General features: G+C 37.5%; 2 protein-coding genes across 3 annotated transcripts; one reads left to right on the forward strand and one right to left on the reverse strand.

The window, feature by feature from the left end:
- The first annotated feature begins 6,356 nt into the window (after nucleotides 1-6,356).
- On the forward strand, nucleotides 6,357-60,637 carry STK26 (serine/threonine kinase 26). Its single transcript, XM_081278338.1, has 12 exons — nucleotides 6,357-6,520; nucleotides 6,621-6,771; nucleotides 38,679-38,909; nucleotides 47,530-47,586; nucleotides 52,622-52,730; nucleotides 52,817-52,974; nucleotides 53,833-54,018; nucleotides 55,062-55,210; nucleotides 57,015-57,108; nucleotides 57,670-57,732; nucleotides 57,814-57,950; nucleotides 58,876-60,637. Exons 2-12 carry the CDS (start codon nucleotides 6,730-6,732, stop codon nucleotides 58,898-58,900), a joined length of 1,251 nt encoding a protein of 416 aa, XP_081134464.1. The 5' UTR covers nucleotides 6,357-6,520; nucleotides 6,621-6,729; the 3' UTR covers nucleotides 58,901-60,637.
- A 1,960-nt stretch (nucleotides 60,638-62,597) lies between these two features.
- FRMD7 (FERM domain containing 7) lies at nucleotides 62,598-116,842 on the reverse strand (the record flags this gene model as incomplete). Of its 2 annotated transcripts, none has more annotated exons than XM_081278140.1 (12): nucleotides 62,598-63,692; nucleotides 64,722-64,797; nucleotides 64,914-64,982; nucleotides 66,687-66,850; nucleotides 68,350-68,445; nucleotides 73,990-74,137; nucleotides 74,327-74,441; nucleotides 82,303-82,400; nucleotides 85,094-85,172; nucleotides 87,343-87,385; nucleotides 88,197-88,301; nucleotides 116,699-116,842. In XM_081278140.1, 12 exons carry the CDS (start codon nucleotides 116,753-116,755, stop codon nucleotides 62,598-62,600), a joined length of 2,145 nt encoding a protein of 714 aa, XP_081134266.1. The 2 variants fall into 2 exon arrangements, with proteins under 2 accessions (XP_081134266.1, XP_081134265.1); XM_081278139.1 differs by having other exon boundaries at nucleotides 85,094-85,127; nucleotides 116,699-116,755.
- Nucleotides 116,843-144,179: the final 27,337 nt, after the last annotated feature.

Raw genomic sequence — 144,179 nt, forward strand, 5'->3', positions numbered from 1 at the left:
CTCATCACATAACATCCTAATCTTAAGATATCAAGGTGGGCCAGGAAATAAGAAAGGGTAGAATGGCAACTTTGCTTGTTTACGATGTTGAGTTCCTGCTCCCCCCCTCGAAACTTCTGGTAGTCTCTGATAACAGTCCTGCACAGGAGTGCCTATCATGCCCTTACTGTGTTCATGTTCTCTGGAGTCTAGCAATACAAAACCATGGAACTTTTACTACAGGGTGACAGAACCTCAGCTAAGCAAGTTGAAGGGTGGTAATTTTACACAACTGCCTTTCTTAGAGGTCCTGGCAACAACTTCCTTTTCCTCAGTGTGAGCTGATGGCATAGTCACTTCCTATTTGGTCTTAACTGCCAGTTTTTTTCCTGTTTTTAACTGCCACCTTTGACTAGAACCGTTCTCTTGAGAAGCCTATGACTTAAAGAACAAGTGGTCAATTGAATATACTTTCAAAAGTCAATCCAGAGGAGAAAAATATCACCCAGGTTGGTTATTTAACATCATTTCATGGAAACCCACTTAAAGGCTCCCCTGTGCCTGAAAAATATACCCTGGAGAGCACAAAGAAGTTATCTGAGCTCATTACAAATAGCCCAGTCTCCCAAAGCTACCCCCCAAAATGACCTTCAAACTTTTACCAAAAAAAAAAAAGTTTTTCATGTACCCACAGAGCAAGAGAAAATGGTCATTTATGGGATGACCAGTGCAGCAAGCAGTGTGCCTCTTGGCACCGAGGAGACTGGGAGTAAGCTTATGAAGGCTGCGAGGCCTTGGGTCCAAATCATCTAAAGGTCAACAGTAGCTTTGTACTGGACAGTTTGGACAGGTGGCAAAACCGGAACCAGGAAAGGAACTCTGAACATTCCATCTTTTTTTTTTTTTTTTTTTTTGATACAGGGGATTGAACTCAGGGGCACTCGACCAATGAGCCACATCCTCAGCTCTATTTGGTATTTTATTTAGAGATGGGGTCTCACTGAGTTGCTTAGCACCATGCTTTTGCTGAGGCTGGCTTTGAACTCGCGATCCTCCTGCCTCAGCCTCCTGAGCCGCTGGGATTACAGGTGTGCGCCATTGCAGCTGGCCATTCCATCTTTTGATTGCTACCCCTACATGTGAACAAAAGTGTCCAGGCCATGTTTACCTTTCTCAGCTCTGTAACCAATTGGTAAAGACAAGAATTTTTGAGCTTGATTCTTTCAGTACCTGAATGCAAATATTTCAAAGTGAGTAAGCATATAACAAATGCTATAAGCAGGAAACCACTTAAGCAGCATCTGCTTCCACCCACCTCCTCTGTTGCTCTATTCCCCTCAGTAGTGTCAGGAAGTAAAGCCAGTGAGAAAATTCAGCTGTGCAGAGTCTCAGATAGTATGGTTTCTGTTATAAATGATGCTATGATAGAGTATTGTGCAAGCCCCAAAAGGTACAAGGTTATTCTAGAGAATTCAGCAATTATACAGGTTTAATGTTCCCTGACCAAGAACTGATTCAATAGATTTTTCCATGGGATGCTTTGCTGGAACTATAGTGAGGATACAACATCTGCAAGAACTATTATGTCATGGTTTCCAATTTGATACCCACAGAGAGTAAAGAGGAGATGTGAGGTATCGCATATGCTTTTATTAATAATAAAAAAGGATCCTTGAAAGCTGTAGTTCCAAATATTAGTACAGAGTCTCATAGCCTGAATCAAAATATTTCTATCAGTGGATGGTGAGCTTCTAGAATTGCCCAGACCATTTCCCTTCATTTTAAATATCCTGATAATGGAAAGAAATTCAGGTAATTGTATCATTTACCATTATATTTTTACACATTTTATATATTTTAACACAGTCATTAGGCTAAAAATGTGAAAGTTCAAAATGTGAAACACTATCTTTAAATTTTGTAAAGTGAAGTTAAAAGTCAAATTTAACTTATGAGTTACCATATTTGAAGGCTCTTGGGTAATGCCTGGTATGTTAGAACACCTTCAGTGACTGTTTTATACAAGTCAATTTTTTCCTTTAAAGTTATTTTTTGTTCAATATTACTTTGAAGCAGGGGTAACAAAAGCATACTTGAATTTCTTGTCATTATATTCACTCTTTGGGGGCAGGTGACCTGTGGTTTAGTACAATGTTAACATAAGAATACTGTTTTGGCTGGGTATAGTAGCACTCACTTGTAATCCCAGCTACTCAGGAGGCTGAGGCAGGAGGATCTCAAGTTCAAGGCCATCCTGGACAATTTAGTGAGATCCTATCTCAAAATAAAAATAGAAAGTGCTAGGGATGTAGTTCAGTGGTAAGTTACCCCTGGATTCAATCCCTAGTACCTACCCACCAAACAAAAAAAGTAGACTGGCTTTGTTTCCACTACTCACTTTTTTATGGCCCCAGATATCACATTAAACTGAAATCCTCAAGGAACAGTGAACCCCAAGTCTGTTTCTTAATAGCTCCTAATATTGAGAGTGTAGCAGATGGTTTCTCAAGCTTCAGCCCCATTTGCTTTTGGGCTAGATTATTTTTTGTTGTGGAGATTGTCCTGCACACTGTAGGATAATTAGCCTTTCTGGCCTTTACCCACCCAGTAGCATCCTCACTACTCTTTGTGACACCCAACAATGTTCTATAGAAAGCAAAATTGTCCATGGTTGAGAACCATGGACTTAATGTATTACCTCACTATTGCCTACATTAATATTTGGTCATTTCTATCGACTTAACACTTTAGCTATGAACCAGTCCATTTAATAAATATTTATAAACATGGGTAATGTTAAATATTTAATGTTGAAGGTATGAAAAATATCAGGAAATTGGAACCACAGAAGCTAAATTTAAATAAAGTTTTTTTGAGCTCAAGGATATTAACTTGTAATCCAATGACTGCACAATCTGTGTAAAACCATTTTATATAGTTACTAAGTATTCATAGTCACTCAGGTCACAAGAATCAAGCATGTACCAAAATCTATGTGAGGTACTCTGTTACACCCTATATGCCTACCAAGAGGCATAGGTGTGGTATTAATGCACAAACTGATCATCTCTAATCTGAAAAATCCCAGAATCAAAACACACTGGAATCAGAAACTTTTTGAGTGTCAACATGGTGCTCAAACATTTTGGAACATTTCAGTTTTCAGACTTTCATATTAGGCAATGGTCAACTGGTAAAGTCTATGCAAAAGGCCCCAATCCAGAAAATTCTGAAGTCACTTGTGGTTTCATGAATTTTAGATAATGCAAGACAGAAAAAAGCTCCTAGTGCTCATAAACTTTGAATTGTTTTCAAATGTTGACCTCTTCACAAGATTTTTATGCATGCATACATATATGTGCAACATATACATACAGGCACATATAATGGAAAAGGTATAAGAAAAACCACAAGGAACTTCATATAAGAACACAAATGAGGGCAATAGTGCAGTGGTAGAGCACTTGCCTAGTATGTGCAAGGCCCTGAGTTCCATCCCCAGTGCTGAAAAAAGTCCAAACTATATCAAAAATAACAACCTGAGATGGTTTATTTAAAATTACTAGTCCTGAATAAAAGTCAAAAAGCTTACTAAGCAGTGTCTCTTTGGAAATATCTCAGTTGTCTAGGTCTCAAACTTTAGCATTCATTCTTCCACATTATGACATAACTCTGGCCCAGAATGATGTCAGAGAAAACCACTTGTCTAAAATGTTTAATTTACTTATTTATTACAATTACACATCCTGGGGCTGGGGTCGTGCCTCAAGTGGTAGCGCGCTCGCCTGGCATGTGCCAGGCACTGGGTTCCATCCTCAGCACCACGTAAAAATAAAATGAAAATATATTGTGTCCACCTAAAAAAATAAATATTAAAAAAAAGATAAAAAAATTAAAAATAAAATTACACATCCTGGGCTGGGAATGTAGCTCACTGATAGAGCAGTTACCCAGCATGCCTGAGGTTCTGGGTTCAACCCCTCAGCACCAGGAAAAACACACACACACACACACACACACACACACACACACACACTTTGCTCTTAGGTAATTGTGAAATTAAACTGGAAAGAATTTAGGAAGCAAAAAATGAACAGTGTTAACACATTAAGTGACCAATTTAAAGGTTTAGCAGAGCAGTTCCTAGGAGTTTAGCCTGGCATCAATAAAACATACGGTGTACCTATTATGCACCTAATACCCTCAATGAAGAATTCAAAGGAAGTTCATTCATTCATTCAACAAATACTGGTTGAGAGCCTACTATGTGCCACAAACTGTTCTAGGCTCTGAGGTTACAACAATGAACAAAACAATAAAAAAAGTTTGCTTTGGAGAGCCACCCTTCTACCTGAATAATTTTCATGTAAGCAAAGCTGAATCTGTCACTTCAAGGATCTAGTAATCATGATGGACAGAAAAAAACACATGAAATAAGAGGAAAGAACTACAATGTAAGTGCTGCTTCCACCAACGTACAATAAGGAGAATTTGAAGGGGGGCTTAGAGCAACAAGGAAGGCTCAATGGGCTCACTTGAGGTGTGTCTTAAATGATGGAGCTTGACTCAGATCCATGCTAACTGGAAGCGTGATCTAAGAATCAGCAGAATCAGCACCACATGGGAGCTTGTTAGCAATGCAGAACCTAGGGCTTGCTTCAGACTTGTGAGATCAAAATCAGCTGTGGGGGCATAGCTGAGGATGTAGCTCAGTGGTAGAGCTCTTGCTTAGCATGTGCCAGGCCCTGGGTTCAATTCCCAGTATTACAAAGCAAACAACAACAACAAAACCCTTGGAAATTTCTATGGTCAATAAGGTTTAGGAGGCACTGCAGCTTTCTGGCCAGGCTAGCATTAAGTGTGAGCAAGGCTTCTCGGAAATAAAGATTAGACTGAGGCTATCATCAGGTTAGAAATCCTAAGGACCTGGACTTGGGGAACCAGGAGTAGGGAAAATGCAATTATATCTTTTATCACCTTTTAAAACAAACACAAAACATACAGGAAGTAGGAAGTTGATCACCAGAGAGACCTGGGTCTGAATTCCCAGCTCTACAACTTCTAGGTGTTTGATTAAAATATTTACCTGGTTGAGCTTTTTTTTTCCTTCTGTAAAATGGGGGCATGTGCTGGGATTCAATAAGGCAACACACATAGAGCATTTAGTGGTTATTGGCCTGCACAGAACAAATGATTCATTAATAACAACGATATTGGGCTGGGGATGTAGCTCAGTGGTAGAGCACTTGCACAGTCTGCACAAAGCCCTGGGTTCAATCCTCAGAGCCTCAATAACAATACCAATGATGGTGATATTGATAATAACTCTATGCTATTCTCTGAGAAACATTAAAAATAATAAAATTTATTGAGTGTCTACTTGAGCCCCTCCTACACTGTATTAGGTACACAGACTCCTAACAAACTGCAAGGTAAGGAACTTCATCTTCATTTAAGATTGGCTCTTAGATATTATGTTTTAAAAATGTAATTAACCTGTTGTGTGTTCCCAAAAGTGCCTTCATAATGAGATTGCTGTAATTGCTATTAATATCATTGTTATTTTATTATTATCAGGGTCTCAAAAGAGTTCCTGGAGTGGAATTTAAACTTGGGCGGAGGCAGAGAGTTGCGGAAACCATGGCTGTGTATGCTGAATTCAATAACATGTACTGCTGCTGCTAATGATCCAATCTCATTTCCCTTGCCTCTATTATCCTCATTAATTTTTCTGCCGATATACCATCTGTTTTCCCATTTCCCTCTCCTTCACACGTGCAGAACTTGGCGCCGAGAAGCCCAGCCTGGCCATCTCCCAACTAGTAGTCCAAGAGGTAGAGAAGCCTCAGGTTGAAGTCACCTGAAGCATGTGGGCGGGCGGGAAAACCGGAAAGCAGGAGAGAGACTACGGATCTGCCCAGTGGCTCGGCCCGCGGCTGAGGACACGGTTCGCCAAGAACGAGCTGGGGTCTACCAACTCCGCGACTCTGCGTGGCCCCACCCTCGGCCAGGTGGAGGAGCCAAGGAAAACTTCCAACACTCCCCAAGTTTCAGCTCAAGACGTCTCGGAGGCTTCAAGTGCCCTAGCCTCGCAAGCCTGCCTGCAACGTGGCCACGTCTGGGGCACCCTCATACCCCCAGGGTCTCCCAAACTCTTTCATTCTCTCTCCAGGCCCAGTTGTGTTCCAGGTTTCCCGTTCTCGGGGTCCTACTCTCCGCTTGCCCGGAGATTCCCCCCCTTCTCAGGCTCCTGCCACCCCAGCCAAACCCTTTCGCTGCCTGGAGCTTTAGCTCCCCCGACACCGCCCGGCTGCCGGGCGGGGGCAGGGCCAACTGCGGAACCGCCCCCAACCGCCTCCCAGGCCAGGCGAGCGGGCGGGTTGCTGGGGCGCCTCCACCTCCTCTTCCTAAAGCGGCGAGGCGCAGACGAGCGGCATCACTCGAGCCCAGGTCCCAGCCACCGCCACACACAGCGCCCTGCATTCAGGAAGAGGAGCAGCAGCGGAGGCGGCGGTCACAGCGGCGGGCGGGCACCAGAAAGGTAGACTGAGTCCCAGGGAGCCGCGCCGCGAACCGCCCACCTCCTAGCCCGGGGTTACAAGCCACGAGCCCAGTAAGCCCACTTCTCTGTGTCCTTCCAGGCCCCGATCGAAAAGCCTGGGAGGGCCGCCGAGCTACCCCTGTAGGAGGAGCCAGCCTGAACCCAAGGCGCCACCACCGCAGAAGCAGTGCGGAGCAGAAGTCGCCGTCATGGCCCACTCACCGGTGGCTGTCCAAGTGCCTGGGATGCAGGTGAGGAAGCCCAGGCCTCCCCTCCCTCCCACGTGACTGCTCGGGGGCCCAGTGCGCGCCCCGCACTAGGCACCAGCGACAATGGGGCGGCCCCACGTCTCCCCTGAAGGCAGGGCCCAGCTCTCTGGCCAGGTGACCCTGGAGTAGGGCTTGAGGTGTTTTCCTGGCGTCTAGGCTAGGTCGTGCTCTGCGCTGGGCAATCAGGGAGGGACTGGGGTGTGCAACTAGACGGGGTTTGCTGGGGGGGGGAGGGGGGAGGGTATAAAAATAGGCCAGAACCAGAGACACCTGCGTTTGTTGAGCGTGGCACCATGGAGGATTGGGGGTGGGGGAACTTAATCTGGAAGAGATGGAGGTATCTCGGAACTTGTGGGATAAAGCGCGAGTCGTGCCCCCCAACACACACACACACAAGTTGGGGCGGGGCATAGACAGGGGGTGGTGGTGGCACTGAATTGGGCTCTTCCTGTGTGTGCAGAGCAAAGAAGAGTGAGGTGACTTCTTTTTCCCTTTCGGTGTTATTTCTTAAGGGAGAAGTTGTATCTCCCTCCCCCACCTGGGCTGGCTCATAGTGGTGTGAGAAATGCAGGGTCCTATTCAAAGTGACGGAGGTGATCATTTCCCAGCCCCCTCTCCTTGCCTTTCTCATAAGATGATTGTTGCATGTGATTAAAGGAAGCTTTTTGTCCAGTACACGGGACCACTGCATGGGACCCAACTTCTTACTCAAGATCTCATCGCCATCCCCCATTATATTTTCATTTTATTAAAGGAAAGTTGTATCCAGAGACTTTTTTTATGCTGTTACGTTTTAAAATCAGTACATTTCAGCCTATCTGATGTCAATCCTAATTAACTTTTTAAAGCATTCACGCTTTACCCGCTTTTGCTAGGTAGCCTAAACAACCCATTTAAGAACAAGTCAGAAGCTTAAAAAGCACTAAAGCCTCAGTCCCTCATGATCTTCTGAAAATGAGAAAACAAACTTTTTCAAGTTAAGGAAAAAAAAAGTCCAGAGTGGTACATAGCTTATATTTCTAGTAGAAGATCAAAGCACTGTGGATTGATGCACAGAATTCATCTTTCCTTAGCAATTGGTCTTATTTTACACACGGTGGCAAAAGTGATTTTTCAAATCATTTTCCCACAAAGGGGGCCATCTGTGTTAGGGCATATATCTAGCTGAGGACTCCTGCTGTGTCTGAAGCCCTAGGCCTTTCAGCTGCATTGAAGGCTAGTCTGGGTTGCTTCCCAGGAAGTCCGTGTATATTTCATAAAAATTAGGGGAGGATGTGAAATAGGAAATAGGGCTTTTTATTAAAGTTAATCTATTCAAGCTTGCAAAGTACCTCCTCCAACTTTCTTCTCAGACATTTTCCCCCCTCTTTCCCTTCCCCCCTTTCCTCCATCCACCCTGCCCCACACCCCATTCATTCAGTTGTGCCTTTGATTTTGTATCAAGAGAATTGTAGTTTGCAGTACTAACTGTCGTTTTGCTCCATCTGATCTGGAAGAAAGTGTAATGCGCCCCCCCCCCCACGCGCTCTCCTTTCCTTTGGGTGGAGAATAGAATATTACATATGTAAAGTTTGTCTCTGAGGGTCTGCATGCTTCTTTCTCCATTGTGTGCGTGCGCCTGCGTGCATGCGTCAGCCTTGTCTCCCGTTCATCATTTGTGATTTGGGGCAACTCTGTGTGCTGAGGAGAAAATGGTTTCTTGTCTTTATTTCATTTGTCTTGATTTTATTTGATTTATATGGTTTAAGAACTGTTGTTCAGTGTTTCTTATTGCTTCCTGCTTTGCTTAATCATCTAAGTTGGCTATCTCTTGAATGTTTAAATCTTAATTGAGGTTGGTTAGAATGTGAGCCACATATTTTAAATTTTGCTTTGCAATTTATGCCCTCTAAAAGTTGTGGTAACTTTCAGCAAAGAAGACTATTTGTCGTTCTCCCCACCTTAATGAAAAATAGCAAATTCTTGACTTATTTCCATTTTCTTTTTAGATGTGATTCTTTAGCACTTGGTGAAACAAAAAAGTTTTTCCCATAGTTGGAATCATACAGTCTCCTAAAAATAAATTTGATGGCATGCAGTGTGACCCTTGAACCTAGACTTTTACTATTCTTTTGCAAAAGTATTGCAGATGAGATGTAGAAATATATCATGAACTGGTAACATTTGCCTGAAATTTTGTTAACATTGGGAGCAACTTTTAGGCCTTTAGAGGAAAAGTTGAGTTACCCATGTGTTCTTGAAATTAATGTATAGTATTTCCACAAACCAGGGCAAAGTAGCCTACTTGCCTACAACTTTTTAACAGTTTATTTTAGAGAATTATGAAGATTGATGGAAAAATGATTTTTCCAGAAATAAAAACAAAATTGCTTTATCCACAATGTTTTTCTCCCTCTGAGGAGAGCTGTGAAGTAGAAGCTGAGCTACCTGTTCTATCACTTAAGACTTCAGCATTCCTAACTTTCAAACAAAGAAATTTCTGTTGCCACTAGTTTAAAATAGAAAAGAAACTTGGAGTGAACAGAGAAAACCCAGGATTTAGTCCAATTCAAACTCTTCCTTATGAATTAGTTACTCAAACTCATATTGTTGATATTTCTTAATATTGTGGTAATGAACATTTTTGCCCTATTACAACAAATGTTGAGTATGAATTTTTTGTAGTTAATTTGTGCTTGCTTCTTTAGTGTATAACTAAAGGAATTTTCCACCCCAGGAGCTGAACTCTTGAACAATATTTAAAGTATAACTTTAAAAAAATAATAAAGCAATAAACCTGTTTCTTTCCACCCAAACATTTACTCTTTAATGATTTAAACCCTGTTTTTTTCTTTGAAGTTTTAGTTATAAATCACACTTAAAAGCTTAAGATATTTCCCCTTGGAACTTGCATTAGCATTTATGAAGACAAATACTCTAATTTTTAGAGCTCGCATAAATTTAGGTGGGGAAATAAAGTTAAATGTTGAATTGGAGTACTAAATGTTGTTTTATGCTTTGTGCTATACCTTTCATTAAATAATTTTTAAACTTTTTGCTAAACAATTTTAAATTAGCTTTTGATTACCTTTAAATATAGTCAAGGTAGTACAGTTTAACAGTGGTTGTTATTTGGGAAATGAGTGGTAATAAAACTTTAGGATTAATGAACACTTTACTGAATTTTTTTTTAAACTAATGGATAGAAAACATTGCCTGGCATTGGTAAACCTACTGCTGGGCTCTGTAAAGTATACTACATGATCTTCCCTTATGGATTTAAAAATCTTTTGGGGTTCTTAAAGCTAGTATATGAAATAATCAAATAATGCCAAATCTGGGAACTTACTGTAAGTACAGTAGAAGTTTCAGACTGGAAGAGTTGAAAGCTTCCAAAGTGTTGTTAAGATCTATACTGGGAAGGGTATTTCCTTACTTGGAAATACCCTGAGCAAAATTATATATAGATAGATATATAGGGGAGGGTACATGTGCACGGGTAAACATGTGCACGCGTGTGCGCGCGCGCACACACACACACACACACACTGACAGTGTGATAAAAAGCATTTGGGTCATGATGAAGACTATCCCTAGAGAAGTAATAGGAGATAAGATTGGAAAAGTTGATTGAGTTCAAATTGTGGTGGTCCTCAAATGCTAGGGAAAGATTTAATTAATTAATTAATTTTAATTAGATATATATGACAGCAGAATGCATTTTGATTCATGGTACACAATTGCAGCACAACTTTTCATTTCAGTGGTTGCACATGATGTAGCATCCCACAATATGTGCAGTCATTACCTAGGATAATGATGTCCTTCTCATTTCACATCTTTCCTGCCCCCATGCACCTTCCTAGGGAAAGATTTTATTAGCCTTTGAACTAACCATTAAACATTTTTGAGTAAAGGATACTCAATGAAAAAAAGTTATTATGCAGGAAAAGAAAACTTAATATTGGATGAATGGATGAACAGGAGAGTTAAGAAATTTAAGGCAGTTTGACTTAAAGAGACTATTTCAGTGGGTCAATCCTAGCTATACAGATGCAGTGAGCCTTACATTGACAGATTGCCTTCCATATGCTTAGTAATGTGAAGAAAAAAATTTGGCAGAGTTAATAATTAGCTAGTTACAGAAGGAGACAAATTCTTTGCGAAACTGGGAGAATTATGGTACATTTGAAAGAAATTAGAATATAATGGGGAAGAGCCTAATCTGGTAGAATGATTTCTATTCCAGACTCACAAATTTTGAGGTAACAATGGGATAACAAAGTAAATATGTCACATAAGTAGTTAAGCCATATAGAACTGGAGCTTTAGCTATTCATCAGACATTAACTTTGCATCTAGTATATGCCAGGTACCATACTTGAAAATGAAGGATGGGGTGCTTTCAAGGAGGGAGAGGTTCATGATACCAGAGAGAATGTATGGAAATGAGGGCCCTCATGAGACAGGAAACAGAAGTTTTTGAGAAAAGAAGGATATCTTTGAGAAACATGGAACAATGAGACAACGTGTTAAGATAGAGGGGGAGGTAACTGGGTTGGGGGTGGTTCTTTCTTTAACAATCATTAGAAAAACCAAATTGGAGAAGGAATTCTTTTTGATATCAGAATCTAGCATGTGGAGTTCTTATCTCTTATACCTTCCTAAGGGACTAATTAGATTTGCAGTTTGAGGTGCAAAGAGGTAACAAGCTTTGTCTTGAATTGCTGAACCCAAACCAGTGTCTCAGTTGTCCAGTGGTTGATACAGATGGATTGAATACTCTAATCATAATAGCAGAAGACCAGCTGAAAAAAAGAATCAAAGCCAACCTTAGAGAGATGGGGGTAATTGGAAGGTTTGAAGCTAGGGGCTAGGGACTATTGGGGAGAGTAAATGGGAATTGGGCACAGTGGGACATGTGACTTGATCAGTAATGAGGGTCTAGAAATGGCACTTGAGTATAAGGTCCATCATGTACTTCCCTTGCTTGAGTCATAGAAAATGAGAGAAAATAATTTAGAACCATTGAACATTGTGATACTGTTATTTTTTATTTCATTTATTCAGTAACCTTGAGCAAATCATGTACAAAATCGGGAATAATAAAAGCTGCATTTTCTTTGCCTCAATGAGAGGTTATTTTGATGAATTAACTATCATCTGCGGATTGTATTTTGGGCTTCCTTTAAAAAAATGTGTTATGATGTATATGGACAGTTCATCCTGCAAAACAATGTTAGGCTAATTACATGAAAACACTGTCATTATCTCAGCCCTCTCCTGCTTTGATAACCCAGATTTTTCTATTGAACCCCAATCACAGCAACCCCACTTTCCTCAGTCGTATCCGAAACCCTCTACTCTGACTCCCAAATGTTCTGTTATTCAGCTCCTCTCTATAGACCTAAACTGAGTTCTGGGTATTTCCCAACAAGAAATTCCATTTATCCTTGTGCTGTGGTGCACACCTGTAATCCAAGTGACTCAGGAGGCTGAGACAAACTTACATAATTTTTAAACTTTTTTATTTTCCTGTTCCAACTGTAACATTAGAATCACACAATTTCATTCATATTAACATGTTTTTATTAATGGCTCAGTGTGTGAACTATTCCAGCAGGAATAAAGCCTTAAAGAAATGGAAACTTAATAGTAGAATTTCAGGCATTTCCATAATAGTTTTTGACTGAGTTGTGTCTTCTGAAAGAGTGGTGGTTTAACTTTTGTTGTTGTGAGAAAATGGAATTAGGAGAACAAAAATTAATACTATTATTAGGTATGATGCAACATACTCCTTTTCATTTTTTACACAAGTCCCAAACAATTTGTATCATGGGTACATATAAAGCAATATCTCTGGAGCAATGCCATGAAATAACTGGCTTTAAAACAAACAAATATCAATAAAATACATGTAATTAAAATGTTGGCCCCATCTTAAGAACATATCTCACTTTTCATCTGCTATTTTAGACTAAGGTGTTATATGGTAGGGACCATATCTTTGAATTAATATGTACCAGATCAAATATTTATTAAATATATTAACTAATTTCTCTCAACAATCTTATGAAATAGGAAGAGTGATCATACAGGAAAATGCCTTCAAAATTGTATTAAAAATTAAGACTGTCAACATATTGCTTGCCATCTCTATCCATGATTCTCTTTATTTTCCCTCCCCAAAACTTCATATGATGGAGGTAAATCACTTGATATGTTAAAAAAAATCAGAAAACTTATACATGGAGCAGATTCTATCCTCCTCCTCATTCCTGCCTGCCTTTCTCCACCACACCTTCTCCACATTACTCTATATTACCTAGAGCTCCAGGCTGCTGCCCAGAACTTTTCCTTAGCCTTCTCTGGACTTATTCCAGCATTCCCTGACAACAGCCTGATGCCCTTTCTTTTTCCTCAGTTATCATAAGATCATGAATTAGAATGATTCACTTTGCAAAATATCAGATTAGCCATTAGTATGGCATAGTTTGGGATAGTCTGGTAAAATTAGAACAAAATTGTCATTCCTACTTCCTGAGCCTCAGAGTAAAGAAAACTGTAGACAGCTTAGATGAAAGAGCTGAAAATATTCTAATTAGCTTTTTCAGTGTCCACGTTCCCCCCTTTTGGTCAAGTAACTTCAAAAATGTGTGGTTGAGAAATCCAAGGTGTTTTGTTCCTGTATGTTTCTGATGAAAAATATTTAGAAAAAAAATTTTCAACCTATCTTTGTAACAGATTGTGTGTTGGTGGTATTTTCCCTCTCTCTTCTGTTCATTCATCTGTTAAAGAAAAACAGGGTAGGGGGGGACGTGGAATATGTAAAACCTTATTAATTTAAAATACAAAGGAAAATACAAAGGGCTGAAATAAGCTGGGCTCAAACCAACCATCATTGGATTTTCTCAGTTTGTTTATTATTACAATAGGGTGTCTAGCCAAAGTATAACAGTTGCTTTGAATTTGAGAAACACTTTCCCAGTATCAACTTAATGAAGTTTTACTGGTTTTGAAATCCATACCACACTAGGTGTGTTAGGACATTTCTAAGTATTCTAGTGAATTACTCTACCAGGTTTCAATAGTGCCTGGTAACATAATCCTAGGAGTGAATTTTTGGCAGGTGGAGGAAATACTTCAAGGACATCTAGAATCATCCAGATTTTTCTTTGAAAATACATTTTTTAGTTGCTCTGTTAGTGGTTTTTTTTTAACCCTGCTCCCCCCAGCTTTCCATTAAACCATTGGCTTTGGAACATATCAGTTTACAGTATGTACATTAAGCTAGGCTTAACTATTTGATGCAGTATAGTATAAATAACAGCAGTGCATGATGGGAAATCAAGATAATGAGGTGGGGTATAAACTTATCAGTGCAAGAAAATTTGGGGGAGCTGGACTAATAGAAATCATAAAGTCAAAAATTTTTTCCCAAAGCCTCTGCATTATCATTATTGCTGCCCACTAGAGCTGGGAAACTTTTTCGACTCCCTGGTCTCAATTTCCTGCTGCCTGCCTTAACTTTAAGCAAAAGCACAAAAGAAACCAATCAGTAAAGCATGAACACATGCTACTTAAGAATGGTGAAAAAAATAGAACTTTGACCTCTTGTGTTTAAAGACACTATAGTCAGTGTGTCTGGCAGCCTTAGGAAAAGAAGCGCATTTCCAGTGTATGCTTTTTAATGCTTCTGACCCCATGAGAAAAATAGTTAACAAACTCATTAATTAGGGTCCTGTTTGCTTCTCTAGTTCAAATCCTTTGAACTTAGATTTGAGCCTTTCTATGTGCTTGTCAGCAAATGGTAATATATTGGACTTTCCCAAGTTGGACAGTAGTGAACCAGGCTTAAGGTTTTTTTTTTTAAAGAGAGAGAATTTTTAATATTTATTTTTTAGTTTTCGGCGGACACAACATCTTTGTATGTGGTGCTGAGGATCGAACCCGGGCCGCACGCATGCCAGGCGAGCGCGCTACCGCTTGAGCCACATCCCCAGCCCCAGGCTTAAGGTTTTTAATGCTTAGTCTTCATGAAACAACTGAGTTTGATTTAAGCTAGATTATTAGCAGCAAATTTAGGAAGGCTTATTTTGAGTAGAACATAGGACTTGATGCTTGTCTTTAAGATATAACAGGTATAAGAGTCTTTCACTCAAGAAGTTTATACTCTAATGAAATGATTAGACACCTACATTCTTAGCAATCCTACAATGCAAAGCAAAAATGATGAATCCCAAATGAGATAGAATCTGATGTAAATGCAAGCATCCCGAGGAAGACTGGACTTAAGTAAGGAAGCTATCATTTACAGAATGAATATCTTTATGCCAGCCACTTGTGTTTTGCCACTGCATTCCATTGCTTCTAGGCAGGGCCACCTTCATTAAACCCTTAAAACAGAATGGGAGACCAATGGGAGAAAAGACACAAATAATGTTTTAGGCAGCTTTTACACTGCTGTGACTAAAAGACTTGCCAAGAACAACTGTAGAGGAGGCACAGTTTATTTGAGGGGATCACAGTTTCGGAGGTCTCTGACCATAGACAGCTGGCTCCATTCCTCAGGGCAAGGGGTGAGGCAGAATATTATGGCAGAAGAGTGTGGCAGAGGGAAGTGTCTCACAGGATGAGCAGAAAGCAGAGAGAGACTCCATTGCCAGATACAAAATTTATAGCCCAAAGCCATGCCCCCAGTGACCCACCTTCTCTAGTCACATTCTATGGCCTTCAGTTCCCACCTCAATTAATCCTATCAGGGGATTAATTCACTGATTGGGTTAAGCCTCCAATAACCCAATCATTTCACTCCTGAACCTTCTTTCATTGTCTCACACATAAGCTTTTAGGGGATACCTCACACCCAAACCATAGCAAGTAGGCACACTCAAGATTCAGAGTTCTGAAGTAGGTACCTATTGGCATAAACTGTGTTTTGGCCAGGTTGTAAAAGGCCTTAAATGCCAGACTGAGACATGCATTCTTCAATGGATAATAAGGAGTTTTTCAGCAACACAGTGATGAAATGATGGAAGCAATGTTGTTTGTTTTGGAAGACTGCATATGGCTTCCAAAAACCGAGCAGCTTGGGTTGGAGATAGAGAAAGGCTGAAAGATTTAATTGATAAGGGTTTGATCCAGGGCAAGGATGGTCAAACTTGAGCCTGCATAAGAACCACCTGAAGGGGCCCATTCTGTGTTTATGATTTAGTTGGTCTGGGGTGCATTTTTAAATGAGTTCCTAACTGCTCTGCAGGTTTGGGAACCACTCTGAGCATCACTCAAGGAAGACTTTGGACACCTTGGGTTGCTAATTGAATGGCAAGAGGAGAAACCTGATGAGATATTCAAGAGTTAAAGACATGGCTGAGCTTGGAAGAAAATGGGTTTAGTTTTAGAAATACTGAATTTGAAGTGCTGGTCACACAACCAAGCAGAAGCAATTATTAATTTATTCAGGAGAGAAGATGGAGGGAGATAGGAGAATCCTGCATGAATATACCTAGTTAGATGAAATTATGAGCGATGAAAATAACAAGATTTCCAATTATCCTTCCAAGAAGCTGAATACAACTTTGTGTCAGTTTCTACAGTTTCCAAAATTTCACTGTCACCCATGACTTGTATTTTCCTCGGTTGAAGTAGGTTTGTAATTTAGGCAGCAGATGCCCATTCTTCTTATTTGTCATTGACCCATGTGTGCTATAAGTAAAGTACTTCAGTTTTTTATTTATTGATTTAATATCTTAAATTTTGTTATATATATTTTTAGTTTATCTGGATAAGCTTCTTAGATGATCAGTTCTTAGAAATAAATATTTTGTGGAGTTGTTACTGTACTTGAAATCTGTATGTTTACAGCTTCCAAAATGCAACTTGGCTAAAATGAAGTAAAATGTCAGTATCTTAAATGCCAAAAGTGACAATGGAGATTTTTAAGACCTTTTCCAATTTTGACACATCTCACCAGTTTTTATTATTCAGAATACTTTTCCTTCCCTCCATTACCACCCCTTCCGAACTCTACCTCTCTCAACAATCAAACAAACTGAACTTAATATCTCTGGGCTGTTATGATTGTCACAATCATGACATTCCAAAGCCAACTTTTGATTGCATGTGTAAATTCCTGGAAGGAAGAGGAAGTTAATTCTGAGTCATTAAGGAAATATCAAACCACTTTCTAAATGCCCTCTTCTGCTCCCTGAAATATTCCTTATACCTGTCAGATTAATATATTAGCACTTTCCAGCAGGTACCATGTAGGAAATCTCAGAATTTAGTTCAAACATATGATGAGAATTGAAAATACAAGAAGCAAATATCGAATGAGTTTGCCAACACCAAACAGTGTGAGCAAATGTGATTACCCACCTCATTCACCAGCCTTGTACCTAGCTTGCTTTTCAATTTCTAAAATGAACAGACAGCCAACGTAAATAAATCCATCCTTTAGAATCAAAGATTTTCCACCTATGTGGATGTTCAATAGCATGTATAGAAATGTCTTCTTAAAACTACTTGAAGTCATATTTAATTATTGTTAGAATAAATCCATAGAATTACTAAGAGACCTATTTCCCTTTTAGGGAATACAATTTGTTTGGGTGTGAAAATTAAGAAGTTTTTACCTTGGGCTGGGGTTGTGGCTCAGTGGTAGAGCGTTTGCCTATCATGTGTGTTCAATTCTCAGCACCATGCATAAATAAAGGTCCATCAACATCTAAAAAAATTGTTTTAAAAGAAATTTTTATATTTCCCACTTCTCACGTAGTTATCTCTTCCAGGATACTTATTCTTGTAAATAAATGGTAAATTAGGTTTTTGTTGGTGAAAATGATAGATGAATGAATGGACAGATGTTTGTATTTATACACATATAATAAGTGTCCCACATGAAGTATATTTTGCAATTTGAAAACATTTTATTAAAAATAAACTAAGGCTCAATATTGGCCAGTTGAGTTTTTAATCAGTTGTACCAATTGTAGATATAACTACTTTTTATAGCTTTATTTTATTCTTTTATGTGGTGCTGAGGTTTGAACCCAGGGCCTCACATACGCTAGGCAAGTGCTCTACCACTGAGCCACAACCCAGCCCCAGATATAATTATTTTTAAAAAGTAGAGAAATGTGTAAAAGATAAGATGGTTACTAAGTTCAAGAAGTAGAAAACTACGACAGTGTCATTTAAGATCTGCATATATGGGTGCTAACATACAACAAGGGGTGGGGGAAGAATAGAAGTTCATTGGATAATCAAAGGGGAATGAAGGGAAGAGAGGGAGGATGGAAATAGGAAAGATATCAGAATGAATCGGACATAACTTTCCTATGTTCATATATGAATATACCATGTGAAAGTCCACATCATGTATAACCATAAGAATGGAATCCTCGTTAGAATAAGTTATACTTCATGTATGTATAATATGTCAGAATACAGGTCTACTGTCATGTATATCTAAAAAGAACAAATAAAAACATCTGCATATAAAAGAAGTAAAATTTATGTAAAAACTATGTAGTCAGGAAATGCTGATATTCATGAGGTTGCTAAATATTTAAAAAAATTTTTTTAGTTGTTGATGAACTTTATTTTCATGTGGTGCTGAGAATCGAACCCAGTGCCTCATACATGCAAGGCGAATGCTCTACCACTGAGCCATAACCCCAGCCCTAAATATTTTTATTATATGAAAAACAGAGTAAATGTGTAGAATTCTTATCTCATTTAAAATATGTACTCTAAAGTAAATGTGTGTATGTACCTATGCATAATGAGATTATCAGGATTTTACATGTTGTACTTATGTTGTGACACATGTTGCACTTTTACCATGGCTGGTTCTTTCTGCCTTTGATATTTAATCCCCTATTATTCTTGAAGAAATTAAACTCACAGCAGTCTGTTCCATACAGGGTACAGATCATGAGAAATGACTTTTAATGAAATTCAATACCACTGTTAAGCAGTTTTAGTGAATTAGAATTGAACATTATGTAGGATTACATTTATCAAGATTTCCAATTCTCTGCTTAATTTCTCCCATAGAATAGTCTTACAGAGAATCATTGCATCAAAGGAACTGCCTTTGATAAATGTAAATCTGTTCACCTGTTAGTAAAATCAGAGCTATTGGGCAGTATACAAATGACTTCTACTTAACAAAAACTTGTCGTCATTGTCTGAGTACTTATTTTGAAGCTAAATTTGTTATAGGTACTTCACACTATAGAGGAGACCAGGCATTGGAATCTGTTTCAGTGACAAACAAAATCTTGTACCCAGAGAGCTGCTTTTTTAAAAAACTATTTATCTCTTTATGAAAAATGGTGACTGTCACTGAAAGATCTTTTTTCCTCTGTCACAAGCTTCCCAAAGGGCACATACAATGAAAAACGTGGGATTCAACTAGTTAAATAATGAATCAATTTTGAGGTTTTAGCATAGGTGACACCTCCATGGTCGTCTTTTTGGACTGTGATTTCTGGTAATAGCAAGTGAAAAAAACTATTACCGCTGTTGCTATGGATCGTCTATCTGCTGAGGTTCGGGCATCGTTTTTGGAGGCTGCGGTGTAAACCCTGCTTAGGGAAGGTAGAATTTCATAATACCAGAGGATTACTGCTGCCTCATGAGCAAACAGAAAATGTAGGTGAGGAAAGAGGTGTTGAAGTCTGGAAGAACAGAAAGACAGTATTTCCAAGGAAAGGGAAAAGTAGTCTTTTGCTTTAAAGATTGAGAATTCTTTCTATATTTTTTAGAATGGGAAATTTTTCTACTTTCTGCAGAGAGGAGAAAAGGCTAACAGAAAAGGAAATTGGGGAGGTAATAGTAATTCATTTCTTTCTTGTTGCTTATGACTTCTGTAATGAAAGTTACATTTACATAATTAATTGGTTATGGCAAGAAAATGTCTTGTTAAGTGTCTTTTTGGTTGGGAGGAAGCTTGGGGAAGATCAGGGGAAGAGCTGATGACATGGGGAGAGTGATTTCAACTGCTTTTCTGTTTAAGATGTGCAATTTTGATGGCATGTATATTGTCCCAATAAATTGTTTCTAGACACTGGAGTCATTTTGGGTGGCCTTTTTTCCCCCCTTTAGAAGGTAAAGAAGTCCTTTTCATTAACAAGGGAAAATGTCAGAATATCACAGGTTTTATTTGGTTAATTTGGACTGCTATTTTTGGGGGGGAGGGAAGGCAAAAGAGGAGACTCACTGTCAAATGACTGGATTTAATATCATTGTTACTTTTCTAGTAGATTCTGGCATTAAAGGTCCCCCTCAGGGAATGATTAAAATAGTTCTTTGGAGCATTTCAAGGCTGTGTAGCATCTCAGATTTACTTGAAAATAAGTTTGCCTAATGACTTTTTAGCACCATTTGATTTCTGCTTTGGCTGAGAAAAGAGTTTTAGGTAGTGGCAGTACAATTCACTTTTATTTCTAAGAATACTTATGAATGCTAAATATTGTTTCTGTTACATTAACTTTCTGGTGGTTTGAAAGGTATAAATGTCATCTTACTTTGAAAAAAAGAAAGCAAAACAAAACCCACTTCTTTCTGTCCAGGGGTTACAGCTTCTTCAAGTTGTAAGGCAGAAACAACTCTCTCCCATTGTCTGCTTAACCTGCCTGGGTTTGGGGTCAATCTGTTTAAATGGATGCATTTTAATTTGATTAATCTGGTGTGTATTTTTTGATGAGTGTGTTATGAAGTTGTAGTGTAAGGGATGATCCTGGTTGAAAGGTAAGGCACAGGTTGAGACTTTCTATTAATTAATTAATTTTGTGGTGCTGGGGAGGGAACTCTGGACCTTACGCATGCTGGACAAATGCTGTATCACTGAACTACACCACCAGCCATTTTAGACTCCATGGGCAAAAACCTCCATTATCTGAAAGGAAGATGTATTCATTATGAAAGAATATTCTTACTTAATATGATCAGATGTTTTCCAAGCCAGAATATTTAATTGTTATCCCCAGTATGATATGAAATCATTTCCTCCTACCTGCTAGGATGAAGAATGCAGTATATTCTTTGAAATAATGCCTGCAAGCATCTCCTCAAATGTGAAATGAGGAGATTGAATAGAAAACCCTTAAACTTTGAATTCTGGGGGATCCTGCTTAGGAATTAAGACTAGATTATTATTTGTAAAAAATTAAAAAGTAACACTTACTTGTTTATATATCAATGGGATTTGGTACTCATTCCAGGCAAATTTTGAATTAGCTGTAATTCAGTTTCTACTGAGGCAATTAATGTGTAATTATTTTTTGACTCTGTGTAATTAATTTTCTACTAAGATATATTAAGGCTATAATGTTTGCCTTGTGTTTCAGAAGAAAAGTTGTTTGAAATTTTATATTTTTAAGCTCTCCCTTGGAAATATTTTTGAATTTCTATGTGTTTGAAAATAATAATCATTCCCCTTCTTTCAGTAGTGTGTTTGGAGCATTGTTAATCTAACTCAGACTTTCTCAATCAGAATTCTTCTCTGAACCATAAAACAGGGAACATGATTTGAATTATTCTTTTCTCAATTCTCTCAAGAAGGACACATAACTAAGACCAATTCTAGATGCACTACAGAGCAGTTAATTTATTACATCCAGTGGATTCCTTAGGGTGACAGTTGGTAAACTACAGCCAAGGGCAGAATTCTGTCTGTAGCCTGTTTTGTAGGTGGCCTGCAAGCTAAAAATATTTTTTTAACACTTTTCAAGAATTGCTAAGAAGAAGAAGATGGGATACTCAGAGACTATAGAGTATACCTGACCCACAAAGCCTAAAATATTTATTATTTGGCCCTATACAGAAAAGTTTCCTGACATTAGAACCTTGAACACCACTGAGAATTGCTATTCTAAAGAAAGGAGGGCTTTTATGGTATTTTCACTGAGGCTGGGGATATTGTATGAAAATAGATAAGTTTTTCTGTTTACTAATGCAACTAACTTGCATATTGGTCCCAGTAGTGTAATGCTGAATTCAAGGAAAGACCTCAGATTATAGTAAATTTGGAGATGTATTTTTGTCTATTTTTTAAAGATAAATTTTAACCATTGAATTATATGGCAAGTTGTGTTGGTAATGATAATGAATGATAAATGTGTTTGTATAAAGATACATTTTAATATTTTTCTCAGTTTCTAGAAAAAGAAAATAAAAGTGGACGAATTTTATAAAGGAATTTAAGGGGGGAAGGAGAGGGCATTAATTGCTTTTATCAGTATTTTAAATTAAACAGCCGTATCTATTAGAGAAGGAAAGTGAATAGCGAGTGTTAAGTGTCAGATATAATCACATTTGTTTCCTTCTTGTACTGAGTAAGTGTCTTCACCCTACAATTAACATCTCAGGTACCTTGTCATCAGTAAGGAGAATAATACTTAATCAAAAATGCATTAAAATTATTAGATCATAGCACATGAAATAATCAGGCTCTACCAAATGCCACTTAACTATTTGATTTAGTGGGGGGAGGTACCAGGCCATAAAACTGTATTGGTGAATCACAAAATTATCAAGGGAAGAGAAGCCCAGCAGGCATTTATTTGGAACTTGCTGCTGATTTCCTTTCTCTCCATGTTTAGTTAATCATGAAGTTCTATCAGCAATTTCCCCCAGAAAGTGTCAGGCATCGTCCCTTCTTTTATCATGCTATTCTGGCCTTTATCACTAAGTACAGTCAAGGCTGCCTGCAGACATGATGGAATTACCTGAAACACAGCATTTATTTTTTCACTCATCTGCTGAGAGCTGTCAGTGGCTTCTTAGCAGCCTGAGCAGAAACTCAGGAAAGATGAGTCAAGCTTGGCTGCAGAGATGGTCAGAAAAGGCATCCCTGAGTGGCTGAGCTGATTCTAAGACTAGGTGTGATGAAAGGAAAGAAAGAGAGGGAAAAATTAGCTGAGGCAAGAAAGGACAAAGGGACTTCTTCAGGTTGTATTTTTCAAAGTGCTTTTTAAGTCCTTATGGGGCAAGCAGTGAGGATTTGTTTCGTGAATGGTACTTTCTCTCTGGGTACAACTGGAAAATGATAGGGTACAAGTCAGCTCAAGTTGTAGATCACAGATCTTTTTGGGTAGACATTGCTCCAAGCATTTTAATTCCTTTGAATTGCTCATCAAGCTTATTTTGGTGATGGCAAGTCAAGAACTAATTAAGGAACTTTGTCATTTGTCTCTATCCTGAGGTTACTTGTCATTGCTCTCCCTACCCCAGCCACAACTAGAAATCACTCATCATCAAATCAAAAAAGTCAAGTGTTTTATAATGGTCATGTCCAGTTCTAAAATCATGATGCACTTTAAAGTTCCTAAATAGACCACATAGCCTTTTTTTAAAAAAAAGAAACATCATATTTTGTACATTTATGCAAATTTAGTACTGGATACTGATACTAATTGAAGAATCAAAGCTTTGTTAAATTGATTGCTAAATACACAAGGATTATAAATGCCACCTAATAAATGGATTGTATTCACTTTGCCATGTTTGTGTAGAAAACATGGAAATAGCTTTATGTTAATAGTGATATTTGTTAAAAAATTAGAAGATTCTACTTATGTTAGCAGATATGTCATAATTCAGTAACAATTTCCCCTTTTGTTTGGACATTTAATTTATCAAACATTTAAATTGTTACAAACAGATTCCAGCAATATTCTATCAAACATTTAAATTGTTACAGATTTCAGCAGTATCAACATAGATCAATGGGTGTAAATACTGATGAATCTGTACCTATAGAGATTAGCATATTCTAATTGCTATTGAGGAGGACAGTGGGGTGTGGGGCAGGATGGAGATAAGTTGAAAATTTTTCAGTTCAGAAAATTTTGGGGGACTTTCAGAGGAGATTAATTCACAGTAAAATGTAGATGCGTTTCTAAGCTGCAATTCTTTGGTAAAATGAAAATAGGACAATATTTAGTGCTTTATAAAAAATGAATGGTGTTCTCTGTGCAAACAAAATAATAATAAAATCATCATCTTCCAGCCAGCCTGTCTTGTTAATGTAAGCTACTTTCTCATATAAGTGGTGTGTGTCGGGTGCTCAGTACAGAGCTAATCTTTATGCTCATTTGTAGTGGTCTTCTTTGGTTAGGTCAGCAGGTTTCACATACCTGTACCAAGAATACATGGTTTTAGAGTGTATTCTTTTTTGTTATTGCTATTCTAAATCTTTTAAAGAAGGCTATAAAAATAACAATAAGCATTCTTTAAGCCCTAGACACAGATATACATACATAATCAAACACTCTGATGATATTTTTCACTTTGAGGAAATGAAAAAGTGGATTGTTGAACTTAAAAGAGAGCTTTCTTCTAAAGTACACTATAATCTCCCCTCAGCTCCATTCTTAGTGCTTGCCAAGATTAAAATCATATTGCTATTGATGCCCTCGTGCCATCAGTATCATTTTCTTGTGATCATAGAATGTTAAAGCCAGCAGGACCCAAGAGATAATTTTCCTTAGTCTCAAGATTCCGTTGGGTAACTATTGCAAATACTATTTGATTAAATTCATTCAGAGCATAGATTTGATTAAGGAGGAAAATGTTGGAAGGAAATTATTCTGCAGCCACTTTCTCATTAAGAATGAAAAGGTAAGTCTATGTAAAATTCCACTTTTTCAATCAGTGTTAATTTTCTAAAAGAACTCATGGTGTTAATAATTTAGTGCTGTGCTTACCAGCTTCAAACCTATTGATTTTAATTGGAGTTCTGCATCTAGAAGGAAGATAGGCAGTGAGCAAATCAATTTTGTTTTAATCCAATGCATTTTAATAAGTGTGCTAAAGATTCACCATAACATTACCCATGATAGTTCGATATTTGCTATAACGGGCTGCTGCCTTAGAGTCTAACCAAAGGTGCTTATTATTCTAACCAAAGGTACTAGAATGACATCCTTTTATTTTCCCGCTAATATGGGTAGCATAAATGGGGCTCTCGTTGTCCATCACTTTTAAGTGCCCTGTGCGGGTTTGATTAAATAATAGCCTGAATAAATTAGCATAGCTTTTTTATCATTTATATATTAACAGAACCTTTGTCTTCCTTTCATCATATGGCCTTTTCTCCTTTTCTGAATGAATATTTTATAGTTAGGGCTTATTATCAATCCCAGACCATATTTATGTAACATCCTGTCTAGTCAGTAATAATCCCTCTAATTTTAACACTAATATTCATGGTTAAATCAGACCCCAGGTTGAATTGTATATTTCTACATGGGTTTAGCCCAGCTAAATTAAAAGACACGTACAGCAGAGTAATAATGCAAATTGTGGCTCTTGGAGACCTCTAATCTTTACATTAGAATATGAAATCCAAGATGGCTCCAGGACATGCAGTAGTCATGTGCCCTGGTTAATTGTGATTGTAGATGTGTTTTCAGAATTATATTTGCATATGCTGGAGATATGTACCCTGTGCCTGCTTATGGCTACTACCATCTTTTGTTTGTGCAGACCTTCATATTATTTTAAGAACTGCTGTTTTGCAACCTAATGAACTCTCCAGTTGAAAGAAAAAAACTTCTCCAGGTGTTTAGAAAGCTTTTATTATTTTAATCACATGTGAGGATAGGGATCAGCTTAAAATTTCATACCTATTTTAACATCCTTTAGCTTACTGAATATAATTTCTTGTACCAAAAGTGAGAGATCAAACTGTAAATAAAAGTATATTCTCATGCCAAAGATTTCATCTTAGGTAGTCTTCCAGGTAAACACTCCACAAGCATCCAAGGGCCACAGTGTGTAAAGTAATGTACTGGGTACCATGAGGGTACCTGGCACTGAGTGAAACAGACAGCCATATCCCTAATGATCTTACTGTTGAAGATAGAAAAGTCATGGCGATGAAAGAGATTGCAAACATAATAAATGTGTGCTTTAGAGGAGGCACGACTAAAGGGTTTTGAGAGGGCAGAGGATGAAGCAATAGATTCCAGGGGGGATTAGAAAGTTTGGTTTTGGGCACTAGAGCAGATTATGCTTAGTGAAGCTAGCCAATCCCTAAAAAACAAATACCAAATGTCTTCTTTGATATAATGAGAGCAACTAAGAACAGAACAGGGAGAAAGAGCAGGAAGAAAAGATTAACATTAAACAGAGACATGAGGCGGGAGGGAAAGGGAGAAAAAAAGGGAAATCACATGGAAATGGAGGGAGACCCTCATTGTTATACAAAATTACATATAAGAGGTTATGAGGGGAATGGGATAACAAACATGGAGGGAAATGAATTACAGTAGATGGGGTAGAGAGAGAAGATGGGAGGGGAGGGGAGGGGAGGGGGGATAGTAGAGGATAGGAAAGGTAGCAGAATACAACAGTCACTAATATGGCAGTATGTAAAAATGTGATGTGTAACCGATGTGATTCTGCAATCTGTATTTGGGGTAAAAATGGGAGTTCATAACCCACTTGATTCTAATGTATGAAATATGATTTGTCAAGAGCTTTGTAATGTTGTGAACATCCAATAAAAAAAAGAAAGTTTGGTTTTGTTGTTTTAATTAAAGATACTGGGACATTCAGAGATGGAGGAGATATTATAGATATAGATGGAGGATATGGTAGATTGAGAAACTGGTGAGAATAAAAGATTCAAAAATAAAAAAGTAGAGTCATTCCCCAATGAAGTATTGCATTTAACTTTGTGTGTCTAAGCTACTACCTACTGAAGCATTGGGCTTGAGATATGGTTAAGATAGCCCTGGAATTTTCCCTTTAGACACTTTGTTTTGTTAGATGTTGAAGTTCTATTTATGATTAAATATAACTGTTACCTTGTGAATACTTTACTTTCTGAATGAATTTACTTAATGATTAAGGACAAGAAGACTAATAAAAACTTATGTCCTGTATTTTTTGAGTTCTTAGCTCCTTTTGACTTCCTTGGGGATAGTCACTCATATATAATAGGACAGAGTGAGGGGCAGAGATTAGTCTGAAGAGTTGACTCCTGCATTGTACAGCTCTTTATCCTGCCTTGGCTTCTAAACCTGCTTCATTACTATATCAGAATTGAGACTTGAATGCAGCGTGCTAGTGATTCTGATTTTCTAACTGGAACTGCAGGGTATTATAAACTTTTCCTTTTAGCCATTGTGTACTGCTGTAGAATTGACTATGGAGCCAATGCCAGTTCATCCCTTACTTTATATTTCAAAACAAGGCTGGGTGTGGTGGTGTATACCTATAATCTCGGTGACTTTAGAGGTCAAGACAGGATGCCTACAAGCTCAAGGCCAGCCTTGGCAATTTAGCAAGGCTCTATCTCAAAATAAAAAGAGCTGGGGGGTTCACTCAGTGGTAAAACACCCCTGAGTTCAATCCCCAGTACAAAAAAAGTACATTATATGTTTATATATAAACTAGGTTTGGTGAAGCAAGTGATAAAGGGAGAAGAACAAAGGAACCTGCCTCCTAATACTTCACAGATTCACACAGCATCAGAACAGGAAGCGATTTAGAGATCATGAGTCCACCTCTCTCCCTCATTATACAGATGGTGAAGCTGACATTTAATCGCTGATTTCTTGCAATTTCCGGGATAAGCAAAATTAAGCCAATTTTGCCTGACCTCTCTGCTCTATTTACCTCTGTAATACTTATGTGAAACCAGACCTCCTTTTTCCTTTGGAATGGCTGTAAGGTTAGAGAGAAATGAGCTAAATGATGTGATGGAATTTGCATCCAGCATTTATTGTGATGATAGCCTTGAGTTTCGGTTTATTGAGAGAAAAATGTGATTGTTTGCAGGACATTTCCTTTCCCTTCCCCATGGATATAATTAAAGGTTTAAGGAAATTTCAGATCCTGGAGTTGGTTGAAAAGACAAAATTTGTTATTTCCTTTCACTTAAGAGGTCTGAGATCCAAGGATGATTTACCTAGCTGAACAAAATAATCTGATATTTCTAAATTAAATTAAAACAACAGGGAGATAAGACCTCCATATGTGGAAAATGAAGTTAATAAAAGTGCTGCCTGTTATGACTTGGGTTCTTGCTTGGGGATTTCTAATATGAGGGAAGGTCTGATTAAATTTCTTCTCATTCTTTCTGTATTTTCATCTTGCTTTACAAAAATGTGGTATGTGATAAAGTGACAACAGAGTCAAAGAAATGTCTCATTCTACTTTACCCCATTGTAAATTGAACTGACTTACAAACATGTGTAAAGAACTGCATTCTTGGGGACCCTTTGTCGAGAATGGCTCCTGCTGGTTTCATTGTTCTTGTGATCTGAGTTTGAGTAAAGAGAAGAATGCAAGTTGGGAGGCAGAGAGGAAGCTCTTCTCCTATCCTCCCTTGAGTAGGAGGAATTAAGATGAAGGAATATTTTCAATTATTCTTTTGTTCTTAAAGATGAAGTAGAATCACAATTGCTAATCAGGGGAAACTCCTCAAACTGCTATGTTATTCATACAGCTATGTCAAAACCTTTGGTAATAATTTTAATGAAGTTATCCTTTACTAAAATATTTGCATTCTAAATATTTTTGCTAATGAGGTGCATTTAAAAATAGGAATAATAAAATAAAGGGGAGATGAAAAAGTACTTATACATTTAATTGTATTTCTGCTTTATGAACACATTTTTCTTGTTGCTGTGCATAATATTGCTCAGAGTTTAAATGGTTGCTTCAAGAGTACAAACAATGCTGTATGAGACCTCTGACTTCATGCATTGCTATTAGGATCACAGTGGCAGGGCTGGCCTCATCCATCTCAAAACTCTGCCTTTTAAGTGAGTGAGTACAGAAAGGGATTCAACTGTGAGTTGATCATATGCTGTTGATGACCATAAGGAAGCCCAGAGTTGTTATAACTGCATTTCTGACTACATTTCATTTATCTCATTGCATGTATATAAAATCTGGCAATTCAATTGCTACTTTACGATGCAAAGACAAGTTAAAATAACCTTTGAGAAAGTTGTAAGAATGTGAGTAAACTACAAAAATAGATAAACTGAGGACATTTTCTTTATACACTTACATATTTTTTAGCTCTTATAAACATGGAAATACAAACTTCCATGACTGACCACCTAAAGGAATCTGACCTCTTGCCAAATTCTTCATGTTTAATTTGAAACATACATAGACATATTTAAATTTTATCTTGGTTCTTATTCTGTCATATGCAAAATATGGTGAAGCTAAGTATTTTGTTTCAGGAATATAAATCACAGGGGTTTCTTTTTAAGGAATCCATACAATTTTATCAGATAATTGTAATATGAACTTGAGGTTATACACAGTAGACAAACGCTCTGCTAACATCTTATTCTCCAAGAGTTCAGACAGATTTATGGGGAGTTTATTTTATCCTTCTCATTATAAATCTGAGCATTCACACAGCCACTTAAACAATTCTAGGTCTACATGAAATAGCACAAGATTAACATTTGATGTTAAATATTATTTTTATTCTTGGACAAATTCCAAAACCTTAGTGTTAGTGTTACTGAAGTCTACAATAAATCACTGATAGAGCTGAAATTGGAGCCAGTGGCTTCCTGCCATTGGATCCTATGGGAATTATGATATGGAATACCATCACTACTTTGCCTCCTACACTCTAGAGACCAGCAGATTCCAGCCTAGTTACTGACATGGAAAACAAAAAATAGGGTCAAGTAACTTTGACAGAAAGTCAAGATACTTACAGATTACTTTTCATTATGATTCTAATATGAAATTTGTGGTATTTATGGACATGTACAGGGTCAACCAGTTGCACAGTGGTTCAAAATTGTAAGGAATTATATCATTTGGACCAACATCTCCCTAATACCTGCCCTCTGCCAAGTGCCCCAGGCCCTGGTAGCCACTCACTCTCTAGTTCTGTTAGAGCAACATTTTAAGATTCCACGTATGAGTGAGATCATGCAGTATCTTTCTGTCTCTGGCTTATTTCACTTAACATATCACCCTCCAGGTTTGTCCATGTTCTGGCAACTGATGGATCAAAGGGTACAAACTTTCAGTTAGGAGTAAGTTCAAGACCTCTACTGTACATCATGGTGAGCATAGTTAGTAACAATTGTAGTCATCTTGAAAAATGCTAAGAAACTGGATATTAAGTGTCCTTGCCACAAAAATGATAACTACCTGATTTCAGCATGCCAAAATGTATTTCAACAGTATTGTAAACATGATAAATCGATGCATTTTTATCATTGTTTAAAAATAATAAAATTGTATCATTTGGAGAATAGAAAAGTCCCATATTAAATTTTAAAAATTATTTCATTTTTAAATTTTTCAACTTCTTTAAATATTGGGATATTACAAAGTAGATACTGGACAGTTGTGTGATCTGTTTATGATGGAAATAATTTTGGGTTTATAGCAAAAGGGAGTATAGTTTTAAGTTATAAATCTAAGCTGTGGCAAAGGAACTTTAGATACAAGAGTCAGGAAATCAGGTTTTAAGTGTAAATTTTGCCACTGGTTAATGTCTTATATATTTCAAGAATTTATAATCTCTCTAGGCTACTTCTTTCTGTGTTAGAGAAAATGGATTTTGGATAAGATATTTGCCAAGTTCCTATTCATCTCAAAGAGTCTATAATTTGTTTAATTCCAAGACTCTATATTCATTCTTAACCTCTCTTCCTTTACCATCATTTTGACATAAATAACCTTAAATTTCATAACCATAAATTTCATATTGCTTGTGTTTTGACAAATATTATGTTTCTAGTATTGAGAATAAGTGCTAATTTTAGAGATGCATCATTTGAAGTGTCGATGACTTGATTTTCAAGTGATATTAGTTTAGGACATAGCAAGCATTGTTGTTGATGGTAGTGATAGTGGGTTGGATTGAATGATCTATGTATTTCCTTCCAGCTCTAAATGTCTATGCTGAGGGAGAAGGCAGTTGTGCAGGATGATATGTAGCACTTAAAAAAGATAGCATCCTGTGGTCTTGAATTCAGCAGTGCTAAGAAGGACATGACTGTTGATTTTAAACTTTTTTTTTTCTTTCTGGAGTTATCTTGATTAGGAAACACTCAACACTTTTAGGCAATATTCCTAGAGCAAATAAAAAATCTTAATGTAGGAGATTATAAAAAACACAAATTTATTTATTTATTTATTTATTTATATTTTTAGTTGTAGATGGACACAATACCTTTATTTGATTTATTTATTTTTATGTGATACCAAGAATCAAACCCAGTGCCTCCCACGTGCTAGGTAAGCACTCTACCACTGAGCCACAACCCCAACCCCAAACAATAATTTAATATGAGGCGCATGAAGCCAATAGAGGATGATTTTCGTTAATATCCATTCTGCTTGTTAGATGATAGGTAATGGTATAGATGTGGGAGTCATCCAGAAAAGCATTTCATCTCCAGCTCAGGAGACCTAATCTGAGTGATTTAAATAGATAGCTAATTAGATGTACATCTCAATTTTAGTACACTCTTAGGCTGAAGTTTTTAGTTACTCTCGGTGATTGTTAGCATACCCTATTTTCACTGTATGTCAGTCCTAGTATTACCACTTGAGAATCTGAAGAGAGTAAGAGGTCTTCCTCTTTAAGCCTTGATATCATTAGCACACTCTTTGCTCATCATTTTCTGTCGTGTTCCTCCTCATCAGGGAATCGCTGATGGGTCCTCAGACAGGCCAGTCTTTGTTATAGCAAAAAGTTACAGCTGAGAGGATTCATTGCATGGGCTTCATTAAGTAGGATGGCTATGAGTTCAGCCTTGCTCTGCTTGCTTTTGTGCCTTGCAGGTTCCTTAAGAACATCTGAGCTCAACCCTTCCTGATCAAATCCTTTGAGAAATCTCTTTTCTCTTCCTTAAACTTACTATATTTTCACACTAGTGCTCTTAGCTACTTCGGATTCAAAGAAAGAGATTCTTTTTTTTTTTTTTTAAGAGAAAGAGAATTTTTTTTAATATTTATTTTTTAGTTTTTGGCAGACACAACATCTTTGTATGTGGTGCTGAGGATCGAACCCGGGCCGCACGCATACCAGGCGAGCATGCTACCGCTTGAGCCACATCCCCAGCCCCACATAGATTCTTTTTAAAAAACATTTATTTTTTAGTTATAGTTGGACACAATGCCTTTATTTTATTATTTATATGTGGTGCTGAGGATCTAACCCAGGGCCTTGCACATGCTAGGTAAGCACTTTACCGCTGAGCCACAACTCCAGCCCAAGAAACAGATTCTTTACCTTACATTCTTCCCCACCTTTGGCTTTCAAGATTTTCATTCTGGTTGGGCAAGGAAGCACATGCCTATAATCCTAGCAGAGGCTAAGGCAGGAGGACTGTGAGTTCAAAGTCAGCCTCAGCAACTTAGTGAGACCATGTCTCTAAATAAAAAAATAAAAAGGGCTGGGGATATGGTTCAGTGATTAAGCACCCTTGGGTTTAATCCCTGGTACAAAAAAAAATTTAAATCTGTCTATAATTTTCTTATTTGATTTGTTCACCCATTCCTAATGTCACCCTCTACAATGGACCCATTTTCTCCTGCTTACTAGAGATTTTAACTTTTATCCTTCATCAGTGTTGGCTCTTAACCTCAAAACTCTATCACCAATTATATCCTAACCTATAGAATATTCATAGACTATACTGAGTAAAAGCAATGTTTAAAAATGATTACACCTAGAAAGCATGATATATATTGCTTGTGTTTCGATAAATATTATGTTTCTAGTATTGAGAATAAGGGCTAATTTTAGAGACGCATCCTTTGAAGTGTTGGAGACTTGATTTTCAAGTACAGGCACAAACATGTAAGTATCAAGTCCTCTTTTTTTTTTTTTTTTTTTTTTTGGTACTGAGGATTGAACTCTGGGGCATTTAACCACTGAGTCACATGCCCAGCCCTTTTTAGTTTTTTATCTTAAGATAGGGTCTTGTTAAATTGCTTAGGACCTTGCTATTTTGCTGAGGCTGGCTTCAAACTTGTGATCCTCCTGCCTCAGCCTCCTGAGTTGCTGGGATTCCAGGCGTGTGCCACCATTTTCAGCTTCTTGATCTTATCTTAATCTCCAAGTTGTTCATTTAGTATACAGAACTAGATGAGACCCCCATGCTTGTCTGGGAGAAGTAAGGATAATGTGTTTCCTGTAATCAAGAATACAAATTTCACATCTGTCTGCTCTATAGTTTCCAAATGTTGATCTTAAGCCTGATGCCAAAATGACGACATGGTAATCATCTGGGTCGCTTTTTCAAAATACTCATGGGGCTCCAGTCTCAAATATACAAATCAATGGTTTTGGGATGAAGCCTGAGTATCTGCATTCTTAAAGTTATCCAGGTGATTCTCAATGCACAGCCAAAATTGGTGAGCACTTAGAGAACTTTTAAGAATTCCTCCAGTCAGAATGCACCCAATTGCTATGTAAAATTATGATGTTCTAATAAAAAAGAAACTAAATTGTGGTTTGAGAATCCAAAAAGTCTTCTTCCATCTGCCTCTGACTTTCCATAGAAGAAAAGCAAGGTGATCACCATAAAAAATTTTCCCCTTTTAGGCTTCTTCAGAATAATTCCCTAGTGAATAGTTGATTAGTGGTAATAATACCTTGTATGATTTAAATTTGTTATAGTGAAGGATGCAGATTGAAGCCAATCTGAACAGGTAAAGCAAATCAAAGTATTAATGTGAGTGTCCTGAAGTGGATCTGTATGAAGTTTTCACTTTCACAGACCCACATTTATGGGGCATGTAGAAATCCTCTACCATTACCTGTAAATCAATATGAAGTTTTCTTATGTTGTATTAGCTTCTACACAACTTACAACACCTTCCTAGACTATGGCTTTGAGAAAGGAATGCAAACAAAGTAGTAAAGTTTAATTTGCAGCAGAAATAGTAACATTTAGAGATTCTATATTCTTAAAAGAATATTAGATCTGGAGTAGAGAGGATGCTGACTTGATTTTCTTCTAGTCTACAAAAGTAATGGGAATGGGGGCTGGGGATGTGGCTCAAGCGGTAGCGCGCTCACCTGGCATGCGTGCGTCCCGGGTTCGATCCTCAGCACCACATACCAACGAAGATGTTGTGTCCGCCGAGAACTAAAAAATAAAAATATTAAAAATTCTCTCTCTCTCTCTCTCCTCTCTCACTCTCTCTTTAAAAAAAAAGTAATGGGAATGATTGGGCAAATCATCTTTTTTTTTTTTTGTATGGCACTTTGGATTGAACCTAGCAGTGCTTTATTACTAATCTACACTGCTAGCTCTTCTTGTTTTTTTTTATTTCGAGACAAGGTCTTGCTAAGTTGCTGAGGCTGGCCTCCATTTTGTGATCCTCCTGCCTCACTTCTCAAGTCGCTGAGATTATAAACATGTGCCATCATACCTGGCACAAACCAGCATATTTTTTTGAAAAATTTTTAATTTGTTTTAATTAGTTATACATGACAGTAGAATGCACTTATATACTTCAATATATCATACATAGATGGGATATAATTTGTCATTTTTCTGAGTTTACATATTGTAGAATCACATTGGTCATACAGTCACATACATACATAAAGTAATAATGTCTGTTTCATTCTACTATCTTTCTTATCCCCACATCCCTTGCCTTCCCCTCCTTTCACTTTCCTCTACCTAATCTAAGGTAACACTATTCTTTTTTTTGCATTACAATTCTTAATACACATATATCACAATTTTTGTATATCTGTTTATATATAAAGTATGTTGACACCCAATTAAGTCTTCATACATGTACTTTGTATAATGATGTCCGTCACATTCCACCATCCTTGCTCATCCCCTGCTCCCTCCCACTCCTCTTCCCTATTTAGAATTCATCTATTCTTCCCATGCTCTTCTTCCCAATCCCATTATGAGTCAACCTCCTTATATCATAGAAAACATTCGGTATTTGTTTTTTGGGGATTGGCTGACTTCACTTAGCATTATCTTCTCCAACGCCAGCCATTTACCTGCAAATGCCATGGAGAAACCAGCATCTTTATGTGGGTGTTTTTTAATTGCATTATTTGGGGTATTTATCATTTATTAATTTATTTTTATTTTTTTATAATGTACACAATACCTTTATTTTGTTTGTTTCTTTTTATGTAGTGCTGAGGATCGAACCCAGTGCCTCACCTGAGGGGCAAGTGCTCCACCACTGAGCTACAACCCCAGCCCTGTTTACCATTTATTTACCTGACTTTTTCCCTTCTACTAAAAACAACAAAACAACCTGTGTTTACTAAAGATACTTAGAATGCCTTGGCTTAAAATGCTGAAGGAGAAATTAGAACTTGGCTGTTATCTATCATGGATTCAGAAATTGGTAAATTGGGTAAGGATCCCCATTCCTTAAATGCTTACAGAAGTGAAGTTATGCTAGAGAAAACTTGTTTTCATGATTCCTTTCTCTCTAAAGATAATGTTTTGCATAAGTTTTAGACCCAAAATAAGAGTAGGAAGTATGATACATTGTATAAATGATGGTTGTTTCCGTCTCCAATAAAATGTTAAACTATACTGATGAGTTAGGATTTACTTTAGAGCTTCCTTAAAATGCAAAATGTGACTTGCTTTTTAAATCCTTGATTTACATATTTGCCAGAATCCATTTATTATAGAAAGCAAGACACAGCTGTATCCTCCCTGGGGCTGATTGTTCCAGTCAAATCCTTCTAAAACACTAATTAGGAAGATTAGGATTTAATTTTTGTTTCTTAACAACAGAAGATTCTTGTTATAGAGTTAATGAATATACACACTTCCCAGAGTATGTTATCAAAAGGTGTATACTATGTAGTTTTCATCAATGGTTTATTTCCAAACTTTAGTATTTTAATATGAACAGGCTGACTCATTTTTTTTTTAAGAAAAATTTCCAGGGTCACTGAATTTGGGAAGTTATATAAAAGTGAACCCATCACCAAGGTATTTGGTAGAAATTTTTACCACAGGGTAGTAGAAAAACAAAAAACCATGACCAAAAGTAGGAAGAGGTAACTATGGGATCACCACTGTGTAATAGTAATAATGTAATGATCACAATGAAATACATACATATAATAGCTTGATAAAAGAGGACACCAAGGAAATCATGTTTTTGAGAAGGTATTACAACAAAATGTGAGCTTTAAAGAGGCATGTTCAACCTACTGGAAGTCTTCAAGTTATTTTTAAAAGGCCATATGAGAATCTCAAGGTGTATTTGTTTCATGTGCATTCTGGAGATAGGTGAGGATATACATATAGCTTGAAGTATCAAAGAGCCTCCAATGTGGAATGTGCATGTTTTAGAAATGGAAAAAATACAGGAATATGTGGGAAGCTTATAAGGTAAAATACATCATATGCAAACTGTATTTTAGGCAGGCTGAAAAAGAGAAGTTGATAAAATTCTTTAAAAGCAGTAGTACGTCTTGAAGTTACCTCAAAAGGAACCAGTTTACTAAGGTAGTAGTGTGTCTATTTGGTTATCATAGAGCAAAGAAATTGATAAGAGAAAAATAAACCTTAATGGCCTCTTTAATAATAAGATATAAGGGACATGTTAACTCCATAATTATCTGCTGAAATTGATGATAAGGTAAAACTAGGCAAAATTATAGAAAATGAACAGATATTCTAGGTCCAAAAGTCGATTATAATTTAGCTCACCAGAACTAAATTGCATCCTCTTATATTTTGGCAGAACTCAAAGTTTTAGACTAATAAAGTACTTAAGAATAATTTAATAATATGCTTTTGGGGGAAGGCTTGGACATCTTGAGATGCTACTTGATCAGAAGTATGTCTTCAACATTAAAAGTTTAAGAAGTATAAAAAAATTTCTTATGGGAGTAAGGTTTTAATTCAAAGTTGTATATTGTAAGAAAAGAAAAAGAATATTTCTATATCAGGAAAGGACAGTGAATTTATAAATCTAAGTCATGTCTATACATTCATTAATCTAAAAACCTTTGCTTCATGTCAGATTTTATCAGAGAAAAGTGTTAATATTATTATTCTCCACTGTGAAATAATTTGTGAAAGTTCTTTTGTATATTTAAAAACTTTTCAAAGTTCCTACATTCTGTTTTTTAAAACAATACTGGGCCTCAAACCCAGGGTCTCATGCATGTTAGACAAGTGTTCCACTATGTAGGTTCATCTACCATCATCAGATGAATAATTTACATTTATTTTTTTTTCCATTCTGTAGTTTGTCTCAACTTTATTGTTTCCTTTGCTATGCAGAAGCTTCTTGATATGATATAATATCATTTGCATAATTTTGCTTTTGATTCCTGTGCTTTTGGGGAATAATTCTTTTTAACATTTTTATTAGAGCATTAAAATTATATATAATAGTGGGATTTGTTACGTCATATTCATATATGCACATAACATGATGCAATCAATCTCATTCCCCAGTACCTTTTCTGTCCCTTCTCCCCTCCCCCTGATCTGCTTCCTCTACTGATATTATTATTATTATTATCTTAATTAGTACATTGTAATTATATATGTAAGCAGGATTAATTGTGATATATGCATATATGGGCTTAGTATATTTTGGTAGATTTCTTTCCTCAGCATGGAGAACAGTTCTTAATAAAGGCATAGAATCGCTTTTCAGCCATTGATGAGAATATTTCACACAAATAGGATCCTAAAAATGTGAACAGACAGTTCTTAAAAGAAGAAATTCAAAAGGCCAACAAATTTATGAAAAATTGCTCAACTTTATTAGATATCAGAGATATGCAAGTTAAAACTGCAACGAGGTATCATCTTACCCCAGTTAGAATAGCTATTACCAAAAAGACAAAAACATTTCAGCCATTGATGAGAACATTTCACACAAATAGGATCCTACATTAAAAAAAAAAAAGGATCAGAAGTATTTTATGTTCTTTGTTGCTTAGAATTATAGGTGGGTTTTTTGGCAGGTCTGAGTTGAGACAGAGGAGAGTTCAAAGGTAATATTGAGAGAATGTTGTTTTCTTTTGTTATTATTTTAGGTACTGGGGACTGAACACAGTGGTGCTCTACCACTGAACTACATCCCCGGTCATTTTTAAATTTTGAGATTTAGAGTCTCCCTAAGTTGCTGAAGCTGACCTCAAAATTGCAATCCCTCTGCCTCAGCCTCTGAATGACTGAAATTATAGGTGTGCACCACCATACTCACAAAGAATGCTTATAAAACTCTTCTTACATTTGCATTAATGTTCAAACTGTATACAATCCTTTGCTTTGTTCCAAAATATATCTGATCTTTTGGCATACCTCAGAGACTTTGCTGTATGGGATTGTTAGTGGTAGCACGATCAGCTAAACCCTTTTGGTGTGGGTGATCCAGTAGAATGTGGACCAGCTGGCTGTTTGAGATTACAGTTGTTCTAACAAAGCAATTGTGGAGAAGAGTCAAAGGAGTTTGTAAGCTTTAAAAAAATTAAGAAATGATAAATGTTCAAGGAGATGAAATTTGATCATTACACATTGTATATGTGTTGAATGATCACACCATACCCAGTAAATACATACAATTAAAAATATTAAAAAGTGAAAGATGGGAGGGGAGGGGAGGGGAGGGGGGATAGTAGGGGATAGGAAAGGTAGCAGAATACAACAGTCACTAATATGGCATTATGTAAAAATGTGAATATGTAACAGATGTGATTCTGCAATCTGTATTTGGGGTGAAAATGGGAGTTCAAAACACAATTTGAGTCAAATGTATGAAAGATGATATATCATGAGCTATGTAATGCTTTAAATAATCAATTAAAAAAATAAAAAAAAATATTAAAAAGTGAAGACCTATACAAAAAGTGTTTTTGTCTTATGATTCATTTTCCTTCATTTAAAAAATCATCTGTGTTCTTTCTTCCATAGAATAATATAGCAGATCCAGAAGAACTGTTCACAAAATTAGAACGCATTGGAAAAGGCTCATTTGGAGAAGTTTTCAAAGGAATTGATAACCGTACTCAGCAAGTTGTTGCTATTAAAATCATTGACCTTGAGGAAGCCGAAGATGAAATAGAAGACATTCAACAAGAAATAACTGTTTTGAGTCAATGTGACAGCTCATATGTAACAAAATACTATGGGTCATATTTAAAGGTAATGTGTGTGCTATATTATTTAAGTCATAAGGTATTTTCATTATGTTTTTCTTCCTCTCTTTTTAAATTCTGTTTTTGAAAAGCAATGTCTCAAATTAGGATTTGGCAGTCTTTGTCCTTTAGGCAGAATCCAGCTCCCTCCATTATAGTGCCAAATAAATTGTTGTTAGATTTAGCAACTGTATCCTGAATATATCTCAGCACTCAGCTGTACTCTGTTCTATACCTGAACTTTTGGTTCAGTGGAGGAGCAGAAATGGAGCAGCTGGTTCTTGAGACATATCCTTTGTCAGGAAAAAGCCAACCTTCCTTGGTTCCTGCAAACTCTTTTCAATAGTTCATTCTGTCTGAATCTCAGAATTGATGAAATTTTTAAGTATGTCTCTTATTCCATTGAGTTAAGGTGTTTGCATTTTTCTCTCCCATCAGGTTGTGAGCTTCTTGATGGCAGGCAGTTTAGCTTAACCAGTCTTGGTTTCTTTGTCACAGCACAGACACAGAGTCTGGCACATCTCAAGCACATGATAAATGTACTCATTCATTCATTATTATCCTCAGGAGATTGGTTGTAGGCCCTGCTTCCCAAGACACTAAAATCCCCAGATGCTCAAGTCCCTTATATAAAATGACATAGTATTTGTATATTACCTATGTACATCCTCCCTTACACTTTAAATCACCTCTAGATTATTCTCTAATACATTGTAAATGTTATGTTAGTAGCTGTTACACTGTATTGTTTACAGAATGATGACAAAAAAGTCTGTACTTATTCAGTAGAGAGGTTTTCTTCGACCCATAGTTGGTTGAATCTTGGATATGGAACTTATAGGGGAACAACTTTTTGTTAAAATGGAATAAAATGAAATAATATTTACCCCCTGCTGAAGCTGGAATTTGTCCTGGTTCCAAGATCATGTAATTAGCAGCCACCTAAATTTCCAGCAGATGGAGATGTTACTGCATAACAGAAAATTCTTTGTTTAGTAAAACCCAAGAGTTCTTGGGTTCCAGAGGTAAAAGTCAGGATTTGTGTCCATTGAAATGTAAATAATAAATAGCTATAATGGATTAGACAAAGGAGAATGAAGAGAAGGAAGGGGGATTAGGAATAGGAAAGATAGTGGAACGAATCTGACATAACTTTCCTATGTACATGTATGAGTACACTGCAATGAATCTTAATACCATGTACATCCTAAGATGAACTGAAATCCTAATTAGATAAGATATACTGCATGTTTGTATAAATGTCAAAATAGACTTTACTGTCATATATAACTAAAAAGAAGAAATAAAAATAAAAGAGATAAAGAAAAAGAATAAATAGCTAGAAAATTCTAGGTTGGGTTTTAAATTATTTTTAAAATAAAATTGTTGGGGCTGGGGTTGTAGCTCAGTGGTAGAGCACTTGCCTAGCATGTATGAGTCACTGGGTTTGATTCTTAGCACCACATATAAATAAATAAAGGTATTGTGTCCATATACAACTAAAAATGTTTTTTTAAAAATTGTTTTACTGGGTGTGGTGGTGCATGCTTCTAATCCCAGCAGCTTGGGAGCCTGAGGCAAGAGGATTGTGAGTTCAAAGCCAACCTCAGCAATAATTTAGGAAGACCATAAACAATGTAGGTAGACCCTATCTCAAAATAAAAAATAAAAAGGGCTGGGGATATGGCTCAGTGATTAAATGCCTCTGGGTTCACTCCTGACACCAAAAATAAAGAAATAAAAAATTGCTTATTCCCATGTTGAAAAATTTCAAAGGAAAGCAGTATTAGACTTTCAGAGTCTATAAGGGTGGGATTGCTTAGTATTGTTTCTTATGCAAGGCGCCGGTGTTTGTGAAAAAGATGGAGATGGACACACACCCCTAACCCCCCACCCCCCGCAACACACACACAAAGCTACTATGGGACAGAGAAGAGAATACTTCACTGACCTCTGAGAAGATGTCCAGAGTGCATGCATGTGCAAAAAATTTGGTCCAAAGGGAGCTAGCCTGTTGTGGCGATCTGTTTGTCTCAACTTTTCAGGTTGGCTGCAGTGCCGCTACAATTTAGACCCTAACTCTGGGCTGAGTGTATGTCTGTAGTGTAGACATGCGCAGAGCAACCTTGGCGCAGACCTGGTGTGAGCCATTAAATATGGATCGTCTGAGGCAAGGTTACATTCCAGATTCCAGAGTACATGCTGTCTCTCAGTGGCCTCAGAACCGGTGTGCGGAGTGAGGACGGAAGCAAAGAAACCTTGGTTTTGGCTAGGGTGCATATGACGTGTGCGTGGGCTTTCCTCCACAAAGCGCTTGCGCATGGCCACAAAGCGTGTGTGTACGACTGCAGAGCACACATGCGCACAGCTGCAAAGCCAGTGTATACAACCGCAAAGAGCATGCGCTCATAGCTGCAAAGCGTGAGTGTACAACTTCAGAGCGCGCGCGCACGGCCACAAAGCGGGTGCGCGTTTGGTATGTGAACTCGCCTGGCAGCCATCTTTCATGAATCTGGAGCCCGGTGATGATGAAACTGATAAATAATTCCTGCCTTACTTCTTTGTTCCTAGCGGTCCACTGGCATCTCAGGTATACTAGATCCACCTGTAATCCTTCCTATGGGTGAATAATGCTTTCCTATGCTCCACTGTATTGTTTCAATTTCTTAAAAGGGCCCTTGAACCATTCCAGGATTATTTTGGTTTGCGTCTGTGTGGCAGCTGTTGCAAAGATCGCTCTTTTTTATTCCTCCATCTTGGTGACTTCACTTTGTCATTGCTTTCTTTATCAGTATTTATATTAATTAATATCTATGTAAGCGAGGCATGGTGGTGCACGCCTGTAATCCCAGCGGCTTGGGAGGCTGAAAAAGGAATCTCACTAGTTCGTCCTCAGCAACTTAGGCTCTAACTAACTCAGTGAAACCCTGTCTCTGAAATACAAAAATGGCCTGGGGATATGGCTCAGTGGTAAACTTCCTCTGAGTTTAATCCCTGGTACAAAAAAAAATTACCATCAGTTTCCTTGCCTTTTTACAAGTTTGATTTATTTTAACATTATATGAATTGGGTAGAGTGTGTATGCATAGTAGAATTAATCCTTAAACAGCCACTATATTAAACACTGTACTAGATGCATAAAAATGGTGCAAATTTTATGATTAAAGTGCATCTAAAATACAGATGAGGCACAAATATGCCAGCATCCTGTTTTTGAGAATAATTTGAAAAAAAAAAGTCCTCAAAAAAGAAGTAATAATACTGATAATTTTTATTCAATTTCAGCATTTCTTTCTAAGTGTTAGCTGTTACTATATTTTACTACATACCTGAGTTTTTGTCCTTTGGCTTTCATGTTCACTCCTAAAAGGCTAAAGTCCCCCTTCTAATTCCTACAACAGACTTTGTTGTAGGCAGTCCTAGGATTTTTTTTTTTTTGTATGTGTGTATGTGTGTGATTTGTTCTTTTGGGTTGACTCTTTCTGGATAGAATACTGGTAATTCCAGACCCAGTCTAAAGCAAACCTGAACCCTTGCTATTTTTAGGCCCATATAACAGATAAGCTATTTTTGGTGACTGACTTAAAATATTTAATAAGCCCTATTTAAAATAGGTCTTATTTATTATATTGGAAATAACTACTGATATGAGAAATTTAACTTTTTACTAGTTGTTATAGCCTTTGTTTATTCATATTCAGTCTGGTAGAAAATGTATTACAACTTTATTTTTACAAGATTTCACATTTAAAAAAATTCTCTTCAAAACTTAGCACCACATTATATATGTACTATTCATCTAGTAATTACTTAATTTTTAAATAAATATAAACTAATTTTTGTACCAAATCTTGATTGTAGAATATACTCGGACTAGTTGGTGATAATAGAAAAAACACCATTGTCCAAGATGTTCTTGATGGATTAAATTGAATTTTTTTTATCTCCTTTCCCAATCATTAATTGAAGTCTCTTAGTAAAAGAATACTTTGGGGATGGGAATGGCTCAGTGGTAGAGCGCTTGCCTGGCATCCATGAGGCCCTAGGTTTGATCTCCAGTACTGCAAAAAAAAAAAAAAAAAAGAATGCAGTGAAGAACTTATTGTTTCATGATAAAATTATCTATTTAAAGTAAATAAATGTATGATACACATGTTTATCTCTATACAGATATATATATATATATACACACACACACACACACACACACACACAGAAAACAAAATATGGTCATTTAATACTATTTATTTGAATCACTTTTTAAAATTGAACAACTTGTTTTCCATTTATATTAAATCTTACAGTGATTGTGTAGACTTGGGTTTTTTCCTAAACTAAAATCGCATATAACAGGATTCTGTTTAATGCAGTCAATGTAATTCAAGGCCACATCCTCTAAGTAACATCAGAAAACTGCACTGTCAATCAACTGTGTACCTTCTTTGATCCATCCTTACATTTCAGATGACAGAAGATTTTGTGAGTCAAGTTAATTGAACAGTGTAGGATATCAGTTTTCTCAGCTTGTCCTTACACAGGATATCACACATAACCAAGACCTCACCATAAGCTGGAGTAAAAGGTTATTGCACTTGAGAGAAAATTATATACTCTCTAAAACTGTATGCAATTGTAGTGATTTCCTTGAGACATGCAAAAATGTACTAGGTATTCATTTTGACTGAGCTCAGTGTATAACTTCATTTTTAAAAACAAGAGTAAAAACCAGACAAACACATCAGTGTGACCACAGTGTTTTCCTTTAATTTTAGTTCACTGCAGAGTTTCTTGACAAAGTTAGTCTTTATGAAGAGTGCTAAAATAAGCAAACCCTTCCTTTCTGATCTCATAATGTTGGAAGAATCTTTTATAATCTTTAAATATTTTTATAGTTCAATGTAAATCTTAAAATGAAGCTCAAGCATTGAGTAGAATTTGAATCATGCCTTTATTTGCTTGTAAAAATTTCCTTTAGATTTCTGTTTATGTTAAGGAAATAATCACCCCCTCCACACAGACATACATATGCCACAACTGAAATTTATTTTAAAAAAATAATTGAATGAATAAAGTGAAATATTCCAGAATAAATTCTGTACACTTTTGTGGTCTTTTCATTTTTCACTGAAGCTTTGTGTGTGCTTATATCTGGTATATGTTCAGTGTCTTTAGAATATTCTTTTGTTGAAAATTTTTTATAGTTAAAGAAAATTTATTATAATTTATATAACTATAATTATATAATTTATTGAAGAAAATTAAGGACAGTATATATTTCTCCTTATCAAAATGTTCTTTTCTCAGAATAAATATACCTTGCCATGCATGGTGGTGCATGCCTATAATCCCAGCAGCTTGGGAGGCTGAGGTGTGAGGATAGCAAGTTCAAAGCCAGCCTCAGCAAAATATATCTCTAAGAAGCCTCATATTAGATTCAGCTTAACAGACATGTATTTACTGAGTGCCTCTCATTTTGTTTCTTTGCCCTAGTCAATCTCATCTACTTAATTTATTTTTTAAAATATTTTTTTAGTTGTTAATAGACCTTTATTTTATTTATTTATTTTTATGTGGTGCTGAGGATTGAACCTACTGCCTCACACATGCTAGGCAAGTGCTCTACCACTGAACCACAACCCCAGCCCTCATCTACTTTATTTTGACAATTAATGCCTCTGGTCCAAGACTCTTGTCAGTCTCAGATATGTATTTCTAGTTTGCCTCATCTATTACCTACTTACCTGTGGGTCACATCCTCAGCCATATTTTGTATTTTATTTAGAGACAGGGTCTCACTGAGTTGCTTATTGCCTCGCTTTTGCTGAGGCTGGCTTTGAACTCTTGATCCTCCTGTGCCACTGGGATTACAAGCATGTACCACCATGCCAGCTAGAGCAATTGTTCTTTAGGTATTCTGAATTTAGGGACAATTTCCTAATACCAACTGAAAACCCATGTTGATACAGGACTCAAAACTTAATCCTCCAAACCATTGTTCACATGTATGGATTCATTTATAAGCAGAGAGATGGAATTTTGTATGCTAAGTTTATGGTTACGGTTTACACTCACCTGGCTCTTTTAGAATTGTAAACCAGCATGTAGATACCATCTTAGCACTTTAAATTATTTAAAAGGCAAACCAATCACTTATTTGTATCCTCCAACAATAAAGCCTTTTGTAGAATTTGAAGATAGAACCTGAGACGTTACACACCCTCCCTCCAAATAGTAGCAAGCTAGTTTAGATTAGTTTTGTTTGTAGTTAGTGTTTTCATTAAGCTGCCTTGAGCAGGGAGGAGCCCTGCCAATTTGCCATTTCTACCTTGCTCCCTAGGCCTTGCTTCAGGCTCCTGCCCGCCTAACAGTCTTCCAGATGTCCAGGTCTTTGGCCATCCTCCAGTGATGCTTGTCTCCAGGAGTGACAATCAAAAGGAGGCAGTCAGAAAAGCTATCTGATACCTCTGGCCACTCCCTGTGTCAGAGGAGTACCTAGTTCTACTGAAAAGTTCTTCTGGTAGTAAGTCTTATTTTCAGATCTGGAAGTTGCTTAGTCTCAACTTTAATAACTAAGCAGTATATACTGTTTTGTAAGGTCACATATCCAGCTTTTTATGAATACCTTTTGGTGATAGTTTGGAAGTTTCCATTTTGAATTGGTATAAGCAAAGGGGCATACATTGTTTTTAGACTTTAAAAACAGGTGCTTTTCATTCATAAAGAACCTTAAAACAGATAAACTCATTTTACAAGATCTTGTTTTAAAATGTCAGGGGCATGGGAAGCTTTCTGCATTCATATGATAGAATATAGTACTTACTGGAAACAGACTTATGGTAAAAGAAAATATTCTTAAGCTGTAAGCCATTATAAGAACCACTTTTATGTGTGTGATACTAGGGAGTGAACTCAGGGGTGTTCTACCACTTAGCTATATACTCAAATCTTTTTATTTTTTAATTTTGAGACAGGACCTCACTAAGTTACTGAGGCTGGCCTCTAACTTGCAATCCTCCTGCTTCAGCCTCCTGAGTCTTTGGGATTACAGGCATGTACCATTTTGAGTGGCAGGAAATACTTTAAAAAAAATAAAGTTGTATCAGGTTTATAATTCTCTGGTTCTGAATGCCTAATTTCTATGCATAAATTCAAGTTACATGAACCACTCCTAGATCTCTGCTTCCCTCCCCACTATTGTAGAAATTTATTTCCTCTTTCCTTCCATGCACACATGACGTTCAGCTTTTTCTTTGCTCAGTTCAAGTTGACCTGCTAAGGCAAAACAGAGCAGATGTTAAGATTAGTGGAAGTGGACAGGATGGTGGTGCTCTATTCCTCTTTCTTTTATATATTGTACATAGTGTCAACATTAAGAAAGGAGAATCTGTCTGTTTTAACTGAACTAATCTTTCCCTCCTCAGCCCCTAGCTCTAGACCACATCCTAGCCCCTACACTACAATATCAACTTAACTCTGATTCCTCAACCTTGGAACATTCCTCTGACTCATCATTGTGTCACTAGAGTCCATTCTCTGCCTTAATAAAATTCCAGCCCCATGGAGATGCTTGACAAATTTTAAATTGAACTCCTCAGTACTTCCCAGGGATTTTAGAGTGAGGGCACCAGCAGTAGCTTGAGAATCTTCATCTCACAGCTGGGCCTGTAAAGGTGAGAAATGTGTTCCTGGCATCCCAAGTTGGAGCACAACACTGAATATATATTTTTCCCCAGAAAAATTGCTAAGTTATAAGTAGTAGTGAGTTTCTCCAATATTCTTCATGCTATATACTATGGATATATTTATGTTAACATTTTCTTCTGGGGAGACAACTCTATGATCCCAAACCTGATTTTTTTTTATGGAAAAAATGCTTGCTTTTGAATAACTTACTTAAAAATGGACTTTTGGGACATAATTCATTCACAGCTTTGCTACTGCTAGTATAATAAAACCAACCTTTTGATTTCTAGTCAGCTATGTGTTCTCAAAAACAGAGAATATCATTCACGAAATGGTATGGAGAAAGAATTATCCTTAATATTTCAAGCTATATCTGAAAAAAGGAAGTGTTTTATTCCAGTGTTTAACTGATGGAGGAGAATGGTGTGTATATGTGTATACTAGTTTTAGAATTCATATACATATATTCCCCCATAAACCTCATTACTCTTGTTCTGGTCACAATGAAATTAATTTTTCCTGGAGTAATCATATGCTTTTTGAGCTACACACTCCCCTTTATTTATCCATTTATATAAGTGTCCTTTCTTCTCATTCTCTATTGTAATTATCTTTTCCTTTTAGTATTATCATTCAAGATAACAATTGCAAACTTTGGATGTTTTTTCTCAGTTTTGTAATGATTATTAGTAGCTTAACAATAACAGACAATACTGTATTTGTTTAGCTATATCAAAGGCTAAATAGAATTGCAAGACTAGGCTCAGAATTTTATTTTATTTTTTTGTATAATGGTATATGGAAAAAATATGTTCTGTGTTCCAAGCAACCACTTTTAAACATCTATTTTAGAATCATTGCATTAGTATGTAAGATTTAACTTTTTATTAGTATGCTATTTTGGCTAAGGTTTATAATTATTAAATTGTTCCATGGCTTTACAGGGTTCAAAATTATGGATAATAATGGAATACCTGGGTGGCGGTTCAGCACTGGATCTTGTAAGTATTTTAAAATAATTAAACAAACATTTTTAACCGTTCTTTTATGTTAAGTAAGCAGTGGCTTTTGAGCAATGGTAAGTGGTTATATTAGTTAATATGTTCAAATTAAACTCTTTCTTGAGGACCATGGCACTTATGTCGATAATTCTTTTTTTAATATGACAGCGGAATGCATTACAGTTCTTATGTAGATTCTTCTTTGTTGCAGATTTGAATCTATTGCTGACAATCTATGGTATATAAGAAATACAAATAGCTTAATAAAATAAGATTGCCCCAAATTAGGAGAGGAGTGTTTGCTAATTGCTGTCATTTTTTTGTTTGACTTTTACAAGCTTATTCTAAGACTGAGTTCTTAGATTTTTAAAAATATATAATTGTGATAACTGTCACTAAAAGTGATTATGAACTGAATATTTGTGTGCCCCACAAACTCGTATGTTGAAATCCTAACTCCAGAAGGTGGGACTTTGGAAAGTAATTAGGTAATGAGGGCAGAGCCCTCAGGAATGGCACTTGTGTGAAGGAGATTCCAGAGAGCCCTCTAGCTGTCTTTCTACCCTGCGAGGGTATATTGAGAAGGTGGCCATCTGGAAACCAGGAAGAGTACTCTCATCAGACTTCAGTCTTCCAGAACCTTGATCTTGGACTTCCCAGCTTCTAGAACAGTGAGAAATAAGTATTTGCTGTTTTAAGTCACCCAGTCTATGATATTCAGGTAGAGCAGCCCAAAGTGACTAAGACATTGGTTTTAGGGATTTGACCAAGTAGGCCTACAGATACAGTTCTGTACAGATTTCGCTCTGCCCCACTGTAGGTTATTTGGAAAGGTGATGGCATTTTTGGATTGTTAAAATGACTGAAAGTGTTACTGCCATTTTAGTGGGCCATTATCAAGAATGCTGAAGTTCTGCAGAGTACAGGAAAATTTCCATTCAATGAAGATATGTTCATGTGCAGAATGCCTCTGAAAAAAACTGATGGTTTTTCCCCACGTTAGTATAATACTATCAATGTTGATTTCTTCCCTTTAAAATCTTTATTAATATGGCTTTAATTATAAGATTAAATATGAATTATGAAATGACCACTGGGTTAGTCAGTCTATAGGGGTTTAAGGTTATAGGGCCAGCTTTGCTCAACTAAAACTGTGACTGACTGTGAACCAGACCCAGGAACTCCCTGAACTTGGGTGTGTCATAAAACAAGTTGCAGTAAGTTATTTTTCAGTTCTCTTCCATCTTTAATACTATAGGATATATTTTATTTACATGCCTCTTCCTTTGAAATTATATAGCATGCTATGTCTAAGAAAAGAGTGTTTTGTTAGGCTCATTAAGTAATATTTTAATTCTTATTTTTTAAGTGAAGATGAGTTTTCCTACCTGAAGGTGATTAGATATTTTTAAAAGATTTTAACCCTGACTACTGATGAGTCAAAGTTTCTAATACTATGAACGGAAATGACTGAAAAAATTTCCTTTGCTTTAGGCAGAACTGTACTGAAAAAAAAAAGACATGATAAACTTGATCTGGAAAGCCTCATTTACTTCTAGGAGTTCATTTTAGTTTAATCAGTTGCCACATTTGGTAATCCTTTTTGTCTCTAATCTAATTCTCATATCCTAAAGCTTAATTTCATTTTTTTTCTCTCCTCTCTAGTGCGAGAACACCACTGGCATTTCTTTGTATAATATTCTTCATGCATATAAAGTCAGACTTCATTCTTAAAGTTAAATGATCTCATTTCTGTTTGCCTTGTCAGTCTTATTATTACAATAGTTTATTGTTTATCCCTAGAAGAAGCCTCTCAATTGCTCTGAGAACCTCCTTCTACTTTTAAAATATTGAGAAGCCTTTACAAATTTATCATTTACCTTATCTGTTCCCCCATGGAACTCACCATTTCTCTTCTCCATTTTGTAGGCTTTGGCAAAGCTAGTCCAATCTGTTTATCAAGATCATTAATAGCAATGTCAAGCATTTGAACACTGGCCTAACCCTTCCTAATAGCTCTAATCGATATCCTGAGTGAAATGATTGTGAGTTCTTGATCTCATCCTGCCATTCTGCACTCTACCTGATAAAAATGGCAATTAGAATAAGTTAAATGAATTGAAATGTTGTTAGTACTATATTGGCTGAGAATCTAAAGACCTAGTTCTTAGTCCCATTTCTACCACTGACAGTTGACTAAAATTGGGCAAGATAATCTCTTTGTGCCTTAATTTCCTCAAATGTTAGATGAAGAAATTTGATTAATGAACTTTTTTTTGTTTTCATAGATCTAAAATTCAATCATATTGTGATTTAATTGTAAACCTCATTGAACTGAGCTTTTAAAGGAGAGCTAGTGCTGAAAAAAATGTGCTGTTCCTTTTCCATGTATAGTCATATAGAAATGAGTGCTGTCATTTGGGGAATCTAAGAAAGAACGATGATAGTAGTAGAGGAGGACTGTGTTACCAGGAGCAAGGGAAAACAAAGAGAGATGTTGAACAGAGTATTTATCACTTTAAACTGGTGTCTGACTAATGGAATAACATAACATTATGATTTGTAATTTATATCAACATTATACATAGTGTACCTCAAAGGTCTCTCTGATTATTGAAAAACCATTTGTCGCATCTGAACAAACTTTGAGCATACTATATATTATTTTATTGAGTTTATTATACCCTATTGCTTTCCAAAAAGAATTTACAGTGGCTTACAACAAAAACCCATATAATAAAGTAAACAGAATAAAACATGAGCACCAAGAAAAAATGTTGGAAACAATCTGCTAACTGTAAAAGAAGGCATAATATAACATGCTGTATTAGGGACTGACTGGCTGAAAGTCAAAGGAATGTAGGGAAAATCCACAGGCCTAGGTCCACAAGAGTACAGTTTTCATTTTTTCTCTCTTCTTTTTTTCTTTTTGAACTAGGAATTGAACCCAGGAGTGCTTTACCACTGAGCTGCATCCCCAGTCTTTCTACTTTTATTTTTAATTTTGAGACAGAATCTCACTAAGTAGCTGAGGCTGTCCTCAAACTTGTGATCCTCCTGTCTCAGCCTCCCAAGTTGCTGGGATCACAGGTGTGTGCCACCACACCTGCCTAAGGGTACAATCTTTGGAAGAGCACATGTTGTCCCTCTTTTGCATATGCTTTCTTCATAATAGAGGCAAAATTACACAAAGCCTATACACTGTCCTGGGACAGAAGTGTTACATATTAGAGATATGACAAGAAGTTCAGTCATTGGAGAGAAGTTCAGTTATGCACTTTAAGGACAGTAGACCACAATCTTGGCATGATCTTTCCTGAAGTTGTATTAGATATTTTTTAAAAAAAACCCCTCTATTCCTTCTACTTTACATTCCTTCTCTTTCCTATTCCCTTTCTTCTCCTTTTCTCATCACTACCAACATGCCTACGGAGCCATTTTAACTACAAGATTTGAGACAGTTTTCTGTGTGATCGTGTGGGTGGTTTTTTTTTTCTTCCCTGATTCACTGTCGCCCCATGCCCATTTCACTGCTACAGTTGTCCAGCATGCTGTAGCCCTGCCAACGTTTTTGATAGTACCAGTCTTATGAATATGTTTATCCCTCAGTTAGTTGGTAGTACCTGAGAATTTTGTTGCCAGCCATCAATAAAATAATATCTAATTTTCACCTTTTAGAATTACTTCAGTACTGTTTTTTTTTTAGTTGTAGTTGGACAAAAACCTGTATTTTATTTATTTTTATGTGGTGCTGAGAATCAAACTCAGTGCCTCCCATGTGCTAGATGAGCGCTCTACTGCTGAGCCACAACCCCAGCCCCACTTCAGTACTGTTTCAGAAAGGAACTTTTGGGGTAGAAGTTGATAGATTTGGAAATAAATAGATAATGTTGCCTAGGAAAGGGAGCTATTGAATTGCAGCCATCCCTGGAGTATACTGTATACCCAGACTAGAGTTAATATTAAATGGTGAGACCAAAGTATGGGTCCTATTTTAGGCTGTTAAATTCTGACATGAAAGTGCCCTTTATTCAGCATAAATATGGCATTCATGAAAGATGAAATACACAAGGTGCCAAAGAGCTGTGAATCCCTCCCAGTGTGAGGCAGAGTGTGCAATGTTTGATTTTCACCACCTCTTTCCTCCTTCCAGCAAACAGAACTGTGCCTCGGCTCTGACTTTAGATTCCCACCCTTTCCTGTAATAATATTGTACAGTCCACTGTTTGTGCTTTATGAGGTACCAGAATTTTTAAATTACCATTCATTTTAAAGAGAAATTTTCAGATATTCCATTACAAGTTCTGAAACCTAGTCATTGCTTTCCTTGTATTCCAGTTGGAACTATTGGCTTCAGTACAGGGATGGGGAAAGAAAGGGAAATGTGTTACATTTATTTGAAAAATATTATCCCTCCATGATTCAAATTTTGTTTTACAATGAGTCTGAATGGTTTAATTATTATATTCCTGGATAAATTTAAAATTTGAGTCTCAACAAGACTCTGTTCCTTACAATATTATTGAAACATACAGAATGCTAAGTAACTTTACTGTAGTTGACCTGTATGATCAGATAGTTGCTGGGGAAATCTTACAGATTATCTGATCTAAAAATCAGTTCAATGTCAATATTTAGTAACTTTTTAATAACAAATGCCAGCATGTAAGTAGTTGATTTTTTTCCCCCATCTGAAAAACAATTTAGCTAGCACTATCACCATTTAAACATATTTGTTAAATCTCTAATGTAAAAAGTTCAGGAACTCCAGAATTTGAAGCTAGTATCAAGGAAAAAGTGTCTATATTATCTTTAAATATTAAATTTAATCTTTTAAAAAATCTGTTCAGCCTTGGGACTTAAAATTCTTTTGCTTTCTTCCCCCATATTTAAAAAATTTCCTCATTTGTTTAAATATTGGTTTAATAAACAATTGTTTCATATACCTAAGTGATTACATTATTTCAAAGATAGCAATCTTGAATTTTATTTTGCAAACTTTGTGTGTGAATGTGTGTATGTTTTTCCCCTTAAGCTGCGAGCTGGTCCATTTGATGAGTTCCAGATCGCTACCATGCTAAAGGAAATTTTGAAAGGTCTGGACTATCTGCATTCAGAAAAGAAAATTCACCGAGACATAAAAGGTATATAGCAGTCTAATACGAATCTTAGAAAAATAGATGCATTCTGCAGAAACTGAATTTTTTGCCCTTTTTTCTTTACCTCCTAGCTGCCAATGTCCTGCTTTCAGAACAAGGAGATGTTAAACTTGCTGACTTTGGAGTGGCTGGCCAGCTGACAGATACACAAATTAAAAGAAACACGTTTGTAGGAACTCCATTTTGGATGGCTCCTGAAGTTATTCAACAGTCAGCTTATGACTCAAAAGTAAAGGATTGCTTGTCTAAACTGTTTTGTTTTTATGAATAAATTTTATATAGCAGAGATCTGATACGAAGAATTTTATTTCAGATAGAGGAACGGCCAAGAGCAAAGGGTCCTGGTACTATCCTAGTTAAAGAACTGCCTTATTTTTCTTCTTTATCAAATCTTTCTTAAGGAAAAGTTATGTCATATTTTGCTGCTTCCTCATAAATTCCCTTGATGCCAATAATATTTGGACCCTGTTCACATCAATGACTTTCCATCTCACTTGGAATGAAATCTTAAGTCCTTACTGTAACTCCAGCTGTTATTTGCCTCTCCAGTCGTGGTGGCCTCATTGTTGTTCCTCAAGCATAGCAAGTATACTCTGGCCTCGAGACCTTTGCTCTTGCTCTTCCCTCTTTCTGGAATAACCTTCTTCTAATCAGGTCTCTGCTTAAACATCACAGATACAAAGATGTCTTTCCCGGACCTTCCATGTGAATTTGCAAACTTCTTCACCCTCTTATTCATTATTTCTTTATTCTGCTTTATTATTTTCCTCACAGAATTTATCACTGTCTGACATGTTTGTTTCTTCTCTGTCTCTCATACTAGAATGTAAGCCCCTTGAGGGCAGGAATTTTTGTCTAGCTTTTTTACCACCTGAATCCTCTGGGCCTAGAATGATGCCTGGCATAAAGTATGGAATCCAATACATTTTAAAATAAGTGAATTCTATTAATAACAATTTATTAATGCCACCTATCTTGGCAGACTTTTCAAAACTATAGGACCACTACATTCTACAGACTCTTTTGTGGCAGTATACTGGAATGAAGTTTCAAGGTAATAGAATTTTTTTTCTTTCTTTTACCTCAGGCTGATATTTGGTCATTGGGAATTACTGCTATTGAACTAGCCAAGGGAGAGCCGCCTAATTCTGATATGCATCCAATGAGAGTTTTGTTTCTTATTCCAAAAAACAACCCTCCAACTCTTGTTGGAGACTTTACTAAGTCTTTTAAGGAGTTTATTGATGCTTGCCTGAATAAAGATCCATCATTTGTGAGTATTTATTTCTTTTACTACTATCTGTTTGTTTGGAGTAGAGGTGGCTTTTTCCACAGTGGGGAATAGAATGAGGTGAAAATTGGCTGAAATCTATCCACTAACCTAGTTCTTCCTTCCACATTGCTTATCTTAGTCAGTTCTTAACCAGATCTTTACTCCTTCCCCTGTATCTTTTTCTTGGTCCCCAGCTTCCTGCTGTTTACTGATCATTTCCTATTTCAAGGAGAAAGAAATTTGAGAAATAAAATTCATCTTATGTCATTATTAAAGTACATGTGTAAAATATTCACGATGATTCCTTTCAACCATGTTATCATTTTTCATGAAAGTTTGTGTTTACTTTTTATTTAATATTCAGAGACTCCAACATGAAGTTTTATACTTTTCCTGGTCTAGTAAAGTCCTCTCATTTACTTGGCAGTTTTATTATAGTTGTTTTTGCTGTTGTTTAAATTAAAGCTGCCTTGTGATTTCTAGAGACTAAAAATATAAAAGAACTTGATACAACTAATTTTAAGTTAATAGTAAACCTTCTGATATTAATAAAATGCTAGAGGGAAAATATCACCCACAGCATCTGCTGTTTGCATTTAGACACAATAGGAATTGATGCTTTATAGAGAAAGGATAATAAGATGTGGGCTGATAATAACAAAATTAGGCATTCCTAAGATGTGTGCAGATGATAACAAAATTATAGCCTTGATAGTTTTCATGATTTTTTTCAACTTACAGTAAATGTAATAAAAGTATTTTAAAGCTTTATTTTGAGATGTTTTTACATTTTTACTTTCTAAATCCTTCCATGTGCTTTTGAGAAAGCTTTACCTTCTGGTTTATTTGGGTTTTACCAAATTGGTGTAAAAACGTAGTGAATTTAATGTGGTTGCCTTGAGCCACTTAAAAAGTAGAATTAACTATTTTCCTACATTTTAGTTTTCCTCCTGTCTATAGATTTACTTTTAGTTCCAGTGATTTTTTTTTAACACTCACAAAGAGCTTTGATATAGTCATGCATTCTTCATTTTATTCCTTAGCGCCCTACAGCTAAAGAACTTCTGAAACATAAATTCATTGTAAAAAATTCCAAGAAGACTTCTTATCTGACTGAACTGATCGATCGATTTAAGAGATGGAAGGCAGAAGGGCACAGTGATGATGAATCTGATTCTGATGGCTCTGATTCGTACGTACAGATTATTCAATTTGTATGTAGGTAGCCCATTTGAATACACTGTGTCTTTTAACAATTATCTGGTATGCTTGCATTAGCATGAAACATTAACCATATTCTGAGGTTTCATTATAGAAGCTGAAAGTTCCCCAATCACAATCTGTGTAATACAATGAATTTGGAAACATGTTGTTCTTGGAAGTGAATAGCTCTAGTTTTAAATGGTCTTGGTCTAACCCCTAGTGGATACTTGAGCATATTACAAAATTTTGGAATAAAATTTCATTAAAGGTGTTAACATTAGTTTGCAAAAAGTAATAAGGAGCCAAATGCAGTGGAGCACATCTGTGATCCAGTAGTTCAAGAGGCTGAGGCAGGAGAATCACAAGTTTGAGGTCAGCCTGGGCAACTTAGCAAGACTCTGTCTCAAAATTAAAAAAATAAAAAGAACTGGGGATGTAGCTCAGTTGTAGAATGTCCCTGGGTTCAACCTCCAGTACCCTAAAAAGTAAGGAGCTATATCTTCTCATACTTTGATGGCAACCTCCAAAATCCCTCTGGAGAACTGACCTTTCCCAAGTCTCAATCATGCACCAAACTGTGATCAGATTGGTACATTGAAATATTTATTTATGGGAACTGAGGGTGTAGCTCAGTTGCCTAGCATATACAGGGCCCCAGAATCCATCTCTACTACTGCAAAAAAAAAACAAAAACAAAAAACAATATACATGGACTGCAGATGTAGCTCAGTGGTAAAGCAGTTGTCTGGTATGTGTGAGGCCCTGGGTTCCATCCCCAGCACCACAATAATAATAATAATACCCATTTCTATATGATTTTCACCCCTTAAAATGTTGCAGTGGCTTTTTTAAATGGCAGCATTTATATAAAAAATTCAGACTTTAGGTTTCTAATTTAGTTTTGACTGGGAGAATATGTAGGCTACACCGTAATTTACACTTTTACTAGGCAAACTGGAAGAAAGGAAAGACCAAATTTTTAAAGATAATACTCTTAGATTCCCACATTTATGAAAAAATCCCCAATATTAAAAATGTGTAAAATATATCAGAATAGTTTGTACCCTGTTCTAATGGTGTCACTAGACTTAGGTTCCCTTGTGAGTTACCCAATGAAGCCTAAGACCACAAGCCGCACTGCTTGAGGTCCTGGTTCAGTAACTGGGGAGTGGTGGGGGATGGGTATGTATGTGTGTATGTATGTAGGAAGTATTCCTATGGGATTCTGATGCACACTTAGAATTGAAAAACACTTGATTCAGGAGGCTGAGGAAGGAGGATCGCAAGTATAAGGCCAGTCTCAGCAACTTAGCAAGACCCTGTCTTAAAATAAAAAATAAAAGGGGCTAGAGATGTGATTCCGTGATTAAGTGATGCTGGGTGGTTAAGCTCAGTGGTCAATCCCTGGTGCCAAATAGTAGTAGTGTAGTAGTAGTAGTAGTAGTAGTAGTAGTAGTAGTAATAATAATAATAATAATAATAATAATTAAATAAAGAGGGCTGAGGTGTAGCTCTGTGGTAAAGTACCCCTGGGTTCAATCCCCAATATTACAAAGAAAAAGAAAGTGGGAGGGAGGGAGGAAGGAAGGAAGGACAAGCAGGCAGAAGGATGGATAGAAAGATAGACACACATTACTCTTTGGTAAAATGTATGTACCTGAAAGTGAGGTCAAATGCTTTTTTATGCTATGTTTTTTTTAAACATTGAGATAATTATCTTTGCATTGATTTGATGTTTTTATCATGCTGAATTATTTATAAACTTATAGACGTATCTTTGGCAATCTCTTTAGGGAATCCACCAGCAGGGAAAACAATGCTCATCCTGAATGGAGTTTTACCACTGTGCGAAAGAAGCCTGATCCAAAGAAACTACAGAATGGAGCAGTATGTATATGGAAACTATCACTTCCTCTTGATAGACTTTTTCCAACTATGTAGTGAGATTATATGGCTAAAAATTATTAGGATTCAGTACCCCTAAATATCTGTCTGCCTCATTAAACATGTAGTATGCTTCATTTATCATAGTTTTAAAAAAAATTTAGATGTTGATAAACCTTTATTTTATTCATTTATATGCGGTGCTGAGAATTGAACCCAGTGCTTCACACATGCTAGTGCTCTACCACTGAGCCACAACACAGCCCCATATTATTAGTTTTGAGCTAATTTTAAAAGATAAAGTCATTTAAGTGGTCATTGGTATTTTAAAATGCGTTTCACCTAGAAATAATAAGCCCAAGGAATCATAGATATCTATTATAATTCTAGAAGAAGCCTTCTTGGTTATGGAGGGGAATTCATGATAGGAAGAAGCATAGGATTTTGCTGTATCTTAGGTCTTTCCTGGGCCAAATTCAAATTAATTCACATTTGTCCTAAAATAAGAAAAGCATGAATGATTATTTTAATTTTATGTGTGTAATCTATATTATTTGTTCAAAGGAGCAAGATCTTGTGCAAACTCTGAGCTGTTTGTCTATGATAATCACACCTGCATTTGCTGAAGTAAGTACAGTTTCTTGAGAATTTGATATCTGTTTTAAATAGTATAGTATTTCAGATGTTACAGCTGTCATTCTTTCTCAGCTTAAACAGCAGGATGAGAATAATGCAAGCAGGAATCAGGCAATTGAAGAACTTGAGAAAAGTATTGCTGTGGCTGAAGCTGCCTGTCCTGGCATCACTGATAAAATGGTGAAGAAATTAATTGAAAAGTTTCAAAAGTAAGCTTGAAATGTCATTTTAAAAATAGTTGTATGCTTGAAAATTGTTGCCCATCTTAATCATAACTTTTGAAGTTATTTTCTTTAGACATGAGGAGGTAGTTTTCCAGTAATGAATGAATGGCCCGATTCTCCCCCGACCCCACCTTTTCTCTGCTACTAGTATAGATAAAAGGTCACTGCACATGTTCTTATTTGAGCACTTACAGTAATGTTATTTAGGAATGCTTTCTTGATACTGGGCTCAGAATTTGCAGAAACACTACTGTTCACATAGTTTCCAGTGTTTATGTTCCTAAGTTTGAAGTCCAATATGAAAAGTTAAGGGAAAATCTTTAGGTAGAGGACTATGTCTAGACAATACAATTGTTTGACTTCAATTTCTATACTGTATCTTTGAACTATTAATTTGATTTTACTTGAAGAACTTATAACCAATTTTAAAACTATTTTATTAAATAAGACTTTTGTATGTACACATACAATACAGCTTAAGCAAGCTATAAAGTGATACAAATTTTACTTAAATCCATTATATTGCTTCTCAGTGCCCCTTTGTATTTCTTGTATTCATGATGTCAAGTGGGATTAAGTTGGAACAAACCATATGACCTGTAAAATCATACAATCTGAAAGATCTTTCTACCCGATAAAGCCCACTTGTATTCATAAACTCAAAATCCCTTAGATTATAATGGAAAACTCCCATCCATTTTCAAGTATGCAAAGGAATCAGTTGGAAGTTGTGAAATCAAATACAGAGGGATATTTGGACTTGCTTGTGTTTTAATGTCTCTAGGACAATACTCAACTGAAAATACCTATCTCCTTGGCTGAATCAGATCCTTCATTACAGAGTTCATATAAGTGAGAAATATAAACATGCATAATTGTACATCAAGTTATGTTTTTCTTAATTTTATAGGTGTTCTGCAGATGAATCCACCTAAGAAAGTATTTCTGGCTTCAATTTCATATGGACCCAGAGTAACCCACCAAAGCTACTTCAAGCTTAACAATGCTTAACTCGTGAGCTCCATGTGCCTTTTGGATCTTTGCATCATTGAAGATTTGGAAGAAGCTATTCAACTATTTTGTGATGGTGTTTATCATTTTATATTTTAAAGAGATTATTTTGTAAGGAAAACTTTTAATACTATAGTTTCACCTGTATTGTAGTAAATGTTGAGATACAGTTTTGCTTTTAGGTATCATTATTTCTTAAGTTACTAGGATGAATACCTTTCATGTTTTGATCTTTAGTTAACTGTACACTCATAAAACATACAGGTCTTTCAACGTCATCCTAAATATTCAATTTTCGTAAATCATTGAGCTTCAAAAGTTTTTATTTACACAAGCATATTCTAAAAAGGACTATCTGTGGAATAGTGGAAGTAAGACACATCTTCTTAAAACAAATTTTTAATAAGCTCTTTGAAATTGAACCTGGAAAAGTATTGATTCTTATACCAAGTTGGTATGAATTCCAGGCAGCTCAATGATTATCACATTTGAGAGCCCTGTGTTTGAGGCATTGACAGGCAGCATGTAGCAACGGAAGTACCTCTTGGTGTACAGTATTTATCTTTTCGTTTAGATGGAAGATACAATCAACCCTTATTTAATATGGTTAGAAATTTTAAAGCAAAATCATTTAGCCAACGATGTGTTTTTGGTAACAATGGAGGAATTATACTGGCTTCATTTTTTAAATCTTTAAGTCAAATTACATATGCTTGGATTTAGAGAGCTTGAAAAAATGCTGATTGTCATGTGATTAAATACCTGATCAACAGGTATGAATATAATTTACACAGTATATTTTTGTCATAGCAGTAAATTGTCCTGTAAACTATTTATTCATTTTTGTTCATCATAGTTATCAGTACAAAAGCATCATGTTCATTTCTGAAAGGGTTTATCAAGCATTTTCCAATTCATATGAAAATAACCATAGTACAGGATGATTTCTGTCCATTCAAAGGTAAGTTAGACTGTACAGTTAATTTTTAGTTATATTTATGGTACTGTTGAGTGGATAATAACCTTCTTTCTTTTAAGCCCAGTATATATATTATGCCTGGCTAAGTGCTGAACTGGGGCTGTATATCAGTAGTTGTAGAATTATTGATATTAACTAGTTTTAATAGTTAATATTTTGTTTGGGTCTGCACACTTGGATTTTGCACAAAAATCATTTTTAAAAAGAAATCTGAGTAATTGCCGAATATTAAAAGAAAATGTTCTACAAGGAAAGAATACAGTTTTTCATCAAGGTAGCCATTACATGCTCTTTTTAAAATATAAACACTTGAGAAAATTGTGGTATAATATGCCAAGAAATTTCTTGTCATTGGTGCCTATGCAGTAAAAATTAATTTTAGTTCATTGTATTTTGAAGTAATGGTTCAGTTAAATTTTTCACCTGCTATGTGTCTGAAACACAATTAAAGTTTATAATCTGTAGCACTCTCAAAATGATTTTGCAACTCATGGATTAAATGAATATTTTTGTAAAAGTAAAAGCAACAAGTTTATAAATTGATTATTTGAAACTTTACAACTGCATCACAGATATGAATTGTACTGCTTATTCATTATAGTTTTTAGTCCTGTAAACTGTTTCTAGGTGAAGCATACTCCAGTGTTTTGGGGGTTTTGAAAATAAATATTTAATTTCATGATCTACAATGTTTGTTTTCTTGAGGGGAGTATAATGTGGTATCTTAATCATTTCAAAACATTTCTCCTTTGACTTTTAATTTATTATTGGAACATTATAACCAAAGTTTTTATTTGAAACTAAAAGATACTCTTCACTTTTTATTTAGGATTGATTATAGCTACAGTGACTATCTGTCCTGACTTCTGCCTCCTATCTTGACAGAATTATTAATTAAGTACCATTTCCAAAATGTCCTGGCTTAGACAATAAATTATACGGTCTCCTTAATTGCCGTTTTATTAGAAACTCATGTAGATTTAAGCCCTATAGTTCTTAGGAAAAAAACATAAATTTAGCAAAGATTTTCAGTAAAAGAGAAAAGAAATAGCATATAGCATAAAGGAGTTTGAGTTTTTTCTAGATATAAGATTGTGGGTGAACTTCATAGCTTCAAGGATCTATATATAAGATCCTTGAAGCCAAGATTTAATATATAAGTGATCAGTCTTTAATTTTTAAAAAAATTCTGTGGTGCTAGGGATCAAACTCAGGGCCTTGTGCATGCTAGTTAAAAGCTCTACCACTGAGATAAATCCCCATTCCTTCAATATCTTCTTCTTATTCAATAACTACTCTAGACTTGTGAGTTATTGGATATGGTTCCAGGAGCAGAAAGGGAATGGATGGAATGAAATATATTAAAAGGGATTTTTCTGATGTAAGGGCTAGGAGAATAAAGAAACTGACTTATCTTTTCTCTATTAAGTTATATTTAAAAATAGCTTGTCTGTATAATTCCTTCCTTTCTTTGAACTTTGTGTTTAACATTATCTTATAAATATGTTAGACTTAATATTAAGATCAGTTAACAAAATTAAGTTCTCAAGTGGAATGCTATACCTTCAGGAGGACTATTAGAAAAATTCTGAATTGATCAAGAATATAATTTTAGTTCATTTATGCAGTCTGATGTCATTAGTATTTACCCTTCAATTCCATTTATCCATCCTGACCATAAATTTTCACTTGCCTTCTTTTCCCTATTCTGTAACTGTCCTATCCCTTATTAATAGGCCAGAACCAATCACTTCGGAAATCAATTAAAACAAAAGGAAGACCATCCTTGTTTTTTAATTGAGTAGATTTCCATCACACTTTATTAAAAAAAAAAAAACTCATTTTCTTGCCTACATGCATGCAACAAGATATGGCAAAAAAAAAAAAAAAAAAAAAAAAAAAAAACGTCTCTGGCAGAAGACATTCAGTCAACAAACTGATCTGTTAACTTGTTTCCTTCACTACATACTGTAGATGTTTAAGAATAGAAAAATTATACATCAGACATAATATCCTCATCAGCCCCATATCTGGCTGTAGAAATTGGCCTAATACATTAATTTCCTGGGCTTTAAATTCTGCCAAGTCTTATATTCTAAAAACATCCGTTCCATTGAGAGGATCTATGCTATCACCTTGTTTTTGAGGCTGTAGAGGGCCATGCTCCCCTAGATAAAAATGGTAAAAATCAAAGTCCTTAGCAAATAACAAGACTGTTTTTACTGGGTCCCCCACAAATAATGAGGACTGAAGCCTTTATTCTGTATTATTTAAAAATGTACAAAATAACCAAGATAGCCACAGTCTACTTAATCACAATGTCCATTAGAAGCCAAATCCATATGTAAATCCATACTCTCACTATTCACTATTGAACAGCCTGCCCTGCATTTTTCATCACTCTATGAAGAAATATATAACGGAGCTGATAAATACTCCCCACACCCTGCCATAGTACTGGGGAGGAGAGGACATGCTCCAGTTTGTTCTGAGGGAACAGAAGAGTGAAGCTCAGGGAATGAGGCAGCAGCTGAATCTTTCCAATGAAGAGTGACTAAGAAAATGGTTTGTAAGAAAGTTCCTTATTTTCTACCTAAGATTCTAACATAGAACTGACCCAGAAATGTTCACAGAATTCATACTTAAGCTAAGAAGTAATTACATGGTTTTAGTAAAGTCCTGTCTTCAGCACTTGGTGTGTTGAAAGAAACATCTTCATCTTCTTCATCTAGCTGGAGACTACCAGAAGACAAACGGATTCTGGCCATGGGTGACTTTTTTCCTTTGCCATACAAAGAGTAGTAGTCTGGTTTAAGAATCTCCGATTCAGAATCACTGGATTCACTAGCTACGTACCTTTCTGCTGTGCTCTGATCCATGAGAACTGCTGGGAACTCCTGCTCTGCAAACATACATGTAAATAGGTCTGCTTTACGACTCAGAGTGGGACGAGGCCCTAAAGGTCTAAATTCGGACCCCAAAGGAAAACGGATAGTTTTCATGTCTGATTGGCTCTGGGACCGTTTGGGGGTTTGCTCTTGAATGTTATATGTAAAAGCGTCTTCTAAATTTGGGTCTTCCTCTTCTGGATCTAAATTGATATTGTTCCTACCACTAGTCCTGGCCATAGCTTCTTGGAGTTCTTGAAGGTCTTGCTGAAAGCTTTTTATTCTGGTATTCCTTGGACTCCTTTTGGGTGGCTTTATTGCAGAGGGCTCTAAGTAGTTGTCTGGTCTTGCCCTTTCCTCTGCCATGACTGGAGAGCGTCTGGGCACCTGAGGTGGCTTGTCCACATAAAAAAAGACTTGGGGAGGCATAATATCCACTTGCTGACTAGTACAAGGAATATAGGGCACATCTGTGTAAGTTAGCTGCCTTGCTGGACTCACTCCACTTGTGAGGCCAGAAGATGTGTTTATGTGATGGTCAGCAAACTTGGAGCTTGTTCGGAAGGAGCTTAGAGGACTTCTCTGCTCAAAGAAGTCTCTGGGATCAGGCTGAGGATCAGGGTCAGTGTTAAAGACAGGATCTGAATAAAGAAAAGAGAAAGATGAACTGCTTTGCGACTGATGTAACGATGTGGGATCCGCCTCTGGTTTGGAACGCTCCAGTTCAGCTGCAAACGTCACCTCCACTGCAGAGTTCCTCCTCCTACTGTCTAACACAGGTTCAGATGCGTGTACTCCATTCACATTTCGGTAGTACCCACCACCATATGCTAGTCTCAAGTCTTCCACCTTGAAAGAAAGGACATGTTGGTGAAAAAAAAGGAAAAAGCCATTTGACTGGAGTGGGGATCACACTTCTATCTTAGCCAAGAATTTTGAAAGTTAGTTCAATCCATGTTATATTCCAGGATTGACAAATATATATGGAAAGGAGAAGAACTTGTACCATTTTCTAAATTGTGTATTAAAAAGAATATGACAGACTATTCTTTCTCAGTTACATCCCATTTCTGGACTCCAAGTATGCAATAGACTTGAGGCAACATTGTACTTCAAGCAGTTTTCGTTCAGTAGCTCTTATCAATGAACCAGAAAACCTGCCTGGTCCTGATTCTGCTTTTGTGTGACCTTAGACAAGTCTCCTAACTTTCTTGCTCCAGCCTCCTCCCTATTTTCTGTAAAATGGTTGGGAGCAAGTCTATAAATGGCATGAAATTTTCATATACTGGACAGAACCTTTCATCATTATACCTCTGATACCTTTTGGATAAAAACTGACTTGAAATGAAGGCAATGAGAGTTTATGAGACCTATAATTAATTTTTTATATAATTAATTTTTGTAGAAAGATCCAAAGAAAAGTGATTAACAAGATTGATACTATAAAACTGGCAACTTTCTCCTTCACTTAAACACAGTTAAGCAGCAAAATTATTTTAAAACCTTAACACAGACCTCTTACCTTCCTCTAAGCCTTAAAATTTCCATAGGTAGAAAAGCAGAGATTTTAGTTTTAAAAATACAAAGCCATAGAAATTGATTTGGATCTTCATTTTGCAAGATGTTAACAATACTGGTTGCAATTTGAAAATGTGCCAGAGCCTTTTAGTCTATAAGGTACACACCAGTGGGAGTTTACTAAATGGTCTTCTATTGGCAGGAAAGGTTGAGCCGGCAGCCCTCCCCAGGAGGCTAACCTTCTGGAACAGAATAACCCTTAGACACAGTGGGAGATTGTGCAGAATCAATTTTTGGGAGCATTTGAAATTTGGATGAATTACATGTATTTAAAGAAGTATGAATTTTCAGAAATCTTACTTGTTTTGACACATCAGAGAGGATGTCTGGTGAGGACCTGCACTGTCGTTCATGATACTGAGACGGGTAATGCTTTCTGAAATCCCCAAACAGAGAAGTCATTGAAATGGCTGACATGGGAATAGCGGGATATGTATGAAACTGTACATTCAACTTGAAGTCAGCATGAGAGTGAGAAACAAAAGCATATACCTTTCAAATGGCAAGCTCTTCAACTGCCGTTTATTCCCATATTCCAAAAGCTGCCTTTGGGTTCTTCCACTATTACAAAGATGAGTTCAAATAATTAATTAATAATCCAATAAGCTACTAAAACTCGAGCCTCAGTTACTATTGAAACCAAAAGCATCTAGATGAATTACATAGGTCATGACTTGTTGAAGATCACATGAATGGTAATGCCCACTTATCCAAGAACCAGGAAGAGAGCAACCTTAACTACATAGAAACCAGACATTTCTTCTTTTAAATTATTTTTTAGTTATAGTTGGACACAAAACCTTTATTTTATTTATATTTTTTTATGTGGTGCTGAGGATCGAACCCAGGGCCTCTCACGTGCTAGGCAAGCACTCTACTGCTGAGCCACAACCCCAGCCCCCCCAGACATTTCTTTTCTACAAATTTAAAAAGTCAACTGACTGGGGCTGGGGTTGTGGCTCAGTGGTAGAGCACTTGCCTAGTACACGTGAGGCATTGGGTTAGATTCTCAGCACCACATAAAAAAATAAGTAATTAAAGGTATTGTATCCATCTGAAACTAAAACAAAATTTTTTTAAAAAGTCAAATGCATGGCAGGAAAAAAGCAGCTAACTAAACAGCAGAAGAGGATAGCTCCAGTCAGTTGTACACTAGCAAAGAAATGCAGCTGACTGGTGGGAGAAACAAGAGCCAAGAAAGATGTCACAAAAATAATAAAACCCAGAAAGTCTGAGCCATTTATCACTGAAGTGCAAGGCCTGACTTGCCTCCCCCACCCTGAGGCCGTCACTGCACTACAGCTGCCTGCAGAGGATAATAAGTGATGTTTATAATAACTCAGGTCATTAAGGAAAGGGCAAAATATGCACAGTATCATCTGTTCAAGAAGACAGGGATTTGTAGAATACATTTTGGAAAGATTCCATCAAAAATACGTTCTTAAAAATACCTCAATTCTTACTGGGGCAGATTCCACTGTTTGACGAATTCCTTATGTGGAAGCATTCGATTAGAATTTTTTATCTTAGCTAAGAGCTTTGAAAGCTTCTTGCAGTGCATTCCTAGGCTGGTGTTTTCAAGTAAAAACAAGATCTTAATTCTACCTCACTTCCATTCCTCCAAGGTGTGACCTGTAGTGAGGAGCTGCTAGTGTAATATTGCTCAACCTTTTTAATCCCTTATCCCCTCCAGTGCTTTCTTGCTCTTTTGCCTAACATCACCAGAGGATGTTGTTGATCTTTCCTTCCCAAGTCTTGCATATAAGTCGCATATAAGACAAACAATAGGTTCATTGAATATATTTTCTCCCTCATCCGTGTGGTGATTCTGATCCAACCCCTTAAGTAGGTAAGCCACCATCCCCCTGTCTCCCAGTTGGGAAATATTGACTTAGAGCATCTTGCCAAAAGTGAGCAGTAAAGAGTACAATCTTTCAAGTGACTGAAATAAATTCTTTTTTTGGGGGGGGGGTACTAGGGATTGAACCCAAGAGCACTTAACCCCTGAGCCACATCCACAGCCCTTTTTATTTTTTTATTTAGAGACAGGATCTCACTGAGTTGATTAGGGCCTCACTTAGTTGCTGAGGCTGGCTTTGAACCTGCAATCCTCCTGCCTCACTTTCCCAAGCCGCTGGGATTACAGGCGTGTGCCACTGTGACTGGCTGAAATAGATTCTTTATTCTTTCTAGAATTTGAACAACTCCTATTGCCTCCCATGTTATTAAAAAGAAGTAGTATACTACTGCATGGTATTTAATTACCTATAGCGGAAACTGGAACCCTTGCTGCAAAGTAGAGTTTTGGGCTTTGATTTGGGCTCTTCAGAAAGCCTGAAGAAGGCATGATACTCCACACAGGTCTTCCAGAAAGCTTTGCAGGCATCTCGGCTGGCCATTGTGAACTCCAAGGTGTCCTTGCACAACGCCTATGTAAAGCAATTTACATCTAGCAAAACATCCTTCCAGAATATTAGACTTTGGAATCCCAATGCCTTCCAAGCTCTTGGTCCCAGGGACTATAGGGCTTCTGATTTCCCACTCGGCTCCCCATAGGCTTCACACCTACTGAGACCAAATGATTGGCAACCTTCAGAGGAACAGACAGGGCCACTGCTCTCAAATAGAGCCTTCTCTAAAAGCCAGTGTTGCTTTACACACTAGCCTTAGACACTGTTTAACCCCCACCCTTTCTCTGCCAGGAACATTTTTATGAAGTTGTAAATCAGGTTAAAATGAACATCAAAGGGCATCCTTTCAAGGTGACAAGAAGTTATAAATGACCAACAGGAAAGGGGAGGGAGGAGGAGATTTCCTTACAGATGGAAGGGTTTATAGGATGATTACATGTCCATGAGGCTTTTTAACTTACCAGCAAGAAACACTTCTTCCTCTAGATGCTATCTTGCTCTATGATGTTCTGTGTTGCTCTTTTAACATATTTCAATCTGTCTTTGGGGACCTTGGCCTTCCAAACCTAAAGTTCAAGATCTTCCCATCCCCTGACTCACTATATACCCCCTTTAGCCCAAGGCTACATGGCATGATTACAGCCACATTTTCCACAGCCCCACCAACCCACTGCACTGACCTCCCCACTTGTCTCATTTCTTTCCAGGTTCCTACTTGCAGCCCCTGGGGCTGACCATGAATTTCCCACTGGATCCAGTCTCTTAACTGCTCAAATGAACACTTTAATATAATGCCAAGATTCAGAGAATGAAGCCCAAATGGACCTTCTGTAGGTCAAAAATTATTTGATACACATGTTTCATTTCCTTTATGGTTATAAAACAATATCATTTCTCACATCTTTGTCTCATCTTGTATGATGCAAACTTGCCCAATGATTACTTATTTTGCTTATGTGTATACCCACTTCTCATATCCTGCTTGGCTTTGGCATGTAGTAGATGCTCAACAATTTTTTTCTCAAGAAAAATAGGTAAAGTTACAGAGGAAGGCAGGAGGGGAAGGGAAAGGGGAAATTGAATTTGAATTCCATGAATATATGAAATTTTCAGCATGAGCCAATTACTATGTATAACTATAATGCTCTAATAAAAATAAATAAACCTCTAAAAAAGATATATGTTGTAAAATGCAGTGGAGAACATCAAGTGATTAGGTCCATAATCCTAATTCTAATCATTCATTCCCATTTGACTCATCAAACCCCTCAAAAACTATTTCCACAGAGATTTCCCTTAGTTTACTCATTCTGAACTACAAATCAGATTTCTTAGTGTTTTGTCTTTGCTAATAGTGTGAGTAAAGCTCTGGTTGGTTATGTAGAGGCAAGAGAGGGGGCATATCACCCCTCAGGGCTGGTCAGCTTTTCACCACTTATATTCAAAACATTTGCAGAAGCAACCAAGAAATTCCAAGTGAACAGAAAAGCAAAAGAATTTATTAGAAATCTACTTACCAAGATATTGGCATGAAGTTTGATAAGAAAATGTTTTCTCTTAAAACTCAACTTGCGGATTTTAGCCCAGTTGAAAGTATTGATCTTTGTATTTCCCTGTAATAAAACATGTAGCTGATTTCAGGCTGTGTAAGCAAAATTTGGCTTGTAAAACAGGGCAAATATGATTGAAAATGCACTTCATAAATAGGACTGTGTGGTGTGTGTGTGTGGGGGGGTACTGGGGATTGAACCCAGGGGTGATTTACCACTGAGCTACATCACCAGTCCTTTTAAATTTGTTTTTATTTTGACACAGGATCTTGCTAAGTTGCTGAGGCTGGCCTTGAACTTGTGATCTTTCTGCCTTATCTTCCTGAGTCTCTGGGATTACAGGCATGTGCCACAGCCCCTGGTGAATGAAACTATTTTTGATCCATCTCTTGCATAGAATGATCCTGTTGAGCTAAGTAGAAGCTATGGCCAGGTGTTTCAGGTGGGCCACAAGGCTGCTCTGGGGATAGTTTCTGGCTTAGACAGTGAGATCACAGTAGAAATGGATTACTTTAATAGGTTCATGAAACTCACCTCTTTCCCACGTTTGCAGAGTCAGCTGCTAAAAAAAAAGACATATTTCTCCTGCCACCCCATTTACCCAAATACCTTTAATAATTCCTCACTGCCTGCATCATCAAGTCTTGGCTGAGTTTTCCTGTTACTTTTCTATTGAATATACAGCTGTATTTCCCACTGCTCCCCCCCCCCACAAAAAAAACACTCTTTCATTCAAATCTACACCTTTCTCCTATAGTCTCCTCATTCTCCTTACTCAAAATACCTTCCACATAGACAAGCCTTCTTACCAGCTTTGATAGCACCTTCTTGACAATATTCATTTTCTTTGAAGAAAAGATTCACTTTTTTTTTTTGGTACCAGGGATTGAACTCAGGGGCACTTGACCCCTGAGGCACATCCTCAGCCCTATTTTGTATTTTATTTAGAGACAGGGTCTCACTCAGTTGCTTAGTTCCTCACTATTGCTGAGGCTGGCTTTGAACTCAAGATTCTCGTGTCTCAGCCTCCCAAGCCACTGGGATTACAGGCGTGTGCCACTGCACCCAGCTGAAAAGATTCACTTTTTAAATTAGTGTTTTAGCTGTTTATAAAAACTTAAAATTGATATATGTTAATGGGGTACCATGTGATGTTTCAATGCATATATAATTGTGCAATGTTCCAGCCAGGTTAATCATATCTATTTCATCAAATATTTTTTGAAATATTTTTAGTTGTAAATGAACACAATACCTTTATTTATTTATTTATTTATTTATTTATTTATTTATTTATTTATTTTTATGTGGTGCTAAGGATCCAACCCAGTGCCTCACATATGCTAGGCAAGTGATCTACCACTGAGCTAAAGCCACAACCCTCACCAAATATTTTTATGATGAAAACATTCAGGGGCTTGGGCTGTGGCTGAGAGGCAGACTGCTTGCCTAGCATGCATGAGGCACTGGGTTCGATCCTCAGCACCACATAAAGTAAAATAAAGACATTGTGTCCACCTCTAACTAAAAAAAAAAAAAATTAAAAAAAAAAAAACAATCAGGAGCTGGGGCTGCAGCTCAGAGGTAGAGCACTCGCCTAGCATGCGTGAGGCCCTGGGTTCGATCCTCAGCACCACATAAAAGTAAAATGAAGATATTGTGTCCACTTAAAACTTAAAAAAATAAATGTTTAAAAAACATTCAGAATACTTTTTCTAGCTTTGTTGAAATATGTAAGACATAAATGTTATCCATAGTCATCCTACTGTGCAATAGCACACTAGAGCTGTTTCCTCCTATCTAATGGTAACTCAGTGCACATTGATCAACTTCTCTTCATCCTTCCCTCCCTCTATTTTTCCAGTCTCAACTACAACATCAACTTTTTTAGTACTTTCATTTCTGTCCCTGGCTTATTTCACTTAACGTGAGAGCCTCCAGTTCCATCCATATTGTTGTAAATGACAGCATTTCATTCTTATTATGACTGAATAGTATTCCATCTTGTATATTTTTGTACATTTTCTTTACCCATTCATCAGTTAATAGAGGCTTAGGTCATTTCTTTTTCTAAAATATTTTTTAAATTGTAGGTTGCTAGGAGCCACAACCAAATAATATGATGCATGGCACTTTTGGTTGTAAGGTGACCTAGCCATTGAGATGATATGATTATGTTAAGATTTACATTCATATGGAAATTGGACTCCTGCTGTTCACCTGGGCCTGCTATGGGACTCATGTTACGGGACTCCTGGAGAGTTCCCATTGGTTGGGGAAGGATAGTAGGAGGGAATTCCGGGGGAGGTCCGGGGCCCCGGTTCCGGTAGACGCGACCGCGTAGGTGGACCGGTTTGCTTGCCGGACGCACGGGGTATTGGCGGCATTTTCAAAAATAAAGTTTTGTTCCTGCTTGAGTGGCTCGTGATTCTGTGCCCAGCCAGACTACGGCAGTAGGTGGACATGATACCTTTATTTTTATGTGGTGCTGAGGATCGAACCCAGGGCTTCACACATGAGAGGCAGGTGCTCTATCACTCAGCTACAGCCCTGGCTCTCATTTCTTTTTTATTATTATTTTTATTTATTTTTTATTTTAATTTGTTATATATGACAGTAGAATGCATTACAATTCATATTACACATATAGAGCACAATTTTTCTATTTCTTGTCTATTGTGAATGCCTTCTCTAGAATATTCTTATTCCTGCAGCCTATGTCCCTTCCTAACTCCCCTGTACTCTCTTGGATCTCCTGGTCTGCCTAAACAGCTTACCTTGTTTTTTCATTTATTTGTTTGTTCAAGAGGTAATCCATTCACATGGTTGAAAACCAAAAGCACACACAAAAGATAAATAGTATTGAAGCCAAGTTTGAGGCCAGCCTCAGAAACTTAAGCAAGACCCTGTATCAAAAAAATTTAAAAATCTGGGGATGGTGGAGTGCCCCTGGGTTCAATCCCCAGTACTCCCTGCAAAACACACAAACAAACACACACACACACACACACACACGGAAAAAAATGATATGTAGCACTGAGAAGTTTCACTCTCATCACCATCACCCCTACTCTTGTTCCCACCTAACCATTCCCTACAAGCACCACATTTATTAGTTTGTTGATTATTTAAAAGTCTGATAGCACTATTGGGACCAAGTCTCTCTCACATTCAATGTTAGTTTCTTGACTGCCTTTTGTCTATTCTCTCTTTCTTTGAAACAACCTTCCTTAACTCCCAACTCTGGCCCTGTGGCCTGGATAACTTTCTCAGGTCTTGGCTTAAACGTTAAGGCCCTCTCACCTGTTATCTTAGTGCCCTACACTTCTAGCACAAACTCCTGGCCCTTGTTTGTAATTACTTATTTAACTATCTGTCTTCTCCTCATTAGAAACCAAGTGCTATGAATTCAGGATCATTCTTATCTACCTCTGTAGCCCTAGTGCCTGGTACAGAATGCACAAAGAATATACTGAAAAAAGGATGAATAAATAAATGGCTTCCTAACTCCCTAAATACATTAAAAACTACTGACTTGCACACTTTAAAACAGTTTAATTTTATAGGATGTAGTTGATGCCCTTCAGTAGATAAATGGATAAAAAATGTGGCATATATACACAATGGAATATTACTCAGCAATAAAAGAGAATAAAATCCTGGCATTTGCAGTTAAATGGATGCAGTTGGAGAAGATAATGCTAAGTGAAGTTAGCTAATCCTCCAAAAAATAAATGGTGAATGTTTTCTGATATAAGGTGACTGACTCACAGTGGGGTAGGGAGAGGCAGCATGGGAGGAATAGACAAACTCTAGATAGGGAAGAGGGGTGTAGGGGAGGGGGCAGGGGGTTACAACGATGGTGGAATGTGATGGACATCATTATCCAAAGTACATGTATGAAGACACGAATTGCTGTCAACATACTTTGTATACAATTAGAGATATGAAAAATTGTGTTCTATATGTGTAATAAGAATTGTAATGCACTCTGTTGTCATATATTAAAAAACAATTAAAAACCCTTTTAAAAAAAGAAAGAATATGATAAAGAACACAGTGGGCTGGAGTTGCGTCTCAATGGTAGAGCACTTGCTGAGAATGTGTGAGGCATTGGTTTCGATTCTCAGCACCACATATGAATAAATAAATAAAATAAAGATATTGTGCCCATCTACAACTAAAAAAAACACTTTAAAAACAAGAACACAGAGATAAATATCTATTCTTTGACTGAATTTAGGGTAGAGACACAACATATTCTAAGTAACATCAGTTGTATTGTTCCCAACTGCCTACAGAAATATTCACATTGAAAGAAATCACAAGCAACATGGTAGCTCTACCTTGCTACCATTCCCATCTTTTCCAGTGCAGTAAGAAATGGCAAGGACCAGGGGTTAGAGTGGGAAGGGTAACAAGGCCCTCCTGGATAAACACATATACCTGTGATGCATTGGGGCTTTTAAAATTTGTTCTTTTTAGTTATACATGACAATAGAATGTATTTTGACATATTATACATAAAAGGAGTGTAATTTTCCATTCTTGCAGTTGGACACGAAGTGGACTTACACTGGTGGTGAATTCATAATCGAACATAGGAAATTTATGTCCAATGTATTCCATTATTTTTCCTATTCCCATGCTCCTCCTTTGCCTTCATTCCCCTTTGTCTAACCCAATGAACTTGTATCCCCACTTTATTGTGTGATAGCATCTGCATATCATAGAGAACATTTTGTCTTTGGCTTTTTGGGATTTGCTTATTTTACTCCATTGAGTCTTTTGCTCATCAGTGTGACTGACTCTCATGCTGAAAAGTTTATAACCAAATAAATGAGAAGGCCAAGATTCTCTTAGCTGAATCCTTACATGACCTGTTTGGTAACTCCAGAGTTCTAATTTGGTCTTGGGGGTCAGTGGGCCTTAGGTCATCTCCCTTCTCTCTTACAAGTGATTTATTCACAACAAAGTCCTGGGAAAAGAATGAGCCAGTAAATAGCAACAGTCAGTGGCAAGGTTGAGCACTAATGCCCTACCAGCTAGCACTGGGCACCTCCATTGCAAACAAAAATGAACAGAAGCATTGCACATTTTGGACCCCTCTAGGTGTCTCTGGAGGACCTGGACAGTGTTACAGCCTACATTTTTTAGATGCCCTAATATACTTGCTCTAGAAGTTCCAAAGAGCTTCTTGATTTTACTTCCCTACCATGCTGGCCTCAACAAATGTGTGAACCCCTTAGAATGTAGATAGTTATTTACAGATTGCACCTTGAAGCAAAGTGCATTGAGGGGAGATGGCTTACCCCTGACCTTTTCAAACATTATTTCCTTTTTTTTTTAAACACTTTTTTTTTAATATTTATTTTTTTAGTTTTCGGTGGACACAACATCTTTGTTTGTATGTGGTGCTGAGGATCGAACCCGGGCCGCATGCATGCCAGGCGAGCGCGCTACGGCTTGAGCCACACCCCCAGCCCCATTATTTCCCTTTCTAACAGTTGGTAAAACTGAGTATTGTGATCACCCAGGGAACAGACACCCAAGTTTGAGTGGAGATAACCTGGCAAGATGAAGGACTTGGAAGGAAAGAGTTGTTACCCGTAACACCAGGACTCCCATGTGTGCAACAGCCAGGTGAATCTGCATCCCTTCACCATCACTGGCAGGGTGGGGCCTGATGCCATACATGTCCAGTTTTCTTGCTATGTCCAGTAGTAGAATATCAGATTCAGCTGGATTTTTGCCACTGCAAGGGGAAAGAATTTATGAGCCTAATAAATCCAGCACGCATGACACCTCCACTCTGAGAGCTCCATGAGGAGGTCAGTGTTTTCTTGAGCCTGAAGCTTCTCAGGCTTAAGGGCTTGCTTTCAAGAATCTGTTCCCAGCTTTAGTGTCCTCCACTGGGGAAGCAGGTGCCAGTTAAAGTACTTACATGTGCTTCTGATGAAAGTGCATGATCTTGCTCTCTAAACAGTCTTGGTTTGGTAAGTACCGGCTTTGTGCCAGATGTTTCTTGACTGTTTCTTCATGAAAGTCTCCCAGTTCTGCTGCATGACAAAAGAAAGAGACATTTTTCACATTACCATCGAGGAACTAAGCAACTCAGCCATTGCAAACAGAAATGAACAGAAGCATTGCACATTCTGGACACCTCAAGGTGTCTCTGGAGGTCCTGGACAGTGTCACAGCCTACATTTTTTAGATGCCCTAATATACTTGCTCTAGAAGTTCCAAAGAGCAAATTCAGCCTAATGATGTCCCCCAAATAGTTCTTTCTTTGCAGCTAGTTGTAGCTCCATGCCTCTGACTTCATGCTATACATATATGTGTATTTCTGTAGGGGAGGACCGACTGGCTATTTTTCAAATTATGAGCAATTGGTATTGATGTTTCAGTACAGTAAGTTACAGACATTGTGTCCATCTACAACTAAAAAAATTTAAAAATAAGAACACAGAGATAAATATCTATTCTTTGACTGAATTTATGGTAGACACACTAGATATTCTAATATGAGCAGTTGGTATATGCTGTTTCAGTATAGTAAGCAACAGACCTATTACCAAGATTACAGCTGCATGTTTTGTTGGGATTTTCTTTTCCCACATTCTTCTTATATCTCCTACTTCCAACTAGCCCCTGTTAGAGGTTGAATTTTCTCTCTCCAATGTGGAAATCCTAACCTCCAGTACCACCAAACATGGTTCAATTTGGAGACAAGTCCTTTAAAGAGGTGATTAAGTTAAAATCAAGGACATGGGAGCTCTGTAATTCAATCTGACTGGTGTTCCTATAAAGGGAGGAAATTTGGACATACAGAGAGATGCAAGGGATGTGAGAACAGCAAAAGGACCACGTGAAGACATAGCAAGAAGACAGCCATCTGTAAGCCAAGGAGAGAGGCTTCAGAAGAAACCAAACAAGCCAACACCTTGATCTTGAACTTCCAGAATCATAAGAAAATTATTTTCTCCCCTTTAAACTACCCAGTATCTGGTATTTTTCCTTGACAGCCCTAGTAGACTAATTCATCCCCCCAACTTCACTCCACCCTGATCATATATTATCAAGAAAGGGGAATAAACATGCTAACTATAATGCAAGCCACTCTCAGACAATTTATCACTCTATACATTGGAAATCTAGTAAATCCCCACCTATCTGGAATCCCCAGGAGATGAATCATTCTGGAAATTATTCTGGGCTTTCAAATACCTAGCAGTGTATGCATGATCATAATTTACTCTTTTCTAGATGTCTCCAGCTTATTATTATAAATACTTTTTATAGCATTATGCCTATGCAGGCAATTGAGGTATTTAGGGATTATCTGCCCCTAATTTAAAAGGCCTCAGGCTGCTTTGACATTTGGATTCTTTTGTCTTCTTTATAGTTGTTTTATTAAATTGTTGTCATCATTGTTGTTTTTGCTTTTTTCGTATCAGGTTTATATGAATTACTTCCTGGTCATCGAATTCTCATCTAACATAAAATGGAAAATCAGATCTCCACACCTATTAGAAGTGTATGTTGTATAAGAGTGAATACACTCTTGCTGGGCATGGTGGTGCATGCCTGTAATCCCAGTGGCTTGGGAGGTTGAGGCAGGAAGATTGCAAGTGCAAAGCCAGCCTCAGTAACTTAGTGAGGCCCTCTCTCAAAATTAAAAATAAAAAGTACTGGGGATGTAGCTTAGTGGTAAAGTACCCCCTGGGTTAAACCCCCAGTACCATAAATAAATAAACAAACAAACAAACAAATAAATAAAAAATTTAAAAGCGTAAATAGACTCTCCATGAAATCCTGTGGTAAGCAAAATATGTGAACAATAGGGTACCTAGTTTGAGGGCTAGAAGGATTTTTGTTTGTTTATATTCTCTTTTCTTTCTTTGTGTTCTATTTGTATTTTGGACAGACAGTTTGGTCATCTTTAGACAATTAAGGTACACATGTATATTTCAAAATCACATTATGATGAAAATCTCCATATATCAAACATTTCTAAAGGCCAATACAATGACTTGTTAATTTATTTATTTGTTCATTTATTTTACCAATACTGATAAATGTACAAATCTCACTAATAATCAGGCTTAGATAGCCTCACTAATTAATTTCATCAAATGTTCAAAATAGTAATAAATATAATTTCTTCACAATTTTTTTCCAGAAAATAGGGAAGGGCATACTTACCAATTCTTTCTAGGGGCCCAGTATTACCCCAATACCCAAGCCAGATTAAAAACATCAACAAGAAGAGAAAAGTATAGGTCAATATCTCTTGTGAATACAGAGGCAAAAATCCTCAATAAAATACTAGCAAATTGAATTCGGCATTAAATAAAAAACATTGCAGGGGCTGGAGTTATGGCTCAGTGGTAGAGCACGTGTGAGGCACTGGGTTCAATTCTCAGCACCACAAATAAAGAAATGAATAAAATAAAGATCCACCAATATCATAAAAAAAAAGATTGTATGCTACGACCAAGTAAGATTTATTTCAGGATTTCAAGGTAAGTTCAACATACGAAAATCAATTAATGTAATACACCTATTAATATAATAAAGGACACAAATGCACACATACACATACACACACACACACACACACACACCCAAAAAAACACCCCAACTCATTATACATTATCATCTGAATAGATGCAGAAAATGCAATGAGTAAATCCAACACCCATTTATGGTAAAGACACTTGGCTCAGTGACAGAGCACTTCTTTAGCATGTGTGAGGCCCTGAGTTCAACCCCCAGCCCTAAAAAAAACAAATAAGCAAAGAAAAAACCTACGGCTAAGGAGGGGAGGGAAAAAAGGAAATACTGGGGAATGTTATTGACCAAATTATATTGTTATGTTGTGTGCACATATGAGTATGTAATAATGAATCCTCCCATTATGTATAATTATAAAGAACCAGTAAAAATATGGGAAAAAATCTTATAACTACTATTATAATCATACTACATGGTTAGAAACTAAATGCTTTCTGTTAAGACCAGGAACCAGACAAAGATATCTGTTCTTGCTATCTCACCCAACATGATACTGGTGGTTCTAGTAATTACAGTTGGGCAAGAAGATATATAAAGGATGTGCTCGAAAATGGAAGAGATAAAATAGTCTTTACTTGGAGTAAACATGATCTTGTATGTCAAAAATCATAAAGAACCCACAAAACTACTAAAACTAATAAATTAGTTCAGCAAGAAAAAACTGATATACAAAAGGTAAATATATTTGTATATAATAGCAATGAACAATCTGAAAATAAAATTAAGAAAATAGTTGCATTTACAGTAACATCAAGGAAAGAATAAAATACTGAGGAATAAATCAAACAAAAGAAGTGTAGGACTTGTACACTGGAAACTACAAACATTGATGAATTTTGAAAAATGATTTACACAAGTGGAAAGATATCTCATGTTCATGGACTAGAAGACTTGCTATTGTTAAGATGGCAACTTTTTCCAAAATTGAGCTATAAACATAGGACAATCCCCATCAAAACCCACAGACTTTTTTTTTTTTGGTAAAAATAAATAAGCTTAAAATTTACATAGAAATGAGGAGATGCAAATTAATCAAAACAATTTTGCAGAAAAAATAAAGTTGGAGTATATACAGTTGCTTATTTCAAAACCTATTACAAAGTTACAACAATAAAGTAAGTGTAAATAATGATAAAAGGACAGATGTTGAGATTGATGAACCATAATTGAGAGTCCAGAAATAAGGTCAAAAGACAAATTTAATGTCTTAAATTCTCAAATGAGGCAGGCCTGGTGGTGCACACCTATAATCCCAGCAGCTTTGGGAGGCTGAGGCAGGAGGATTACAAGTTCAAAGCCAACCTCAGCAACTTAGTGAGACCCTGTCTCAAAATACAACTAAAATTAAAAAAAAAAAAGGTTGGGGATGTAGCTCAGTGGTTAAGCACTCCTGGATTCAATCTCTGGTACCCTGCACCTCCCCCGCCAAAAAAAGGTTGATAGTAAGCTAACTCTTTTAACATAGGCAAAAGTTTTAAATAAGCATTTTACAAAAACAAACAGCAATAAGCACACAAAAAGGTGTCAAATCTTTAGTCATTAGGAAAATGCTGATAATTATAATTGCAATAAGATATGTCTTCATAAACACATATTAATGAAGGTATAGAAAAATTGAAAACCTTATACATTTCTGGTGTTAATGTAACAATTTGGAAAACAGTTTGGCTGTTTCTTAAAATATTCAACATAAGTATTTCACAACACCAAGCAATTACACTCAGGAATCTGCCCAAGAGAAATGAAAACAGGTACTCATATAAAGACTGGTGAGCCAATGTTTATAACATTATTTATTATAGCTGGAAATAATCCAAATGTCCATGACCAGGTGATTAGATGGATAAAATATGGTACATACATAAAATGGAATACTATTCAGCAACAGAAAGGAACAAACTGAAACATTTATGAATTTAAAAAATATGGTGAGTAGAAAAAGATGCAAAATACCACATATTTTATCATTCAATTTACATGAAATGTATAAAAAAGGCAAATATGGAGAAACAGAAAATAAACTGTGGTTGCCTGGAGCTAAGCATGGGAACAGAGTGTGATCACAAATGGGCCTGAGAGATCTCTTTTGATGTTATAGAAATGTTCTAAAACTGGATTGTGGTGATGGTTGCACAACTCTATAAATTTACAGAGTTGAGTTGTGCATTTTTAAATAGGTGAATTTATTGTATGTAAATTCTACATCAATAGAGCCATTAAAAAATACATCACACATCAAACTTTTGGCTTATTTTTCTTCCTTCTTAAGTGACTAAGTAGATATTAAAGTCCTTTAGTATATTCATTTGTTTTTGCTTTTTGTTTGTGCAGTGCTGGGATTGAACCCAGGGCCTCACGCATCCTGGGCAAGTTGTCTACCACTAAGCCGCATCCCCAACCCTAGACTTTGGAATTATTAAGCATAAGACCCCACGCTGAAAACATAAGAACATCTAAGACTGGGCTTGTTTTTCTCTTCATGCAGAACTATGACAAGTTAGGAAGAGAACTATTACATACAAATAAGTAAATATCACCAATAACAGAAGGTGACAAATGTCATGAGCACTTTCAGTATCACCATGCTGGTCCAAACTATCATTATCTCTCCTGTAATTTCCCCTTATCTGGTCTCCCCACTCCCACCATTCCCTCCTCAGATCTATTTTCACCACAGCAGCTAACATGATCCTGTTAAAATCTAATTCAGATTATTTCACTCCTCTGCTTAAACTGCTTTAATACTTTCCCATCTCATTTAGAGTCAAGCTGTATGTCTTTAATATGTTTTATTTCTTTTCTTGAAACAGGGTCTTGTAAGTTGCTGAGGCTGGCCCAGAACTTTTGATGTTTCTGCCTCAGGATCCTGAGTTGCTGGAATTACAGGTGAGTGCCTAGGACTTGGTTTTCAATTTTTTTAAAACCAGGTATTGAACTCAGGGACACTCAACTACTGAGCCAAATCCCCAGCACTTTTTATATTTTATTTAGAGACAGGGTCTCTAAGGCCCTTCAGAATTAATCTCTCCGCGTCTCATTCAGCTCCAGCTAGTCACAATAGCTTTTGATGTTTCCCCAAGACACGTAGTATGTTACCACCTCAGGCCTTTTGCACTGAATGTTCTCTCTGCTTAGAACTTTCTTCCACCAGATTTTGCTGCATGGCTTGGTCTCTCACCTCCCTCAAGTCTTTGTTCAACTGTTCCCTTCACAGTACATTTACCTCCACTTGCCACCTTATTTAAATATTCAGTACCCACTCTCAGAATCCCTTATCTCTCTTCCATGCTTTATTTTTCTCCATTGCCCTCATCACCTTCTAACACTGTCAACATGTGAACTCCATGAGGGTGAGGATTTTTGTTTCAATTCCTTGCTGTGGCCTCAATTACCTATAATAGTATCTGGTACATGGCATGTATTTGATAAGCAAAAATGAATTTTTGTTGAATAAATGGCAAAGAAGCGTTACTAAGGGAGTTCATAAGGGGGAAGCGTCATTTGAAATGTATAAATTATGTTTGAGAGGAAATGTCCCATTAGAGAAGATGAGTTCCAAGACAGACTTAAGCAGGTCAGGATGCGGGGTTCTTGAATGCCTAGAATACAGCAGGTGTTCAACGAATATTGGATGAGTGAATAAATGAACAGATAAATGAGCAATCTGGTTGTGACCGGCATACTATCTTAGTGTCCAGTGAGCCTGACCAGGATCAATTATGAAAAGCTAACTCACTGGAAGCTTAGTTCCCGCCTCCACAGCTCCCCTATGGAAAGAGCTTCTATTGATAAACTAAATAACTCCTGGGAAAGCTGAAGGGCTCTATGCTATGCCTGAAATTGGCCACTAGGGAATGCTCAAACACATAAGGCAGAATTGTTAAGAATGAAATTGGGCTCCCCCCAAAAAGGCCACCCAGAAACCCCAACCCCCTGGTTGCTACTTTAAGAGGCAGCCAATGGAGAAAGATGTTTTCCAACAATGTTTCCTCCATCTGCTCTACCCAGGCCCCACATCCCAGTGCCAAACAAAATACTGGACACATGGTTAATGACCTTGGCATTCAGGATCTTCAAAATGATACTTCACTTTCCACTACTTCTCCTAAATAGACACCATGCTTGAGCTCTACTGGGACATTCTGCATCCTCCATATATGCTGCTTCTTGCCCCACCACCATTTCTTTCATGCTGTTTTCTCTGCCTATCATCTATCCAATTCTCCAGTTTCTCTTTAAGGTCTAGCACAAAAGCCACCTCCTCCCTCAGCCTTCCCTGATTACTATTGCTCTTACTGCCCTCTGCCTTGCTGAGATAAACTTCAGTTCTTTTTACTTGTCCCAGCCAGGAGTCCCTTGATAAACATGGATTCAGACACCATCTGCATCCAAGCACTTCATTCTGGAGTTCCCAGTGAAATCAACCATTTATGGACTGGCAGAAAGGTAAGGGGGCAGAAGTAAAAAATGAACTTATGAAACAAGAAACTGAAGTTATGGTCCTGCAGGATTACTAAGGAACAGTGTATTCTTGGGAGGCCTCTAAAATAGAGAGAAAGTCCAGCTGGCCTTAGAAGAAGAGATGTTATCTTCAGCTGCCTAGACCCTACCCTTAGGGCTACAGGAGCAGCCTGGCCTGTCCAGTGTCAACCCTCCCAGGCAGGCCCCCACTGTTCTGCCTCCTCCGCCTACCTTTTTTATTCAGCCTAGTCCAACTATGGCTGCTAGGATATGGGGAACACTAATAGATGCCTGGGGCCTTTTTCCCTTTTAGCCTCTCTCCACCTGCTGTACTCTGTGCTTTGTTCTCTGAAACCATGATAAAGAGCAACACAGAAATCATATTGAATGTGACAGTGTGCTACTGAGAGCACATACCAGAGATGTATCCTGGGGGCAAACAGAGGCAGTCAGTGCCTGCCTGGCAAAGTCCATGCCCAGATTTGTCCAAACCAGTTCCTGGACAGCAAGCCCAGGGGCAGTGGGAGGGGCAGGTTGGACTGAGGTAAAAGAAAATCAGCATTTACTTTTAATCTACAGAACCACCCTGTGAGAGGGTATTCTTATTTCTATTTTAAAGGCAAGGACACTCAGGCTCAGAGAAGGAAAGGGATTTGCCCTCCACAGTTAGGAAGTAGTAGAGACAGAACAGAATTTGATACAAATCTCAATGGCTGCAATGAAGCAGCCTCTTTCTGCTGCACCATGCTGTTTCTCTAGATCTTATCCAGGCTGTCTGTCCTTTTAAGCCCTAACACAGTGATATTCACACTGGGATGTTCAGCTCTTTTGCTTGGGTCTCCATCTGGCTGATAGGCCCCAAAGCAGACATTAGTTACTTACATTGTAAGATGTGAGATACCATCAACGCTGTACAGTTGTCACTGCAGGGAAGCCTTCCTAGAGCCAAATCCTTCTTTATTTGAAGAGTAAAGAGATACCTGCAAAGAAGTTGGGAAAAATCTCTTAGAGAGAGAAACAGGAATAAGAAAGAGCATTTCACTTCTGCCAGACCCAAGATAATTCAAGAGACGAATGGCACCCCCAGTGGTGAGTAATGCGTAAGATTTGCTTCAGCCCCAAACCAGCCCCAGACCACAAAGTGCTGATCCAGCATTTTGGCAGTTTTTGCAGCCATTAGGAATCACCCTGGCCAAATCCTCCCGCCAACTTGAGGGAAGTGGCCAATCATTCTCTGGTAGTTTCTGCCACGTAGCAAAGCCACATTCCAAACAAGAGAGAAAATAAGAGCCAGCAAGAATGAAGGCACTTTTGAGGCCAGTCCTGAACTGTTGAGAAAGTGCAGTCAAAGGCTAGAGTGTAGCTCAGTGGTTGAGTGCTTTCCTAGCATGCATGAGGCCCTGGGTTCCATTCACAGCACCACAAACAAAATAGTGTTATCAAGTACTCTCTGCAATAACAAGGAGGTTGGTGGACCAGGAATGATCAGCCTGGTTTACACTTATACAGAGAGGGGTGACATGATTTAACAAGGTCATATCACCCAAAGATTATGATTTCAGAAATCAAGGACTTGGGACCAGGCTTCTGCCCACGTTATTCCCTTTGCCTGAATTGCTATCTCTATCATTGGAGCCCAGCCCAACACTTTACACAGAAGAGGTATCATAAGGAACATTTGCTGAATGGAATTAAGCCTTTTTCCCCACCAGCATCTCACCAGGGACCCTTAAAATGAAGGTTGGTATTTGGGGCTCTACCAAACAGATAGCATTTGTCCCACACATTTAAGGTCTTATCAAAGGAGAATCAACTTTTGGGAAAAAATGTGTATAATAAAGTCTCCACCACTGCTTTCTTCCATGGTCCAAGATAAAATATTGATTTTATTTTATACATTAAAACATTTATTGAATATCTACAGTGGGTGCTTCCCTATATAAAATACAATCATTTTTGGCACTGGGAATTGAACCCAGAGCCTTGTATATGCTGGACAAGCACTCTGCAAGTCAGCTACATCCTCAGCCTTTTTATTTTACTTTGAAACCGGGTCTTGCTAAGTGCCCAGTCTAGCCTTTAGTTTATGATCCTCTTGCCTCATCATCTTGGAGTAGCTGGCTTATGGCTGTGCACCACCACTCCTGACTAAAATGTGATTTTCTAAATGAAGTTCAGTTGACCTTTTTGGTAACTAATTAAGCCTTGAAGGCCATGTGGTGGATCAAAATTAATTGCAGGTGATAGACGAAAATACAGATTGAAAAATTTAGCAGATGATTATTCAGTTTACAAAAGCATTAATCATTATAATCCTTAGAATTGTGAGCTCCCTAATGCATTAGAAATGACTCAATTAGAAAAATTATATTTGCACACCACTCACAGAAATCCACATATTAGCCTCAAACAAGTATCCTTATGAATTCAGCCAGTTAAGTATTCTTAAATGTACCAATGGGGAAAAGCGAAAGGGAACTTAACCTTTGCCATTGCCTGTTTTCAAATAGAGATGGAAATGAGAAAAAAATCAGTTCAGTTGCTAAAAGGAAAGTGAATTTCTTTGTGTTCCTAACAAGAAAGAAACTTCTTGTCATTTGACACGTTCCTTGCTATTAAGAAGGCAGCTGCCTGCTACAAATACCAAATCTTTCCTCTGAACAGCTGATGAATCATTCATCATCACATTGATTTTCTCGGGTTGTTTTTTTTTTTTTTTTTGAGGGAGGGGAAGAGAATATGTTTATCTCCATCAAAATTGGTCATAATTTAAAACTTAACTGAAATGGGTTTATGAATGCGAACTAACATAAATACCAAGATATCAGGTTATCACAAATAAGGAGAGAATCTGGAGAGAAAAATAGGAAGAGAGAGGCTTATGAAAAGTGACTTGTGCAGGACCTCTCAGAAAAGTTTCCTTGTATGAAAGGGGTGAGGTTGAACTATCTATGAACCATGTAGGAGGGGAGACGTCAGGAAGAATAACTGCCAACATCCTGTGATGTTGGCCAAATCATTTTAACTCCCAGGACATGTTTCCTCATCTGTAAACCAAGAGGGTTGGACTGGGTTATCTCTTAGATCTGTTCTATGTTTAAGAGTCTAAGTCTAGAAAGCAGAGTAAGGGTTGGGGGAGTATTGTATTGACAATGAATTTTTGCAGAAGTAGGTTTACATTGTCATTCCAAAGGGCATCTTTCATAAGTATACATCATCATTACAGAATGTCTCGGATTCTACCTATGAGATAGATATATATAGATATATATATATATATATATATATATATATATATATATACACACATATACACACACGTGCCTATTTTCAATGTTCACAGAAATCAGCTGGTATCATGCCTATACTTATTGAAACATGCTATGAGGGAGAGCATGGTTATTGCTGTAGCAGTTAATAACATAACCCCTAAGGGTCAGCCAGGTTTGCTACCACTTCTAGAATATCACCCCTCATTCTCCCTGAAGCTCCAAACTTTTGAAGGTTTACATCTTGGAGACCAGCCAGGCTCTTTCTCTCTCCTACTCCTTTCCATCTCCCAGAGAGTGACATAGAGCCAAGTCTTGCTAAGTGGAGCCAGAAGCCCCTTCCCAATCAGTGGAGAATGATGATCCTCAAGTAACATCATGCAGCAGACACAAAGGTACTATACCTTGTAAGTTCTTCCCGAAGATGTCCAGGGTCCACTGGGAAAAATTTCACCATAAATTTGAAAACAACCTCCTTAGGATCTTAAAACACAATATCTCCATAAGTTGTAATTAAATGTCCATCATAACAGTTACAGGTCTTTACACACAGAAACACACACAGACACCCACCCACCCACACCTACTTCTTTACTTTCCTCCCCTTTCTATTAGTCCTTTCCATTAGACTTTTATTTTAAATTCAATTTTTCATTTGTATAGTGTCTTTATGTGGACAGGAATTGGAAAAGTTTTCCCACCCCTCTCCTACCCACTCTCCCTTATAGTTTCTTTTTTTTAAGATGTACCCCCTTTGGGGCCTACTATTTGTCCTCGGAAATGTCCTATTCAAAAAAATCTACCACTTGCTGCTTGGGATTCTGCATTCCTGCTTGAGAAAAGGGCCCAAGTTAAGCTGGAACTCATGATTATCACTTGGCTTAAGACTCTCATAAAGGAACTAGAAGCAGTGTGGACCAATGTCTATATCTTGAAATATACACTAGAAGAACCATATCTACCTATTTTTGCACCTACTTGCATTTGAAAATACGAAACTTGAGCCAAGGCTATGTGCAGCTCAGTTATAGAGCACTCTCCCAGCATGCACAAGGTTCTGGGTTTCATCCCCAACACCACAAATAAGAAAAGAATTAAAGTAGTCACATTGAACAAAATTTTTCTATATTCATATATGAATAAAAGACCAGTGAAACTCCATATCATGTCCAACCACAAAATAGGATCCTAATTAGAATAAGTTATGCTCCATGTATGTATAATATGTCAGAATACACTCTACTGTTATGTATACCTAAAAAGAAGAAACAAGTAACTACATACACATAGCATTAGTGCCATTCAATAAATGATATTCTGTAAATATTTCTTGGGTGCCTACCATGTGCCAAGGGGAATACAAAGGCAGCTATTAGCTGCCAGTGTGGTAGGTGAGTTGGATATCTAGATAGACAAATCCAAATCCACAAAATGTTGTAAGCACTGAGTACTGGCAAAGCACAAAAGGGAGAAAAAAGTTTGAAGACGGTCAAGGAAATCTTTCTAGAGGAGCTGAGAATGGAACAAGGCTACCAGATTCAGCAAATAAAAGTGCAAGAGTCCCAGTTCAATCTGAATTTCATTTAAATAATAATTACACAGGATGTACTATACAAAAAAATATCATTGTTTATCTGAAATTCCAATTCCATTGGGCATCCTATATTTTATCTATCACGCCTACACCAGAGGTTAGTTTTGTTAAAGTCAGCAGAGTTAGGAATACAAATGGTTGGTGAAAGGGGCAAAGCTGTCAGAGACCAGTGCTTTGGGTCATCATGCTGAGGAGGTTGGACCTTACTTGGTGGGTAAAAGGGAGCCAGGAAGCATTTTAAGCAGGAGACCAATGTGGTCAGGGTTGTATTTTCAATAGATCCCTTTGGGAGTAATGTAGATGATGGATTGGGGAGAATCAGTTTGGAAGCTGTTAGAATAATGTGATAGATGATCATTACACAGCAGGAACAAACAGAACTGTGAGAAGCACCCACATGTAAAGAGCAGGTGGGGGAAGAGGAACCAGGAAAAGAGGTACCAAACAGTGTTTTTCAAAGTGTTGATTGACGCCCATCTGCCTCAGAAACACCTGCAGAAGTGGTTAAACATGCAGATTGCTGGTGGACAACCCAGAAATAAGGTTCAGGAATCTGTATTTTAGCAAGAACCCCAGGTGATCCTAAGGCACTCTGAAATTTGAGAACAACCACACTAGATAGCGAACTATAGGGGGAAATATTTCATGCATAGAAGGCACTCGAATATGAACTGAAGCAAATGGGGGGTGTTTGTGATGGCATAAAACTAATGACTCTTCAGGCAGAAAGTGAATGGCATTGCAGATTGACATTAAGGATGCTTGAAGATTTGCAGTGCCAGAGCATGAGATCTATTCCTAGAGCCAATCCACAGAGTGCCATAATTACCAGTGTTCTTCAGATGTACTCAAAGATCCAGCGGCATGATCTCCTTCATCTCAGGCAAAATTAAAACAATTTTCTAAATTGCCAAATATACTGAATGTATGAAGGATTGAGATAATATGTCAAAGTCCTTTTCTCTCCTTATGTTAAGGTAAGGGATAGTGTGGTATTGCTGAAATATTTTTCAAGTGTGAACTGCAAACTATATTCCTTAAATGATTTTCCATACTTACTTTTTACTTGCTTTGTTAGGGGTTTCAAAAGTTCCAACCAAACCTGTAATAACATCAATGAAAAAAAAAATTGGTAGAACATGGCATTGAGCACAGCAGTTTTTCTTTTGGTACCACAAAAAGGGCAACATGAAATAAATACCAGGACTATTTAGCTTTCTAAAGATAGTTGGAAACAAACAGCAGTGTCATAGAAACGATGCACCTTCACCACAATCTGCCCACTCATATTTTTCCAATGACAGTGAATGTTGTTGATCTATAAACTCTTTGTTGTTGACATTTGAATCACTGCTCCCCTGCCTCAGTTGGATGACAAAGGTGTGACACACAAGTCTCATTAATTGCTACAAAGACTAATGAAGGCATTTGGCTCCATTTTTGAATCCTACCGTACCCTAAAGGACTGTTTAATAGACCTGAGGAGCCTTTCTGGGAAGGTTCTTGAGTAGATATGCCAGCGCAGGACACAGTAAAAGAACATCATGAATGTTAGGACTGAAAAAGAGGAAGGAAGAATCCCCTAAAGATTTTCTGGGGAGGTCAGGAGCCTTAATTCTGGGGATTGAGGTCCAGCCTCTGGAAAGTCAAAATGGATACAGTGTGGAGAACTGTTCAGAGAGTGACAAAACTGGAGCATGTGGTAGAAGAGTTTGTGTTTGAAAAACTGAGGTGACTTTTAATAAACAAGGAGGAAGGGGCGATAGTTATTACATTCTATCACTTTGTAAGGTGTATGTAAATGGTGTTTCATTTTTCAGTTAAGGGATTGAGCCCTACATACCTAGATGCAAACTGCCTTTGCAAGCATTTCTAGACACACACAAAAAAAGCCTACAATAAAAGAAACTTACATTGTTTCCAGAATGGCTGCAGAATTCTAACCCAAAATATTCCTTTTCGGCAAGATTGAGATGGCTGCAACTCAGGTTAAACAGTGCCTTTCCAGATGACTTTTGCTAAACAAAACAAAGAGATCACAGCACAGTTTGCATTTTCTTAACCTTATGTTGTCGCTGCAGTTTGGAATAAAGGGTTGAAGCAGCAAGACTCTCCTAAAGCCCCTTTCCTTTACCCACCACATCATTTAAAGGACCTGATTCCTCCTAAAAGATGTTGGGAGCTTTACAAACACATATGTGTATCTATGTATACATGGTTTCAGCAACATCCCTGAAAAAGCCTCAGCTTAATGATAGCTCTTCTTGGAAAAAGAGAGCCTTGCACTTAACTATGGCTTGATCTGCAAATTTACCCTTTCAATGGAAATTTTAATCAATTCATCTCACAGGCAATTTGAATGATTTTCCCTCAATTGACAGTTAGTTTAATCAAGATGTAAATCTGACCCTTTACTCCCCTGCTTAAAATCCTTCAGAGGCTCTCCTCAGGATAAAACTTATATTCCTCAGTAAGAGAGGCTGGGCTCTCGCTCACATGATCTGCCCCTCCAGCCTCATTTCTTGTCCCCTCTCCCTGACACTTTCCCCTAATAATCACAGCCTGCTGGAAGTTCCCCACACATGTCAAGTTGCTTCATGCTTCTTTGCCTCTGCTCATGTCATTCCTTCTCCACAGACCTTCCTTCCCACCTTTCTGTGGTTGGCTTACTCCTACTCAGCTCAGATGTCATCTCCCCAGGGGAGCTGTCTCTGATGCTATCAGCCTTATTGGCCAAGGGCAGGCCCCTGTGCTCCCATGCAGCCTGGCTCACCTCAAACATGGTGCTTCTTATGTTGAATGTCTATCTTCCCCCTAGACTGAATTCCTTCACAGTTGGGACTGAGCTTTCTATCTTTCTTTTTAAATATTTTTAGTTGTAGATGGATTCAGTAGCTTTATTTTATTTATTTATTTTTATGTGGTGCTGAGGATCGAACCCAGTGCCTCACGTGTGCTAGGCAAGTGCTCTGCCACTAATCCACAACCCCAGCTCTAAGATGCCTGGACCATGCTTTCTTTTCCTTGTTACCCATCTGGTCCAACTCAAAACCTAGCACATAGTAGGAAACCTTGAATGTTTGCTAATCCAATATGAATCGGACCAAATTAATCATATGCACTCCTTGAGTAGATTTTGCTTGATAGTTTTGCCCACCAAGTCTCCATACGGGAGTCTCTGTTCACATAAGGCCACAAATATTTTCACATAAGGCCACAAATATTTCTGCATAAAGCCCACACACACTGAAAGCATGAAGCAGTGCCTTCCTTAGACTTCTTCTCTGAGAACAAGAGCTTTGAAGAGCTGTCTGTGGAAATCTCTTTGAACTTAGTATGGCTGGGGCTAATCTTCAGCCGCCACCATTGCCAAACCCAAGGGTTGCTGTTTGCAAGGAAGACCGTGATGGGAAAATTGGGCCCTGGCTGATAGGCACAAAGACAAACTGCTGAAAACCTCTAGTTAAAGCCAAGTCACGAGGCGCCCGGAGCGCTGCAAAGGAAGCTGGGTGCAGGGAAATCACCGACCCATAGAATCCACAGCAACCTTGAGAGGTCAGAAAGTCCATCCACCCCCACCCCAAGGCAGCAGCTCACTGAAAAGAGCCCACATCTGGGATTTAATAGCTTCCAGGAAGGCGGCCTATCTCGCCCCTTCCCACACTGACCAAAAACACATCCCTCTCCCCCTGGACTTCCCTCCACTTGGTTACACAGCCCAGAGCTCAAGATTCATTTGGGTTAACCAGGATCCTATTTTTAAATGCAAATAAGCCACAAAGGGTGAAACCTATTGCATCCCTAGCACCTGGAGAGAGAGCTGCTGTACTGAGGAAAGGAGTTTGATTTGATGTGGGAGTTCACATGGGAGCTCCAGGCCGGAAGTCAGAGTCAGCCCTGAGGATGGGGGGTGCCAAGGGTGTGGGGGTCGAGGGATGAGGGTGCCTGGTAGGGGGAAGGGGGTGGGGGCGTTTTGCCTGTGTAGCAACCTTGCCTAGGGCAAGTGCTGACACAGACCATTCCAGACAGATGAAATCGCTCCTATTTTTAAAGTCCTCCAGACAAGGAGCTGCCACGGGATTTTTATTATGAAAAAAAAAAAAGGAATTTCTAAAGAGAGAGGGATGGCAGCAACACTTTTTCCAACACCAAAGAAACATTTCAGTCACAAGGACTAAATTCCGTCATAGACTCCAGTTTCTTTGCAAACAATTTAAGACACTCAAGATTTTCCTTTTTCCTCTTCATTTTTATTCTTATTTTCCATCAGGGCACTTAATCCACCCTATCAACACTGCCACATTCCATGTGTTTGTATATTTAAATGTTTCTGTAGTCACAAAGAATATATAGCCATCCTTTTAAGGTTTCAAATCAAGGCTTTCTGCTCCCTTCAGCAAGATCCTATACCATGTTTATAAGAATAATCCCTTGATTCTTTCATCCCTGTATATGTTGCCAAATGACTCTAAAAGCCTTTGGCATTTATGCATTTGCAGGTCAGGCACTCACATCGCTAGTGTCCTTCACCCCCATCTCTGTCCTGGACAGGTATTTCCCTTCAGCCCTCCATAGTGTACATTCAAATTGGCCAGACTTCTGGAATGTGTTGCATAATAGGTATGGTCTTGGTTCTGTCTGAACATGAAACTTTTAATTTTTTTTAACATTATGATCCAATTCCTCCAATTTCATGTCATGATGATCTTTGTCATGATATTACCTTATTTATGACTTTTCTATTTTCTCTTTTGTGAACTTCTGATTATCTGTACAATTTCTTGCTCTTGTTTAAGTTGGCACATTTCAACATTCTAATCAAGATCCTTAGTGGATCTAAATTCTGTACCACCAGTCAACCCTTCTCAAGAAACTGGAATTCCATCCTGGAATCCTGTCTTGCCATCATCTTCCTTAGATTAGAGTACTGTAAAATTAATAAATGTATAGTAGAGTACTGTAATATACATATATACATACATATATATACACACATACACAAAAAAACATGTGAATTTTTATTTATAATGTCTAATTTACTGGGCCATAACCATTGCACACTGATTCCTGGGGGTTCCAAACTCATTCCTCACTGGTTGCAGTGGTGCACATCTGTAATCCCAGTGACTCAGGAGGCTGAGGCAGCAGGAGTGCAAGTTTGAGGCCAGCCTCAGCAATTTACTGAAGTCCTGTCTCAAAATAAAAAATAAAATTGGCTGGGGATGTAGCTCAGTGGTAAAGTGCCCCTGAGTTCAATCCCCAGTACCAAACAACAACAGCAATGACAATTCATCTTCTCATGGAAACAATATTCAAAATGGCTAGCTCAAAAACCAATCTACAGGGGCCGGAGTCATGGCTCAGTGGTACTGTGCTTGCCTAGCATGTGTGAGACACTGGGTTCAATTCTCAGCACCACATGAAAATAAATAAATAAAATAAAGGTCCATCAACATCTAAAAAATTAAAAAAAAAACCAGTCTACACAACTTTCTATGCACCTAGAGCTGTCATATAACAATTTGTTAAAATAGACCTGAATTGTAATCTTGCTCTACTCAATTTCTAACTGAAAGAATTAGGGCAATCGTGTAACTCCCGGAACAATGTACCTTTTCCAGGGACCTGAATACAGAAATCCTGTGTTTAGCTGGGTGTGGGGTGCATACTTGTAATCCCAGCTACATGGGAGGGAAGGTGAGGCAGGTGGATCACAAGTTTGAGGCCAGTCTCAGCAACTTACTGAGACCCTGTTTCTAAATTTAAAAAAATAATAATAAAAAGGACTGGGGAAGTACCTCAGTAGCAGCATGCCCCTGGGTTCAACCCCGAGTACCACAAAAGAAAAAAAAGTGTGTTTGGATACCTGGCAATTAAGCACAGTACCTGGCAAAGAGTGGACATTCAATAAATGTTTACTGAATAAATAGATAAATGGACCCAAATATTAAACTTGATCCAAGTAAGGTAGTATGGTAATCCTCTCAGGAGGAAGAATAGTTTGTCATTAAGTGACCTTGGGAAAATTACTCAACTTTTCTAAGACTGAGTTTACTCATCTATGGACTGGAGATAATGGTGGTATTATTTCATGGGTTCATGTGTTTGTTGTGAGGATTAAACAAGATAATTCACCTTAAGTTCTTATTGCAGCACATACCACATCATATGATGTAAGCTCGGCACGTGCATAGATGAATGCAATGAAATGGGTATGAAACGAGGTGCAGCAGTTAATGGCATGATTATTGAAGAGAGAATGGGGGACTTTAACTTTTCACGCTGTGCATGTCTGTTAATTTATTTTTTTTAATAAGCAAGGACAGTAGAAACTGTCTTTTTTAAATATATTTTTTTAGATGTATGGACCTTTTATTTTATTCATTTATTTATATGTGGTGCTGGAAATTGAACCCAGTGCCTCACAGATGCTAGGCAAACACTCTGCCACTGAGCCACATCCTCAGCCCCAGTAGAAACTGTCTTAACCAGCTTCTGCTTATTGATGAAGACAATGCTTTCCATTTCCACTTTAAAATATTGGTAGAGCTGGGCACATTGGCATGTTACTGTAATCCCAATAACACAGGAGGCTGGAGCAGGAGGATCTCAAGCTTGAGGCCAGCCTTTGCAATTAGTGAGACCCTATCTCAAAATAAAATTTAAAAGGTCTGGGGGTTTACAGTTCCCTTGGGTTTTATTGGCAGTAGCACACACGCATGTGCGCGCACACACACACACACACACACAAAATAATAATGATAAGAATATCAACAATAAATTTTTAAAAATTAAAAAATGGAAAAATATTGGCATATGCCCATGTTATGAAGAAAGCTCATGGGCAGCATACTACACTAGTATGATTGTGTATTTTGACATCCACCAGTTGAGTCCCATGCTGACTAGTAATAATTTTCTTGAACATATGTTTTACAGTACTACTTGTTATTTAATTGCAATTAAGTTAACTTATATGTATATCAAAAATTATTATGAGCAGTGGAAGCAAGAGTTGTTTCTATGAAAATTAAGTTGATATTTTTGTAAGACTTGGGGAAATTTGCAAAACTGTGCTGTCAAATAGTTTTGGCTATGGTAGCAGTAAAAGTTTGGAGGAGAAAATATATAAAAATCTGAAAGGATTCTGTACTCAAATTGATTCCCAAGCATCTACATTCTGTTTCCACCTTAAATAAACCAATGCTGGAAATCATTGATGGTATATGTGAATATAAATATATATGTTTTATGTTAAAATAAATAATTTAGAGTATTCACATATATATGTATATGACTTATTATGGGTTTTTTTAAAGAGAGAGAAGAGAAAGAATTTATTTCTTTTTCAGTTTTCAGTGGACACAACATCTTTTATTTTATTTTTATGTGGTGCTAAGGATCGAACCCAGCGCCCCGCACATGCCAGGCGAGCGCGTTACCGCTTGAGCCACATCCCCAGCCCTTATTATGGGTTTTTGCTTTAGGAAATTTTATCAATTTAGAAATTTTATCAATTACAATCTCTTTTTTCAAATGTTGTCCAAGGTGATTGGACAACATAAGAAAAAAGAGATTGTAATATATATGTATCTCACTGCATAATTTAAAATATTTGAACTGTACAATAAAGATTTATTTTGTTTATTTTTTGGTACCAGGATTGAACCCAAAGGCACTTAACCACTGAGCCACATCCCCAGCCTTTGTTATACTTTATAAATTTAGAGATAGAGTGTCACTAAGTTGCTAAGGTTGACTTTGAACTTGCGATCCTTCTGCCTCAGCCTTCTGAGCTGCTGGGAATACAGGCACAACCACTGCACACAGATGAATAAAGATTTCAAAAACGATAAATTGGAATAAAATATAGCACATTATTAGCCCTAGTAGAATAGGTTATTTTTACTTTTTCTTTGTGCTTATTATATTTTATAGAGAAATGCAATGGATTCTATAACAGTTAAAAGCATGTCATATGAAGTGTCTTATAGATGATTCTCTATTTCTAATGTTCTGACATTCAAAATATTTATGCTTCCCTTACAAAATTGTTCTCAACATTACAAATGCTAATCACTCATCCTTTATGATGGTTCTATCTCATTTTTTAACCCCAAATATGACTATCTTGCTCACCTCAGGCTGCCATCACAACATACCATAGAGTGGGCAACTCAAACAATAGAAATTTAATTGCTTACAATTCCAAAGGCTGGAAATCTGGAATGAGAGTGTTAGCCTTGTAAGGTTCTGGTAAGGACTTTCTTCTTGGCTTGTAGATGGCTGCCTTCTCACTGTGTTTTTACATGAGGTGAGGGGCAGAAAGAACACAGAGAGATCTCTTTCCTCTTCTTATAATGGGACCACCCATCCCATTTGATAAGGACCCTACCCTTATGATCTCACTTAATCTTAATTACTTTTTTTTTTAATACTGGGGATTGAATCCAGAGAACCTTAACCACTGGGCAACATCCCCAGTACTTCTTATATTTTATTTTGATACAGGGTCTTGCTAAGTTACTTTGGGCCTCACTAAGTTGCTGAAGCTGGCTTTGAACTTGTGATCCTCCTGCCTCAGTCTCCCAAGTTGCAGGGATTACAGGTATGTGCCATCACACCCTTTTAATTCTTTTGAGACAGGGTATTGGTAAATTGCTGAGGCTGGCCTTGAACTTGTGATCCTGCTGCCTCAGTCTCCTGTCTACCTGTCATTATAGGCATCCATCACTGTACTGGCAACTTTAATTACTTTCTAAAAGCCCTATTTCCAAACACAATCACATTTTGGGTGACAGCATCAGCATACGAATTTGGGGAGAAGCCAAGTCAGTCCATAGCACTTTAGTTACCATACTTTACCATTTCTTGTTTTTTTCTAAACACTAATTCCAGTCTCATATAATGAAGACTTGTGATGCCTTTTGGAAAGAATGCATCCAATTACAAAAGTCAAAGAGGAATTCCAAGAATGTGTTGAGCACCTGAAATAAGTAGGAATAAACAGCATATCACTGTGGCTAAAAATATGGGTTCTGGAGCTAGACACACCTGAGACTAGTTCTAACTCCTCTATGATCTTGGGTAGGTTTTTTCATATCCATGAGACTCAGCTTCCTCAGTTATAAAATAGAAGGGTAGGAAGCCAGACACAAATGGCCACATATGGTATGATGCCATTTATGTAAAGTATCTATAACAGGGACTTCCATATAGACAGAAAGCAACTTAATGTCTGCCAGGGTCTGGGGGACGGGGGTTGAAAATAGCAAATGACTGCTAATTATAGGGTTTCTTTTTGGGGTGATGAAAGAATTCTGGAATTTGATGTGCAACATAGTGCATATATAACAAACCATTTAGTTGTACACTTTAAAGGGATGAAGTTTCTGCTCTGTGATGTACCTCAGCTTCAAAAGGGATTCATACTGAGTATCTAATGAGAATATTCATGTATGGTACTTTACATGGTGCCTGGCCCAAAGGAAGAACTCAATAACCGTTGACTATTTGTAGAGTGACCATATAATTTATCAACCAAACCTGGAAACTTTTTAAAACATTTATTTTGGTACCAAGGATTGAATCCAGGTGTGCTTAACCACCAAATCACATCCCCAGCCCTTTTAAAAATATTTTATTAGAGACAGGGACTCGTTGAGCTCCTCAAGGCCTTGCTAAATTGCGGAGGCTGGATTTGAACTTGAGATCCTCCTGTCTCAGCCTCCTGAGTCGCTAGGATTACACGTGTGTGCTACCACACCTAGTGACAGAAACATTTTAAAAGCCAACCCCTCACCTTTTCCTTTAGCATGAATTTTTCTCATTCTTTATTCTTGTTTTTTGAGTTCTTTTGTTTTCCTGATGTGGTTTTCATCTGCTAAAACTCAGATTAATTTTGCCATGCTTGCCTTTGTCCTTCTGAATTTGCCTTTACCCTTTTTGACCCTTTTGACCATCCCTTTAGTTCAACACACTGAGCAGCTGCTCCATGCTGGGTTCTCTCCTAGTGTCCAGGGAGACTGTGGTGAGCAAGACACAGGCATTAGCACACAGTCTGGCAGACAAAGCAGGCACATCAATAGTTAATAACAGTAGTTTGGACCAAGTACCTTTGTGGAGACTGGTAGGCAGGAGGCATCATGAAATTGCATTCAACAGGCACCAAACCCAAAAAGATGGTAATGGATTCCTAACAGAGGAGACACCTAATCTGTCGTGAAGCAAGAGTTGGAGGTAACCAAATGAGGAGAGGGAAAGAAGGGTATCAGAGGCAGAAGAGTTTAGGAAACTTGGTGTGAACAATGAACCTGCAAGCAGTTTGGTGTTGCTAAAGGAAAAAGTGAGATAAAGTAACTGAAAAGAAGGGCAGGAGCCATACATACCTCTTGGGGCACACAAAGCCACGTGCAATGAAGATGGGGAGTAAGGTGGGGATGGGGAGCAAGATGATGTTGAGGGCCACAGCCGAAAGGGCCCCAGCAAACTTCCAGCTGACTGGCTCCTCTGCAGTGATGCTCTTTGGGCTGTTTCCCCGCCCTTTCAGACCACGGAGCTGCTCACTGGGGGACTCTTTTGGCTCCGCCCATGCGACCCAGCCAATAGGCCTCAAGAGCGGGAGGAGTTGGGGTTGAGAGGCTCAAGAGCCCGAGTGGTGCAGCTTTCTAAAAATAAAGTTTGTTCCTGCTTGACAAGTGGATTGTGCCCAGCCAGACTGCGGCAAGATAGGGATGGGGTAATTAAATGGTTTTAAGCAGGGAATTGACATAGTTGAGAGTTGTGTTTTAGAAGCATTGTCATGGAAATAGTTGGGGTACAGCTTCTCAAATGAGAAAGTGCAGTTTCAGTTTCAATAGCTGTGTGCAGGGCCTGAGAATGTGCATTTTTGAGAACTGATCAGGCTCTTTGGTGAGATAGATGCTGCTCGTCTGTGGAGTGTACTTTGAGAAACAAGGTTGAAAGAGATGGGTGAAAAAGGAGGGAAAACAGGTAATAGACAATCTGAGGCTACCATCGCAGTTCAGATGAGAGAAGATGGTAGTACTAGCGAAAATAGAAAAGGTAAAATGTGACATGTGTCTTCATAGTGGATGCAATAGAATTTAAGGAGAAAGAGGGAGAATCCTAGAGATTCCTGCTATTCATCCTCTCTTTTCTTTCTTTTTTCTTTCTTTTTTTTTTTTTTTTTTTTTTGTTGTTGTTGGTACCAGGAATCGAACCCAGGGGTGCTTGACCACTGAGCCACACATCCCCAGCCCTTTTAAAAAATATTTTATTTAGAGACAGAGTCTCACTGAGTTGCTTAGGTCTCACTAAGTTGTTAAGGCTGGCTTTGAACTCATGATCCTCCTGCCTCAGCTTCCTGAGCTGCTGGGATAACAGGCATGCATCACTGTGCCTGGTTCCTAGTACTCTCTTTACAGGCCTTGGAAGCTTGCTCTCCATTTTGCATTCTGTCAGGGTAAGGGTTTGCATACACCACACCCTTTGCAGTTTTTCATTCACTTCATGCACCACTTTGCTCATCCCTGCTATTCGTTCCTTCAACAGTTGTCCCACCAACTACACGTACAGCCAGGGACTAACCAGGCATCTTTTCTCCCTTACTTCCACTCAAACCTAATTACTGAATTACTCCCACCCTGACCTGTCCAAAAGCAAGTTGTTTGAACATTCCACGTTGATCCATATATATATCTGAACCCCTCTTTGACACTCCCTACTCTGCACAGATCAGAAAAGGAAATCATGGTTTGTCATATCTAAAGCCTTCCACTGGTTTAAACTGATCAAATATTCTTTTGACACCCCACACCTGAGGTGTTAACTACTTCCTTTTAAAGTCATCCACCTAGCATTTTCTTTCGGGTCTTCTGTGGTGACACTCAAAGCTTCTTTGTGTTTTATCTCTTTTGCAACTGACTCCAATCACCCATGGCACTGGCAGGAAAACAGTTTTATCTATAATAATACAAATGGTTGCCACTGAGCATCTTTGTGGAGGCCATGATGAACTAGTTCCTTCTGGCCACTTTTCCCTAATTTCCATCTCTCTTTTGACTCTCCAAATCCCAAATTCCAAATTGCATTTTGGAACCCACAACCAAACAGAGCACTCTTAAGTAGCGGATCAGACTTATGCTAAGTAGAACAGGGAGTCTGGACATATTTCTGTGTTTTGGTTCTATTTGGTCCATATCCAAGTTAAGCATGTTTTTGATGATGCTGTTTTAATTTCAGACATGTAGTGAAATCTCATTCTGCATCTTTATACTTTCACTTCAGCCCAACTGTTTGCAACCAACAATAGGTAAGTGTGTACCTCATTTTCAAAGAGCATGGACACCACTCCCCCCAAAGCAAGCATTTCTTCTTTCTTATCATGTACAGTCTACCTCTGGGAATCCAGAAACCTCTTGGGGATTAAACTCTGGGACAATTTTTTTTTTGGTACATGGGATTGAACCCAGGGTGCTTGATGACTGAGCTACAGACCCAGCCATTTTTAATTTTTGTTTTGAGACAGGACTTCCAATCCTCCTGCCTCTGCCTTTTTAGTAGCTCAGATTACAGATGTGCCCCACCACACTGACTTAGGCTGCTTCTTAAAAACAAAACAAAACAAAAAAAAAAAAAAACTATTGGGGGTGGGGGTTGGGTCTGGGGCTCAGCAGTAGAGCACTTGCCTCCCACATGTGAGGCATTGGGTTCGATCCTTAGCACCACATAAAAATAAATAAACAAAATAAAGGTATTGTGTCCATCTACAACTAACTAAATAAATAAATAACATTTAAAAACTCTTTAAAAAGACTGTTTTCATTAAGAATGCAAATATTCTAACATTGCAAAAAAAAAGCACACACTTTACACATTTTACAATTACCAATATAGTTGGATGTAACCAGTTTTTAGAATTTGAAAGTGTGTGCTGGGGAAATAGGAAAGGGAGTTCTTTTAGGTCAGGGCAGAAGAACTTCATTGGCCAGGCTGTAACCCTTGAGGGTTTAACTCCTGGTTTTAAAAAAGTTGCTGAGATCCTCAAGAGCCTAATTACCAGGTAGCAGCAGTTAAGATAGAGTTCCAGCGGTGGCACATGCCTATAATTCCAGCAGCAAAATTTCTGGCCCATGTAATTGTCCTGGGGGTTCCTGGAAAATCAAATTTTGTGGCTGCCTGACCACCTCCCCTTTACCATATTGATACCAATAAAACCAAATTAGGAAGAGAACTCTGGAATTAAATAGCCAATCTTACCTGATAGGTGATACTTTCTGGCAGACACTTTTTCAAAGCTACATGTGTCATTGCCTTGGGGCCTTAGGTTGGCCTGGCAATGACCTGGACAGGTTGCATCTGATTCACATTCTTTGCTACAGAAGTTGGATGGAGGGTAAGAGACTCTCTCCACTCAGAATTACCCTTTATCTGGGTATGGTGGTGTACATGTGTAATCCCAGAGGCTGAGGCAAGAGGACCACAAGTTCAAAGACAGCCTTAGCAATTTAGTGAAGCCCTCAGCAACTTAGCAAGACCCTGACTCTAAATAAAATATTAAAAAAGGTTGGGGATGTGGCTCAGGGGTTAAGCGTCCCTGAATTCAATCCCCAATACAAAAGAAAAAAAAAAGAATTACCCTTTAACTAAGGGAATAAAAAAAAACCTCCACAAGATTACTATCCTTATAGCAATCTTGCCTCCACTCCTGGGACATTGAAATTATCATGCCTATACTGGAAAAACTGTTGCAAAGTGACAGTGTAATAACAGCATTCTCAAGACAGTGTTCCCAAGTCTTGTTGAAATTACTAGCTACTCTGGGTAATTAAAACAATTATAATTGTTTGTTCCATGTAATGCTTTAGCACTGAATCCATGTGTTGTGCATAAGGCACAACCAGATTCTAAATGGTAGTTGGAATTTTTTTAAGGTTGAAATCGATTCTGTATATATCTAGCAATAAGAGACACCCAAGACACAAGAGACCACTAGAAATCACATATTCCAAAGCCCTCATTTTATAAGTGTGGTGATTGAGATCCAGATCAAGAAAGTGACTTGCCTGGGATCTTTCAGCAGATGAATAGCAGAACTGGAAATGTAACCCAGGTGTTCTCGTCTCCAATAATGGTCTCATTTCATACACTAGGCTATCCTTAAATATAAAGGAAAAACTAATATCTGGGTATATGGAGGATAGGAAAGAAATAAATACCTAAATATTTTGTATGGTTCTGGGGAGGGGATCCAGGCACATGCTAATTACACACTCTACCACTGAGCTACACTGCCTAACACTTAAATTCTGTTATTTTGATTTTCTCCTTTTGCTTATTACTCTAATGTCTCTCCTCTTTTAGCCTCCCTTTCCTCACGTGCTCCCGGTTCCTATCTCTTCTTTCCTTCAATCAGCTTTGCTCCATTTAGAAAGAGTGCTCACTGTGTTGCCCAGCTAGGCTGTGAGCAGGTAGGGACCCACTCTGTTGTGGCAGGTTGTGCATTTCCCTGAATCTCTACAAAGAAGTCCCTAAGGAATAATGCCTTTTAAAAATATCTATTTAGACTCCACATGGTGGTGCCTGCCTATAATTCCAGCAACTCAGGAGGCTGAGGCAGGAGGATTGCGAGTTCAAAGCCAGCCTTAACAGCTTAGTGAGATCCTGTCTCAAACTAAAGAATACAAAGGGTTGGGGATATGGCTCAGTAGTTAAGCACTCCTGGGTTCAATCCACAGTAACAAATAAAAATAAAAAATCTACTTCATATGAGGCCATGAAATCTAGTATATTAGGGTTGCTGTAGAGAATCAGCATCGACTGAACAGAGAGTCTTTGAATATATTCAGGAAACAAATGCAAACTAAGTGTAATGGGGAAGCACATGTGGAGTTTAGAGATCCATAAGAAAGTAGAAAGTAATATTTCAATATATAAAGTATATACAAAAAGTGTTTAAATCAGGGTAATGTGATCATGGTTAAGTTTTTAATTTTTCTTTTTGCCTCCAGAATATTCTAATGTATTTATAAATACATTAAATCATTTATTGAAACTAGATATGAAAAAAATTACAAACAGAAAGCAACCTCTAAGGGTTTCTGATTAGCATGTTGAGAGGTCATGTGAACATGCTAATCTCCATGCACCAAGTTTCTCCTCCCCTAACCCTTAAACATCCTCATGTCAACCAGGTGTATTTGCTTGTTGACACCTGTGGACCACACTGAGGGACCAGTTTTCTGCTCTGGAGCCCTTGCCTCGGTATCAACTTGGCTCATTGCCAAGTTTCACAGTTAATAGCATTCATTTAGGGCCTGTCATTTCACTCCACTTTTCCTCCCTAGACATCTGCCTAAGGTTCTGACTCCTTGTTCATCTAGTTTCTTCTCTTGGGTCTCTTCTTCTCGGCGTGACTTGGACCTACTATGATAGCCAGTTAGACTCCACTTAGCTTTCCTCTACTCTTGACTTATTGCCACATATGTTGTATATACAGTAGGTGCTTCATATAGGTTTGCTGAACATGTGGCTTAGTGGTATAATTTTAAATCTTGAGCCTGTTTGCAGATTTCTGCTCTTATATATTCTTCTTGGCCTGACCTGATCTGGGGCTGGCCTCAGATCTGGGAACCTCTGCCATCTTCCGTCCTCAAGACTATTTCAATATGATATCTCTCCTGTTAGGGCATACAGCATAATGCAAAACAACTGTCTGTGGTTCTTTAGTTGTACCCAGGTCCAAGCACAGCCAAGCAAAGTAGTGTGTGTGTGTGTGTGTGTGTGTGTGTGTGTGTGTGTGTGTGTTGCTGGGAATGGAACCCAGGACCTCATGCATGCTCAACAGGTGCTCTACCACTGAGCTACCCCCTCAGCCTTTTGTATTGTATTATTATTATTATTATTATTATTATCATTATCATTATTTTGAAGTACTAAGATTGAACCCAGGGATCCTCTACCACTGAGCTACATCCCCAGCCCTTTTTACTTTTTAGTTTGAGACAGGATCTCACTAAATTGCTGAGGTTGTGATTCTCCTGCCTCAGCTCCTGTGAGGAGGTGATTAAAGGTGTATGCCACAATGTCTGCCTTACAGAATATTTTTTTAAAAAAATTATTTATTTATTTTAGTTTTAGGTGGACACATTACCTTTATTTTATTTTTATGTGGTGCTGAGGATCAAACCTGATGCCTCACCCATGCTAGGCGAGTGTGCTACAACTTGAGCCACAACCCCAGCTCCTGCCTTACAGAACATTTTAAATTTATATATTTCCTTTAAATACTACACAGTTAGGGGCTCAGTGGTAGAGCACTCGCCTAGCATGTGCGAGGTTCTAGGTTCGATTGTCAGCACCACATAAAAAAATAAATAAAATATTGTGTCCAATTACAGCTAAAAAATTAAAAAAATAAAAGACACATTTAAATATTACACAGTTAAGTGTTTAAGATATAAAAAGGGAAGAGAAAACATGGTTTAGCTTACAAAATGAAGAATTGTGGAGAAACTGAGATGGGAGTAGTAGCAGGATTTTTAACATATTAAAATCTTCAGTGGGAAACTGGGTCCTAAGAAATACTAACCTTCGTGTCTTAAAATTATTTGTACCCTTCCAATGCAAGCTTTTTTCCAATACCTTTCTCCTTTAAGTGCTTAGGTGGAATTATTTGTGCAGAAGGATCTGGTTAAGCTGACTCATTGCTATTTATAAATCAAAACCAAGGATATTCCTCTCTTCTAAATGTTGAATTTGACATTTGCTTTTTCCAATTTAGGAGGCTCTAATCCACATTCCTGCAAGTGCAGAAATGAACAAACATGTTCACAATGGCATGCACTGAAAGACTTGAGGAGCCTTAGGAGTGCAGATGACCTCTCATCTGCTGTTCTTTGGGAGGGCTTGAGGCAGGGCATTTCTCATTTCTGGCAACCCCATTTCATATAGTCAGTGAGGGCTTACTGTGACCACAGTTTTACATATGCAGAAGAGTGGTCCAGAGAAAACTGTTACTGTAATACATGAAATGTTTGTGCCACATCCCTCCTGACTTAAAGATTTTACTTCCTAGCATGTTTTATCAGCAAACTGACATCTTAGTAGCTAACTCAATTGAGCAGGAATTAGCTGCCTGGCAGCAGAGAGCAAGAACAGACATCATTATTTCATTGATTCAACAGATATTTATTGGGCATTTACCATATTTCAGGTTAAGGAGTAACTATTCAGGAGACATACTTTGCCTTCCCAGAATTAGCAGTACTTACTGTGCCCTTTTGGACTCAATCCTACCCATTGAGCTCCAAAGAATGACCTTTCTCTGGGCCTCATGTAATTCTCAGATTCCACATACTTTTTTTTTTTTTTTTTGTATCAGGGATTGAACGCAGGGATGCTTAACCACTGAGCAAAATCCCCAGCCCTTTTTTTTTAAATATTTGTATTAGTTGTTGATGGACCTTTATTTTATTTACTTATTTTTATGTGGTGCTGAGAATCGAACCCAGTACCTCACACATGCTAGGCAAATGCTCTACCACTGAGCCACAACCCCAGTCCATCCCAGCCCCTTTTAAAAAATAATTTATTTAGAGACAGGGTCTCTCTGAGTTGCATTGGGCCTCTCTGCTAAGATGCTGAGACTGGCTTTGAACTCCCAGTCCTCCTGCCTCAGCCTCCCGAGCCACCGGGATTGCAGGCATGAGCCACCATGCCCAGCTTCCATATACCTTTTAAAGCTTGTCCATTTCTCTAAATCATTTTCCCTCATTGTCCATTTGTCCTATGAAATATTCCTAATGGCTCTGGCAGGTTCTGCTGCCTCAAGTCAGTTTTCCCTGCCAACTGCTGAGCATTTTTAGTATCACCATTCCCAAAACACATGAGAGCTTTCAAAGATGTGAAATACTGACACAACTCCAACACAGTGGCTCTAGAAGGACAAAACGATGAAGTGCAAGGGCTCTGGACCCAGAACACACTATTCTAATCCTGTTTCTACTACTTATCAGCCTGCAACTTTGAGTAAGTTATGTAACCTCTTCTCAGTTTCTTACCTGTCAAATGGAAATATTGATAGCATCAACTTTATTGAGGATTTCAATGAACTAGTAAATGCAAAATACTTAAACTAGTGCCTGGAACATAATAAACATTCTTTTGCCACATATTAGCTATTATCATTACTATTTGGTTTGGAAATGAATTGAGTGGTTAGTGTGGACTAGTGGGCAATGGGGTTGATATTTGGAGACAGGTGCCTGGAACCTCTGCATATCATGTAATGTGACTATAAGCACTTTGGAAACTTTGGCTCTGACATTTTGAGAGAACTTTCTATTTTGGTTGCTTATGCAGGAAATGGACTTATACAGCAATTACTTTTTGGATTTTTATAATTTTTATTTCTTTATTTCTTCTAATCAGTTATATATAGCAGTATAATGCATTTTAACACATCATACACAAGTGGAGTATAACTTCTCATTCTTCTGGTTGTACATGATGTACTTTTTAATTTTTATTTAGTTTTTTATTGCAGTGGTGGGGATAGAACCCAGGGTCTTGCACATACTAGGCAAGTGCTCTACTGCTATGGTACATTCCAGGCCTAGTATTTTTAATGAACAAACAAAAATTACACATATTTATCATGTACAACACAACATTTTAAAATATGTATACATTGTGGAATGGCTAAATTGAGCTAATTAACACATGTATTATTTTGCATATTTATCATTAGGATAGTTTTAAAAAATGAAGTCTATTTTATTGGTTTTTATTTTTTGGTTGCATTCCAAAAGAATATATGCTCATTAAAAAATCAGGGGAAAAATACAAAGAAAAGCAGGGAGAAGAAATAATGTGCTCATAATCTCATCCATTATGAGACAGTCAGCTGGGTATGGTGGTGGTGCATACCTGTAATCCCAGCAGTTTGGGAGGCTGAGGCAGGGGGATTATAAATTCAAGGCAAACCTCAGCAAATTTGTGAGACCCTTTATCAAATGTGACATAATACTCTTTGGTGATGAACTTTTTAGAAACTTAGTATTAGATTATAAATATTATTAGTCACTGTACAGGATGTCTCCTTGTATTCTTCTTTTAACCATTACAAACAACACAAAGGTAAACACCTTAGTACACAAAGATGTACATCCATCTTTATAGCATAACCTTAGGATACATTTTTCCAGAAATTGAATTTCTCCAGCTTATTTAGGGTGCATTGTTTATTGTCTTGTTTTTGTTTGAGACTTACAAATGAATACTAAAATGCTTAATTAACTTTTATAAACATTTTTCATTAAATACTGAAACATGGATATAAATTGTGGAAAGAATTCATGACTGTGATTATCCTTACTTCATAAAACAGTGAAAGCATTTTCTGACCCCAAACTGGGTATTCAGAATTCAGGAGACTGGTGGTTGGTGGGAGAGAGAGTTGGGCTCTGGAGTCAGCATATTTACTTTCAGTTTCTGACTCAAAAACTTACTTGCAATGGTGTGTGGTAGTGCATGCTTATAATCCCAACAGCTTTGGATGCTGAGGCAGGAGGATAGTAAATTCAAATCCAGCCTCAGCGAGGCCTTAGCGAGGCCCTGAGCAACTTAACAAGACTCTGTCTCAAAATTAAAAATAAAAAGCACTGGGGATGTAGCTCAGTGGTAGCTAGATTGTGACTCCAGAGCCGTAACCGCCCCCCCCGCCCCCCCCCCCCCCCCCCCGCAAAAAGAACCTACTTGCAATTGTGATCTTGGGCTCATATTTGTCCTTGCTGAACCTTAATTTCTTCGTATGAAAAAGCCCATTTATGACTTGGTTCTCTTAGCTCTCAGACTCTTGCCACTCTCCCCTCCATCTGTCACCTTCAATTTTAAGATCCAATCAGACTACTCCACTGGACTATCCCTGCTTCTCCCTTTTTGTGGATCAACCTTCAGCTCTGCTCCTCTCATCCCCCCAACTCCCCACTACATACCTAAGTAATGAGTACTGGTCATTTAGGGCTCAGGTCAGACATTACGTCCCTCACAAAACCCTGCCTGACCACTCTTCACACACACACTTCAATTTGAGTCAGGTGCCAAGTGCTCCTCTTCCATTGTGCCAGGAAAACTATCTTTGCTGCTGGTTGTTTTTTTTTTTTTTTTTTTTGTTGTTGTTGTTGTTGTTTTGGTACTCTTCACCATTTGCATTGTGTGTGTGTGTGTGTCTGTGTGTGTTGCTGGGGATGGAACCCAGGGCCTTACATAAGCTAGGCAAGTGCTGTCCTACTGAGCTATACCCCAGCCCATTTTTTATGTGTCTGATTCTTTCACTAGCTTGTGAGCTCTTGGAGGATGGGTGCTATTTCCTACTTATCTGTGCATATTGGGCAGTGAGGGTTTGCAAGCACTTGTTAAATGAGTGATGAATGAATGAAGGGGCATAATCACGCCTATCTCCCAAACTTAACTAATGATCATATGAAAAAGATAAGTGGAAATTCCTGGAATATAGTTAGGTCAGGAAATGGTATCTTCTAGCTTTAAAGGCAATTGACAGTGCTCTTTCAATCACTTAAAATGTTCCGAGCATGAGAGTTCTAGAGAACCTTTGTCTTATGTTTAAGTCTGTTGAAAGGTAAATTTCGTCATCATAGAAGGAATCTCAGAGGACAAAGGACCTCTTGTTTGAGACAGCTAAGCCCAGTGATTAGTAGTGAGGCGCCATGCCTAAGTGCTTCCAGGGCCTGACAGACCTCCCCCTTTCTGGCTCCACACCTCAGACCCAGAAGAGAAGGAGGAAATAGGAAATGAGGAAAAATGGGAATAAAGAAGAAGAAACCGGAATAAGATTGTGTGGGGGAAATAATTGAAGACTTTGCACCGCAGCTGTGTTTAGAATCAGACAAGCTATATATCCACAGCTCCCAGAGAAGTGCCTCCATGAGGTCTGTCACCTTCCATTCTTCCGGACCTTGCAGATCTTCCCAGGGGCCAAGTCTGCACTACTTCCTGGGGTGCAAATGAACTCTGAAGTGTGGATCTCTCGGCAGTAGAACTGGTCTAACCAAATGTTCTTCCTGTTCTGACAGTCTGGCGCAAAGCTGCTGAGTGGCACCTAGGATTACAAAGGATAGCTCTCTGCTGCTGGGCTGCGGGACTTCAGACCCTTTTAGGAAATGACTCCGGCCAGTCCAGCTACCTCCCAGGTGGTTCTGCCCCTCAGGCCATACCCTTTGACCCCAAGACATAGGACTCAGCTCATTCAGTTTGAACAATGTCTCCTCTAAATTGCAATTGACAACTTCATTGTCTTAAAGCACAAGTTAAAGCTAGACCCTTAAGAGTGTAATGTATTGGTGTTTGTGACAGGTCACACAATGATGCAAATACTGGGTCATTTAGAGAAAAGGGAGAAATGCTTATAGAATTCTGAGGAATCTTGCCCTTTAGCAAAGAGCTCTTGGCTGCACAGTAGGGAGCCTCAGCTAGGCCTCTGCAGCACCCGGATGCCCTGGGATTCCCACAAGTACAGACTTGAACAAACACCCAACCGCCACCCACCTGGCTCCAAAGCCAGTTCCCTAGTCTCCTCCCCCAGCATTTCAGTTCTTGGGTTTGTTTCCCTCCTCCTTTCAGCTGTGGGGATGGGAAGAGATGAGGCGGGTGAGAGGCGGGAGGGGCAAGGCTGCAGGCCAGGCCTGTCCTCTGAGCTCAAGTAGGGAGACAGCCTGGCAGCCAGGTGACAGCAGAAGCCCAGGGGCCCCCAGAGGGGTGGGATGGGCGGCACCCAAACCACACTTGGCCCACTGCTCAGCCTGGCCTGGGGCCAGATGCAGCACAAGCGCTTTCTTTCTATTTCAATTCAATTTATTCCCCAAAACAACAAACCTTAGGATGTGAGGGACAGAGCAAAATCAGTTTAAACAAAAGCATTTGCCAGGCAGCATGGCACTCCCCCCTGCAATGACAAATAAATCCCTGGCAAAGAGACAGCCAACATTGGCTAGGCTGGGACCTTATGAATCCAGGATGATTATTAAGACTTGATTTAGAAACTCCTTCACTTGACCTTCTTAGCATAGATGGGGCAGGAGGCGAGCTGCTCTGGCCACATCTGTTGGTCCATCTATCAACAAATATGGATTGAATAACCAGTGTAGGGCAGGCTGCTAGGGACTGGAGAATACATCATGAAGTCCTGCAAAACCAAAAAGTTTCACTGCACATAAAGCAACCACAGTGGAGTAATAAGCCCCTGCCTAAACAAAGCCCAGCTGAGATTTCAAAGCTAGATAGACTGAGGCCTGAACCCCAGGTCACCCTCTGACTAAATAGCAATAGGATCCTGGATAAGTCAACATCTCTGTGCCTCATTTTTATATGTTGTTATGGTTTTTACCTTAAATGTCCCCAAAAGGTTCACATATGGAAGGCTTGATCCCCAGTGTAGCAATATTCAGGCATGGGACTTTGGGGAAGTGATTGGATTATGAGGATGATGACCTCATCAGTGAATTAATCAGCTGATGAATTTATAGTTGATTGGACTACTGGGAGATGGTGAAAACTATAGGAGGTAGAACCTAGTTGAAATGAGTGAGTCCTTGGGGCCATGCCCTTGGGGACTATATCTTGACCCTAGCCCCTTCCTCTCTCCTTCACACTCTGTTTCCTAGCCACCATGAAGTGAATAGCTTTGTTGTAACTCACACTCCCCACCATGATGCTCTCTCTGCCTTAGCACAGGCCCAAAGCAGTGGATCCAGCCAACCATGGACTGAAACCTCTGAAACTGTGAGCCAAAATAAAATTTCTTCCTTTAAGTTGTTTTGCTCAGGTATTGTGGTCACAGCAACAAAAAAATGACTAATATATATGGCTGAAAAATAGAGATAAACATAGTATTTCAGGCCTCATCAGCTTGGAATAGTGTTGTTTGGACATAAGTTCTCAGGATGAATGTTCACCACCTAAAATGGGACCCAATTTCATGAGGCCTTGGTGCAGCAAATACTGATATAGCACTCACTGGCATTGCTCTTTTACATATACTATGCACTTGTAACAGCAATACTAACATTATTCCCATTTTCCAGATGAGAAAACTGATTCACAGAAAGTTACGTTACTGCCCTAGATAGTGACCCTCACTTATTTGATTTGCATGATAATTATGTAAGAAAGGGCATGCAAAATATGCATAGAATGTAGTCTGTATTAAGTACTATTTTGGATGAATATTCAGTAATATTGTTGTTATTATCTATGTTGATATTACTATAATCAGGAGGCTGAGTGAAGAAGATCACAAGCTCAAGGTCATCCTAGCAACTTAGTGAGACCCTGTCTTAAAATAAAAAGAGCTGGAGATGCATCTCAGAGGTAGAATGCTCCTGGGTTCAATTCCCAGTACCAAAACAAAACAAACAAATAAAAACAAAAAGCCCATAACAACAACAAACATTACTATGAATAGTGGCCACAGAGTAATCTACAAATATGGTCAAATGCAAAGGTTTTGGCTATTTCTATCCACTTCCTTAAAGGAAGTCCTACATTATTTTAGGTAACTCTAGACAGTTATCATAGACCCTCCCAGGATTAATGACTCCAGTGAGGGGAGAGTAAATCCCCTGGGGCTGCTGATTAATGAGAAGCCAAATCCTGCAGAAAGGCAGTATAATATAATGAACCCCCACAAGTCCCAGAGGAAGTTCAGACATGGGGAGTACAGCTCTATGGCCTGGAGGGGGTTGCAAAACCAAGCATTATCAAATGAAACTCCAAGTGGAGGTGAAAGCCTTTTGTCCCTTGTTTTGTAAAGTGTAGAGATAAAGAAGTCTGCGAGCAAGGGAGGGGGGCTTCAGAAGCTGGAGCACCTGCTTTGTGTCAGGCAGTTTACCTCTGCTATCCCATTTATCTTCACAGGGGCCTGTGAGGTAGGTGCTACAATCATCCTCAGTTTACAGATAAGGGCACAGGCTCAGAGAGATGAAGTGATCTTCCTGAAGTCCCACACCTTAAAATTGTTGGAGCTGGGACAACAATTCGGGTCTGCCCAAGTCCAGCTGTGTTTCATTCTCTCCACAATCCTATCCATAAATCCAAAGTCAAATTGATCATTGTCTCCCTAAACTTGCTCTTTCTATTCTCTACCTTGGTGACCAGTTACCTCAGCCAGAAACATGAAGATTATCTACATTCCTTCTGATCATCTTCATGTCCAAAAGGGGACCATAAAATGGTTGTAGAAATTCTACCTCATTTCCCTCTCTGTTATTCATCCTTCCTGTTTGTATTCACCATTGACTAAATTCAAATCCTATAGGGAAGAGGGAGAGATTCTTCTATCTCCTTTAGACCCCTCCCATCAGTCCTAGGGACTGAATCCAGGGGTTCTTTACTACTGAGGTTACTGGGGATTGAACCCAGGGACGGTGTAGACACTGAACTCTGTCTCTAGCCCTTTTTATTTTTTAAGACAGGATCTCGCTAAGTTGCTGAGGCTGGCCTCCAACTTGTTATCTTCCTGCTTCAGCTTCCTGAGTTTCTGGGATTACAGATGTGCACCACTGTGCCCAGCCTCCCTTGGTTCTTGTGTGGGTTCCTTGGGTGGATATAGGAATTAATACAAGATCTGCTTACCAAGAGAAAAGCAAAAACTTTTATTAATTTTGCATAGAGAACTTCAAAGAGACTGGAGTTCAAAGAAATGACCAAAGCATGATTCTAAGACAAATAACAATAAACTTATGAAGGAATAACATGACAAATGAATATCTGAACTAGAGTAGTAAATTCTAGGTATGTCATGAAGCAATATATGGTGGGAGGCATGTAGAAACTAGTGGAAGATAAGGGTTACTTCAAAGAGTTTGTTTATTCAGGTTCACTGCAGCCCTAATGACCCAGTCTCTGGTGATCACAGCCTTGGTATGTGAAGGACATCCCACACGAAGTAATCTTTATGGCTTTCTTCAGTACAAGAGTCCCTTTCTGAAGATTCAGATCCTAAAGTGATTTAAGCTCAAAATAATCACTATCCCAAGTTGACACATTTTGAGATGGCATATCCTTGGCCCTCCAGCTCCCATCACACTAGAACACTGATGCTTGGTCACAGGTATTAGGAGGTAGGTAATCTAACCATGTAAAATTGGAATCACTAAACTTGATGCCATTATCCAGATTGTACCTCAGAACACATACTTTACTTGGATATTGGTTGAATGAATGAATGAATAAATTAATAAATTGCTAAGCAGATGCTAATATTCCCACTTTGAGCTATATTAATCCCTTAGTGGCTCTCCACCACCTTCAGGATAAAGGTCTTTATATATAGGACACAGTGCTTGAATAATGTAGCTGCTGGCTCTTTTATTCAGATGTGATTTCTGGTCACTGTCTATGTTTCTTTCAGCACTCCACTCATCACTCAGGTTGATATTTTTTTTTATTCTGTGAAAGGATCACACTGTATTTTGTGCATTGGCCTTCACATATTCCTCTGTGTTGATTAGCATTCTATTTTCCCCCAACAATCTAGCTCCCACTCTTCACCTTCTTAGCTCCTACTTAGCAACTCAGAATGGTTTATTCTTTGGGAAGTTTTTCCTGATACCTTAAGTCTAGGTTTTTACAGTTGACAGAACTAAGACTCAGATAATCTCCCCAAGGCCCCACAGTTTATAAGTGACAGAGTCAAATTTACCCTGGTTTATCAGGCTTCAGATAAAAATTATCTTATTTATATTATTCCTCAAAACAATTCAGGGAGCTCAAGGGGATAAGGGACTGGCCCAAGATTACACAGCTAAATGGGTCCAGTTTGGGCAGCCTCAAATCCAGGTGTTTTCTATTACACCAAAGCAGTTCCTGTCATTGGAGTTGCAAGAACTTAGCCCAATGAAGTTGGGGAAAAGGTTATCTAATAGTGAATTGAACAAGCTACAAAAGATCCCTCATCATTGTAAATTGAAAAGAAAAAAGAAAACCTCCTGGACAAACATCCCTAGGATAAATAATACCACCACTGATAAAAAAAAAATCACTGGTCAGTTCTTTGTTTTCTTATTTGGCCTGAACAATGCCCACTCCTGACACTGCCTCCTTTCTGTCTTTTTAGCATATGACAAGTAGTGGCCTTTAAGTGGGCTTAGAAGGGAAATCAGGTGAGCTGACTCACTATATTCCCTCACCGAATAACCACAGCGTGGCCAGCACGATCAATGAGCAATTAGGTAAGTGTAAGAGTAGAGATATTTCCATCTCTTGTTTTGATTTAGGCTCTAAACCTGAGATGAGCAAATAATTCTGGCTTAAAATGAGGTTCCTCTCTGACTTCACAGTCACTACTCCTGGTTTATGTGGTGTGTGTAGGTATGAATTGGAGGGACTCACTGCCAAGCTAAAACCTTCGCTTGCTTGGGCCTTATCTTCTCTTTTTCTATCAAGAAAATTCTAGTCCCCATGTTGAAGAAGCAAAACTGGATTTACACTAAAACCTGCAATTGTTTTTTTTTTTTTTTTTTGGTACCAGGGATTGAACCCAAGGGTGCTTAACCAGTGAGCCACATCCCCAGCATTTTTATTTATTTATTTATTTATTTATTTTTAAATATTTATTTATTTATTTTTAGGCAGACACAACATCTTTGTTTGTATGTGGTGCTGAGGATCGAACCTGGGCCGCACGCATGCCAGGCAAGCGCGCTACCGCTTGAGCCACATCCCCAGCCCAGCATTTTTATTTTTTATTTGGACACAGGGTCTCATTAAGTTGCTTAGGGCCTCACTAAGTTGCTGAGGCTGGCTTTGAACTTTTGATCCTCCTGCCTCAGCCTCCTGAACCACTGGGATTACAGGCATGTGCCACCATGCCTGGCAATTTTTAAATTATAATTTTATTCTACTTCTCTTCTTGCCCACCCACTCACATCATCCTTTAGAAGGCTCTCCTTGATTGTTTGAGGATGTAACAGTATCCATGATAAGAGCGACACTAAGAAAAATGCTGATATTTAACAATGATCAGTTTTATGAAATAAATATGAGGACTTAAAAAGCAAGATGACATTTTCACTAAAGCCATTTTCTTCATTGGACAATACTTCAGTTAGCACATTTCAGCAAATTTGTATCCCCATATCTTCAAATGCTCTTGAAAATTCATAAAGCAAAAGGTTCACTAATGTTTTTAGAGTTCATCTATAAAATCAACACACAGTACCCAGAGCACAAATATGCAAAGAAGCTTCAAATAAACAGGATGCCTCTAGAGCCAGTCATTCTTTCTAGTAATTAACTAATGGTAATAACAGGTTAAAGACAGAATAGAAACCTCTCTCTCTCTCTCTCTCTCTCTCTCTCTCACACACACACACACACACACACACACACACACACACACACCATGCACTGAGAGAAAAATGAATCCCTGAATCCAAATTGGTAGATATCAGTTATCACTTTCCAAACCAGAGCATGCCCTTGCTTAAGAACTTTATTTACTCATATGGTAAAGCCAATTGTGCCCATAACAGTGCTTTGAATATGTTAAGTTATTAATAATAATTTGTTAAATAAATGACTAAATTAAAGCACAAGTGAATAAAAGTTCTCAATGACAGGGCTCTTGTGGAGATGAAGACATTATCAAGCTATTGAATATGGCATCATATATCTAATTTCTCAGATTGGACCCTTCTGACATCATTTTGTCTCCTGTGTAATATAATGAGAAGACTCCAGTGTCCCCGACCCCACTATAAAGAGAGACACTGGCATTCTGACTCACAGTCCGCCTCTGACTTCAGTTTGTAGAGTGCTGATAAATCAGACTTATAATCTGTAGGACTGAGCTAGATCTTGGACAATGGCAAATCCACCAAGATAATGCCATGGGGGATTAGATTAAGGTCTCTGGTGTGAAATAGCCTCCACTGGTGGCATAATTCTGTCTGATCACATGTCCTTGTTATATTTCTACCACTGTACTTTTTATAAAATCAACACAAATGAACAAGAGTCTTTTATTTTCCTCATGCAACCAATTATTTTCTTGAAGTTTATCTTGAAGGAAAATTATCCCTGGGGATGACCCATGCCTCTTGAGACTGTCAGTTAAGTTTGGCACCAAAAGCCCCTCCATGTGGCTTTTCTCAGCTAGTGATGAGTTCTTATTATTATTCTAAACATTTCTCCATAGTATTTAGGATGGTAGTACTAATAAAGAGGATATTTTTCAGGTGGCTTTTGAAGCATTTGAATCAGTGAAAAGGTTCATGCCATGGTCCCCCTGGCTTCTAGGAACCACTTTTCCACATAGTTCCCCATCCATGCATAAAGAAAGGATATACTGATTAGTTCACAGCAGTCATCAAAAGTCCACTGTATGCCAAATTATATGCTCTTTGAATTCGATAGAAAATAAATAATATGCAAGCAATTAATATTCAGGCCTAGAGTCTTCTGAATACAATTATGCAGGGGAGTGGGGAGATGTCTGGATTGAAGTCCCAGTGCTGAACTGACATGCTATGTGGTCCTGCACAAGTCACTAGAGCTCCCCGAAGCACCCCCCTCTGTGTCTTAATTTACAAAATGGGAAAAGATCTTTTTCTTACCTTCACTCACAGAGGGCAATGGAGGATCAGATGAACTAATTGGATGAGAAATTGCTTTGTAAATTTTAAAGTGCTACACACCAGTCACTCCCTACCCATGCTATTATCATCACTATCATCATCAACGTCACGTTAAGGAGAGAAGACACTGTTGGATGACTGGATGCTAACTCAAGGTTCTGTCCCCTCAGGGACAAGCTGCTCATAGGACTGCAGCCAGGGCTTTTGCCACTCTCCATAATACTGTGATTGCTACTTACTGAGCAGCCTTCCACAGAGCAAAAGGGATCAGATGCTTGACACCCGAATTGCAGGGTATCAAATCTCTCCCATTGTCTTTCCAGGGAACACAATGTGTTGCAGCTGGAAAGAGACAATTTGACTTGAAGCCAATTTATGCTGGCTTCAAGTTGCTGGAATCGGCTCTTCAGAAGGTGAAGTTTATGAAGCTATCGCACTGTGCTCCCCACTCCCCATCTAATTGGATCTGAATTCGAACTGCACATTCAGAAAACTCTTCTGTCACTTTTTGTCAAAGATTTCTCTTTGAGTTGCTTGAAATGTCTATTAAAAACTTAGCCTAAAGCAGTGTCTTTTGAATACCCAGCTCACTAATTCAGGTACTGGAGCACTGTAAGTGTCCACCACCAGCCTGCAAATGGATAAACTACTCAAAAGACATTTTCCACCCCTTCAATATAGTTCCAAGAAAGAATAGGAAGTGCCTCATACCTCTAATGGAAGCTATTTGCTACAAAAACAAATCATTCAGGTCCGTGGACCTAGAAATGCCTTTTGCACATAAAACTGAAAGGAAGAGATGACAAAACAGCAGCCGAAGCCATGAATTCATCACCCCCCCCCCAAGCCCATGAGCCAAATAAAAATGAAATACTCATTTGAAAAATGGGCAACCCACACACCCAACACCACTGCTGAGCTACAGTAGTTGTCAGTTTATGCATAAAACAGTCAGAATTTGTATGACTTTCAAGGAAAATGAACTATTTGTTCCTTGTTAGTAGGTAATATAAATATCAGAGCAAATAGCAGCTTTTGCTTCCGATAAAAATGTAGAACGTTTCAAAATGCTCATGCATAAATCCTGACATCAAAATGTACGTATCTTAAGATGCTGGAACATGAGCACCCAATGATGTGCTTAATACATTTGTTCTTTCTTGAAGAGATGAGGTATAATTGTATGCAATCATCTTGTAGCTAGGAATTATATTAAGAACTCTGAACTATAAGTACTAAATCAAACTAAATCATCTCTTATCCTATTTTTCTTTCATACTTGTCATTTCTTCCTGAAGTTCTCATTAGAACTGCATAATTCTACACCCAATAACCCATAGGTTTTCTTCAGAAAAGGAGGGAAGTTTTCCCCCTCTCATTTCCCTCAGAGCCACAGTTATTTCCTCACATAATGCTCAGGGGGTAAGACTCACGCACATAATTCCAATGAACAATAATTCCTTATTGGGTAGAAGATCTAAGTTATTGCTGCTTTGCTTTTTTACAAACATTTAGCATATCTTTAAAATCCACTTTCATTGTCCCTTGAGAAAAGAAAACATATTCTAGAAGAAAGCTTAGTGGGAAAACACGAGCTACATTGTGATATTAAACACAGATACCTTTTCCCAAGCTAAAACCCACAGTCTTCCTTCATTCAGTCCTAAAGAAGCTATAACATCGGCGGCTAATGGGCTGTCCACAAATGATCATTATTGAATGAATAATAAAGGAATAATAGCAATGTGATTTCCACTTACATCAACCACAAAAATCTTCTGGGAATCATCCAAAAACTGCACTTTTAAATGTAGCATCCTCGGAGAGGCCGTTGGGCTGCGAGCAGGCTCAGAGTGCTGTGGGTGCTGTGACAGGAAGGGGGCTTGCTCCAGGAATCTCACTCTCAGCTGGATGCAGTGTACTTGGGTCCCCCCACCCCCAGCCAGGCATCCCCATTTTCAGCGGGGCCCACTTCTGTTTGCTTGAAGTGATGCACGCCCAAGGGCGTTTGTGCTGCCGAGTGCTGGGGATCAATAGCATCTGGGCAGCCTCTTTTTTGGTCAGTGTCAAACTCAACTGGATTTAAAACTCAGTTCCTTTCTGCAAAGAAAACCAAAGAGAAAGGAAAGCATTTCCCACTCCTGGAAATTTTCTTTATTTCACAAGAGCATAATTTGGAAACCCTAGAAGAAGCTTTAATAAACTGAGAATAGCCATTCTCAAAAGTTAAAAGGATTATGGTTAGTCTTATATTGTACTATTTTATGGGCTGAAAAGCTACATATATATCTGGAGATATATATACACATACATACATATATTAATATATAGCCTTTTAATGATTTTAAGTTCACATGATTTGAAAATGAAAACTAATATCCTCCCTTTTAATTATTTTGAAACTATATAACTAGGAATATCAGAAAATATAACTTCTACTCCTGTCCCCTCCTTTTTGTCTCCATTATACCCACATCAGTAACCAATTTCATTATTTTGTTGTCATTGCTTAGCCATCAGTATTTTCTTATGCAAGCACTGCACTAGCAAATATGGATACATTTATTCTATTTAGGTAACAGGCTATTACACTGGTGTCTTCCTGTTTTTTATATATAAACAAAGGCCTCCCACAAGCTAGGCAAGGGCTTCTACCAGTGAGCAATACCTCCAAATCCTCCCTATCATGGAGATCTCCCTTTAGCTGTGCATGGGGAGCTTCCTCATTTCTTTTCACAACTACATTATTTTGCGTCATGTACATGAACCATAATTTACTCAATCAGTCTGAAATTAACATTTCAGCCTCAACAAGGCTGAAATAAAAGTCTCCAAACATATGTCATTTCACATCTGTGTAGGTGTATCTGTAGAACAGATTTCCAGAAGTGCAGTCACTGGTCAAGTGTAATGCATTGGGAATTTTGCTAGCTATTTTTAGATTTCTCTCCATAAGGACTGATGTAGGTTGAATCATGTCCCATAAAATTCATATGATGAAATCCTTACCCCCATCCCAAATGAGAATGGATTTAGAGATTTGGAGATAGGGTCTTTAAAGAGATAATTAAAAGGTAATTAAACTGAAATGAGGTGGTTAAGGGTGGGCCCTAATCCAATCTGACTGGTGTTTTCATAATAAGAAGGCATCAGAATAAAGACACACATAGTGAAAACCACATGTGGAGACACAGGGAAGAGAAGATGGCCATCTATGAGCCATGGAGAAAGGTCTCAGAAGAAATCACTATTGCCAGCACCTTGATCTTAAGCTTCTATCCTCCACGATGGTGGGAGTGAATCACTATTCATACCATCAGCATGCAGTGCTATCTTATGGTAGCCCTTGCGATCCTAATGGCAGTATATGAGGAATACCTGTTTTCTCCACATGCTTGACTAAGCATAGTGTCACATTTTAGATATTTTGACAAACTAATAAGAAAAAAATCTGTATTTTTTTTTAAATTAGAATGTTTTCTATAACAAGAGAAGTTAAACATCTTTTTAAGTTTAAGGGATTTATGGAATTCTTTTGGGAACAATCTGTTCATGATAATCCACATATACATTTAAAATTTTAGTTTATTGTCTTTTCTCCTTGATTTATAGGATCTTTATTTCTTCTTTGGCAGTGCTGGGAATGGAATCCAAGGCCTTTCACAAGCCAGGCAAGGGCTTCTGCCACTGAGCGATACCTCCAAACCTTCCCTAATTTTTTAAGAGTCTCTAGTGGGGGATGGGGATAGGACTCAGTGGTAGACCCCTTGCCTGGTATGTGCTATAAATAAATAAATAAATTGATTAATTAATTAATTAAAATTAGGGACAGGAATTATAAGTATTTTCCTTTCATTTGTTTTGTCTTTTGAGTTTGCTTACAGGGTGTGCAAACTCATATACATACGTACTTTTCCCATGAGAAGTTTTATATTTTTGTGTAATGAAATTTGTCAATCATTTAAAAATGGCTTCTGAATTTTTTTCTTAGTGCATTAAACATCACATTAAGGTTCATTTTGACATAATCATCCATGCATGGAATATAATTTGTTCCATTTTATTCCCCAGTGCACACTACCCCACCTTACCCTGCTTTTTCTTCCCTCCTTCCTACTGCTATTCTCCTTCTTTTATTGGCCTTCCTTTCACTCTTTTATTTATTTAGTTTTGATTGTTGCATTATACATATACATAAAGGTGGGATTGACTGTGGTGTATTTATTCATGCACAGCATAATTTTGTTAAATTCATTCTTCATTTCCTCCCCTTTCTTATTCCTACTCCTTCTCTTTCTCAATCTCCTTCTTCTACTCTACTGATCTTCCTGATATCATTATGATGTCTGACCCTTCCTTTTCCTTCTTATTTTACTCTATCTTCCACATTTAAAAGGTAACAGTGGACCCTTGACTTTCTGCTTCTGGCTTATTTCACTTAGCATGATGCTTTCCATTTCATCCATGCACCAGCAAATGCCATAATCTCATTCTTCGTGGCCAAGTAAAACTTCATTTTATATACATACAACATTTCCTTAATCCATCCATCTATTGATGAGCATCTGGGCTGGTTCCATAACTTGGTTATTATGAATTATGTGACTATAAACTTTATTGTGGAAGTATCAATTTTTTATTTTAATTCTTTTGGATAAATATCGTGGAGTGGAATAACTGGGTCATATATGGATTCATTTCTAGTTGTTTGAGGAATCTCCATACCTCTTTCTTGGTCTCTAAATTTTGATTGATAGTTAGAAAGCCTTTCTTCACTTCAGGGTTTTCTTTTAGTACTTAAATAGTTTTGTTTTTAAGAAACTTAATTCTTTGGGCTGAGGGTATACCTCAGCAGTAGAGTGCTTGACGTCATTGGTTAGAAAGAACACTTCTATTGCCATAAATATGGGAAGCAGCCTTTATCATGTATTAAATTGCCATATGAGTTGGGTCTATTTGGGGCTTTATATTATCTTCCATTTATGCACAAATATCATAATCTTTTAATTTTTTAGTCTTTTGAATATGTTTTAATATCTAGCAACATGGTTCCCCACCCTGTTGCTTCCTTGTACAGTTTTCCTGCTGATTCTTATTTGTTTATTTCCTATATACCTATAACCCTGTTAAGTTCCAAGAAATGAATGTTGGCATGTTTGTTAAGATATGTTACAATTGTAAATTTTCTTAGGGTTAATGGATATCTTTCTAATGATGAGTCTTCCTATTCATTGGAGATGTTGTTTTTCAATGTTTTGGGGTTAGGACTGCTTTTACGTCCTCTTCTAGAATGTTGTCATTTCTTTTTTTTTTAAAAAAAATATTATTTTTAGTTGTGTATGGACTCAGTGCCTTAATTTGTTTTTATGTGGTGCTATGATTCAGCCCAGTGCCTCACACTTGCAAGGCAAGTGATCTACCACTGAGCCACAACTGCAGCCCCTAGAATGCTGTCATTTCTTTTTTTTAAATATTGTATTTTTTTAGTTGTAGTTGGACACAATACCTTTATTTTATTTTTTTATGTGGTCTTCAGGATTGAACCCAACACCCCACATGTGCTAGGTGATCGCTGTACCACTGAGCCACAACCCCAGCCCCCAGAATGCTGTCATTTCTAATAGACATTTTTATAAATACATAAAAGCAAAGAGTGTAGTATAAGAAACTCCCATACACAATCATTCAAAGTTTATATATTGAAACCCTGACTTTTCTTTTTCTTTTTTAAAAATTAGTTCTAATCAGTTATGCATGAAAATAGAACACTCTTCAATTCATCGTACCCAGATGGAGCAGAATTTTTCACTTCTCTGGTTGTACATGAAGTGGAGTTGTACCATTTGTGCAAACATACATGTACCTAGGGTAATAATGTCCTTCTCATTCCACCATCTTTCCTACCCACTTGCCCCTATCCCCTCCCCATTGCTCTATCCAAAGTTCCTCCCCTCATCCCACACTCTCCCCCATTATGGATTAGCATCCACTTATCAGAGAAAATATTTGTTCCCTGGATACCCTGAGTGTTCAGTACCTCAGAATGAGACTGTATTTTGAGTGGGCCCTTTCAAGAGATCCTTAGGTTAAAATAAGACCATTAGTGTGGGCCCTAATCCAACATGATTGGTGTTCTTATTATAAGAGGAGAGTGGGACAGAGAAACAGCAAGGATGTGTTCACAAAGAAAGGCTACTGAGGATGATGTAGTGAGAACACAGCCATCTGCAAGCCAAGGAGAGAGGAGAAACCAAACCTGCTGCCACCTTAATCTTGAACCCTAGCCTCCTGAACTGTAAGAAGCAAGTTTTTTTTTGTTTAAGTTACCCAGTCTGTGGTATTTTGTTATGGTAGCCCTAGTAAACTACTACAAATAATATAAGATTTTGTCATCCTCTCTATCCCACAAATTACTTTAAAGCAAATCTCAAACTTCATTTCATTTCACCCTCTAAATATATTTATTATGCATTTCTTTAAAAACATGATATTTTCTTGTATTACCCCAAAGTCATCACACCTAACAAAATTGTCAAACACACTCTCATTCCCCTATCATAAACAGTTCATCTTTAAATTTCCCCCAAATGACTCAAAAACCTTTTCTAAGTTGATTAGTTTGAATCAGAATAGAAGGACCTCACATTGTATTTGCTTGGTAAATCTATTCATCTTCTTTTAATCTGTAGCAGTATTCCTCCCTCCTTTTTATGCCTCTGATTTATTGAAGAAACTAGGCCAATTGTTCTGTGTAATGTTATACATTCTGGAATCTTCTGCTTGCTTCATCATGGTGTCATTTAATTTGTTCTCCTACTCTTCATATTTCTTATAAATGCCTGATGAAATTCACATTAAAGATTTTTGGTAAGGATACTTCATAACCACTGCTATATACCTCATATTATATTACATGTCCGTTCATTCCATTTCTCGTGATGGTAAGATTTTCCAAAGAGTTTAGATGATGAACATCAAAGTGTTTGAAAGTATTCCTCATATAGACTTCATGCATTTCTTATGAATTGACTCCAAGGTGAGTAATCTTTTTAGTTGCTTTAAAATGGGGAACTTCCCTGCCATTATATCATCTAATTAATAGTGGCTTGCATATGTGGAGGGAATTAATTTTTACACATTGAATTTTCTTAAATATTTGTAGTAGCCTTTTGTTGGACTCTTGGTTTTTCAGGCACAAGACAATTCTATTTTTTGGAATAGAAATGGTTTTATCTCTTCCTTTCTAATTTTTGTAACACTAATTTCTTTCTTTTGTCTGAATGGATTGGCTAATACTCCCAATGTAATATTAAATAATCCTGGCAGTAGAGGGCATCCTTTTTTCCCTCTTGACTTTAGTGGGAAAGCTTCCAGTACCTCCTCATTAAGTACAACAGTAGCTTTTGAAGGAGATATCTTTAAAAGTACATTTAAACCAGATTAGGCAAGAAGCCAACACCACCACCCTTTGTCTATATTGAATCAACTTATTCTGTGTCACTAAATAAACAGGCTGGTAAAATTAGAAAAATGAAATGCTGTCATCTGATGGACAAGGGTGCATACCTCTGCTAATATTTTGACAGCTCACAGCACAGTCTCCACAACAACTCCAAATGGAGAAGCAGCTGCAAGAAAAAAAGCAAGAGTCTATTTTGAATCTTGCCAACAGTGTGACCTGGGGCAGTTCATTCTAGCTCCCTGTGCCTCAGTTCCTGATCTATAAAGTGACAATCCTAACTCATAGAGATTTTGTGATAAATATAAAATCTAGAATGTTAAAATCATATATTTCAGTGCTTGGCACACAGTAGGCACTCAATAAATGTTTGCTGAGTAGGTGAATATCAAGAAAATATATATAAATTACTTTCTTTGCTGAAGCTTAAAATGGTAAGTTAAGAAAGAATTGCCTCTTTTCCCATTTTTCTACCTAGACTTAATTCCTTTAGTTTTTACTGGCAACATTTTACAAATAGACTGTGCGATCCAAAACAGGAAACTGTCCTAAAGGAAATTTTCATATTCTAGTTTAGGAGTATAAATCCAATGTTGAGCTCACCCTTGGAAACATGAGCCTGGCCCGTCTGAGTTCTCTGTCTCTCCACACATAGGGAAGTTGAGAGGGAGAGCTGGGAAAGAGGCCAGAAGAGGAGCTGAAGGAGAGTGAGCAATGGATTCCAGGCTTTGTAAGCTGGACAGAATTAGAAGAGTCTGTCAACATAGGTTTTATCATTATTATTTACAAATAATAAAAAAAAATGAGCTTCCTCCGAAAATAAAAAGCACCACACAACTGCATTTTATCTAAGATCACAAGAGTAAGCTGTGGTGTCACTTGGGAGGAATCTTGGTGGAACTTAAGCCTTCCAACCAAGGTCCTGGTCCCACTTTTTGGCATTTCATTATTGGTTCCTTCTTCCTCCAGAGATTAAAGTCTGTTGATTAATTTCAGGATTCCTTATTAACATGCCAATATTCTTGGATGTTGTCAATCTTATTATTTAACAATGGATTTAATAGAATATCCGGGCTTAAGAGATCTTATGTATCTTTTTTCATTTCCTGTACCTCATCAAAACAGATTTTTCTGACTATATCAAGAATGTCCACTTTGTTTAAGTTTAATAAAAAAATGTAAAGAACAGAGTTGAGGGTATAACTCAATGGTAAGGTGCTTACTTACTATGTGTGAGACCTTGAGGTCCATCTCCAGCACCTTAAAAAAGAAAGTATTAAGTTCCCCTGAAGTGAATTCAACCAGCCTGACATAATGACTCTTATCATATATGTACATATATATATATACAAATACTCACATACATTCACACATATGCATACATATTTATTAAATATAAAATCATTATATATGTGTATGTTTGACCTGTGATACATGCTATTTTATTACCTAAGTAAGTCATACTATTAATTATATGTGTGTCCTTTGAAACTCCATTTCACTCATGGAAATCTAATGCTTCTGTGGAAGTACTTATCAGAGTAGGGGGGAAGAGTGAAGAGTACGAGTGACCTTGGGCTTTAGTTCCACTATCCCCTACTTCTACTGGAACAAATCAGATTTTATTTTATTCTTTTTAAATATTAGGATTTTATGGTAAATATTATTATTTTAATTAACATGTAATAATCACACATATTTATGGAGTACAGTGCAATATTTCAATATGTGTATGCAATGTGTACTAATCAAACCAGGGTAATTACCATTTCTGTCTCTTTATTATTTCTTTGTGTTGGAAATATTCAAACTCCTCTCTTTACTTCTTTATAAAATATATAATAGGTTATTATAAACTATAATTATCCTATAGTGCTGTGGACCACAGAACTTATTCCTACTACCTTACTATATTTTGATGCTTATTATCCAACCTTCCTCTGCCTCCCCTACCCTCTACCTTTCACAGCCTCTAGTAATCACTATTCTGCCCTCGTCTTCTATGATATCAACATTTTTTTTTGTTTCCAAATAGGAACATGGTGTATTTATCTATCTGTGTCTTACTTATTTAACTGAACAGTTAAACTTCCAGTTCCATCTATTCTGGCACAGATGATAGGATTGTATCTTTTTATGGATGAATAATATTTTATTATGTATATATGCCACCTTTTAAATCCGTTTGTCAAAGGACATTTCAATTGTTTCTATGTCTTGGCTATTTTGAATAGTTCTTCAATAAAGGGTCTCCTTGTTGTGCTGATTTAATTTCCCTTGGATATATAAACATAAATAGGACAGCTGGATCACATGGTAAACCTATTTTTAGGTTTTTTAGGAACCTCTATATTATTTTCCATAATAGTTGCACTAATTTACATAGCCACCAGCAGTGTATAGGATTCTCTTTGCAAAGTAGCAGGTGAATAGGAAGAGCCAGTGGATCCTGTAGTCTGAGGTTGTGTGCCTATTTGGAACAAGTAAGAGACTGTTGGACCAGTCAGGAGTATAACAAGGTATTTGGAGAGGTGACATAGGCCTAGGGTGCTGATGTGTTTCCCACGTAGAATGAGATACACATGTGCAGCAGAGATTGGAATGGGCTTAAGCCACCCACATATTCCTGGCTAATGAAGACAGTACACATACTCAGAGGAGCCATAAGAAAGGCTGGCAAAAAGCAAAATCCTGGGAAGTCTTGAAAACAACCTGAAGTATGAATGTTTTCTCCTGCCCACACACCGATCCATCATCAGAGAGAGGAAGTCTTCTGGCACAATGTATTTAAACACAACTTCTGACTAATTTTTGGCTGATCACTAAGCTATAAAGGTCCAGTAATGATCACTAAAGAACCAGGTTTTAAAATAAAAATGAGGGGAAAAAAGTCTAAGACAAGACATTGGTGGGGTTTTTGTTTGTTTGTTTGTGTGTTTCTACATAAGAGCATGTATAGAATTAGTCTAAAGCCGGGCACAGTGAGGCTACATAGGAGGCTCAAGCAGGAGCCCAGAAATTGTAGCTCAACCTGGGGAACATAGGGAAACCCTGTCTGAAAGTGAAAGAGGTAGGGGGAGTGAGAGTAAGTGATTGATTTAGTCTAATTAGTCTAATCAAATTATTTTCAAAGAAACAAACAGGACAAGCAAAATGAAGCAGGACATGAACCCTTGGGACAGAGTCAGAATCCAGAAGCACTACTATATATTATCTGAAATGTCCAGTATTCAACAAAAAATTATGAGACATGCACAGAAGAAAGTGTGACTAATACTCACATGGATGGAGAAAGGTCAGTTAATAGAAATTGATTCTGAGTGTTCCCAGATGTTGAATTTAGCAGAAAAGTCTTCATTAGGAATATGTTTAAAGAATTCAAGCAAAGAATTCATGTTTAAAGAATTAAAGGAAAGTATGATGACAATGATGCCAAGAATAGAGAGTCTCTATAAAGACATATAATTTATACAAAGTAAGCATATAATAATTTGGAAAATAGATAATAATTGAAATGGAAATGTTACTTTAAGAGCTCAACAGTGGATTGAAGCTGGCAGAAGAATCAGTGAATGTAAAAAATTGAACAATGAGAGGATCCAATCTGAAGAACAGAAGAAAAATAAATGAAGAAAAACTAACTGCAACTCAAAGATCCATGGAACGCCATCAACTCTACCAATGTATACATAATGCAAGTGCCAGAGGAGATGTTGGCGAAAAAAAGACAGAAACTGTATCTGAAGAAATACTGGGTGAGAACTTTCTAAGTTGGATCAAAAAATCCATCAACATTTCCAAGAAACTAAGTGAACCCAAACAGAATAAACACGAAGAAATCCATACCTAAAACATCCCAGGCACATCATCAAAAAGCAGGAAAAAAAAATGAAAGTAGCAGGAAAAAGCTTACTCATTAGGTGCATAGAAAGAACAATTTGATCAATGGTTGATTTCACATCAGAAGTGATAGAGACCAGGAGGCAATGGAATGACATAGTCAAGAGAAAACTATTTTTTTTTATAGGGTCCAGGAATTTGAACTTTAATTCTTTGTATACAATCAGGGTCTAATGGACCTCCTTATTTAAGCAGTATTATTCTATGACTTTTACTTTTCTTTTCTTTTTTTTTATTTTTTTTTATTTTTATTTTTTTATTTATTTTTTTTTTATTGGATGTTCACAACTTTACAAAGCTCATGACCAATCATATTTCATAAAATAGAATCAATTGGGTTATGAACTCCCATTTTTTCCCCAAATACAGATTGCAGAATCACATTGGTTACACATCACATTTTTACATACTGCCATATTAGTGACTGTTGTATTCTGCTACCTTTCCTATCCTCTACTATCCCCCCTCCCCTCCCCTCCCATCTTCTCTCTCTACCCCATCTACTGTAATTCATTTCCCTCCATGTTTGTTATCCCATTCCCCTAGTAAACTCTTAAATGTAATTTTGTATAACAATGGGGGTCTCCCTCCATTTACATGTGATTTCCCTTTTTTTCTCCCTTTCCCTCCCGCCTCATGTCTCTGTTTAATGCTAGTCTTTTCTTCCTGCTCATCCTCCCTGTTCCGTTCTTAGTTGCTCTCATTATATCAAGGAAGACATTTGGTATTTGTTTTTTAGGGATTGGCTAGCTTCACTAAGCATAATCTGCTCTAGTGCCATCCATTTCCCTGCAAATTCCGTGATTTTGTCATTTTTTAGTGCTGCGTAATATTCCATGGTGTATAATTGCCACATTTTTTTTATCCATTCATCTATTGAAGGGCATCTGGGTTGGTTCCACAGTCTAGCAATTGTGAATTGTGCTGCTATGAACATCGATGTGGCAGTATCCCTGTAGTGTGCTCTTTTAAGGTCTTCAGGAAATAGTCCGAGTAGGGCAATAGCTGGGTCAAATGGTGGTTCCATTCCCAGCTTTCCCAGGAATCTCCATACTGCTTTCCAAATTGGCCGCACCCGTTTGCAGTCCCACCAGCAGTGAACAAGAGTACCCTTTTCCCCACATCCTCACCAGCACTTGTTGTTGTTTGACTTCATCATGGCTGCCAATCTTACTGGGGTGAGGTGGTATCTTAGGGTGGTTTTGATTTGCATTTCCTTGACTGCTAGAGATGGTGAGCATTTTTTCATGTACTTGTTGATTGATTGTATGTCCTCCTCTGTGAAGTGTTTGTTCATATCCTTGGCCCATTTGTTGATTGGGTTATTTGTTTTCCTATTGTCTAATTTTTTGAGTTCTCTGTATACTCTGGATATTAGGGCTCTATCTGAAGTGTGAGGAGTAAAAATTTGTTCCCAGGATGTAGGCTCCCTATTTACCTCTCTTATTGTTTCTCTTGCTGAGAAAAAACTTTTCAGTTTAAGAAAGTCCCATTTGTTGATTCTTGTTATTAACTCTTGTGCTATGGGTGTCCTATTAAGGAATTTTGAGCCCGTCCCCACAATCTGTAGATCGGAGCCAACTTTTTCTTCTATCAGACGGAGAGTCTCTGATTTGATATCTAGCTCCTTTATCCACTTTGAGTTGACTTTTGTGCATGGCGAGAGGAGGGGATTCAGTTTCATTTTGTTGCATATGGATTTCCAGTTTTCCCAACACCATTTGTTGAAGATGCTATCCTTTCTCCATTGCATGTTTTTAGCTCCTTTATCAAGTATAAGATAGTTGTAGCTTTGTGGGTTAGTCTCTGTGTCCTCTATTCTGTACCATTGGTCCACCCGCCTGTTCTGGTACCAGTACCATGCTGTTTTTATTACTATTGCTCTGTAATAAAGTTTGAAATCTGGTATCGCTATACCACCTGATTCACACTTCCTGCTTAGAATTGTTTTTGCTATTCTGGGTCTTTTATTTTTCCATATGAATTTCATGATTGCTTTATCTATTTCTACAAGAAATGCCATTGGGATTTTGATTGGCATTGCATTGAACCTATAGAGAACTTTCGGTAAAATCGCCATTTTGATGATGTTAGTTCTGCCTATCCATGAACAGGGTATATTTTTCCATCTTCTAAGATCCTCTTCTATTTCTTTCTTTAGGGTTCTGTAGTTTTCATTGTATAGGTCTTTCACCTCTTTTGTTAGGTTGATTCCCAAGTATTTTATTTTTCTTGAGGTTATTGTGAATGGAGTGTTTTTCCTCATTTCCGTTTCAGAAGTTTTGTCACTGATATACAGAAATGCCTTTGATTTATGTGTGTTAATTTTATATCCTGCCACTTTGCTGAATTCATTAATTAGTTCTAGTAGTTTTTTTGTAGACCGTTTTGGGTCTTCTAGGTATAGAATCATGTCATCCACAAATAGTGATAATTTAAGTTCTTCTTTTCCTATTTTTATGCCTTTAATTTCTTTCGTCTGTCTAATTGCTCTGGCCAGTGTTTCGAGAACTATATTGAATAGAAGTGGTGATAGGGGGCATCCCTGTCTTGTTCCAGATTTTAGAGGGAATGCCTTCAATTTTTCTCCATTCAGAATGATGCTAGCCTGAGGCTTAGCATAGATAGCTTTTACAATGTCGAGGTAAGTTCCTGTTATCCCTATTTTTTCTAATGTTTTGAACATAAAGGGATGCTGTACTTTGTCAAATGCTTTCTCTGCGTCTATCGAGATGATCATATGGTTCTTATCTTTAAGCCTATTGATGTGGTGGATAACATTTATTGATTTCCGTATATTGAACCATCCTTGCATCCCAGGGATGAATCCTACTTGATCATGGTGCACAATTTTTTTGATATGTCTTTGTATCCGATTCGCCAGAATTTTATTGAGGATTTTTGCATCTAGGTTCATTAGAGATATTGGTCTGTAGTTTTCTTTCTTTGAGGTGTCTTTGTCTGGTTTCGGAATCAGGGTGATGTTGGCCTCATAGAATGAATTTGGAAGAGCTCCCTCTTTTTCTATTTCCTGAAATAACTTGAAAAGTATTGGTATTAATTCTTCTTTAAAGGTTTTGTAGAACTCCGCTGTATACCCATCCGGTCCTGGACTTTTCTTGGTTGGAAGTTTTTTGATTGCTTCTTCTATTTCATCTATTGATATTGGTCTGTTTAAGTTGTGAGTTTCCTCCTGACTCAGTCTGGGCAAATCGTATGACTTAAGGAATTTATCGATGTCTTCACTTTCTTCTATCTTATTGGAATATAGGTTTTCAAAATAATTTCTAATTGTTTTCTGTATGTCTGAAGCGTCTGTTGTAATATTGCCTTTTTCATCCCGTATGTTAGTGATTTGAGTTCTCTCTCTTCTTCTCTTCGTTAGTATGGCTAGGGGTCTGTCGATCTTATTTATTTTTTCAAAGAACCAACTTTTTGTTTTGTTAATTTTTTCAATAGTTTCTTTTGTTTCAATTTCATTGATTTCTGCTCTGATTTTAATTAGCTCTTGCCTTCTGCTACATTTGCTATTGTTTTGCTCTTCCTTTTCTAGGGCTTTGAGATGAAGTGTGAGCTCATTTATTTGTTGGTTTTTCCTTTTTTTGAGGAATGACCTCCATGCAATGAATTTCCCTCTTAAAACTGCTTTCATTGTGTCCCATAGATTCCGATATGTTGTTTCTGTATTTTCATTTATCTCTAAGAATTTTTTGATTTCCTCCTTTATGTCTTCTGTAACCCATTGATCATTCAGTAACATATTGTTCATTGTCCATGTGAAGTAGGATTTTTCCTTCCTTCTTTTATCATTGATTTCCAGTTTCATTCCATTATGATCTGATAGAGTGCATGGTATTATCTCAACCCCTTTGTATTTATCGAGGGTTGCCCTATGGCATAATATATGGTCTATTTTTGAGAAGGTTCCATGTGCTGCTGAGAAAAAAGTATATCCACTTGATGATGGTTGATATATTCTATATATGTCAGTTAAGTCTAGGTTATTGATAGTGATATTGAGGTCAATAGTTTCTTTATTCAACTTTTGTTTGGAGGATCTGTCCAATGGTGAGAGAGGTGTGTTGAAGTCACCCATGATTATTGTGTTGTGGTCTATTTGATTCTTGAACTTGAGGAGAGTTTGTTTTATGAACGTCGCAGCGCCATTATTTGGTGCATAAATATTGATAATTGTTATGTCTTGTTGGTGAATGGTTCCTTTTAACAGTATATAATGTCCTTCCTTATCCCTTTTGATTAACTTAGTCTTGAAGTCGATTTTATTCGATATGAGAATGGCCACGCCTGCTTGCTTACGAGGACCGTGTGCTTGGTATATTTTTTCCCAACCTTTTACCTTGAGTCTGTGTATGTCTTTTCCAATCAGATGTGTCTCCTGGATGCAACATATTGTTGGGTTTGTTTTTTTAATCCATGTTACCAGCCTATGTCGCTTTATTGGAGAGTTTAAGCCATTAACGTTTAGAGTTACTATTGATATATGGTTTGTACTTCCTGCCATGTTTGATTATTTATCTTTTTTTTTCACCCTAATTTAGTTTGTTTCTCCATGATTAGCTTTCCCCCCTTCCTCTGTCTTTACCAAGGCACTTCCCGCTGATGGTTTTGGTTATTGTTTTCCATTTCTTCCTCGTGTAGAGTTTTGCTCAAGACGCTTTGCAATGCTGGTTTTCTGGCTACAAATTCTTTTAGCTTTTGTTTATCATGAAAGATTTTTATTTCGTTGTCGTATCTGAAGCTTAATTTTGCTGGATACAGAATTCTTGGTTGGCATCCATTGTCTTTCAGTGTTTGAAATACGTTGTTCCAGGATCTTCTCGCTTTCAGCGTCTGTGATGAAAAATCCGTTGTCAACCTTATTGGTTTACCCCTAAATGTAATCTGTCTCTTTTCTCTTGTAGCTTTTAATATTTTCTCCTTGTTCTGTATATTGGATAGCTTCATAACAATGTGTCTTGGCGTTGGTCTACTGTGATTTTGTGTGCTCGGTGTCCTGTATGCATCTACAATTTGTATATCTGTTTCCTTTTTTATTTCTGGAAAGTTTTCTGTAATTATCTCATTCAGCAGGTTATTCATTCCCTTGGCATGAATCTCTGTGCCTTCCTCTACCCCGATGACTCGTAAGTTTGGTTTTTTTAAGTTATCCAAAATCTCTTGGATGTTTTTCTCGTGATTTTTTACCAGCCTATCTGAGTTGGCTAGACTCTTTTCAAGTTGATATATTTTGTCTTCATTATCTGACGTTCTGGCTTCTACTTGCTCCACTCTGTTAGTGATAGTCTCGATTGAGTTTTTAATTTGGTTTATCGTTTCCTTCATTTCTAGAATTATTGTTTGATTTTTTTTAATAATCTCTATCTCCTGATAAAGATTCTTAACTTCTTCTTTTATCTGTTTTTGTAATTCCTTTTCAATGTGATCTTTAAGGTTCCTTTCCATCTGTCTAAGGTGTTCCTTGAGTTCTTTATATGGCCATTTTTCTGATGACTCCAGGTCCTCCTAAAAATATGGAACGCTTCACGAATTTGCGTGTCATCCTTGCGCAGGGGCCATGCTAATCTACTCTGTATCGTTCCAATTTTAGTATATGTGCTGCCGAAGCGAGCACCAAGAGAAAACTATTAACCAACTATTCTGTGTCTAGGAAAACTACCTTTAGAAAATGAAGGCAGCATAAAGACATCCTCAAATAAACACTGTGAGAATGTGTTACTTATTAGCCTGCCTTAAACAAAATTCTAAAGGAAACCTTTAAGCTGAGAGGAATGACAAACAATAACCCAGGAGAGAGGAAGAGCTCCAGAAATGGTACATACAAAATTTTCTATAAATATATTCCTTTTCTTGGGGCTGGGGTCATGGCTCAGTAGTAGAGTGCTCACCTAGCATATGTGAGGCACTAAGTTCAATTCTCAGCACCACATATAAATTAATTAATTAAATAAAGGTCCATGGATAACTAAATATATATATTTATATATTTTTTTCTCAGTCTTTTTTATTTGTTCTAATTAGTTATCCATGAGAGTAGAATGCATTTTGACATATCATACATAAATGGAGCATAACTTCTCATTTTTCTGGTTGTACATGGTGTAGAATCACACTGGTCATGTAATCATATATGTACATAGGGTAATAATATCCAATTCATTCTACTATTTTTCCTACCCCCTATACCACCTCTCCTCCCTTCAATCCCTTTTACCTAATCCAAAGTAACTCTATTCTTCCCTACCCCCTCCCTTTATTGTGAATTAACATCTGCATATCAGAAAAAAAAAAACATTTAGCCTTTGGGTTTGGGGGATTGGCTCATTTTGCTTAGCATGATATTCTCGAGCTCCATCTATTTACCTGCAAATGCCGTAATTTAATTCTTCTTGAAGCCTGAGTAATATTCCATTGTGTATATATACCATTTTCTTTATCCATTCATCTGTTGATTTTCTCAGCCTTTTAAAGAGGCATACAATTGTATAACCAATAAATAACACTATATTATTAGTTTTGTAATGTTTATAGACATAGTAGTAGCACAAAGAAAGGGGAAGGAAAAGGAGAAATACTTGAGTATAGTTTTTTTTAAATTTTACTTCAATTAAGTTAATATTATCCTGAAGACTGTAGTAAGCTAAGATGCATATTGTAAACTCTAGAGCAAGCATTAAGAAAATAACTGAATATAATATTAAAAGCAAAATAATAAATGAATTATGCACTTAAATATGTATTTAGCCTAAAGAAGGAAAATAAGAAGTAACATATGCATAAATAAAATGAAGACAAATAAATAGTATATGACAAAGTGGAAGCCATAAATATAACCATATCAATTATTGCATTAAACGTAGATGAAAGGGGCTGGGGTTGTGGCTCAGTGGTAGAGTGCTTGCCTGGCATGTGTGAGGAACTGGGTTCCATCCTCAGCACCACATATAAATTAATAAAATAAAGATATTATGTCCATCTATAATTTAATTTTTTTTAAAAAGTAGATGAAATAAACATTCCATTTAGAAGGCAGAAATCACCAGACTAGATAAATAAAAGTAATGTTCAACCATATCCTCTTGGCAAGAGACATATCAAAGACTTAAATACATACATAGGTTGAACGTTATTTATAAAATGATGGGAAAAGATATGGGGGAAGAAAACATGAAAGAATGGTACGGCTGTATTTGTATCAGAATAAAATGACTTTAAAGCAAGAAATGTTACTGAAAACAAAGACCATTTATATGATAAAAGATCAATCCACCAGGAAAATGTAGCAATTATAAACATATTTGCACTTAACAATAGGTCCCCATAATACATGTATCAAAACCTGACAGAGGACAGAGAAAGAGCTGGGGATGTAGCTCTGAGGTACAGCACTTGCTTAGTACGTGCAAGGCCCTGGGTTCGACCTCCAGTACCTCCAAGAGGGGCGGGGGTAGAAGTGCAGTGAGGAACATCTGTCATTCCAGCAACTTTGGAGGCCGAGGCAGCCTTAGCAACTTAGCAAGGTCCTAATCAACTTAGTGAAACCCTGTATCAAAATAAAAAGTAAAAAAGGCTGGGGAGGTAGCTTAATTGTAGATTGCTCCTGGGTTCAATCCCTAGTACTAACAAGTGATGGGGTGGCAAGGAACGTAGTTCAGGGGTAAAATGCTCCTAGGTTGTATCACTAATATATTTTAAAAAACAGACAGAATTGAAAAGAGTAATAGATGAATCAGCAATAATGGTTGGATATTTCAGTATCCCATTGCCAATAACTTATAGAAAACAAGCAAGTTTCTACAGAATTGTATAACACTATTTAAAATTTTTTTTAGTTGTAGATGGATATAATACCTTTATTTATATATTTATTTTTTATGCAGTGCTGAGGATTGAATCCAGTGCCTCACACATGCTGAGCAATTGCTCTACCACTGAACCATAACCCCAGCCCAATACTTGTATAACACTATTAACCTACTTGACCCAACTGCCATTTGTATAATAAATGCCCCACCCAGCAATTACAGAATATACATATTTTAGTTGGATATGGAACACCTTCTAGCATATACCATGCACTGGACCAGAAAACAAATCAAAATAAAGTTGAATAAAATTGAAGTCATTTAAAGTACATTCTATGACTGTAGCAGAATTAAATTAGAGATCCACATAAGAAAGTAATCTGTGAAAAGCTGAATTTTTGGAACTCAAACAAGACATTTCTGAATAACCTATGGATCAAAGAAAAAAATCAGAGTAGTTAAAATACTTTGTTCTAAATGAAAGTGAAAAATATATACAAAACTATAGGATGTATATAAAGCAGGGCTTAGAAGGATATATACACCTTTAAATATTTATATCAGAAAAGAAAATGGTCCCAAAACAATAAGCTAAGCTTCAACCTTAAGAAAATGGAAGATAAAGAGAAAATTAAAACCAAAGCAATCAGGACATAAATAATAAATATTATATCAGTAATGAATGAATTAGAAAACAGAAAAAATAGGAAATATAGGAAAACAAAAATTGGCTCTTTAGAAAGATTGTCAAAATTGAAAACTCTTTACTAGACTAATGGAGAAAATAAGAGATCGATAATAGAAGAGGGAGTTTCACTACTGATACTATAGAATTTTAAGTTTATAATGTAACATTGTAAATAAATTTATTTTGATGATGTAAGCAAAGTATATAAAGTGGGATAATTTCAAGAAAGACATAAATGATCAAAATGGACTCAATAATTTAAAATCTAAATAGATCTACCACTACTTTAAAAATTTTAATCAAAACCAATTATCTCAGGCTGGGGTTGTGGCTCAGTGGTAGAGGGCTTGCCTAGTATGTGTGAGGCACTGGGTTCAATTCTCAGCACCACATAAAAATAAATAAATAAAATAAAGGTTCATCCATAACTAAAAAATATATATTAAAAAAAAAAACAATTATCTCATTAGTTGTGGTTGTTCGCGCCTGTAATCCCATTGACATGGAAGTCTGAGGCAGGGGCACCTCAAGTTCAAAAGCCAACCTCTGTAACTGAGCAAGGCCCTGAACAACTTAGCAAGACCCTGTTTCAAAATAAAAAAAAATAAAAAGGGCTGTGGATGTGCCTTAGTGTTAAGCACCCCTGGGTTCAATCCCTGATGAAAAAAAAAAAAAGAAAAGAAAAAAAAGAAAAGAAAAGAAAAGTCCAGCCAGGTGGATTAACTAAAAAGTTCTAGCAATGGGCTGGGGTTGTGGCTCAGTGGTAGAGCACTTGCCTAGCACATGTGAGGCCCTGGGTTTGATCCTCAGCACCATATAAAAATAAATAAATAAAATAAAGGTGTTGTGTCCATCTACAACTAAAAACATTTAAAAATTCTGTCAAATACTCAAAATGAAATAATATCCATCCTTCACAAATATTTTCAGAAATGTTTGAAGGGGGTATTTCTCAAATGTTTTGACTATATGTACTTTTAATTTTTTTATTGGTTCATAATAATTATATATAACATTAGGATTTATTTTGACATAATTATAAATGCATGGAGTATAATTTGCTCAAATTAAGTCCCTAGTACTTCTCCTTCCTCTCCTTTCTCCTCCTGTTACCTTTTCTCTGCTGATCTTTCTATTTATTGCCATTTTAAAAAATTAGTTTCTTGGGGATGTACATGACGATGAGATTCACTTTTAGTGTATTCATTTATGCACATTGGAAAGTTAAGTCAGATGCATTCTGCTGTTTTTCCCTTATGCCATCCCTCCTTCCTCTCCCTGAGTCCCCTTCTTCTACACCCCTGATCTTTCTTTTATTTTGATGGAATTCCCATTTCTTCCCCCACCCCCTCCAATTTTAAACTAGCTTCCTCATATCAGAGAAAACATTTGACTTTTGACTTTCTGAATCTGGCTTATTTTTAAGAAGCCAGTATATAACCCTGATACAAAACCCTATAACACCACACACACAAAAAGACACTACACAGCATTATCACTTTGAAAAATAGAAAACAGAATTCAATGATATTAAAAAAAAACAGATGATACATGATGATGATCAAGCAGTATTTATCCCAGGAATAAAATATTGGCTTAATATCTAAAAGTCAATTCATGTGATACAGGTAATAGGCAGAATAATGGCTCCCCCTAAAATGTCCATGTTCTCATCCCCAGAGCCTATGAATATGTTCTATTACATGTCAAAGGGAAATGAAAGTTATATATGGTATTAAAATTGCCAGTCTGATCATAAAGTTGGGAGATTATGCTGGATTATCCGGGTAGGCCCAATGTAATGGAAAGAATCCTTACAAGGAAGAAAGAGACAGAGGAGAAAGTAATCGGAATGTTACTACCTGAGAAACACTGGATCTGCCATTACTGGCTTTAAAGATGGAAGAAGGGAGTCATGAACTAAACTACATAGGTGGTCTCTAGAACATGTAAAAGAATGAAACAGATACTCCTATAAATCCTACAGAAAGGGATATAGTCCTGCTAACATCTTGATTTTAGCTCAGTGAGACCTCAGTTAAACTTGTAAGGTATAAAACTATAAGATGATAAATTTGTACTGTTTCAAGCAAATAAATTTGTGGTTAGTTGTTACAGCAGCAATAGAAAAATAATACAGATTTTGATACCTGAAAGTGGGATGCTGCTGTAATAAATAGCTTAAGATGTGCAGGTGGCTTTGGAATTGAACAATGAACAATGGATGGAGGCTGAAAGAATGTGAGAAACCTGAGTGAAAGAAACTTGGATTGCTTTGAACATACTATTAATAGAAATATGATGTTCAAAATTGTGTTGGTGAGGGGCTGGGGCTGTGGTAGAGCTCTTGCCTAGCATGTGTGAGGCACTGGGTTCAATTCTCAGCACTACATATAAATAAATGAATAAAATAAATATCCATCAACAACTTAAATATATTTTTAATTTTTTTTAAAATTGCATTGGTGGGCTGGGGCTTTTGCTCAGTGGCAGAGCACTTGCCTTTCATGTGTGAGGCACTGGGTTCAGTTATCAGCACTACATATAAATAAATGAATAAAATAAATGTCCATCAACAACTTACATTTTTAAAATTTTTTTTAAAAATTGCATTGGTGAAAGGCGAAAGATTTATACGAGCTGAAGAGAAACCAGAGTATAGACAGCAGAATACAACAGTCACTAGAAAGGCAATTTGTAAATCAATGGAAATGTAACTGATGTGACACAGCAATCTGTATACGGGGTAAAAATGGGAGTTCATAACCCACTTGAATCAATCTGTGAAATATGGTATATTAAGAACTATGTAATGTTTTGAACAACCAACAATAAAATAAAAAAAAAAACACAAAAAAATTGCATTGGTGGGCTGGGGCTTTTCTCAGTGGCAGAGCACTTGCCTTTCATGTGTGAAGCACTGGGTTCAATCCTCAGCACTACATAAAAATAAAATAAAGGCATGCTGTCCATCTACAATTACAAAAAAAGTTTAAATTGTGTTGATGAAGGCTCAGAAGAAATCCAGAAGCATGGTAAAGAAAACACATCATCTTAGTCAATAAGTCATTGTGAACAAACTTATTAGAAATATGGATGTTAAAGATGCTTCTGGTAAGACTTCAAAAGGAAATGAGGAGCATATTATTGTAAACTGGAAGAAAGGGATGTTTATTGTATAATAGCAGAAAACTTAGCAGAATTGCGTTCTGCAGTTATGTGGGAAAAATAACTTTTCTGCAATTATGTGGGAAAAAGAACTCATACATGGTGAAATTGAACATTTTGCTGAGGTTTCCAGATTCAGTCTACAAGGTGTATTCTGGTTTCCTCTTGCTGCTTTATAATAATATAAAAGAGGAAAGACAGTTTGAGGGGAAACTTTTAAACAAAAAGGAATCAGGAGTTGGTGATTTGGAAAGTGTTAGCCTATTCAGATTTCAAAAGTTGCTAGAAGCTGAGTGAAAGCTTGCTAGGCATAGTGGTATACACATGTAATGTCAGTGACTCGGAGGCTGAGGCAGGAGGATAGCAAGTTCAAGGCCAGGCTAAGCAACTTAGTGAGACCCTGTCTTTGTATAAAAAATAAAAAGGACTGGAAATATAGCTCAGTAGAAAAGCACTCCTAGGTTCAAGCTCCAATACAGGGAGGGGGATAGTTTCACTCATGAAACAGCATGTTCTAGAACAAAACCTGAGGGTGTGGCTGAAACACCTTTTGCTAATACTACAGAAAGATCAAAGGATCAGAGTATACTAGTCCTTCCTTATCTGTGGTTTCCCTTTCAATGGTTTAAGTTGTCTCCCAGTGAACTACAGTTGAAAAATATTAAGTAGGAAATTCCAGAATAAACAATTTATAACTTTTAAATAACTTTTATTATAGTGTATTGTTATGGTTGTTCTATTTAGTTATTAGTTATTGTTGTTAATCTTAGGTGCCTAATATATAAATTAAGCTTTATCATAAGTATATATGTATAGGGAAAAAAAGAGTACAGTTTGAGTACTCTAATCTGAAAATTGGAAATCCAAAATGTTCTAAAAATCCAAAATTTGTGAGCACCAACAGGACTCCACAAGTGGGAATTTCCACACTATAAAACACAGAATTATTAAGAATATTATGTCTGGGGCTGGGGTTGTGGCTCAGTGGTAGAGTGCTCGCCTAGCATGCATGAGGCACTAGATTTGATCCTCAGCACCACATAAATGTAAAATAAAGAGAAGTAAATGAAGGTAAAATAAGATGTTTAAAATAAGATATTTAAAAATGCACTCTGGCTATGTGTATAAAGTATATATGAAATAAATTAATTTCTTGCTTAGACTTGGCTCTTATTCCCAGGATATGTCGTTATGTATATGCAAATATTCCCAACTCCAAAATCTCTGGTGCTTCTGATCCCAAGCATTCCAGATAAGGAATGCTCAATCTCTATAGATAGTTTGGTTCTACTTACGGTTTCAGGCATCCACTAGGGGCATTGGAATGTAATCCCCATGGATAAGGGGAGACTACTGTATTCAAGGATGCAGAAGACTTTTTGAAGAGATTATGGTATAACTCAGATCCCTTCAACCCTTTCTGCAATTGTCAAAAATAGAGATAGAATTATTTAGGATAGATCTGTGGAGGAGCTCTTGCTTAATGGAGTTAATCTCTGTGACAACCATGGGAGACACACAAGGTTCTTGAGAATTTTTACAAGCAGAAACACTGCCAACTTGGACTAAATAGGACAGAGAGAGTATTATATGAAAGAAAACTGTCAGAGCCCCCAAATTATATATGCAGGAAGCCGGCTGTGATATAATAATCTGTATATGTGCTACCTTTTATGAAAAAGAAAGGACGAATTAGAGGGCATGAACCTAAAAGGCAGAATTGTTACTCCACAGGCTGAGTACACTAGCTTCATCATTTCCAGGTCTTAAAAATATATTGAGTTTGCCTTCCCTGATGTTGAAACTGCTAAGGAAAAACGACTCCTTTTATTAACCTCCATGGATACCAGGGATTGAATTTAGGGGCACTCGACCACTGAGCCCCATCCCCAGCCCTATTTTGTATTTCATTTACAGACAGGGTCTCACTGAGTTTCTCAGGGCCTTGCTGTTTCTGAGGCTGGCTTTGAATTTGTGATCCTCCTGCCTCAGCCTCTGGAGTCGCTGGGATTACAGGCATGTGCCACCACACCTGGCCATTTTCTCTCTTTTTGAATAGGAGTTTATATAACTATTATTCCATACCATTGTCATCATATTTTGGTAGCCAGTTACTTGCCTCTGGAGTTCCATAAATCCACAGATTAGACAGGAATTGTGGCTACAATGGATTATACACAAAGCTCATCCATACTTGATTTGTATCATTTAGGTGAGGGTATTTAGGTGAGGATATTTTTGAGCTGATAAGATTTAGATAATCTATTTTACTTTTAGTTACTGATATAATTGGAATGAGACATTTGGAGATCATGGGATGGGATAAATGGATTTTGTATGTAAAACAAACATATATGTTTTCGGGTCAGAGGCATGCTGTAATCAGCAGAGTAATGGTCAGTCCCAACATTCATATTCTGATGTTCAGAACTGTGAATGTGTTGCATTACATGCCAAAGGAAAGGGAAGGTTACAGATGAAATTAAGTTTCATAATGTGATGGCTATAAAATAAGAATATTATGCTGGATTATACAGTTAGGACCAGTGTTCTCACAAGCATCCTTAAAAGTGGAAGAGGGAGACAAAAGAGGAAGGAGCTAGAATGACAACATGGGGAAGACTGAAGCTGACATTGCTGGCTTTGGAGATAGAAGAAGAGAATTGCAAACCAAGGAATGCAGGAAGTCTCTAGAAGATAGAAAGGGCAAGAGAATTTATTCTCCCATCAAGACTTGAGAAAGGAATATAGTCTTGCTAACTAGCTCTTGATTGTAGCTTAATAAACATGTGTTGGACTTCTAATATACAGAAATATAAGACAATATGTTTCTGCTGTTTCAAGCCCATAAGTTTATGGTTAGTTGTTTCAGCAGCAAGATAAAATTCATATACCAAACTGGACGCAGTGGTGCATGTCTGTAATCCCAGTGGCTTGGAAGACTGAGGCAGGAGGAAGCCAGACTCAGCAACTTAGTTGAGGCCTTTAAATAACTCAGTGAGACCCTATCTCAATATAAAAAATAAAAATAGGCTGGGGATGTAACACAGTGGTAAAGCACCCCTGTGTTTAATCCCCAGAACCTCTCCCCTAAAATCATACACTGTAAGAATACAATAAAAAACTAATAAATCACATGTTTATCTCAATAGAGACAGAAAAATTAAAAACATATTCATGATAAAAACTCTCAAAATACTAGAAATAATCAAGGTTGTTTTACAACCTATAAAAGATACTTATAAAATACCTACAACTAATAATAATCTTATTTTTTGGGGGGGTACTGAGGGTTGAATCCATGGGTGCTCAACCACTGAGCCACATCCCCAGCCCTTTTTTATATTTTAGTTAGAGACAGGGTCTCACTGAGTTGCTTAGTGCCTTGCTAAATTGCTGAGGCTGTCTTTGAACTCATAATCCTCCTGCCTCAGCCTCCCAGGCCTCTGGGATTACAGGCATGCACCACCATGCCCGGCAACAATCTTAATTATTTATTAGTGAATGCTTTTACCTCTAAGGACAGGAATTGGATGGAATGTCTACTTTTATTGTCCTTTTTTATTTTTTGTTTTGAGACAGGTCCTAAGTTGTTGAGGCTGGCTTTGAACTTGCAATCTTCCTGCCTTAGCTTCCCAAATCACTGGGATTATAGACATGCACCACTGTACCTGGTAACTCTCACCATTTCTATACAGTAGTGTACTTGAGGTTCTAGCCAGTGCAATAAGGCAAACAGAAAGAGGGGGAAAATAGTGGAAATCCAGATTGGAAATAAAATTGTTTTATGCATAGATGATAAAATTATTTACATAGAAACTCCTTAGAAAGTCTCCCAAAATGACTAGACCTAGGAAGTTTAGCAAATTTGAAGAATAAAAGAACATTATGAAAAATTAAATTTAGTTTCTATATACTAACAGTGAAAAATCTAAAATTAGCTGGGCACAGTGGTACACACCTGTGATTTCAGGGATCCAGAGTCTGAGCCAGAATGATCTCAAGTTCAAAGCCAGTCTCAACAACTTAAACAGACCCTATCTCAAAATAAAAAATAAAATGAGCTGGGATGTAGCTCAGTGGTAGAGCATCCCTGGGTTCAATCCCAAGTCCCTAAACAAAACAAAACAAAATAAAACCCTGAAACTGAGAAGATAATTCCATGAATAATAATAGCATTAATACTTGAACATAAGTTTAACAAATGAAATACTTTATTTGTACAGTGAAAACTATAGTAAAACTATAGTATATTGCAGAGATAAATGAAATAAATTTTAAATAAGTGGAAAGATTTTTATTTTCATAGATTAGAAGACTCAGTGTGGTCAGATAGCAATCTTCTGCTAATTGATCTATGGATCAATATCTAGGTTCAATGAACTGCCTATCAACATCCTAACAGATAATTTTTAGAAACTGACAAATTTTCTATTGGAATACAAGAATATAAAATAGCCAATACAATATTGAAAAAGAAAAACAAAGTACAGGTCTTACATTAACTGATTTTAAAACTTAGCTATAAAAATAGGCTGGGGATGTAGTGATCAAGGCAGTACATATGGATAGGCAGAGATTAAAGGAACAGAATGGAAAATTCAAACATAAATATCTGAGTATTCAATTGATTTTTGGACAAGGTAAAAAACAATTCAATAAAGAAATGATAATCTTTTCAACAAATAGAATGGCAATATCTGAATATCCATATGAAAACAAAGAAACTTTAACCTTACCTTACATATATGCAAAAAAAATCAATAAGCCTTAATATCTTGAGGATATCTCTCTGACTTTTGAATAATGAAAAACTAGCATTGATTATGATAGTTCACAAAAAAATCATGAATTTTTCTCTTTTGGTCCTGGGGATTCAACATAGGAGTGCTTAACCACTCAACTACACCCTTTTTATTTCTATTTTTAAATTTAGAGGCAGAGAATTGCTATGTTGCTTAGGGCCTCACTAAGTTGCTGAGGCTGGCTTTGAACTCACAATCCTCCTGCCTCAGCCTCCCAAGCTGCTGGGATTGCAGGTATGCACCACTACGTCTGGCAAAAGCATGAATTTTTAAAGAAAATGGTGATAAATTTCACTTAAATTTAAAACTTATTCAAAGGTACATTTAGAAAATCAAAAGGCAAGCAAAAGACTGTGAGAAAATATATGCAATGCTTATATTTGACAAAAGACTTTTATCCAGAGCATATAAAAAAACTCTAGATAGTGTTACATGAAGATAAAAAAATATGGACAAAATATTTGAACATGCACTTTACAATAAATATTGAAATGAGCAATAAGCACATGAAAAGATGTTCAAGACCATATGATCATCAGGAAACTTCAAATTAAAATCAGCATGATATTGTAACTCACATCCACTGGAATGGGTAAATTTACAAATGACTGGCCCTAGCAAGTGCTGTCAAGGATGTGAGACAGCTATAAGTCTGACATATTTCTCATACAACACATCCATTGGAATATTAAAATAAATAACCACTTTAAAAATTCTGTGGTTTTGCTGGGGGACCATGGTGCATTTCTGTAAACCCAGTGGCTTGGGAAACTGAGGCAGAAGGATTTTGAGTTCAAAGCCAGCCTCAGCAATTTAGCAAGGCCCTGACTCAAAATAAAAAATAAAAAGGGCTTGGAATGTGGCTCAGTGGTAAAGTTCCTCTGGGTTCAATTCCTAGTACCAAAAGAAAAAAAAAGAAAAGAAAAAAAGCAGCAATTTTTATAAAGTTAATCATACGTATTATTATGCAACTGAGATACTCCATTTGTAGATATTTATACAGGAGGAATTGTTTCCACGGAGACTATACAAGGATGTGTATAGCAGCTTTATTCAAAACTGTTCCAATCTGGAAAAAAAAAAAACAAAACAAGTATCCATTAACAGATGAATGGATAAAAAAAATGTGGTGTGCTCATATAAAAGAATACTACTCACCAATTAAAAGGAATCAACAACCTATATAAGCAATGGCAAGAATGAACCTTAAAATTATTATCACATGTAAATGAAGCTAACACATTTATAGGAACATTTATACAAAATTAGTCAAGTCTCTAGTAAAAGAAAACAAAAACAAAACCATTATTTTCCTGGGACCAGCAGTGAGAGTTCTGACCACAAAAAGACACAAGAAAACTCTTTGAGGTAATGAAAATATTCTATATCTTTGACTGT

This window comes from Spermophilus citellus (assembly GCF_964194105.1).
Source record: "Spermophilus citellus genome assembly, chromosome: X".
NCBI lineage: Eukaryota > Metazoa > Chordata > Mammalia > Rodentia > Sciuridae > Spermophilus > Spermophilus citellus.

Excerpts from the sequence above, each read along its gene's own strand:
- STK26 (XM_081278338.1), top strand. The coding sequence starts at position 6,730 with ATGGCCCACTCACCGGTGGCTGTCCAAGTGCCTGGGATGCAG. Across the intron at positions 52,975-53,832 it reads AGTCAGCTTATGACTCAAAA|GCTGATATTTGGTCATTGGG; the intron begins GTAAAGGATTGC and ends CTTTTACCTCAG. Across the intron at positions 57,951-58,875 it reads TTAATTGAAAAGTTTCAAAA|GTGTTCTGCAGATGAATCCA; the intron begins GTAAGCTTGAAA and ends TTAATTTTATAG.